The following is a 102,086-nucleotide window of genomic DNA, read 5'->3' on the forward strand; positions in this document are numbered from 1 at the left end:
TCACTCAAGATATAAACTTAATTGTGATCATACGACATTACACTTGAAGTATGTTTAATTTAAATGAACATGCCAAATATTGCTTGAAAACACTGAACAAACATGGCTTTTGTGTGAAGTTCCTTCCCATACTGTGCAAATGTGTACTGATGAGCCCATTACAAGAATGTATACAATGTGATCACAAAGGAGAGTATGAAAACAAGTAGACTAGGAAGAGGTCACTACATATTATCCTTGTTATCAACTTACGTGAATAAATAATGGTCAATTCACCTAAAATTCAGTGAATCAGAAATGGGCATGAATTCAAACACACTCATAACTTCAGACAGGGACTAACAGTTATTTTCATTGTTGATAAATTTGTTGATTATTTTAGAAATAAATCAATAAGATGTTTGGTCTATACAATTTCCAATAATCTGTTTTTCCCAAGGCCTCATATGACATCCGTCAACGTTCAGAGATACTAAGTTTACTGCAATAGAAGAGGAAACCACCAAGAAATATTAAAAATGAACTGTTGAAATCAGAGAACAAATTGATTATCTACTTTAGGCATGTAAAAAGATCAACAAACCTGTGAAAGAAAAGGACCTGAGGAAACCAGAGGGAATGAGAACAATCTTTTATTGGTGTTTTTGGGAAATCTCAACTACATCCAGATAACCAGCATTTAGTGGGCTGGAAACCACTGACACCACTGATGCAGCAGGACAGTTGTAGATCAATTAGAGACTCTAGAAGATTTATAAACCACATCTGTGAGGATATTAGAAACTAAATCCTGTTGGGAGAGCAAACAATCACTGATCGAGGTGATAGAGGCTGAAATAAAATAACAGGAAACATATTGATAGTGTGCATAGCTCATACACAGCTGAGGAACAGAAGAGGTCATTACTATAACCGATAAAATAAAGTCTGCATGAATGTTCAAGTTACTGAGCCACGTTTATGAAGTCCATGGTCAAATAAACCAGTAGTGTTTGTAGCAGAAGTGAGTAACGTTGCATCTGAAGGGATCTGAGGCAGGATGTAAATATCAGAGTGAGGGTATCTCTTATAAAGTCTTTCTGTGGAACACTGAAGATCAAAGATGTGCAATACATCATTTTCATTCAAAGAAAGCATTTAGAAATACAGAACAGCAACAATAAGAGGGATAATCATCATAACCATAACAATAATAATAGCAGTAATGGTAACTGTCCATCATGGTCATTAAGGGGTTTAAAATCACACTCTATTACTAGTCATCCCTCCCTCAGGAACATAACATAGTGTACCATGCCCCTGTGTAGGTGTTGTGGGTACATAGAGAAGTTTATAGACACAGTAAAAAGTAATAACAGGAGTAAACAGTTAGGAAGGAACAGTATTGAAAAAAGCACTAAATAGCAACAAGCTTTGTGGATCAACATAGGAACTTTTGGCTTTTATTCCTCCCAGAAATCTGAGAAAGTTAACACAATTCCACTCGATGCGGCTGTGTAGCCTATCTCCTGGAATACAAATACACAAAATAGCATAGGCCTATTCAACACACACAATATTTCATCTCTGATAATGATGCTAATTTCAGTGTGTTTATAAAGTACAGTAAAGTATTCATGTGCGTTTTACTGGGAAAATCAATTACTATTTCAGAATATGTTACAACACTTAGATATCCTATGTACCACTAAAGTACATTGGAGCCAAAGGATAAAATGTTATGGGGGGAAAAAGGGTCGCATGTAACTGTGGAGGGACTGCCTGTAAGTGAAAGCAGACAGAAATAGAGAAGTTGGATATAGAAACAGAGGAAGAGAAATGTACCAGCGGTTCAAAGAGAAGATCAAGAGGACCGGAGTTACTGTAGCAGGGGCATCACAAAGGCTTCCACCAGCTTAGGAAAAGATACGAAACACCAGAGTAGATTAAAAAAGCACTCAACTGAGATAGAGAAAAAGATACAAGCATGTGACTGAAAAGATGTACCAGTCTTATAAAATTAAGCTCATTGTACATACAGCTACCATTGTTGGGGTACAGTAAACAAGTCAATTAAAAGGATGAAGATATTCTACTGAAAAAGAAAACACAAGACGAGTGCTGAGGATAGTGCTGGACTGTATACATGGTGTCTCCCCTTGTCTCTCGTACGGTCTCTGCCATAACATGCTCATTCCCAGTGACAGGAACATAACAGGAAAAATTAAGTGCTTGAGTAAAATCCACAAAAATGCTGAACTATACGATTTTAACATAATTTTTCTCTCTATATTACAATTGTTACAAGCGTTCTCGCCCCTGCTGCTGCATTTTGACTAGAATCAGGTCAAAAAATACCCATCGATGACTGACCACCTGTTAAACAACTCCTGAATCATCTATAATAAAAAGATATTTATGCCATCCCCCATCACTATGTCCCAGTCATGTAGAAAATATACAAAATTATTCTTCAAATTTGCTCTCCCTCTAATTTTTCTTAAGTATTATAAAAATATACAATTCTCCAATAACAAAACTCTTAAAAGTCACATCTTTCATCTGTTAAATTATTCTCTCTAACCATCACTTTTAAGAGCTGACACCTCAACAAAACAAGACACCTGAGCTTCAATACACAAACCTTCTCCTTGTCTCATACATTCATCATCATAATCATCACCTTCCTCATCATCTTGACCCCAATCTGTCCATCATGCCACCCCAAAAAGTCTTAAAATTAATCCAGCTTATTCCTCCTCTTCCTGCTTTTCCGCCTCCCCTTCATCACTGGTCAGCAAGCCGGTTCTCGTATTTACTAAGGATGTTGCGACAGCGGCCTAGTTCCTTCCGCATCTCGGCCACTTCCTGTCGGAGAGCAGCGTTCTCCCTCTCTAGGTAGGCAGCTCGCACCGATATTTGGTTCTCCTTCAGGCGGCGGGCATCTCGGGAACGCTTTGCTGCTTCGTTATTTTTATATCTCCTGGTCCAGTACTTCTCATCCTGTGAGGGGGCACACACACATTGTGTACTCTGATTATTTCAGCAAATTACTTTCATCCTTTACCTTCACCTATCAGGGACAGCATTTATCACGTATTAGTAGAAAGTTAAAATGGATAAAAGAGTTATTACTTAAGTGTGTTGTACACCTGCATAGCTCATATCCCATTATTTATAATGTGGGTGTGTTTTGCAATGAATGAATGTAGGACAGTGATTCCTATGCTAAATAAGTAATACAGAGCTTAAACATTCACTGACTATGTTTGCTCCTCTATCGTGTTTGTAGTAAGTGTGTAACTTGATTATTTTTGTTCACACAATATAGAATTATAACAATTAGACTGTGTTACATGTGCATATTCCCTCAGACTAGTAGGGCCATTCATTCAGTCACTGATCAGCAGAAAAGTCATTGGGAATTTACTCCTTTTCTGTTGTTGTGGTACTGATGTTTCACATGACAGAGTAGTTCCTGGATGAATCAGTGAAGAAATAATTTTTAGTTGCAGCTCTGCCTTGAAATCCAGCTCCTGCACTGTGACACCGTGCTGAAATGTATTTCTATCTCTGCCTTTGTGGATCTTAGTGGAGCTGGTCTCTATTTTCTTCTGAAGGTTGTAATAGAGAACTGTTTTGCTACTTCCAAGCCTCTCAGCAATGACTGTCTCTAATACTACTCTGCTGAAGCACCAAAATGGGCGTATTTTCGTCATCCTTCTCCTTGTCCAATCCTCTTCCCTCGGTTGAGTTATACAACTGTGTTATATGTGCAACTGTGTTGACCTTGTGTATCAATGTAACTAATGTACATGATAACGGTGTTTCCAAAATGTTTTTGGTTATCTAGTGTTAAAAGAAATGTTTTGGTTTCTTAATGTCATTATAATGTAAGTACGACTTTAAGATTGGATCCTAGTTTGAAGAAGTGTCACAGTGCAGTAGAATAAAATTAGAAAATTTCACTACTTCAGTATTTGTGGTTTTGCAGATACCTTACTGAATGCATTTTGTTAAGATGAGATTAATAAATTGCTGTGATTATTTAACCTTTTTTTCTAACACAATTACCAGTGCTTTTTTTATATTGAATTTTTATTGAAAAATCTCTAGAAGTCTAGTATTTTTTTTTCCAAAGCTATAGATGCCTATACCATCAGAGTGTTCTTACCTTCATATTATCAGGAACCAGGATCTTGCGGGCCTTCTTGATCATCGGCTGTGGCTTGAGCTCCTCTTCGCTGAAGGTATGCCTCCGGGGGTCAAAGTTTTGCTGGCTAGAGCCACTAGATGCATCCATGTCAAACATGCCAATCCCATCTGGCCCGCTGCCCGTTGGTGTCAGCAGAGGTGGACAGGAGGATGAGGAGGAGGAAGGAGACTCGCAGGAATCATTCATACTTGTCTGACTCCCTGGAATTTAAAAAACAGAAATAAAATGTTTAACATGTGTTTTGGATATTCACATTTGTACTGAAATCCTTGTGAACTGGTGACAGAATGTTGTATGCAGTACTTTATCAATGTTGCCACAAGAGGGAAGCAGAGAGCTGCTTTCTCAAATTAAAAAAAACAACATTCCTCTGCCCTTAACTGATTCCAAAGTACTGAAGACTTTTTTCCAGCCCAAGGACCCCAAGGTTTTCTTGTGTAAGAATTTATCTGCCAAATATATTCAGTAGAGTACAAATTTAAGCATAAAGATAGAAATCAATGTATAATTAAACTACAGGTTGATTTTAAAACACACTGTCTTAAAATAGCCTTTTGGTTGTCTCCACCTCCACCCTTTAAGAATACTACAATTTAAAGAATGAGATTATTTATTATACCTGTAAACAGTCTTCATGAGAACCATAACTTCTGCTAAAACAAAGTTCACCATAGTCTTTATGTAAGGTCTTCTTAAGGAACTGCCTGTGAAAAACAGTGCTTTGACAAACCTGACACAAGCACATCTGCTTGATATCATCTGGTTGACTATTTGCATGATACTGGATATTTTTATCAGTCAAACCACTGAAAACTTATGGCAAACAAAAATCCAGGGCTAAATACCAACACAGAAATCTAAAAGTGGAAATGTTATGTAACTTTTCACCCTTCCCCTTGAAACCAGTTTCTTTAAATGGGGCCAGTATAGGGCTATACCTCACCCCACCATACATAACATCTAATGCACCTAACTGAACAGATTCTTCTTCCCTGTTAGAGCATAACCTTCCCACTAACTGCTCCTTTTTTCATGTTACTACTCTTTTAATACATTTAGCAACTGCTCACTATTCAGACTTTGTTATATTTAAATACAAACTACCATTCCACAAATTCTTCATTTTATTGAACACACAATGACAATAAAGACTATTCATTCTATAAAATAATTAAAACATAAAATCTATAAAAATGACAGGCCTGTTCATTTTGGTAATTCTGACAATGTATTAAATTAAATGTCTTCTTAACTCAGTCTTTATACTTGTTTATTTCATCTGCCAGGGGGTCTATCACAGCTATATTTCAGGCTCAGAGCCTCAGGGCTAGGTGCATAAATAACAGTATCACTTAACACCACAAAACTGCATCCTTACACATGACCACAATATTGCATTAAGACAGTCTAAACAAAAGGGGCAATCCTTCACAACTGAAGCAATTATATTTAAGAAATATTTTCCTAGGGCAGTGGAAAGCCACAAACAATAGCACAGGATCTCAAGTCTAAGCAGTGGAGAAAACAGTATTAGGATTTATAAACTATCTTTAACTCTTATTTGTCTGTTTTCAACCAGAGAAGGGTTTATAGTTTCCTCAAAGAGAGAACCCCAACTCTCCCTCAGCACATTGTGTTGCCACCTGTCAAACATGTAGATCTAAAATATATGAATGGTTATCACGTGAGTTGTATCAGTGTGATGGCTAGGTCAAGTGAGGGTATGTTTTCACAGCCAGTGTGCACAAAGTACAAAGTGTTCAATCAAGATGTTCCCACGTCCTGCAAGGACAATGCCTCCATAACCCTGCAAAACAAATTAAAGAGTGCTTTCATAGACACCAAAATGCAGTCAAGCATCTTGCACTAAACAAAATCAGCACTTCTAAATATCACTGACTCAAACCAAGTGCCACAGAGGACTTCACATTTCCTCTATGTATGACTAAACCAGAAGCTTTAAATAATGCATGCTCCTTAAACCTGACAGCATGGACAAGATGGATAGAGTTTTGTTCTGTTGGAATGAAAACCTGCAAACCCTCAACCCTGCTGGAGTACATAGCTGCCTCTCTGTATGCTCTCTGCTATTTGTGAAGCTAGCACACAGACACCAAAGTAGATTTGGTGCATTTTTGTGTCCACGTGTCTCAAACTTCACAAGACAGGAGGCTTTAAATTTTTTATGTAAATGTGACAAATTGTGACTTGTTCCATGCTGCTTGTAAACCTCATATCAAGGAGGCATTATGCTTTTTTGCAGGCAAGCAGAAGAGATGGTTCATTTTCTGCACTTAATGACATGTTGCTATGGTTAGGCTCTTCATTAAATATTAAAGAAACATCTGTTGGATCAGAATTAGTTTTGAAATAGCTGATGAAAATTACTCATTCAACACTATCAAAGTCATTCCAGCCACATAATAAACTCACAGTCCTTTTCTATTTGGTATGCTTTGTTTTCAAATCTCGAAGGCTTTGTTTTTTTAGACAAAACCTGTAATTCACATGGATATGACATTAAAATATGACATAAATCTATAAACAGAATTACTAAGTATGCACTTCATGGCTGGTATTAATACATTCCTTCCTGTATATCAGTGATTCACAAATAATCCAGTGATGAGTTTGAAGTCCAGCAGCACAGGGAATCTCTTCCTGTTGCTCAGCCCCTCCCTCACTGTTAAGACTCCTCCCACATGTCTATTGGTCCTGCCTCTAGTTCTCTCACTCCTGTACTCTCTGCCTCCGCACGTGTACTGACGCGTGCACATGGCTGTGGCGTGTGAAGTGGGGAGAGATTTAAAGACACGCAACCACAAACACTCCACACCTCTCTCTCTCTCTCTCTCTCTCTCTCTCAGTGATGTTTTGATCCTGCCTCTCATTAATAATTGGCTGGTACTGAATTTTGTACATCACATGCCAAACTAAACCAGAACTCCATGCAATTGCTAAGAGATTGAATCATTAAATAGCTGAAGTCCTCTATCTTTTCTGCCTTCAGTTTCTACCTTCAGCTCCTCCCTTCATCTAACACATGGACCACCTGAAAGAACCAGATTTCAGCCTGGATACAGCTGGAAAAGCACATTTAACTCTTAGTCAAGCAGGCGTTTTTCCTCTGCAGAGTTGACTCTAGATCTGTTTTCATCTCCTGCCTTTAGTTTGACTACAAAGGGCAATGAAATGCTTGGTCATCATGGCTTTTGTTTTAAATCAAATGAGAATTAAAATGCTGAGTCACAAGATTGTAAGAATATTATAAGCATATAACCTTGGTCACATATGAGCCTTTATTGAATTCTAGTATCTACCAGCCTCATATCAGTGGTAGGGAACAATTTGTCTCTTTGATTGTCAACTCCACAAAGTTTGCAGAGGCATTTTTATTTGTGTTTCTGCTGTGAGCTGATGTAGAGGACCTTGAGGAATGCCATGCCATGAACTGTCCTTGTTCATTTTTTACTCCCTGCTTCAACTGCCCATCTAGTCAGTCAAGTAGAAAATGGCCCTTGTCAGTAAACTCACCGTGCAGACAATCTGTTCCTCCAGCAACGTTCTGAGGCTGAGCCACTTCCAAACCAATGAGTGAAGGGGAAGATGAGGAAGAGGGTGAAGAGGATGTTGAACAAGGTGGGGATGATGACGGTAGGCACTGGGAGCTCTGGTTGGGCACAGCTGACTGGGGGCTTTGTGAGGGGACCTGGGCTGAACTGGAGCTGTTGTTGTTATGCATGCTGCCCATTCCATTTTCGGTCAGAAACTCTTCCAAGTCCATGTACTGAAGCTGAAAGAGGCCCCCATCTGCAGGCAGGGTGCGATCCCACAGGAGAGGCCCCAAGAACTGGTTGAAATTTCCACCTCCATTTCCACCACAGCCAGTACTGCTATTACTGCTGCTTATTCCACTCCCACTCCTCATGGAGCACACTCCTAGGGAGTCCTCATCTAGGTCCAGAGATCTGTCTTTGTCTGTTTAGAAACAGGAGAAGAATGATTATGAGGTCCTCAAATAATGACTTTGAGTTGTCTGGTAGTTTACACAAATGTATAGTAAAGTTCTGTTGTTGAGTGTTTTACATGTGGTATTCTATTCAGTGGCCTTTAGAAAATGGATCCTAACATCGCCATAGTTTTCCACAGCTAGATATGGTGGCAGGTGGATCAATAACATGCACTTCTCCCTCTCATTCTCCCACTGATACAAATTCACAGATGGACCAGATGGTAGCTGAATTGCAGCATTAACAATGAGCTGAAACCAATATGTTGTCATATATATAAGCTCCTGAACAAATCTCACAATAGCTAAGGATACTTAGGCACAATACATGTCTGCACAGCATAACAGTTCAACCAAAACATGTTATCACTCATTGTAATCTGAATCCTAATTTCAGTCACGAGAGGGATTATAATCCAGGTGAATACCCATCAGGGTCATAGAGGAGTCACTATGAATATATATGATGCTGGTGAGATATTTGTGACTTACAAATAAAAAAAACAACTATTTGTTTTGTAATATTGTTAGATATTAGCATAAAAATAACAGACTCACTATCAGCACCAGTGGGTGGAACAGAAGGCTGTGATTAATTCAGGCACTTCCATTGCTGATACTAAGGTTGGACTATGTTAAATTCAATAAAAACAACAATACCATAGTATTAACAACTGAGAGTTGGTCACCTTTCACATCACAGGGGCTTTTCAGACGCTGATCTCCCTTCATCGGGTGCTGCAGGAGGGATTTCAGACCTGCCATAGAGGTGAGCTGTCCTCCTGTGAGGGAGCCTGCAGGCTGAGTACAACTTCCAAACTGTGGACTCGCACCGGCTGGGAGGTCAGGGGTTGGAAGCTGGGAGAGCTGCCTGGACATCCTGGGCCAAACGGGGTCGCACAGAGACACCTGGGGCACTTAAAGGGGCGAGGCAAACTCACTGGAGAACCTACCAATAGGACAAGTATGCTGGAGAACTGAGTGTGCGTGTGTGTGTGCGTGCGTGTGTGTGTATGTGTGTGTGTGCAGGAGGGGTGGGGGGTGGGGGTGGGGGGAGGCAGAAAGAGAGAGATAGTTTTAAGTGTATGTAGCATAGAGCAACCACTGAATTAGAATGAACATAATGACGCAGTTTAATTATACTTTAACAACGTCTATTGAATATCATGCACTGTTACCTTTTACTTACTGTGTAATGGCTCCTTAATCCCTTTAAGAAATGTTTTCATCCGAGTATCCCATTGCAGTTGAGTTGTAGAAGTGTTCAGCAGCTCAGGCTGTTATTCTCAGCGGACCAGTGTGGGAGGGACAGTCAGAGCAGGAGTGAGAATACTGTCCATAACAAATGCAAAGGCAATAAAAAAGAAAACAAAACAAGGGAATGAATCCCGCAGATTGCTCGGATAGAAAAACCTCACAATTAAAAGTTGCAGAAGGATATCCCCAGTTTATCGTGAGATGATCAAAAGCAGGATGTGGAAATAGTTAGAAAGGCTCCGTCAAAGCAAAACAAAACAACCGAAAGGAACTGTGTGAGTGGGTAAAAAAAACACCGCACGACGGGAGCAGCGGCTGTGCTGGTCAGATGACAAGTTGTATTGGTGTTTCTGTCCTCTGCTGTCGCGCTTCGCAGTCCGTCGGGGGGAGGAGGGGTCGTTTCCTCTTTCTCCGTCTGTACTTTTTTGCATCCGGTGAATCCAGCAGTCACGGGCGCACGGTCTTGGGTCTGTGTTGAGGCCGCGCGAAATGTCCACGACCGTCCTCTCTCTCTCTCTCGCTCAGATGGATCGGGCACGGGCAGTTCACGTGACGTCACAGCACACGGAACAACCGAGCGGGGCGCGCGAGGGGCGGGGCCGCGTTATCCAGATCTCTCCGTTCCTTCTTATTATTTATGAGACACACCCACTCTCGTGCCACACCTCGAGGAGAGCAGGCTGTTTGTTTTGTCTGACAGGGACAAACACACCGACTTCCACTAGTTTGGCTTTTACTGTAGCGGTTTGGCGTGAATGTGTTGCAGGTTGAAGACAGACAACAGGAAGGGAACATGTTAAGAAAAATAAGTGTAAGCCTATATGTGCGAGCAATTCATTTAAGCACATAACCGCTCGTTTATAACTTTAATCTCTATTAGAACATATTAGCTGGTCTCTCGATAATCAGGTAGTGCTGTCTAGCTTTTGCAGTTTCCTTGTAATCCACAGAAAACGTGAGGGTGCCGTTTTTTCAAGCGAGAGGAACGCTTCAGCACGTTGCCTCCCGGCGTACAATAGCTGTTACAGCTCACGTGTACGAGGCACGCGGTACCAACTCTAGTCCGCTCGCGGCTCCGGCGAATCATTGGCTTCGGGGAGTCATTGTTCCGCCCACGACAGGCTCCTATTGGTCAGAAATAGGTCGGATACACCCGTCCGCTCGGATTCCCCTCGTGCATGCTACTGCCGCGTGAGGCCCATTCGAAACACAGAACGCGCGAGGGCTGTCTGCTCTACTGTACACTGGAGGAGCACATGCACCGCACATCACAGCGCGCGGCAGCACCTTCCCTCCGTTTACCTCTGCATAAGTCATTCTTCACCTCCTACTTTTACACACGTTCCCACTGTTATTCTAACTTTATTTAATTTTTCAATGTCCCCTTTCATGAAACGCATGCTCTTTGTTACCATGTTCAGCAATAACACTGAATTTTTTGTTTCATGTCTTGTGATAAATAGTTTTAGGGTTGATGCAAAATAGTCAAGTTCATCTTTGAGACTTAATTATAACAAACTTGAGTTCATATCCAATGAAGTCAGTTAAGACTGCATATGGTTGTGTTATAGTGGTTTCATTGAGTTAACATTATGATGTAAAATGATTGTACCAATTCTCAAATACTAAATTGTGTATCACTAAATCAGGGTGTCAAACTCATTTTAGTCCAATTTGATCTCAAGAACAATGGACTAGTAAATACAGCACAATAACCTATAAATAATGCCCTTGACTGTTAATATCTTCAGTGTAGGTTTTTGCACTTGGTACATTCATCCCTTGGGCCGGATTGGACACTTTGGTGGGCTGGTTTTGGCTTGTGGGCTGCACACCCCTAAACTAGACAGTCCAGTCTCATGTATTACTGATTGTCAGTAATAAATTATATTCATTGATGTATGAACTTACTTTATTGCACATTCTCAATGTTTGAATTGATGTCTTGTTTTTTGTCAACATCAGGAAGAACAGTTGTTACTCCAGCAATAATGGTGTATAAATAAGCATAAATGAATACAATAGTGTGTGACTCTGTCTACTTTAAGCCAAAGAACATTAGTTCAACATATACTGTTTTTATTAAACACCCCCAACTACAAAACTTTGTTCTCTTCTCCAGGTATGGACTTTTAAAAGCAAACCACTATCACCCCTCTTCAAATGCCATTGGCATCATTATAAATGAATATAACTATTATTTTGACTATTGTTTACTGTATGTTTCCATTAGTCTGAATAAAAAGATTAGCTTCTAATCATTTAAAAATGCCCTTATACCTACAACAACCTACAACATGAGTGATTTAATTGGTTTTCCCCTGTAAGTTGCTTTGGAAAAAAGCGTCTGCCAAATGCGTAAACATAAACATCCCACTGAATTCCCTAACATTTTGCAATGTAACAAAAGTATTCTGCTTTAATTTGTACACATTCAGGATTTATAGGCTTTTTTTTTTTTCATTGTATCCAGATTTAACTGGTCATAATCGTCAAAGATGCTCAATTTGTTTACTGTAGCATTAGTCCTGTAGTAAACAGCACATAGTCACAGACAGAACAGCCTCAGTCCACCCCCTATCAGTGTAAAATCCATGTGACTGCCACGCTCATCCACACCAGGGCAAGAACACAGTATAAATGAGTTGCTTACTGCCATCTTGTGGAGCTGGAACACAGTGAGAAGTTTTACTCAGCCATTCATTTTTTTTTTTTTTTTATTGAAAATAAAATTAAAATAGACTGAAAACAAAGTTGTTACTTTGAAGTACTTTGGCCAATAAGAACGGCAGGCCTAAAAACTTGAATGAAATTTATTAGCATATTGTCTACATCCTGAAATTCATTTAATCCACAGTGATATGAAATGCAAAAGGACATAAAGCTAAATATAACTGTGAAACCCCAGCACTGGCTTTGGTACAGCTTACTTCTTGATTTAGTTAAATGATTATGCCTGGGTTGTACCATCTTCTTGATAGCACAAGATGCAGCTATGAGCAAGAAAAAATGAAAGAAAAAACAAATGGATACACTTATGGTTTATTCATTGCTGAAATATAATCAACTACTGACTTTTCAGTAAATAAATGTGATAGAAATCTACTAAAACTATCATTTTTTCTTTAGAAGAAAAAAACAAGGCTTGACAGGGGTATGAACATTTCATATGTAAATAAAGTGACATGATGTACTTAGACAGTTTTCTTTAGAAGAAAAAAACACAAAGGCTAGACAGTAAGAATATGATTGCAACTCAGCAAAAAGTAAAAGGTTGTAGGGGTTAAGTATAAGATTGGTGTGAAGACTGATTGGGTTACACACATAAATACATGAAATATTACATTTGTTTCTATAATAGGTCCTTGTTTTTAACACACCGTGAAGTACTGTAGAAATAATCACTGCTAAAAGAGCATACAAATAACATGAGATAAACATGTGTTACAGTTCACGTGTTTAACCTGTTTTCAATCTCTTGGTATAAAAGCTAAGAATATCTCAAATAAATGAAGTGAAAATAATAAGCAAGGCTTTTTGTAAGTTTCTTCATTTTGGCAGGAGAGGGTTCCTTGTACTGCTAATTATCAGCAACTTTAACATTTTATCTATATGTGATTAAATCACTAAGGAATATAGAGCAACTTTGAAATCAAGTTTACACTACAAACTTCTGGGGATATACTGAATAAACAGTCACATACTGTAGGATTGATTCACAACCTCGGCAAAAAACTTGACCAGAGAACAAACATGCACTGACAAACTATCAACAAATGTTTTGTCCCCCAAGTCCCTACTCCTAATAAATGCACTTTACATTTTTAAAAAATCCTCAGAGCCTCTAAGTGAACAACAACAAGACAAAATACACAGCAGAGACATTTATCATACAGCAAGAGGTGTAGCAGGAATTCTAGTTAGGATATGGGGAAGAGATACATTAGCAGGTCATTTCACCTAAACTCGTCTAGTAACTGCACAGTGTCAGCCAAGCATAGTGTCAATGCACTTAAGGGGTTAATGCTCCTATGGAAACAGTCACGTCTTGAAACACCTTCCAACATAATCTGGAAGAATTTCTGGTGATATTTTATAGGATTTTCTACAGTAGTTGTTAACACACTCATTCTAATAGTTAGAAAATTAAATGTCGACAGAGACAACAGGCAATTTCTTCTGAAGGCAACAGATGCCTATTCAAGTCCCTTTTTTCTCACCCTCTGTTTATAGAACTGAAATATCCCCCCTGTATGCCACTCTTTTCAGATACCTGGATGTTCAGAATCTGTATGGTCCCTGTAGGAATGGCATCTCACCCTGACCCTCTCGGGTCTGTCTCTCTCCTGGTCTCATTGAAAGCTTCAGCCTCTTGGCATTGCTTCGCTGCAGTCCTTTAGCCCTGCGGCGGCAGGACACCTTGTGCCTGTGAAGAAGCGAAGCATTCCAAAAGCGAGTGGAGCAGCGTCGGCAGGAGAAAGTCCCTCTGGCACGATGGGCAGCTCGATGGATGAAGGCTGCCAAGGGCCTATGAGACTGTTTTCCACATACACTGCACCTTAGTCGCTCCTGAGTGGTCAAGGCTTTTTGTGGGTGTTTAACTGCCATGTGGACAAGCAGTCCTGCTTTGCGAGAAAACACAGAGCTTGGGCATATAGGGCAGCCAAAACGTTTTACAGGGACTTTAAGAGATGACAGGATCTGCACTTTCATTCCCCCGGTGTTGACAAGCTTGTACCCACAATCACCTGATCCTCCTCCTCGCCGAATGGTCAAGCGAAGAGAGCCTTGTTTTCTATTTAGTTGCCCTCTTATTGTACAACTTATCTTTCTTTTCCTTTTGCTTCCATCAAATCTGACTAAATCTTGGGACTCCCATTTAGTTTCCCTCCACTCTCTCTTGTCGGACTTTTTTTTTTCTTCTTGTGCCGTCTCATTTCATCATGTGATAACTGGATGCTGCAGTCAACATGGTGGTGCGACTGTATATCTGACAGATGATGAGGATGATGGTGGGATTGATGGTGATGGTGATGCAGATGATGATGTTCAGTGGAGGGCAGTTCCGTAAGGGGCTGGAACGGGGCTGTGGTGTGAAGCGTACGACTACGGGATCCAGCAGGATATATGTGTTCTCCTTTCACCCCAGCTGGGGAATGGGGGTGCTGGGGCGGCATGATTGTAGAGTTTGGAGGCAGAGGCTGTGAATAAGTTGGGGCATTAGAAGCTGAAGACTGGGCAGCTGCAGCATCATAAAACAAGGGAGAATAACCAGCTGGTGGTTGTGGGGGTGGCTGCTGGTGGCTATGAGTGACAACACTAAGACTCTGCCCTCCATGTGCTTCTGTGGAAGGAGCCATCTGTAACAGGGCATTAGTGGCAGCCTCACTTTCTGATGCTGACTGATTAACATCACTTGCACTTCTGTTGTCTCCAGACCCGCTGCTGCCTTCTTGAGGGTTTGACGGTTCAGTGCGGGTCATCCCATGCTGTGATTGCCTATGTCGAGTGAGACTATTAGAGTAAGCAAAAGCTTTGCCACATACTTCACAGCAAAAGAGCTTTTCACCCCCACCTTCATGAACTGTCTGGTGATGGGCAGTCAGATGGAAGTGATGGCGGAATGACTTCCAACATATAGCACAGGTGTAAAGACGAGGGGGAGGTGGGGGCTGTGGTTGAGGTTGGGGCGGGGGTGGGGGTTGTGGCTGTGGGTTGGTGTCTTGAGGCTTGACATCTTGAGAGTATGTGTAATAGGAGGAGGTGCTTGGTGCTTGGTTCTGGCTCCTGTCTTGGGCCACGCTACATTGAGGGTTTGGGTTAAAGCTGTTAAGGTTCTCCGCAGTTGGTGTTGCAGGAACCTCTTCCATCTCCCCCTTCTGGTGGAGTTTACTGTGCCTCCGGAGGCTCTGGGAGTAACCAAACTCTTTTCCACAGATGGTGCATTTATAATTCTTTGCCCCAGAGTGGACCGTTTGGTGCTTGCTCAAGTGAAAAGCTTCTCTGAAATACTTTCCACAAACAGTGCAGTGATGAGGCTTTTCCCCAGTATGGATACGGTCATGCCTGCGGAGGGTCTCGCGACGTGCAAATCCCTTACCACAGACACTGCAGAGGTGAGTGCGTGGGAGGCCACTGGGCCCCATTCTTGGGGTGTATTGCCTGCGTTTGGGGGGCTGTCCACCAGTTGACGGATCTTTCTTAGCTCTGGGTTTGCGGGGACGTTTGGGTTTGGCAGCAGGGTTCTGTGGGTTGCTGCTCATAACCTCTTGGTTCCCACCACCTCTGAAATTTTTATCCATGCCAGATGTTGTTGAAGGTGAGCCCAGAGGACCTAAACCAAGACCCCCTAGAAGACCTCCTATGATGTCTCCCCTATCATCCCCTCTACTTCCACTGCTGCTAGCAGCTGTTATAGCAGAGATTGCATTATTTACAGAGCTAGTCACGTCATCCTCTGAGTCATCCAGGAGAGAAGATAGGGGCAGGTGGGGCTGTTGCTGCGGATGGTGGTGCTGGTTGTGGCTCTGAGAGTGTGGATGCAGTGTTGGGGCCAAGGGTGCCTTTCTCAGAGCTGGGCCCGCCATCCCACTTCCACAGGGGGAGGCACCCGAGTAGCATGGAGATGGATTACCTTGAGAACGATGATCATCATGGTAGCCTGTGTAACGATTCCGAGAGTAGTCAGTGGGGTATTTACCATCTGTTCTGTCCCTGTCATTTGAATTCCCTCCCCTTCCAGATTGAAAAAGACCATCACATCCTAAACCTGATTTTGGTTCTCCTTCCCCAACAATGATTACACCATCTTCTTCCTCAGTTTTCCCATAAATTACCCCTCTATTGCTCTGATAAGTTCCCCCTCCTCCATTACCTCCTCCACCCCCTCCCACGACTCTGTCCTCACCATCAGTTCCTGTCTTGCTGCCCCGTTGTTTGGGTCCCCTACCTGGCTTGCCGCAGGTGCCTGAGGCAGCATGGTTCAGTAGAGATGTGCTCTCACGGAAGGCACGACCACAGGCAGGACATCGGAATGGCTTTTCCTCATGTATCTTCTCATGGCGTGTCAGTGACTCTCTACGATTAAAAGCCCGAGAGCAGGTGGAGCAGCCATATGGGCGGGCTGATGAGTGTATTACACCATGTTGCAGGAGGTGCCCTTTTTTCTTAAAGGCTTTGCCACAATCAGGGCAATGAAATATTTTGTCTGGGCTAGGGCAGGAATTAGATGAGGGTTGGGGATTTTCTTGGGTCGAATGGGGAAGGCTTGGGTCAGACTGCGTTTTTATGTGTATGGGGTTTGGGCCAGTAGTGGCAGTATTGCTAGTACCTGCTGTGGTTGGTTCATGCATGCGCAAATGCCTGCGAAGGCTTGAAAGGTGAGGGAAGCTTTTGCCACACTCTCCACAGTTATATAAGGGCTCTGTATCAGACTCTGTGGCGTTGCGTTGCAATGAGCTCTGGTTATCAGATTTAGAAAGATGAGAATCATTAGTAACCAGTACTGAGGCAGCAGTGGAAGAGGGAGCAGAGGAGGAGGAGGAAGAAACTACTGATGAGGATGAAGATGAAGAGGCAAGAAGGGATGAAGGATCACCCCCCATATTTGACATACCGACCCCACTTCCAATTAAAGCTGGGGGCTGACCATGACTAAGCCCTCCTCCATTAGTATTACTGCCAGGATTACCACTATGACTACTGTGCCCATGGCTGCTGCCACTACTGTTGCTATCAGATTTTCTCTGCGGCAAATAGCCAGCCATTGCCTTCTTCCTCCTACTACTGCTGGTGCTACTACTGCTACTTCCACCTCCACTGCTTTCCCCTTTACCATCATCCTTTGATAAGGATAAATGGAGCGGTAAGGGGAGGGGCAAACCCGCTTCCTGTTGCATCAGAGAAGCTATCTGATTTGATGACAGGACAGGGATGCCCTGGAAGTCAAAGCCACCCAGAGATGAAGGCTGGGAGACTGGGTGGAGCGGATGGTGAGGATGAGAATGAGAATGTGGATGAGATAGGGTATGAGGAGGAAGCTGTTGTTGCTGGGGCGGCTGCTGTGGAGTCTGCTGAGACTGGGAAGTGGAGTGGCCATGTGAGTGAGAAGAATGCAAAGCAGGAGGTGGAGCAAGACTAGTACTAGGTTCCCCACCTGCCTGACTTAAGCCAATTCCTAAGTGGTTATGCGTTCCCTGTTGCACGAGGAATTGCTCTAAACTAGCATTAGCAGGCACCCCAGAGAGAAAATATTGATTAGCAGCTAACATGCAACTAAACTGTTGGTGAAGGCTCCGTGCATCAGACTGGGCCCCAACCAACTGGTGTCCCAATGAACTGACTGCACTGCTACTAGAAGAGTTGTTAGTGGTGGCCACAGAGGTTGAAGGGGAAGGAGAAGAAGAGGAGGGGCCGGGTGATGCCTGCGGGACAGAGAGGCCAGGATGCAGAGGAGGAGGAGGTGGAGGTGCTGATGTTACTAATCCTCCTAATCCCCCAGCACTCCCACTACTGCTACTTCCCCCAGCAAAGTGCTCAAAGCGGCCTACACTTGGGTGTAACTGCTCCTGTGCTAGTGCTGCCTCAGACGGGTGGAAAGAGCGCAGGAACTGTGGGTAGCCTGAAGAATGGCTTGAGCTGCTGCTGCTCATCTTGCTTGACTTTGAACGAGAGCTCTGAGATGAGGAAGGCTGTTGTTGTAAAGGTGGGGGAGGAGGGGCACTCATCTTGGCAAAAATGGAGGCAGAATCAGAAAAGGCGTTACCTCTAGACCCCTGCAGGGGGCCCAAGCCAAGTCCAGACAGAAGAGCTCCAGATGACTCAGCCTGCTGCTGCTGCTGCTGCTGGAGTTGATGCTGGTGAAGTTGCACTTGCTGTTGATGCTGTAGTTGTCGATCTAAACCAAGGCCTTTGAACTGGTGGGCCTGATGCCCACTTAGCATCTCTATAATGTCCAAATTGTATTTTCCAAATTGGAACATTTCCCACTCACTGGCACATGGGGGTACAGGAGTCAAACCTCCAGTGCTAGGAGTGACAACAATGATCCCACCAGTGGCTTGCCAAAGACAAACTTTACCCCAAGGATGAGGTTATGCTACTGTTTTATTCCAAAACTACTTCAATGTCAGTTTGAATTGAAAGTTTGTCTTTTTAGATTGTATACTTTACTGCTGCTACTCCCTCTCGATTATCCACTGCCCACACTCTTCATAAAATGGAGTGGGGTAGCCAGGGAGATGAGGTTACGCTCAAAGGATAAGTGCCTTTTTGTCAGGTAGGTGGGTTCCACCAAATTACTTATAATAGTTTTATCTGAGAAACAGTTTAAATGGCATCTTCTTGTTTTCTGTCAGTTACTGCGTCGACATTCTCCGTCTAAGCAAAGTTCCTCATTTGTGTTGAGCCAAGAAGTTCCTAGAGTTGAAAAAATAAAATTAAAAGAGATACCAGAGAGAAAAGTTAAGAAATGAAATGGAATAATTCTGTCAATAAAATTGTATTTATTATCTCTTCTAGCTGATACACAATGCATTTAAGAAATGCATTTGAAGTCAAAACTTACATGCAGAATAAAAGGGAATAATACAAGTCACTTTTGATGTTATAGTTGGTTTAGCAAAATACTCTTTGTATTGTAGTTGGGCTTTTTCCTACATGATTTATCTGTAATATAATAACAAAAATAAGAATAAGAATATAACTATACATCAGTATGCAATAAGCACAGAAATGCTAAAACACTGTGTCTTTATCAGATGGCCTTGGTAATTTAAGTTGAGGTGCACTGTCTGGTTTACAGCATGATCTGAATCATGTTGATTCATATTTATCTTACTGTCTATGCAGCTTGTTACAGGTTAGTACTTAGTAGAGGAAAGGATGCTTATTTGAAAGTGCTGCTTCAGAGGTTATTACTAATTTTTACGAATACAAACTTATAATGTTATTATATTGTAATATATGATACATTGGCAAACCAACCAGTTTAACTCTTACATTGTGAAGCAGTTCTAGATCCATCTCAAACTGTATTAAGTGTATTTTTCCACTCAGTTGAGAATAATACAGCATTTACAGGGCACCTGTGGCTATCTCTGCAAATGCCAAATGTTTATTGCGGAACACATTCAGGCAGAATACAGACTGGTACAACAGAGCTGTATTTTAAAAAAATGCAGAAAGCACAGGATACCTTACTATGAGCCATTTACGTAACAGTTCTGTCTGCAAGCTTTATATCAACAAGTGAACATTGAAAAACATATAAAAAAGCAAGAAAAATATCAGTGACTGTGAAGATGTCCCGAAAGGAAAATGATGATTTAGTTATACAAGTGTAGCACAGTTACTGTATGCAATAGATATTAGGAATTACCAATTTAGAAATTTCAACTGAGAAATGTCCCCATAGTGGGATCATTAAAGTTTTATTTTATCTTAATTATGCAAGTCTCAGTCCAGTTAAAGACAATTACAGGATAAATGTATAAATATTAAGAAAAGAAATCTAGGTGTCTGAAACAGAAAGTGGAGAGCAGACGTTTCAACTGTTGCACTATGGTACTTGATTGTAATAAATTCTTAGTTTAAGTTAAAGCATTAAATAATTACTCTGCAAAGTATTTAAAACTCTGCATAGTACTTAAATGGCATGAAGTTATTTAGATAAATTAAGAAGTCGCAATGGTGCACTTCCTAAAGACTAAAGGCTCCCCCTGTGCAGCTTCATCTTGCTCACCTCTTCCTTTCTTACCGTTTCCTCTAATCGATGTAATGAACCTACAGGAGAGTCTGAATCCCCGGCGGATGAGGGAGATAATCTACAGCATATTTCACTGCCTCTCATTTTAATGTAAATCGGCACTCCTGTGAACAAGAGCAGAAATATTACAATTAACATCAACATTATTCTGACTACACAGTGTAAACATTCGCAGAGCGTTACGGGCGCATGTAATAACGGATCCACTTTAGGAGGCAGCCTGAGACAGTATTGGCTAACATTTGGAGGAAAAGGAAAACATTGGACGCGCTTGCATGCAAAACTTCACGGTTCTTCTTAGCATCTTATTTTCCACCGCCTCAGCGTGTTCAGCTATTTGGTGCCTCACGCAGACTAGAAAACCACATAAGCACTGTTGCTAACGTTAGCCGTCTCTCCAAAGCACATTATTAAAAGCATGCAGACAACAGTTAACATCATGTTGCTAGCGCTAGCATATACATCTGCGTAACCTATATTGAGCAAATGTTTACCTACGCATCCAGTTACAGAGCACAGTTGCAGATGGATGAGGCCTGTCACGCCTTCTTCTAACTGCCTAGCTAGCTATCGTCCGCTTCCATTTCTGCGTGCTGTTTTCCAGTCGTTAGCCAGAGCCATTTTCACTGATGCTGAGCTGGGTGAAGGCGAACACCGCTCCCCCAAGATTTCAACTCCGACAGACACCGCAGCCGCCTCTTCGCCATTTCATTTCGACCGTTTGCGCGGGTAGGAAGCTAATACTAAAGATTTCGACCGTCGAGAAAATTTGGATGGACGGTGATAATATTTTTAGGTTAAAGTGAGTGACGTGTGCTCCCTTAACATTGGTCCTTTCCGGCCCTTGTAATATTTCCGGGTAGCACCAGCGGGGCTCACGGATGGCTGTTTTGGGCTCAGCGCTTTCACCGTTTGGTTACATGTTGAGTTCAGCTGGGGATCTTCCTCCAAAAAGGTCGAATAGTCGGTTAATGAGTGGGCTGCCCACTCCACGGTCCTCTGATTGATTGAACCATGCGTCATCCGGTCTCTGAAGACTTTTCCCCAGGCTACACATACCTTAAAGGCCTACTAAACACAAGCATTATTAATATCACAGGCCTCTGCTCAAACTATACAAGTTCAACAAAGAAAAGTAAAAGTTCAGCAAATTATGATTCTGCCTCTTTTTTTTCTTCTTCTTTTTTTTTTTTTTAGAAAGTCACTGTTACTATTTGGGGTTACACTGAGCAGGATGAGTAATCTAGGACTATAGGCTTATAAAATTATTTATGATGTGCATTTATTTGAATTTATTTGGGCTTTTTCTGTTCTACCTCCAGCAGCGTTGAACAACTTCCCACTTAATTTCAGGCCAGTGGGGTTAGGGCCTCATTTAAAAAAGCTTTCAAAATCACACTTACACAGACTGGCATTTGCATGATTATTTTTGTTCATTTTTATTTGCACCATTTCTTCTCTTTGTTGTAATATTGCTGTTTTAGTGGATTTTTATCCTGTTTTAATGGCTTATGATATGTTGGTTTTATATTGTTTAGTATGTTATTGTGTAACATACCTTGTAACTATAGAAATAAAGTTATAGATCATTACCAGGGGTGTCAAACATATGGCTTGCAGGCCACAACCGTCCCACCAAAGGGTCCAGTCTGGCCTGTGGGATGAATTTGTGAAATACAAAAATTACACTGAATATATTAACTATCAACTGTCAAAATGATTTTAGTTCAGGGGTCACATACAGTCCAATTTGATCCCAGGTCTGTCCAACCAGTAAAATACTATCATAATAAACTACATGTAATGACAACTCCAAAGATTTCTCTTGAAAAAATTTTTGTAGTGTAAAAAAAAAATGTAATTCCATGAAAATGTTTATTTCCAAACTATTCTTTCACAAAAAATGTGTATAATCTGACCATGAACAACCTGAAATGTCTTAAGAAAAATAATTGAAATTTTAATAACATTATGCTTGTCCCTAAATGTTTTGTGCCTTTGTAGATCCACTGTGATCTGTAAATTATGATGCACATGTCTAAATAATAAGCTGAGGCATAATATTGTTAAAATTGTGCTTATTTTTCTGCAGAAATTTCATGCTGTACATGGTTGTTCAGGTTATTCCCATTTATTAAAGGATATTTTGTAGATGGTGGGAGATAAATATATATATTACTAATATTTTATGGAGAAGAGGCGGTATTAAATAAGTTGCACTTCTTCCCACCCCTTTTCAGGCATGTAAATGAAATTATTGTGTTGTTTTTCTTTCTAAGGTGGTCTTGATTGTTGTTTTTTGTATTATTATTTCTGTTTTACTCGTTCACATATTTGTTAAATTTCATTGCATGTTTGGAATGAATCACTAAATCTGATCTAATCTAGATGTAAAAATTTTCATAATCTAATTTTGCTTTTTTTCACTGTAAAGCATAGAGAAAAGTTTAGAGTCGATATTATTTATAGGTTATTATGTTAGAATTTTACTGGTCTGGCTCACCTGTGATCGTATTAGGTTATATGTAGCCCCTGAAATAAACTGAGTTTGACACCCCTCTTGTTACTATATAACCTGTAATATATTCTAACAGAGATGTAAGGGAAGCAGTTTTAAATTTCTCACGATACAATAAACATTCAACGCCCAAGTCTAATAACAGTTGACACATTTATGAAACAATGTATATTATATAGAGAGAAATAATGTATGTATTTGTTCAACATCAGTAATTGAAATAGATGCATCTTGTATCACAGAAACTCTGAACAGCATACAGTTTTTTGTGTTGTCTGATTTATGATATATCTTAAGGTGTAGGATAATAGCTGCTAAAGAAGACTCATATAAAAATGTCCTCGGAGCAGAACAGAGAAGTTCTACATTTGTTTATCACTGGCCTTTCAGACACATTTTACATCCTCTGACCTTTAGAAGCTCAAAAAAAACAACTGCAAGACATCGATTAAAGGATGATGGAGATGATGCAATCAAAAAACATCTGAGACTCAGACACACATGTTCCTCCAAAGCTGAAAGGTGATGTAGAACTCAGCTTTTGGCAAATCATTATTTTATCATAATACACATCCAGAATTGTATTAAATTGGTACAATCATAGAGACATGAATAATTTTATCTCTGTTCCTCTCTGAATTTTAATGACGTTAATCATGCCAGGGCTAGGATGCTAATCATGTGCACAGAGTACAGAGGACACAAATCTTTGGCCATGGACCATCAAAGGCTCTACATGTGTGAATCAGGCTTCTGACTCACACATACATTTGCAATTTAACAAGCACTTGGTATTTCCTAAAAATCTGCAGTCTTTAGACGTAGACATTTATGATCTGCATCCAAATATGTTTATGAGCTGTGTATTTTTGTGGAAACTTTTTGTCACCCTGCCAAGTAGATACACAATGCATTAGCTGCTGATCGTATGCAAATTGTGTGGGAGAGTGATCCAGCTAATGCCGTTTGATTTGTTCTGGTTTCTTCAGCACACCGTACACATTAATACCAACCTGTGCATGTGAGCAGCACTTATATGACAGTCTGATTAAGGACCTCTGTACACTTTGTCCTGTATCTTCATGAACGCACATTGAACCTCCTGCTGGTGAAATGTGAACATTACAACACTTGTAATGCATCAGATGCTGCTGCCAGTACATAAACTAAATATAATAATTTTGTGCCCTTTGTGCTCGTCCAGCACATTGATGTTGTCTGTACTTTCATTTAAGCCCTCATACATCTCAGTGCAATAAATGTATTCACAGGAGGGCTTGAATATGAGCACGGCAGCCGTTACCTCAGTGTACAGGTCCACAGTATGATATAACTCAGCACTCAGATGGTTTAGAGTCCTGAATTATATGAAGTAAATTTCCCTTCTTGTTCTTTTCATTAAAAAAACAGTTATCCACTCCCACTGGCCCCATATAGCCTTACTGTGGATTATACAATATCTCAAACCCCAGTGATGTGGGATTTCATCAACGGCTTGCTGTGTGTGTGCTTACTAACCTACTTTAGGATAAAAGGTAGTTTGTTAATATAGTGCTGTTGCATCTGGTTTGACCGCTCATAAAAGATTAAATTGTCAAGTAAAGTAAATTGTGAAGTAAACTGGCCAGAGACAACAATGGTCATTTATCTACTTTTTTTTTTTTTTTTGTCACATTTATTACACTGATTACATTAAAATTATTCACCCAAGACAGTCTCAAATTTCCAAATGACAGCATATGTTCATGGTTCAGCCACTTGAGAATGTTCGTTATTATAATCAGCACTCATAAATTTCTCATAAAAATCTTCCTTCAGAAATGAAGAAAGAATAATTTAAAATATAATGCTAAGGTTTATTAAGCAGTTTAGAATTATGTTAACACTGATGTAAGGTAGTATGAGGATTGTTTTGTTTACTTTGAAAAAAATAAAAAATCTGGGGGGTATATGAAGACTGAAGAATTTTTGATGCTTAGTTGGTGGAAATATTCAGTGTATAATTTGTGTGAAGAAGTGCTTGTTTCTGAAATATTGATAAGCCTGGTGCATCTGCCTAAAGTATGCTCTTAACTCTAGAGGTTATAAGTGAGCTAACCATTCATGTGTTTCTGTTAAAAATACAAGACTATGCATGATGTAGGAAGAGAATAGTGTTTACACAGTAATTAAAAATAAAATACAAGAGCATTAAATGCACATGCAGTAATGAATGACAAAACATTTTTCCCACCAACTTTATTATACAAATTCTTTGTAAGCCACTGTTGTATCCAAGGGGATTAATGCATTGAATACTAACAAAAGGGTTGTTTTTAAATTTATAGGCATGAAAATAAATCCATGAATTTAATTATTGGACACTGGCCCTGTCCATACAATTTACTGTTAGCAATGCTTTACAAGCATTAAGGTGGCCATAACCCATCCTCCCTCTAAATGAATTCATAATGGTGAAAACACACACCATATTTATTCATTTCTTTCTGTAAACTAGCTTTTTTAATGTTTTATCTTACTTGCCCTCATATTAGTTCTTAATTGTGAAAAAGAAATACCCCTGTAGCCATGTAGGAGGCTATGACAATAGAAAGACAACAAAATGTTATGAGTTTGGCACTGTACAATTCATTAAATACTAACACATAATTTGTTGAATCCTCAAATTAATGTCGAAGAGACCACTCAAAATATTCTGATTGTACTAGCTATACAAAATACAATACTTGCACAAATTAGATTAACCATTTATAAAATTGTGATAATGAATTTCGATGGATATGGCTTGTGAGATATTACAGACTTTGCTACAGACCTTTTGTGGTTCTATTAAAAAAATCTAATACTACTGTATGTCATCAGTCCTATTTCCCTGAAAAATACACTGTAATCAAAGCATTCAGGTTTCCATCAGACCTCCATCTTTACCTTAACCTGTGAAGTGAACATTCATCCAAACACATACATTATGGCATTATAGGTTTAGTGTGTATAACCCATATGTTATCGGAGCAGGCTGCTGCAGAGAAGACAACAGACCGTTTCTAGTCTGGTGACGTTAATATCTTCAGGCCCGTCCTGAACACATCTATCCCTCACTGGCTTTTATAAGACTGTCATCAGTACATACATTTAGAAGGCTGCCGATTTTTTCAATAGATGTTTTGTACCAGAGTGGAAACCTAAGTAATCACTTGAGATCAAGAAGTCATAAGGCCGATGTCTAGGCACAGTACAAACAGCTGGAGAAGTGGCCATTATATGCAACAGTGACCTTGAATCCAGATATACTGTAAATGCCTCAAAGAAATGGAGCTGGCATGCATTAAGATTTGGAATGTTTTTAAAACTTGAATTTATGACCAGATGTATGAAAAACCAGCTAGTCATGAGAATGCTAGTTATCTAAAAACAATAAACACTTAAATCCCACCAAGTAAAAGAACATCACATCATAAGATAATTGTTAATAATAACCATAACAGTTATAATAATTATTAATAATAACACTCCATCATATTCATAACAATTACATTTAGCACTGTGTATAGGAAGATTGTCCAAATAAAATCAGTGTTTCTTATCAGCGTTTCATCTCTGTATCCTGTCACATGACTGAACTAAACCAAGCAGTAACAAATTCCTTCTTTGATCCGCGCAATTACCTCTGATTTCTCGCTGGGTTTCTTTTCTTGTTGATAAAAAAAAAAAAAATCCTCTCAAAACAGTACCTTCCATTGATCAGTCACTTTCTCAGCCGTGCTTCTACAGAATGTAACCTTGAGGACACAATACAAAGTATGTTTGTATCTGGTGCAAATATCAGGGGATAGATTTGTGCAAAGTTTTGTCTCTGTTTTCTCTTTGAACTGTGCTTAAATTGCTCTTGTTTTTTGTACACATTAATACTTAATACATCATGACAATATCAACACAAAATCAAGAGAAAGAGATAGCATTTTATATGGACCACAGATATCACATACTACAGTATATAAGATAGGATAGCCCTTAGTATTGATAAGCGTTGTTATTGATGAAGATTTTTTTTGTCTCTTTTCTTTTTTTTTTCTTTTTTTTAGTCATACTGGCTGAAGTGCGTTATGATACAGCAAGGTCTTTGTCTGAAGATGGGAAGGGCTTCCTAACCATCTAAGTCTCTTGCGGCAAACGGAGCCATGCAGGAGAAGGCCTCTGGTTGCCCTCTCTCCTGACTCAGAGGTTTCGGCTTTGCTCTGAAGCCAATCCTTTGACTGTACAAAATATCACTTGACTTGTATAATTTGTCACCTGGTGAGAATAATAAAATGGTGATTGTCAGACCAGCTTGCTCTGTGTTTTTTTTTTCTTTGTATCTCCATAAATGGCTTTGAAGGACAGTTGTGTAAGTGCAACCTCTGCATCATGATCTATTCATTTGTGCTCTGTAGAAAAAAAAACGTTGCTCTTCATACACAGCCTACATGACAGGATGTTGCCTTTAAACTCAGCGTCTGTTCTGTCACCGCTCGAACTGAAGATTTTTTGTTGGTATAACAATAAATCTGGTTTATTTGGTAGCCCAGTTAAATTCTGATCTATCACTGGGAACATTAGGGAACACTCACCTACAGCATATCTTATTGTCAGCTTACACTCCTGTAGTGTAACAGTGATCAGAGTTATTTCCTCTGGGGATTTAAACTAAGGTCACATGGAAAACTTAGGCAACCCAGGCATCAGATTGGTAATGTGGGTACGTCCGCGGTATAAGGCGGGTGCAGAGTCCTGCCAATATTGTCAGGCAGTCAGAAACCTCGTCCATTTAGTTACAAAGGAAGCAATGAAAATCAGTTCTGTCTCCTTGTGTCAGGATGAGTTTGGTTCAGCAGTGTCACATCTCCCGTTCACAGCTGTTCACCCGTGAGACTCAGTTTAATAAATCATTGTTGGCAAGAGTTAAGCAGTTCGACAGTCCAGCAGGTAGTTGGCTCAATTCTCTATTAAATTCTTTGATACAGTAATCCGCAGGGTCCTCCTCTTCAGAGACCTCCTCTTTTTTTTTGATATCGTCTGGTTTTCCTATCTAATATGGCTCCTGAGTACTTTTTGAAAAAACATATAAAAACTAAATTATGAACGACACTTCTGTTGGTTTTGTTTCACCCTTTCCAGTCAGTCTTTCTTTACAAGTAATGGCACTGCTGTTTATGGCAATATGGCAAATTCGGTTACAAAATATGGCTGATGTAGGCTATCACATAATTGGAACAGATATTCCCCACAATAGACCTATAATAATTTTAGAAGTAGTTATATTCAAGATATAGAATTAAACATAACACTAATTTGAATAGCCTAAACACGTATACTTTTACTATAGTTTATACTTATATTCTAGTTTTATTTCTTGTAGTTGTATATCTAAGAGTTAAATGCAGAAGGGTGATCTATTCCCATTGAGGGGTAAACTCTACATTAGGCACAAACCTCACACTGTCACCTCGTTTTTACTCCCTGTCCTGATCTCCTGCCTGCCTCCCCCACTTCCTCCAGACCCCCCACCACCCCCTCCTGGTATGAAATGTAGCTGTTCGATGGTGTTCTGCCTTTTCGCTGCAAAAGCCATCCTCCTCGCGCTGTGGCCCCCTAGCGTTCCCGTTCCCATGACTACCCCTGCCCCAGGGCCCTCCCCCGCCCAGCCCATTCCCCCACTCATGTGCCCCGTCATGGGTGTGTTCCTCTCTTGCTCTCTTCCAGAGGTGGGGTGAGAGTTCATCTTGATCATGTGATGCCGGTCTAGGGAAGGTGTGGCGCAGACGTTCTGCTGAGACTGGGCCTTCTGTTGGCGAGGCAGCGTCGGGACGATCCCCCCTGTTGTGTGGGCATATGGATCTACAACCCCCATCCCACCCATCCTCTCCTCCAAATGGTCTGGGGACATGAGAAGGCGTTCCTGTCTCTCCTCTCTCTGCCTTTCCTGGGTCTTCCTGGTGAGGGTCTGGGTGTTTGAGTTCTTATTGGAGGCAGCCATGGCTTTGTAGTACTGATGTTGCTGGTTCTTGGACAGCCGGGAGAGGGTCCCTGTGTTGCCAGGAACATCGCCCATATTAAGCAGCTGATCAGTAGACTTGACTTTCCTTGGGGGTTTAGAGAGAGTGTCGTAGTTGGCATTGAACTGAGGCTCTGGGGGATCCAGAGGGTAAGGATTGGGAGTGGGTGATGCAGGCATTCCAGATGGTGGCGGCGGGATCCATGGACGAACTGCATGCCTGGGGAGGGTTCCTCGCCCACTGAGGGTATAGTCCCCACCCCAGTGAAGGTGGTGCTGAGAGGACTGGAGGGCCGGCTGTGCTGTGTGAGGCCGGCGTTTGGTGGTGCAGTAACCAGACGAGTACTCATCCAGACCTTTTTCTGGAAGCCAAACAAAATTTCTCTGAGTTGTTTATCACCACAGTAAATACCTTCACCACATAATGATGCATCCTGCACTTTATGCTGTGGTGTCAAGAGTGTCATTGTGGTTTAGCAGTCATGAAACAACTGTATAAGCTGCACTGTACAGGGTGTGAACAGCAGACATTTGTCAACGCTTCTTGAAAGTAAGAGTACTTACCAAGGCGTTTCAGTGAGGAGTATCTGTTCAGCTCTGGCTTGGTGGCACTCTCATAGGAGGGAGGCAGCTGAGCCAGGTTGTGCAGGGAATGGTGGAAGGACGGCTGAGATTTGGTGTTGTTGTGTTTACTGGAGAGCAGGGTGCCTCCAGCTGCCAGCTGAGCATTGTTCATCCGAGGGGTACGTTCTACAGATACCACAGGGAGAAAACCACTGTGTGTTAAATGAGATTTGCTCCTCTGGATATAGCACACTGCATGTAGCTGTGTTTGAATCTACTAACATTCACTGGAACAGACAGAAATTTAACTTGCTTCAGCACTAGCACAAGAAACCCAGGCTATGATAATCATTATTATTGTTGTGATGAATGAGCCTACTTTTGAGCTTAAAACCAAACTGAATGAAGTAAATGAAGCATAGTGGTGATTACATGTAATTTACACAGGAGCCAGCTGCCTTACCGATAGTTGCAGTATGTTTGGGACTGGAGCCTGATGAGTGGATGAAATTGTGTTGCAAATTTCCCACTGTAAGTCAAAGAACATTAGAAAATGAGCCTTCAAAAAGAATGCATTTCAAAAGCATTTTGGCATAAAAAGTAGCTAACTCCTTTGTCTATCCGCATCCATTCACCTTCACATGGTTTTAATGCAGAGATTCTCAAAATCATCATATTAGGCATACATATTTTAAAAGCACTTACATCCACATTCATTTAGATTTAGCTGCTTATGTTCTGAAGAAGAAGCCTAATTTTATCACATGGGATAGTCAGAGGTATTTTTTCATCAGTGTATTGAAATTACTGATGCATCAGATTTTTAAAAAATTATTTTAACATATCCAAAATTACATACAGCCTCTGCATAAAAAGAATGGCGTAGTGTAAAATGCCCTAGCCCTCACATCTATTGTCCTTGCTGGGCAATCCTGGAGCATAAAGATTTTTTGGAGGTCTCCCCAGTGTCCCCTGTCCATCGCCTACAGTCAGAGCCACACTGTTGTTTCTCTCATCCTGCTGGACGGGGCTGGATTGGTGCCGCAACATATCAACCAGGGCTCTGAGGACATAATAAAAAACACAAAGAGGAAAGAGGAAATTTGAGATTACATTTGATAAATGTCATGAGATTTAATTTGAAAAAATACAAGGCATCTCTTCTTTTCTAAATTATATTGGCTTAGAGTTGAAAGACAATGTGCTATTCATGTGATGATGTAGGTTTGTCACTGACAGAAACAAAAAACATTCACGACATAATAACTGAAGTAACAAAGTAGTCTTTCCATCTGTGTTTTGAAATATATATGTTGCATATTTGTGCACAATGATGAATAACTAAGATGAATTAGGAGCAATACTATGCTAATGGTTCTATTTGTGTACAACCATGTAGAATAATGTAATCTTAAAATTAAAATGCACATCTTTATTGCCAAGATTATCGGCCATATATGAGATGGAAGCCAAGAGGGATCAAGCAGCCATGTATGCTGCAGCCGCTACCCGATGAAGATCAAATATGTTTCAGCTGATGACTAACGACATCATTCTGAGCCCAGAATGATAAATCTGCTCCATTTATGAAGTCCTAAAAACCTAATTTCATTACAGTATTCATACAACGAATGAAGTAAGAAATCCGGCAGCGAGAAGTTATACAAAAGAATAAATTAGTGTCTGTCTAAGGCTCACCTGGGCATATTGAGATCTCTCTGGATGGCTTCCTGCTGCACCTTGTTGAACACCACCTTGATGCCGACAGCTACAACCACCATGAATACAACTACACCACCAATGACGAAGCCTGTGTTGTGGCTCTGCTGTTTCAGGGGATCAAAGTCTGGGTCATTGCCCGAGTCCTCTGGTATAAACATAGTATCTGTCTGTGGCTTGGCCCAGTCTGGAGAGTCATAGTTTGGACAGCTCTCCTGTTCCAGTTGTCGATTGCGGTCTGGACAGCAGAAACGCAAGTAGCAGGTCCCACAGCAATAGATGAAGCCATCCTTTGTGCAGTTGAAAGAGCTGTCAAAGTGTCCCATTACATCATAATAACCCCGACATACGTCCATCCATACATCCATGAGGCGGGGTCGAATAGGCTCTACCTGGGCTGCACCTAAGGGAGGTGCAAGAGCATCTGCTGAAGTCACATTTTTGGGAAACATGACCTGAGGCATGGGCCTCGGAGGAGCCTCCAGAACTCCCTCTGCTGTTTCTGGAAGTTTCTCAGGGGTTTTGGTCCTGCCCTGGAGAGCTGCCGGCCGGATGTTGGCCTGGATAGATAGGAGCAGGAGAGAGGAGCTAGGAGCAGACTTGGGCTGCTCAGTGAAAGGCCTCCCTGAGTGGTCTATGTGCTGAGGAGGGGGAGATGGAGAGGTCTCCACAGCAGTGGTAAGTGGGACAGTAAGGAGGGAGAGCAGGGAGACAGCGACGATTCTGAGATTGGTGGTGGGCGTCATTTTTACATGACTAAGAGAACTATTTTCTGTTGTTGAGTCAATGCAGTTACAACGCTGTATCCGCTTTTGCAGTTTAACCCACTAAAATGGCATGTGAAGTTGTCAAGTAACATATACAACCTCTTGGATACTGATGATGTATCAATAGCTTCATTCAGAAATGCTTAACATTGAAATTTTCTGTTATTTGTTTATATTCATGCAGGGTGCTAAAAAAAACAGTTGTTAGCTTTCAGTTATTGGTGATAATGTCACTGAATGTTTTTAACTGACTGCTAGGAAAGAACTCCAAATGTGTAATAACTTCATCCTTTGACCCCCAAAAACACCTCTCTAAACTACAGCTCTAAAATTGCTGTCGCTTTGTAAAAAGGACAAGTTGAAACAGCAATCTTCATGCTTTTAGTCCTTAATTTTCCTGTTCTACATGTCTCACTGAACAAAAGAATAAATATCTGTCACACTGAATGTAGTTTTGCTTAACAAAGGGCAGTAAAAATTAGTAGCAAGTACAGTATTTACAATAAAATATGGCAGTCCTATACATTCCTGTGCTGATCATGGCACTTGAACAATAGTGTATGGCCAGGAGTTTTAAAAAATGTAAACAGTTTTATCAGTCCCGTTTGTTCCTGGCTATGTCAGTATGGCATTACATACATTCAGATTTGGCACTTATTTAATCTGTCAGCAGTTTTGTTCTGGAAAAATGTTTGATGTTTGTAATTTTTTTTATACATTTGCTGCTTTGGGGCATTATAACACAATCACATGAAAATAACAGACAGCGCTGCAGACTCTAGGGAAAGACATAACTCTGAAAGCTGTCTTTTAATGAAAACTACTTTCTCTGGACCAGGGGCCAATCCCCATTTTAACCGGTTCCAGGCACTCTAATCTATAGAAACACTATTATCTGAATCTGTTATATGGTTTTATTAATGTGCATCAGTACTTGCCTGGCACAGACTGTTACTGTGATTGGGCTGGGTGATAATGAGTGAAGCTCAGCCTAAGTGCTAGAAGACTGTAGAAACAGAAAATTACGAGTAAGCATAAACCAACGAAATAATTTGCAGCCTGTGAAACTCATCACAAAATTAGACAAAAGTCTTTTTTAGTTCCACATGAATTTCTGCATTCAGCTTTTAGGCACAAAAGTTGCCCATGTCATTCAACTGTATCACTAATTAGATATGAACTGAAGGGCACATTTCTTCTCCGTGTGACATAAAATTATTCTTGATTTGTCTCTGAGGTTCAAAGAATATCACTTTTGTTGAGAAATATGTAAATGTGTGAAGTTATTGTGTTGGAGGTGTTGGCAATAATAGACAGAGGCAGATCTGTCTCCCACAGAAATTATAATTATATGTAATTATCAAAACGTCCCTATCTGTAGCGGAGAATGTAGGCACAGATGGGGGAGACAGAATGCTGAAATCACTGAGGGCTCCACTTGTTTCAGTTACATGCTCCTCTAACCTTCTGGGAAGAGTTCAGCAGAGGGAAAAAAACAAGAGACACACAGCAGCAGCTCTCCCACTGACTAATGTTCCAAAAGAACTCTCAGGCAGAAATTCTTCTGTCGTCTCTAAATGTTCTGCTTGATTTCCAGAATTGTCTTCAGCTTTACACGGCAACAAGAAAACCTGGTATGTGTTGGCCGAGTGTCCACTGTGAAAACAAATGACAGGCATGATTAGAGAGGTCTGCAGGATTCTCTCATTGTTTAAACTTGTGTATGAGCATCTGCACATTTTGGGAACATGTGTACACGATACTGTCATTTGTATTAATTGCAATCATGTGTGTGTGCTGTTGCAAGAGCATGTGTGTGTTAGTGTTCCTGTTTCATTGCAGGAGGAACACGCTCCTGAAAAGCCAATGATAGAGAAAGAGAGCAGAGGGATAAATGCAGGGTAGGGATTTAAATGAGCAAAGAGATTGTGGCGAGCGGGAAGAGCCAGAGGTATAGATGCAGAGACGACCATGAGTGGGAGGGCGGTGTGTGGGTGGCACAGAATCAAGTACATTTCTCCCAGCACTTACCAGTACAACACAGCACATCACACAAACAGCACTACCAAACAGATCTACAAATACAGTACATGCCACACACAAGAGTCCTAATCAAGGCTGCACATCAGATGCTGTTGGAGCAGTTAAAGGGGTACAGGTAGAACTGTACAAAAGGTTTTGAATGTGTGTATATGTGTGTGCATGTGTGACACTATAGTAGGCATTCTGTAAACCTCCTTGTAGTCAGTCTCTGCCTCTTTTCTTTATTCCTCTTGCTCCCTCCTTCTCCTCTTTCTCCCTCGTTCTGCCTTTCTCTCTTTCTCAGATTCTGTGCGTGGGTTGAGGCAGCTAACTCTCTCAGAATAGCAATGCAGCTCTGTCTGTGTGTGAGTGAAAGAGGCAGTGAAAGAGAAGGGAGGCAGAATCCAATCTGCACCCATTAGCCAAACCAGATTTCAAAGTAACATCTGTCCGTCTCTTGCTCAACAAGATGACTCTGATGCTTTGCATCGTCATCTGCAAGTGCTGCTTAACTTGAATATTTTCTGCTCTGACTCCATTCACTTCATGGAGGATTCTCTGACCAAATATCTAAAACAAACCAATAACTGTGCAGTTACAGCTGGTTTACAATGTCTATGACAAACTAATGTCATCTAACCACATGTATGACATATATGAAGGGTCAGTCCTCCTGCATCCACAAGTCTTCGCAATTTTTGAGTAAAGTAACTCAAAACAGAACGGATGGAAATGTTGTAAGAGGTATGTACAGTACATGAGCTTTTGAAGCAATGCAGCAGTAAAGAGAGAGAGAGAATGGGAACAAAAGGGTGAAGGGCACACATTGAGAACTGTGAAGTTGTATCCCTGGGTTACATGGACACGGGTGTGTGTGTGTGTGTGTGTGTGTGTGTGTGTGTGTGTGTGTGTGTGTGTGTGTGTGTGTGTGTGTGTGTGTGTGTGCGGGGGGGGGGGGGGGGTTACAAACCATCTCAGCAGATTCCTGGTATTGGAAGCAACTGTATCAAAGCAAACGAACCAAACAGCCTCCTTAGTTTCATTGCAGGATGCTGAAAAGCGGTGCAGACGGCTGTGCATGCACCGATTTCAACAGGTGTTTGTGGGAAATGGAACAAAATGGCCCCTCTTTTTTTCTTCCAAAACACGCTGTTGCAAAATGTACTATGATGTGAAAGGATGGGGTGAAATTCGCCAATACAATGTTGATGCATTAGACAGTCGCAGAGACAAGCCTCGTATCACCGCTTTGCGTTAGTCTTATCGGTGAATATGTGCTGCGCAATGACTTGCATCCGTCAAGTGATTTTAACACCGACTCCTCAGACAACAGTCCGTCTTTCATTAGGTTACGAAGTTGTAACTTGCAATGAACAAGCATGCGGGTTATGGACATGACTTGCATGTATCAGTAGGCTAAGAATGCGTGGGTGTATCCGTGCCGGTGTGTGTAGTCCGGCTGGATGTGTCGGTGTGTGTGTGTGTGTGTGTTTTATCAGTGATCTTAATTTCACTACCGTTATAATGTCGAATTAATGTATTCGGAGTTGTCGATTAAAGTGTATAAGTGATGGAAAAACATGTCTGCCCAGCATAAAAGCATTGTGTAATTGTATCTGTGTGGCGCAGCTTTGATCCAAATGTTTTGTTTGACAGCCTCCAGCTCAACTGATGCGTCTAAACACATGCCAAAGTCAGTTTTCTCACACGCAGAAACATGCAAAGACAGTCTAAAACAGTTCTGGTAGTATTTCTGTAATTGATGTTGCATTAACAAAAGGTGCATAATGTCGTGTCTTACCTGTGCGTTGCTGTGGGGTTTGATGCTGGAGAACAGCGCTGGGAGAGCCTGCGCACTGTATCTCCGCGTTTCTCAGATGGCAGCCTGTTATTGTAGCTGAAACAGATCAGGACAGCTTGAACTGTTGCTGGATGTGCCACCTGTTTTAAATGTCCGTGTTTTTTACGGCTGCTGCAGATCTCAGCTGTGTCTCCATTTATGATCACTGATAATCCATTATCATTGCAAAAGAAAAAAAGAAACGAAAAGAGTAAAGCGCAAACAGGAGATTGGTTGAGTTTTTAAAACATCTGACAAGGCAATTTAAGTGCACAGTACATCGGTAAATTCCGTGTTGTGCCGCGCAAGTTGCCGAGTGTAGATCAACTATCCATTAGAGCGCAGTGATGCGGGAGCCTACGTGCCAGATGTGAGCTCAAAATGTAAAAAACAAAAAACAACCCAAAAAAATCCCCCAATTTAACTTTTCTCCATCTGAAATTGACTGCTGCTGGTTTCCTTTATAATTTCCAAACGAGATTGGTTCTACCGCCTAACTGCGCCTGGCCTCACGGAGGTCCGCCAGTCAGGGAGCGCTGTGATTGGTCGCTCTCACTGGCGCTGATGAGACTCTCTCGCGCCTCTCGGTGCTGATGGTCAATAGGCCCATTCAACTGGTGGCGTTCATCTTTATTCCCCTCCATTTCATTTCCCCCTTTAATTCAAATACCCTCACAGGGCTACTTATCATTAGCTCTGACAACAACATGGATTAGAGTTTTGCCTGGTGTCATCTCTTCTAAAAGTGAACGGCGCACAACGGGAGGGCAGAAAACTGGGAAAAAACCTGCAAAATTAAAGCAAAGCAGCAAATTCAGCGGAAGACCTCCGAGATCCAAAGTGTGTGTGTGTGTGTGTGTGTGTGTGTGTGTGTGTGTGTGTGTGTGTGTGTGTGTGTGTGTGTGTGTGTTTTCTTTGTGTGTGAGAGAGAGCGAAAAAGAGACACACAGAGACACGGTTGCCACAGCAACTGTGTCATTATGTTGGTGGCAATTATGAAAGCGATAAAACGGGGAAGGGGAGAGGATTGGCGCAAAAGCTTTAACACTGGAGCGTGAACGAAACTGTCAATTAGTTTCAGTCCTACATCGGCAATTCACATATTTCTTTTGCTTTAAGACAAACAGGGGACAGCTGACCATGTACTGGAACATCAGGATAGAGAGGAGAGAAATACAAGGTTTCTAGAGGATGAAGTTGGCTTTTGTTTGGCTTCTTCCTCTGTCACATACAAAAGTCGCATCCTCACATCTGTATAAACCAAATGAATGAAACCACCTTTAGGCTCGCGGGTAATTTTCCCACCTACAAGGACTAAACGATAGGTCTCAAGGATGATTCACGACCGATGCCACTGTAGTGAAAATCATACGATGTATTAATGTCACACCTGATCTACATTAGAAATCAGATTAATTCAAGTTATATCAATACATGTACTGAGGCAGCAGAAAGGAAAGCCTCAGCATTAATTGGAGAGAATATGCCAGAGGTGGATTTCAGGTGGGAAGGAGGTAAGCGCTTCCGAAACGGGGCTTGGGGAAGGTGTAAAGGTTTATCTGGAGCCCCAGGTGTCTAAGACGGGCCTGATAATTACCTGCATGGCAGGCTGCTATTTCTACACAGGTGGGTGGGCTGCTGCATGTCTGCAGAGGAGGCCAGTGGAGCCCTTCATTAGATGGTCCAATGACGCTCTACCGGGTGCACTTTCACTCACTGACTTGCTTGGGAGGATGCAATTACTGGTTTCTTCATAATGGTTATTCCATCACTGTAGAACAGGAGAACACTATAAACAAAATTAAGTGCTATTATACATCGTTGGATCATAAAAAGACTCACACTAACACCCATTTTCACTCACTATACAGACATACATGAAAAATGAAGCTGAAATTCTGTTTCCTCAATAAACTGTGCATACAAAGCAATAACATAAAAAAAAAACAACTATGACTCATTTTGCATTTCACTTCTTGTATCTCAATGTTTTATTAATTTAAATAATTTAAAATGGACATTAAACATCCAGCCAGTCTGCACATTGACAAGAGCTTCCAGAGGCACCTTTTCCATCCAAGGTAGCGTTTCAGTGTGTTTCCTTGGGAAATGTAGACCCCGCATGTGTTTAGTACAGAGGGAAAATCTGCCCAAGAAACCCTGCCAATGCAACAGGTGGTGAGACAATTTCTATCAAACATGGAAGTTGTCCTACTACGTCTTCTCTGGTACCCATATGGCTGTTTGGGGAGCTGGGTAACTGAGATCACACACTACTTTATAAGGTAGGGGTAGTTTAACTGACTCCACATACCACTGTATGCTTAACACAGATAATAGATGAGATTTTATTTTTGTGTGTGTAATATATATATATATATATATATATATATATATATATATATATATACAACCTAACCTACCCTGTTCCCATACAGCCCTCATCTAGGTTTTCACACAAAAAACCACAAGACACTTGAACATGGATGCATCAATTATAAACAACTTTGAAAACACTGGACAGTGAAACTATTTTAGAAAAAAAATATAATAGGTATTTCATAAAGAACACAACAGACTTCCTTTACTTTCAATGCCTCAACTTCATTCTGGTCACATCATGAAAAATATGCTTTATGAAGACGTTATCATTTGTGTGACAGAATCAATATTTCCCTTCTACTGGTGACCCCACTGACTTTTTGCATAATTATTCAGCAAATTCTTCCATTATTCCCTCACAGTTCAATTTGAAAACCTGACTTTAAGCAACATCTTGGTTTAGATCTTAAATCTGTGGCTGGCTGAGCAGTACACAGTACCATCCCAGAACAGCTTACCAGGACACAGTTCAAAAAAGCCGCTATAAAGTTCACAGCAAAGCTGAGACAATAATAATCACATATCATTAGTGGACAGCACAGTGAACACCATTCCCTGTGTCATTCATTTAAACCTACGGAGCTATGGAAAAATACAAGTGATGACTTTCATAGTTATACAATTGTGTGATGCCAACAGGACAAGGCAAACTCATGGCTAAAGAAAGGGAAGGTACAAGTACAAAGTGGACTGTCTGAAAGGGTGGTAGAAATAGTCAGAGAAAAGGGAAACAAAAACATTATCAACACACCTCAATAGTTATATTTACACACACTCACACACGCACACACACACTCACTGAGAATATTGCAGAGGCATTAAAGTCGCCTCAATGCACGCTTTTTATCTGCTTTCTTTTTCCCTGCTACATTATTGGTGCTACTACTATTGTTGCTACTGCTGGTGGTGCTGCTGGCTCCATTAGCTCCGTTACCCAGAGCGGCTGGCACAGCTGCTGCGCTGGGTCCCGCCCTCTTTGTAGGGTCGCCTGCATGTTTTTTTGGCTGTGGGCCATCATTAGGGTCCTGAGGTGCCCCTGAGGTCCCGCCAGGCCCACCCATGGCATGGATCTCTGTGAGCAAACGAGCACGGGACTCATATTCTGCATAGTCCTCTAACAGCAAGCGGCCAGCCTCCTCATTCAGTGCAGATTCTGGATTTGGGTGGATAAGAAGACACTTGATTGTCTGTGGAGAAGGACAGAGGAAAATGAAAATTAAGAAATAGTGGAAACGGCACAGATGATGGTCAAAATAACAAAGACTGACTGTGTGTCTTACAAGTAAAACATGTCTAAGGCCAAGCTCTGCCTTCCAGTCCCTCTTCAACACGTTGACACAGATCTCTCCCTTATGACCCACGTTGGGGTGAAAAATCTTGGTCAGGAAATACCCCTTGGGTGGAACAGCAGGGAAATCCTTCCCGAGGACCAGACGCATTCGGAAAATGCCACCAGCAAACGGAGTTCCCTCTGTCAATGCATAAAGAATTTATCACATGAACAATATGTCCTGACTGTGCAAATCTTATCAGTTGTTTGTCTGTGACCCTGTTCTCTTTTCTCTGAGCTGATTTACAGTCACAGATCAATTGCAAGAAGTCTGTTTGATTATCAAAGTAATTCTTCAATTTTCAGTGATGGCTGACCAACTGGCCAATACCATCCCTGCACCTCACCCATAGAAATTTAGAGTTAGATTATGCTTGCCTCAAAAACTACTTGACTTTATTAGAAACTGGACTAAGTGAAGATCTAAGACAATTTAATAATAACCTAAATACACAAATCAAACATAATCACCAAATTAAAAATAATATCTATTGAGGTGGGTATTTTTTTTATTTTCTGAGCTATTATTTTCATTTACTGTCAGTAATTTTGTTTGAGATTCCTGATATCAGTTATCAGCCATCAGCGGAGCCAAGTTCTGCTGATAACAATAGTTTGTAGAACATACTATCTGCACCAATTAATCCATCTGCTTCTACTTAATATCATAATAAAGAGTATTGCTGCTTGAGGCTGATCAAAGTATCTGCCATAGTGGATTAAAAGCATGTGAACTGAAGATGGCAGTGTGTAAACCTTAGCTGTCAGTTATTCGTTAGCCGTTTGTTTTGTTTGTCTGATACAACCACTCAGAATGTAACAAATGGAACGACTGCAGGGGAGGTGCTCTTTGGCTGAGTTAACAACATATGGACAAGTGTCTGGCTCTTCAAGGCCTACTTAACAAAAGCAAGGTCTGAAGCAATGAGCTGTGATGGGATATCAAGGACAATGTGGGCTGTGTGGTTCAAGTGGGTTACGTGTCTCTCATGTAATTAGCAACACCAGTAAAAAAGAAATATGAGATAACAATATGTAAATTTGAGGAACCATGAATAAAATGACTTATTTGTAAGAGGAATAAATTACCATAAGTGTCAAGAAACTGTTGGCCCAATGAACCTTCTTCTCGGCTAATGAATTTAGTGATAACTATCTATCTGGAACAGCACACACAGCATAACAGAACTGTTATTACACCATCATGAAAATTAGGGTTTAGTAGTCACCTTAAATAACTCTTAACAACCACATACCCAAAAAACTGCAATGACCTAACATTACCTGCAAGAACAAAGTAAATGCAACATGAAGAACACAGAGTAAAATCTAATAACCTGCAACTTAACTCCTGAATGAAGTTATCTTTGGCATATACTGGAATTTTAAAGCAAAGGGGGCTACAGACCATTTAAAATCAAGTCATGCTGTGAACAACGATTTACTGTTAAGACTTTATTAATAATAATAATAATAACTAAATTCTGCAGGACTTGTTAATTAGAATTCTGACATGTATTTTTAAGCTGACCTTCACAATGTTTGGCCTACTCTCTCTCTGCATGGAATGCCCTACAAAACAACCTAAGTCTATCTGAACTTGTTACTATAGGTTACTTTAAAGCTATTTTAAAGGAGAGTGAAATCAATGAGCTTGGCCAATGTACCTGTTTCTAAACTTGCACAAATGATTGTTTTGTAACTACCGATTGTAAGTTTTTGTATTATATGTTGATTATGTCTTGTCAGAAACTGTGTGTTATGATGCTTTTCTTGGCCAGGTCACTCTTGAAAAAGAGATTTGCAATCTCAATGAGGCTTTTTTTCCTGGTTCATTAAAAGGATATATACTCATAAACCTAAATGATAGTACAGTTCCCTTATCACTGTATTGAACAGGCTGTTTCATTCAGAAGACATACTTTGATCAGGAAAGCAAATCACTTGCAATGTTTTATAACTGAAAATACCAGCAGTCCATACCAGGTCCTTCGATGGCTGTGTGCAGTTCAGTTATATCTTCATCACTAGGATAAATCTTGATTCCTTCAGGTGGGTCTGCTGCTAAAGCTGAAACTTCTTTGTATACCAATCGAAGAACATGAGGGGGCAAATTCTCCACATTGGAGTTCTGATGAGAGACAGAAAGTTGGTTTAAGGTGGATTAGTAAACACAGGGCCTGTAACAAAGTTTAATAGAGAAGAGAAGCAATGTTACACTGACAGCAATATCTCTGGACAGAACAAGATGTCTTAAGTCAAATATTAGTTACGTGGTTATTTATCTTTTTTTTTCATTTTTCTGTAATAACGATGACTTCAATTGACTTTGGAAAAACTCACTGATGAGAATCATGACTGATGAAACTCAGAACGAGCTTTATAAAACTGCAAAAACACCAACTGAAATTCAGTATTCAATAACTTTTTCATTGGCCGAACACTAATGGAACTGTGAATCTTATCAAACTTTAAAATCATTTTAATTTTGGTGCGGTTTTAACATGTCTGATATGGTACTGGCTTGTTATAAACGGCGCATGTGCATACTTTGTTAGTGTATATCTATAATGGTACCAAATTACAAGTCTCACAGCTTCACAAGATCGTCAGCTTTTGGCTTCAATTTAATCAGTGAAGGATTTCAAAAGTAGAACACATCTATATTCATTCTTAATGTGTAATGAGGTGGTTGTTATTTTACCGACTGAGCTACGTATGTATTGTTAAATCCTAGAAATGTCCGATATGAGCCGTTTGGATGAATTAAGTTACCGGTGCAAAGTTTCAGTATCCACACAGCGCTTTTCCCACTGAGCAAGTCTTATGTGTTTATTTAGCTTTCAGCTTAGCGTTCATTTACGTGACTTTAACAAACCGACGGACAACAGTGAAATATAAAATACGCCGTCGTTGTACACTGGTTAACTTTTCGGTAGCATTTCATTAAGGTTAGCAAGCCTAGCCTAGCCTCAGCCGAGTGACAGAGCTCTTCTGTGACTTTAACATTGTAGATACAAAATTTCTTCTATTCGATTCATTAATTCGGATTACCAATGATATATTCTGATTGGCAGTTATGTATGTAGATTCCAGCAAATAGACATAACCCGAACAAAAATGTTCGACGGCTGGCAACGGCTAACACCGCACGGAGCTAAGCATTAGCAAAACTCAGGTGCCCGACTTACCATCTTCAGCTACACTTCTGCTAGATAGATGAAGGTCTGGTTGATATCAGGTAATAGGAGAGTTTTCTATCAATGTCTGAAAAAAAAAACAATGTTTGATGAAAACTTAACCGGGTCTTGACTGGCTACTGCTCTTTTCTTCTTTTCGTTGACACAGGAACAAAAATACGATCCTCTGTTTAACCTACTGCGACTGACCAATAGCCGTCTTAGTTCCATATTACGTCATAAAATATAGACCAATCATGTCACAGTATTATCTGTGCGACATGGTGGTAAGCGTCATCAGCCAAACGGAGATGAAAATATCAGAGAAACTGTCCTGCTATAGGTCCGTTTGAAAAACTCACCTTCCTGACTAGAGAGAACAACCTGAAATAAATGGAATAGTTAAAAGAAATGTAATGTTTGAAAAATGTAAATATATGATACTTACATGTAAAAATATATGATATTTACATTTTAGCTTGTAAAAAGCAGTTTGTGTAGCAAGAGGCTGCACATAATTGTATCTAGTTTGAAAGACTGGTGACTGCATCCACATTAAAACTATGAGTTAGCTTGTAATTCTCACTTTCCTTTCCACGTTTCAAGGCCAGGCCATCTGACCATCTTTCTAATATTTAAAATCGTAAACTATTAAGAAATTCACACGAATTAGCTGGAAATGCATTGTTACATCTGAAAACTGTGCTGTTTTTCTGAAGTCATTAGAATCTGACTTTTGATTTAGTTCTCACAGGCTAGCATTGCTGCAAACATACAGTATGATAATGCATTGTTGTAGATTAAACTCCAGCAAGTAATTCAAATGAGCTAAACCTTAAATATCTTCAGCAGTAAAATGCAATATACACATGAATGCAACAGTAATATGAATCCAAAGACATCAAACAAAATAGTAAAATAATGATAGGAACTACTTTACAGCAGCATTACGGACTTTACTGACTGACATACAAGTATTAACTTTTTTGTACAGTATTTTCAGTGTGGTGCTACTTTTTATTTTTAACCCTTAAGAACCCAGTGTGACTTTTGTGGCAGTTCTCAAATGGATTTTTCTCTCTATTTAACTTTTCCTAATTGATTTATTATCATTTATCATAATATTGTCCTCTGAATTTAGCATTTTTTCCAGTAAAAATGATCTATTTTCCTATATTTAATTCGCTGATCATGTAGATGTTCACAAAAGCTCAGAGTAAATTCAAAGGTTATTATATCAAAACAGGGAAAACTGAAAAAAGTGAATTTTTCAGTAAATATATCATTAACTTAATATAAAACAAGTGTCCATCCACTGTCATTTAACAAACTCCATGGGTTTTACTGGTGAATCAATGTTACAGAAGATGACAGTGTTTCCACAGTAACTAAGGAGCCTCTGAATGTCCAAATGGGTCATATCTGATGACCGCTAACAGATGACAAACTGCATTTTACACCAATTATTTCCATATATAGATTGATCTATTGACTGACTGAACATGCATAATCTACCTCTGGGTTTTCCTGATTTATAAACAAGAGAGAAATTGCAGATTTCACCCTTTTAAATCATGTCTACCGTGCAGAATCATTCAACTAGACTGGCCCTAATACGCCAGCGTAAGATATTGCCACTGAGCGTTTTTTTGTTTGTTTGTTTGTTTGTTTGTTTGTTTGTTTGTTTTTTCTGAGCCAAAACTTATGAGAAAACGTTTAACATTCAAGTCATTCTTCCTCCAACCATCATCAATACCCAGCTTCGTCACTAGAGGGCGCTTGAACGTAACGACCTCAGTTAAGAGCCTGACGGACCGTGGTTCACACCGTATGTGTCCGCAACCCAGTCAATAAGTTGCTTATAGCGTTTATTTTATCATAAATCATTTTGAGCGAGTTTGACACTAACTGAAGGGAAGGGTTGAAACGGAGGGGTTTTCTATGCTGCCCTGAGTCCGATAAATGGGTGTGACAGACGGACAACAACATCACAACAAAAACAACGGCTTCGCTTCCGGTTTCTGGATGTAGCTGTCAGTCTCCCGCATCTTTTTTTGTAGGGGAAATCGCTTTATCAGCAGGTCAGTTGATTCATTTAACTGTTGTCGATTAAATTTAGTTCGCGTTGCCTTTTTTTGTAATCTGACATTAACCACATAGGCAGTAAAATCAGTGTCCTCTCACAGTTTAGCATCTATCACGGTAAACAGTTTGCTAGCGACTTTGAAGTTGTCGTTAGCCTGCCTCAATTGACTGCTAACAGCAACTTGTGTTTGCTCCGTTAGTTAGCTAACCGATTACTAAAGGTAACGGTTTCGTTATTCATGTCACTTTTGTGTGTTTGTGTATCGTAAGCTTTAGTATGAACGAAGGAGAAGTGTTTCATGAGAAGCAGAGGTTGGAGCTGTGCGCAATTCATGCACTTAACAACGTGCTCCAGGAGAGGGTGTTTACCAAGGAGACCGCCGATGACATCTGCAAACGGTACAGTCACGTCTTCATACTCCTTCAACGCATATGTGTGTCTTTTCCGTGTACGTAGCTTGTGCTAACTTTTTGCAACAAACAAATGCAGATAATTCCAGAAGCCACAACACTTTGGTTCTGTGGAATCTTCCCTTCTATCCACACAGTTTGACCTCATTTAGATCCAGCATTTACTCAGAGCACACGCAGTCTTCCACTATGGAGAAATAGAGCAAACAGAGTGGATTGTTCTGTAGAAATATTACATTTCAGTCTTGTTGTTTTCCAGGATGACATTAAATATTTGTTGTCTCACTTAAAATAATGGCAACATTGAAAATAGTATAGTAATTACTTTCACTGCTTATAATACACCAAGTTGGAATAGATTTTTTATTAGTGCAAAAATACAGCAAACAAAAACTGATCCACAACTGTGTCATATATATATAAAATATTATCCCTCAGGAAAAAGAATACTGGCACTTCCTCACTCAGCAAAAGCAGTTGTATTAAGTGAGGCCGTTGTTAAAGATCTTCACGTACAAAACTGACCATGAGCCTTGAGGCAGAGTGAGTCATGATGTTGGTTATTTACCACCTAAGGAATTTTCAGGAGGAAAACCCTGTGACTCTTGACTAACATAACTGTTGTCTAAGTTCTAAGGTTTATTTAAAAGAAGGACAGTTCTGAAATAAATAGACCCATTTTCAATTAATATCTCTTTCATTCCAAAGGGGTTTCTCGATTTAAAACCTATAATGTTATTATATGGCTGTGTCGGTCCTTCTCTGCAGGCTGGCTCCGCAGTGTGTGGTAAACCCTCATCGCTCAGTGTTAGGCACGGGAAACTATGACGTCAACGTCATCATGGCAGCACTACAGAGCAGAGAACTGGCTGCAGTGTGGTGGGACAAACGCAGGTGGGTGTGCGACATGCTGAGCCCCCTGGGGTACAAACGCTGTTCATTTCAGTGTCTTACAAGCTTTATCACACACATCCATTTTCACAAACTCTAGAAAGCATACAGACGTGTGAAATGAGGACTCATCCCAACACTTGTCACTGCAAAGAAAGACAATAGTTTGCAAGTTACATTGCATTTTCTGCCACTTTTTTTTCCATAAGTATGTTAACATAAGTATTTTTTTACACTCTCCAGCCAGATTTCAAAGATATTTATTGGTTTATTTAACAGAGACATTGTGCATTAATTCACATTGTTGTAAATGCACCAGAGTTAGCCTAATGACTATTTTTCATCTGTAGTCCAGATAGATAGACTTGTTTAATTTGAGAAGTCAGTAAAGGACAGTAACAGTAAGTATTGTAGTAAAGCCTGTGCATCAGTAGGTATGCACTGAACATAACACATAGAGTATCATCAGAAGTAAGCTTTGTTTATCTGTGTCTCTCTTTTTAACACAGAACAGTACAGAGCCTTTGCATGTCAAAGGTCCATGGTTTCATTCTTAATGTCCCATCACGTGTATCACTTGGGATTGTTTCCCTACCACTCCGACGGCGGCACTGGCTTGCAGTTAGGCAAGTCAATGGACAGTACTACAACCTGGACTCTAAACTGAAAAACCCTGTCTGCATTGGGGGAGAGGCAGAACTACGGTAAGAATCTGCTGGAGGTTGAAAATCTAATTTCTATTGTTTAATGTTCTCTGGACATTTAGCGTGTAGTGAGTAGCGTGTGGTGATCTGGTCTGAATTAGATGAAAACTTCACAACATAGTGTTGTATGGTCCTGATGAACTGTTGTCTGTGTGAATGAGTCATCCCATATGAGTGGTCACATGAATCTTACATCAGTCTTGTTTGAATGAGAACACTGAACTCTTCTAATCTGCCTTCTGTCTGTGCCTATATTCTTCTAACCTTCTAACCTTGTATCCTGTCATCCTTCTTTGTCTCATTGTGTCTCTCAGCACATTTCTCAGTGAACAGCTTTCTCAGGATGTGGCAGAGATGCTCCTTGTTGTCCGGCGGGAGGTTGAGGAGGACGGCTCATGGCTGAACTCAGACGACCTCAAGAAGTGATACCTTGGAAAAGGAAATTCCTTGACATAGCATGGAAGAAAACTCCTCTGGGAAAATGACAAGACTTTCTGGTTTTTTGTTAAAAAAAACAAAAAAAACAAGTTCATTTCAGAAAAAGAAACCTCTTCAGGGAATGCACTAAAATACATTTAATATCTCACAGAGACAGAGGAAACTCCAAAGAGAAACAGAGATGGGCGGTTACTCTTGAGATGAAGAACTACTTTGATTGTATTAGCAGTAAAACTATGGGTCTGAAATGACCGGTGTGTTTGCCTGCTCTGCCTGGACCTTTGTTTAACATTTACAAGGTGCATCTAATCTATAACAAAGCTGCAAGTTTGAGGCAAATGTGTTTTAGATTGACAATATTTGACTGAACTTTGACTGTTTTGTGGTACAAACCTGCAGACATTGTGCATGACAAACCATCTGCAATAACAACAGAACAGGACAGGACTGTTAATCATCAACAGAATAGCTGCGGAACTGAAATTGACGTGAACAAAATCGCTGGTCCTGATCTGTGTGGTGTGGGCACCAAATTAGATCATGTGTGTACAAGTTGGTCATGTCAGGATTTATTACACAGTACCGAAGTGCACCATCTCTTTCCCCATCTTTGTTGTAAACCTTCTATGCACTGCAGAGTCACTGTTTGTCTTTTTGTGTGTTCATACAGATAGCGATACTGTGAACACTGCACCCGATGAGGCATTGAAGGACTATACCAATGTCTTTGCATGTTTTAGTTCACTTCAGATCATGTTCTTTTGTAGCATGTTTTCTAATCTCCCATACGGCCTCCATTTTCCTTTATTGTAACTTAAAGAATGAAATAGACTAATTAACTTTAACATTTTTCAATGAGTTTTGATGCTGCTCTCATGAGTTACAAGCCAGTGGTTGTATGGAAGTGAAATTTAAGTTTCTAAAATGATGCAAATCAAAGAGGTAAACATGCAAAAACAGTGGTTATGTGACTCTGTAACCTTTATGTCTGTGTCGTCTCTTCTATTAAGCTATGCATATCCAAAAGAAAGAGGCACTATCTCTGGTTCACACTAGTGACTGACCTACAGTACACATAAACCTAAGCTCAGAGGTTCATAATATTGAAACTTATTTATATTAAATTTTGACCTTGTGTTTTAAGTAATGCGACTGTTACACTTGTTTTTGTGTGTCTTGTTTTGTTGACTTGCAGATATGATGAACGCCAGCTGAATGTCCGGTTATTGAAGTAATTTTTATTTATATTAGACTCTTGAGTGTAAAAGGATGCCATTCAAAAGGAGCATTGATAATACCATACAAACTCAATTTAAGGGTTAACAAGGTCAGTTGGCAAGGAAAGGGGGTATTCAATGAAATCTCCAACATACCATACCATATATACACAAAACATCTTGGAGAGATCTCAGAAACCCAATGCTATACATAGTTATTATTGCTAGTTACGGTAGGGCTACTGCAGCACCAGTAGCAAGAGTCATATTGCTATGTACCTGCTGTTGTTGCATGGGATTTGTAGTTCTCCACTCTGAAGATGGAGTGTTAGTTGTAGTTCTCCATTCAATAATTAAAACAGGGTCTTGGTAGCCCTCAAGTTTTTTTTTTCTTTTTAAATCAGAGGTTCATGATTATTCAGATATTATAGACAGTGAGATATACAGAATACCATAAGGTAATACAAGGAAAATACAGAATTGCCACCTATAAAAAGTAAAAAAAAAAATTATACCAAGTGAAGGAACTGCATAACCATTCACAGAAAAAAATGTGTATTGTTGCTACGTGCCAGTGCTTTTCTACAACAATATTTATATAAAAACTTGAAAATAAAGTGGTGGTACCGACACATTAAAGAATATAAAACTACAACGTAGTAACGCCAATACCATTCTGACTTGCCTCACCACTGTTCACAGTTTACACAGAGTTTGGACAGACAGGGGAAAGAATTTAGACCAAGTGAACTTGGTTTACACCTTTGCAGAACCATCCTACCAGCATTAACACTGTCAGCTATTTCAACAGTCCATTTACTTCAGACCTGTTTCTTTTAAGTGCTTTTAATAATAGTATTCAGCGGTACTGACGTTATGCACTTTGATTTGACACCTAGCATTCATTTTATTTAGATTAGTTTCTTTTTCATTTGATTAAAGTGTCCATTCATATGAAAACTAAACATTTTTTTCTATACATTTCCTAACAAAAAAAAAATCAACGTGAATACAAGTTCCTCGAATGGGCAGGGTTGGGGTGTGATTGACTTCCCCCATAACCAGTCAGCATGCTGGGAGAGTACTGTATTTCCACAAAGCACCACAGGAGTCAGCAGAAGACAAGTGGAGATGGTCCCAAAGTTGTGAGAGAAAACATCAAAAAAGAAAAAGAGAAGAAAATATGTTATTCAACTTGTCCGATCAGACCAGGTGTCACATGTTTTTCTCACTATCTGACCATTATTTATGAGCATAATATGCAGTAATTTTTAACAGAGTAAAGGGAATATAGTTGTCAATTTTTGAGGGGCCTTAAAATTTAATGCTTTCTTTATCCATTCTCTCCTTAAAAGTAAATGTTTATGTGTAAGTTGATTACTATTAAGTTAACTTACCAGCTCTTGACCTCATCTCATGATCTTCCTCAACAGATGGAGTTTGCTGTTGTCATGGAGATAGAATGAAACTGAGCGGGTAGACATGTAAAAATTGACAACTCCAAACTCCATCTTTTGGGAAAGGCTGTGAAATGCAGCTGGAAGTTCTGGGAAATGCTAATAAGGACACTTGGAGATATTTAGCTATTTATTTTGTCAAATTATTTTTCAGGGAACTAAAGTAAGACGGCCAGATAGTGATGCTGAAGCAGGACAGTCTCTCAATTTCAGGTTAGTAAAAGTGTTAAGGTTCGCCACCACGTTTGTTCGTTGATTACTGATAAAATCGGGCATGTATCTGTTGTAACAGCAGTGACAAAATGGCAGTTTGCGGAGGAGAGGATCTGAGGAACTCACAGAGGGGGGTGGGGACTGCCTGTCAGTCAAGGGTAGGCTCTCATAGCCAGGGTTGCCATTGGAGGAAACGTTTGGAGTCCTGTATAGAGATAGAAAGAGACAAGGGCAGAAGAGTGGGAGAGGAGGAATGGAGGATGAAGAGGAGAGGGAAACAGGGGAAAGACACATCAAGAAAGAAAAAGAGAGGAGGGGGGCCGCAGGGTGACAGGAGCCAAGGGCAGGTACAAGGAAAGAGGGACAAAGAGTGGTTAGAAATATACTGTATTGTGAATGAAAAATACAAAGCTGAATAAAATAAAACTAGTTGGTATTAGTGCCACTACGGCTGAAGCATAAAGCTGGCGTACAGTTCACTCCTGACTGATGCACTGCAGGATTTATGCAATAATCTGCAATTATATGCATGTAGGACTGGGTGTGACTCACCACTGCCATTGCAGCTATTACGTTGTTTTTCTAATGAATCTGTTTATAGGCATGACAAAGCTCAGAATGCCTTTAAAGCGATCCAGAGCAAATGAGGAGTGGACTGTATCTTTAGTGCTAGCTGAATGTCTAAGCTTTGCCAGTTTAGTTTAGTCCTCATACATGTGTTATCACATATAGGAGTTATCAAGTCAGTCTGCTAGCATAAGAATATAAAGGTAAATAGTCCACGATTAGGTGGATAGTACAAGCCTAGTAGGACTAACTGAACTTGGAAACTGCAGCAAAGGAGAGAAAGGGAAAACATAATTAGATGGAAAAACTGACAGTGAGAATAGGGGAGAACCAAAAAGGAATCAGGAGGTATGATCCAGAGCAATAAGCAGAGCAGATAGAGAGAAGAGAATAACTGGACACCACAGTGAGGAGACAGATGAGGGTGATGCAGGAGGGTGGTTGGGAGGGTTACCTAGTTCAACCTGAGCCTCACAGCGCCGGAGTTTTTACGAGCGCGGCCTCGTCAATGACACAAAGATCTGTGAAATGACCGAGCGGCCTATATCGTCTGTCCTGAAACGCTTGACAGACGAATAGACAGACACACAGACAGACAGACAGACCTCTGGAGTTGTGTCTGTTTCTCTGCCTACACTGTAGTCCATAATGACCTGTCTGTGTGTCTGTCTGCAATGCATGTGCTTAACCTGACAGCTCTGATCTACTGAAATAACCCTACATGTCCTCAAAAAACAAAAGTGTGTAAACCTAGCTGACTATGCTGCAGTGCGACTACCATGTTCTATGATAGGTTTGTGTTATATCAAACTTCTGTTATGTTTTCCATCAATATGCGATATTATACCTCTGTGTTGGGTGGAAAGAACATGTATCTGCACAAATGACCTAAAATTGCTAAAGAAGGTGCTGTGTGAGTAAACTGTGTTGTCATTTCTACATCCTTCATAAAACCTATGAACTGAGGGTCATCAGTATTAAAGTTACCCATAAGTACAGCTCTAGGGTCAGAAACCCTACTCTGATGCCAAAACTGTATCCATGGGCAACGTCTTCTATTTACAACATCTAGGATGCTCTGTCTGTCTGTCTGTCTGTGTGTCTGTGTGTCTGTGTTACTCACGGGAGGGGCGGCGCACTAGAAAATGGGGGTGTCCACCCAGCACCCGGGTAATTATAGAAGGGGGCCATGGCCCCTCGCTGAGACCCCGAGGACGTCTGTCTACGTGCCTGATGGGAGGTGAAGGGGTCCTCACTCTCGCTGTCCGAGTCTTCATATTCTTCTGATTCGCTGTAAAAGAGAGAGGAAATGTGTTAGCTGAGCAACCAGAAGCCTGGGTCTTTACAGCCTGGCTTCACTGATGCACTAAATAAACAAGCATTAATCATAAACTGCTTAATCTGGCTTTTAGCCAGCGACATGTGATGAAGGCTCACGTGTTTTTCTTCATATTCACCCTCAGAAACTATGAAAATATGTGCTACTGCTATCAGTGCATGTGCCAGTTTGAACATTGTACAGGAAAGGCTAGATGATACTTCACACTTAAATATCATATCATACTTCAAAAGAAAACAGTGTGTACATCACTTCGGTTTTCAGATGAAGCAGTAATACAAAATGGATAGGTTTTAAGTGTATTTAAATTAAGTTTACAATTTTGGGACACCTTAAAATAAAATCCATGAAATGTCACAACTCTTTGCTAATTAAATACCTTTTCACATGTCTTTTGAATGACAGTCTGTAGATAAATTCTAGTAACAGAGGTTGAATTGTCCATCTTTGAACAATGTAAACGATACACATTATTTTTAGTCTGCATCTTATTCTCATCAGCATATATTTAGCTTAAATGACATTTTCAGTCTTTCTCTCACCTAGGGAAGCTCCTCCAGGCACCTGGCAGAGAGCAAAGGATTGCTGTAAAGGCCAAGGCAGAGAGGAAAGAGTAGAGAGACAGGTAGAGCAGGCCCTCCATCCCATCATAGCACAGACCCTTCAGCGAGTCAATGTAGTCCTAACACAGAACAGACCAGCTATTAGACTAATAATAATAACAATAATAATAATAATAATAATAATAATAATAATAATAATAATAATAATAATAATAATAATAATAATGAAAAGACAGATGTCAGTTGTTCTTGGTACAGCTCTTGAATGATTTGCTCTCAGCTTTACCTTATTCAGACCTCGACAGTTCAGTAAAGCCACCAGCTGATGAAAGTTACCCTCTGTGGAGTTGAGTATCTGCTGAACCTCCCTGAGTGATGTCTGCAATTACACAAAATGTTGCTCTGAACAAAATCACTGCAGAGGCAACCAACATATTGCAAATTCTTTACAACAACAAAAAAACATACCTCAGCTTTGGGGATCTGCGTGAGAGCATTTCTTTCCAGACTGGAGAGGTGTGTGTGAATGTTGGACAGAGCCCTCTGAGACTGGGTCAGCAACTAAAGCCAACAAGTCAGTGGAATTATGAGCATTAATGTTGTATTAGTGCTTGAATATACCATTAATATGCTTAGACTATAGAATATTTATCTAGGGGGGGAAATCATCTGAGGACAGCCAACACAGCTCAGTCCATCCTCACAGAATTTGTCCTCAACTGCTCTTATGTGTTGGCTCAATGTGCAACCCATTTACTGCAATGCCTGCAATGTCATGTGGTATATGCAGAGGAGGTGCTACTGACAGAGGTCGTGTTACCTGCTGGAACGGACTGTACATGCGCCTGCAGGTCAGGTAATAATCCAACACATCTGAAGGGCAACAAAACACCTTCAGTTATGGAAATATTTAATGACCTTATATTGAACTCACTTGATGTAATGTAGTTGAAGCAGAGTAGGACACCATACCTGAACTGGTCCCAGTGTTGAACTGAGTGGAGTTGAGGATGAATGTGTTTGGATCTGAGCAGAAGTCACTGAGAGCCTGGCAGCATGAATGACAGAGAGAGTGAAGAGGGATGACAGAGGGCAAAAGGAGAATAAAACAGCAGGGAAGAGGGACAAATGAGGCAAAACAGGGAGGACAAGAGGAAGTAATCACAAGGGAGAAGTTAATAGACACACTGACCGACTAACATACTTACCTTCTCAGATATCTGACAGAAAAATATCTGACAGTAACACAGCGGCACCTATCGATCTGCTGCTGCCCGCATCACATGCTGTCCTGAATAAATCTGACATGCAGCTATCTTTCCATTTGCTCATCGCTCACATTTTCCCCTAAGGCCTTAAGCTGTTTCCTGATACCCTCTCTGTACACCGCTGCCCTATTATTGATGAGCAGGGGTATTCAAATCTGGTCCTCGAGGGCCGGTATCTTGCATGTTTTAGATCTTTCCCTCCTCCAACACACCAGGTTCAATTAATGATCAGCTCATCATGAAGCTCTGCAGAAGCCTGATAACAATGTAATGGCTTCCAGGTGTGATGGAAGAGGTAAATATCTAAAACATGCAGGATACCACCCTCGAGGACCGGATTTGAATACCCCTGTTGTAGAGAATATGCTCAAGTCAGAGACAGAGCACCCACAAATCCACTCAGCATGAGATCGCCCTACCAGAAGAGGGAGTGAGAGGCACACAGAGAGCCTGGCAGCTGACGGGAAAAGTGTCGATCTGGCAGAGGACTACAGCGGGCAGGCCCACAACTGGCTCATTGTTTCATGTCTGTAGCCAGGGACAGAGCAGCTCTGTGTGGACCCACAGGCTTTGGGACATCTCCCGCCAGCCCCACATGACACTAAAATGCTTAAACTGGGCAGCAGTGCAGAAAACAGCCACCATTTACGGTCTTCACACCCCCCCAGCTCAGACCAAAACAGTCACCCCTTCAGATATAGTGACCGCTCAGCCAAACATCAATCTACCAACCTACAAGAGACTTAAAAACACTTTTGTACCAGCTGCCATTTGCCTCTTAAATGACATGATCAGGTTCCACTTTTGATTTTGCTGTCTACAATTGTTGAATTACAGTCTACTTAGTTTGGTTTGTCTGATGAATATGCGATCACTGCTGGCTGCATCACAAACTGCCCTCACTGACAATACATTTTTTTAAAAAAATGCCATTTTTGTCAAATGAATAAGTCATTGAACAGTGATGTTGGCATGTTACAGTATATCCACAGTGTATCCTAGGCATGCTAGGCACTTTTACTTCCATGTTTCCATTTCACTCCTTTTTGTATTGTATGCACATTCCTAATGCTGAGATTTAGTAACATCTTCACCATTTGCACTGGACCCGCTCATGGTTTGTCTATCCACTCTCTATCTCTCACTCCAGTTCACTCTCTCTCTTAAACTGATCTCAAGATGCACTCTCATGCTCTTACTCTCCCCATCTCCCTTCCTCACTCTTGCTGAAAGCACTTCTGTTCATCTTCTATCTTTACTTCTCTGAGCCAAACACCCACACACTTGCGAACACACTTACATGGAAAACATGCACTTTGATGCACAAACGCACTTTGTTCACAAACACACTCATGCACACGCACATTGAATCTTTAATCTCTGCCCTATTTTCCTGCCTTTTTGGTCCTCTGCCATGACTGCAGCGTTCCCTAGGAGGCAGGTCTTTTCACAGTTTAGCACAATGGGCACAGAAATCACACACATACATACACACTCACTGCTTTGGCCTGTTATCAGGGGTTGGCCTCCTAAAGCTCTCTTTCCTCAGTAATAGCCAGCCAGTCCCTCCCCTGACAGTCCCATTCACTTCCTACTCCTCCATCTCTTCATCCCTCTGCTCTGGCCCCAGCAGTGTTACTGGGTTTACTCACCACTACAGTGGCCGTCTCCAAGCCCAGGGAGCCCCAGCTTAGGAAGAGAGCCAGCCATGCCAGCACAGTCATCCTGTGGGAGAACAGCACAGGCTCTTCAGCCAAGAGGACACCATGACCGTCCACACAGTGTTGTGTGCTTTATATCTAAAGATACAGAAGTGTGGGTGTGTGAGTACTCACAGGATGAGAAGCCAGCGGGCTTGCTTGGCCAGTCCCAGCAGAATGAACAGACACACTATGAGGTCGAGCAGCAGCAGCAACACATATGACAGCCACCTACAAGGAGCAAACATGCACCTCATACAGCAAACGCTTAAATGCACTATTGCAAATGGTTTCAACACTTCGACTGGAATGTAATATATTTTTAATCAGTTTGCCTGTGGTTATACACATGCACCACAAGTCTGAAAGTACAGATATTTTCTTTATTTTTAGAACAACTGCAGTGGTCATCTGCTTTTGCACTATTATCAGTTACAATAAAGGTTGTTCTGATACCCATACCTTATGTTTTTATCTTAAGTAGAAGAGAAAAGAACATATAATTGAAATTACTGGACAAGCTTTGTTGACATGTAATCTAATGGGATGTTGATTTTTTTTTTACTAGCAGAGACTCCAGATTAATGTCCAGTAACAACCTCCACTCTGTTGGAGGAGCTGATCCTCTTGGACACATGTTGTCTTCAGTCATTTGTTGTAGGAAGGGACTGGATGTAGCCTAATAAATGGGTGTATGACTGATTGATCAAAGAGAACATGACTCAGCTGTTAATAATTCACAGATAATTTTTGGTGCGAAAATTTTTTTTTTTTCCCCTATGATTAAAACTGCATTGAAGGTTAACTGCATATTTAAACACTGAATCTGGATCTACTCATGTCTCCTTAACTCTTTCTGTAGCTCCCTTTGGATTTAATTCATCCTTGTGACAACACACAAATTGCTCTGGTGCAAAGTTACGAGAATGGTTATGTTGAACCTTACTTAACCCCCCATTATTTAAGTGGAACAATAAATTACTTATTTGTGTTTTTCCTGTGTGATTTGTTTATGGGCAGTACTACGTACCAGTACTTAGGCTCAGTCCCTATTCTCATTACACAATACAAAGATACTGTTTATCAATGTCACAACAGCTATGGATTCTTAATTGTCAGTTTGCCAGTGTCATCCCATCATTCAATAAAGTGGGGAAAAAAATTGTAAAAAAGTTTATGAGCATTGTCTCATTAAATCCATCTATATAAACATGTAATTTTTATGTTAAGCTGGGGTGTATAGTTTTCTCAGCCTCTTACAATGAAGAGGAGGGCGCAGATGCTTCCATAAACAGTTTGTACATGTTTATATTTGTGAAACTGATATAGAGGGTTTGTGTGTTTCTTTGCAAGGTTATTTAAATGAGAGAAACAATTACCCATGAATGGTTTCAATGCATGTTAACTAAAATAACTACAATGTTAATCTTACCTTAACAAAGAACTTTTTTTGTGGTTGCTTTAGTTTTATTTGATGATTAATTTTAGCATCTGTTATTTCTGCAAGACAGGGTTTGTGTTCCAGTAAAAATACTGATACTCCTGCTCTAACATTATCAGTACATTGATAATCAGAATCAAAATCAGAATAATTCATTAATCCCAGGGGGAAATTATTGAAATGAAATTGTAACGTTTTCATGGATAAAATATCTATCAGTGGTGTAAGAATTAAGGATATTATTACGGAAAATGATGAGACTGAAATGCAACACTATTTTACGGGAACTTGCTGAAGTGTGTTTATCAGAGGTAATTATTTCTTGGCCAGTTTCTAGGGAAAAGCAATATTTTTACAGGCTGAAACACTTAGAGAAAGTTGAGCATCGCTGCCAAAAGTTCACTGTATAGTTATTCAATCTGTCTCATATGTGATTTATACATGTAATAGAGCTGGAACGTTATTTATACACTAACATCCCAAAAAATGTCTAAATCCATATAAAAATGTCTGAGAAGTACCTTTACACATTCGTAACATACTGATGGGAGATGTAAATGTAAATCCCTTGTGACTATTTGGAATTCATCTTTCAGTGTTTATGTGGATCCAAACTAAAGCCTTGCTCCGTCTCACCTGTAGTCCTCATTGACCATCAGGGTGTTGGCTGCCCAGCCAGGTGAGAAGGGGCTAGGCATCAGGCCGCTGGTAGGCACCACAGTAGGAGCTACAGAGGGCGGGACTGGAGTTAAAGGTATGATGGACGCTCCAATGATGCTGCTGTCATTCCCCAACCCGGCGTCAGCACTGGACCGAGCCAGAGAGATGGAGGACAGGAGGTTGATCACGTTCTCAGATAACCTCCGGCAGTTCCGTGTCGACACCAGGAAGGGTTTACTGCCAGTAAAGAGGTCTTCCATTGAAGCCAGTGGGCCGGAGATAGACTGCTGCAACCCAGAAATTGTGTCTGAAATCTGAGAAGAAAGGAAAGAAGACTGTGAAGGGTGGTAAGTGGGATGCAAACCACAAAATGCAGATGATGGTGCTCATAAATTGTAGTCTGCCTCAAGTGTTTGTGTTAAGGGGCTAGAGAACAGAAGACTCAGCATGTCGGTGCTTCAGTCTGCTGATGTATGTCAGTTATAATGTTTACCGCAAGTCTGTCTGTCTAATGTGTGTCTGACGATAATGCATGATAACAGTTTAATTGAATTGTTGAGATGACATTAGAGTCAATACCAGTGTGAGCTGGACTGATGCACTTACGTTTTTCTACTCAGTTATCGACAGTACAAAATCACCTTTGGGTTTGCAGCTCATGTTTAAAGGTACAACTATTAATCTACGAAAAAATGTGCAACCATTTTGACAAAAAAGTTACTTAATGATTTTTCAAAATAAAGTGAAACATTTGCTCAGACCCCCCCCTTTTTCTTTTTCCCTCAGGTTACATATGATATGAATTAAAAGTGTGTCTGTTCATCCCCCTATTTTCAAGACTAAATGATCATTTGACTAACAAAGACAGTCATTATCAGCTAATATTGTTTCATCTATGAGGCATAGAGATTATTTCTTGATATTTCTTGAAATGTAGCAAGTCACTGGGTTATAAAATATGAATAAACAGTGAAAACTGCTTGTCACAGTTTTATAGTTCAACACAATGTCTTTAACTGTCTTGTTTATTCAAAATCCAAAGCCATTTCCTTTAGAGTCACTGAGGTCTAAGAACAGCAGCCAGTGTTCACATTTTAAGAAGCTGTAACCAGTCATTTCACTGCAATTTCTGAGAGAAAGTTTTCCAAAGTGATTCATCATATTGCTGCTGATTGTGTTTGGACTGACTAATTGCTGCAGCTGTAGTTGTCATTTACAGAGCAGTTTTCTGACATGTATCCTCTACAGATCCCAGTAGGAGGAGGACATTCAGCAATCTGACACATAAACCACTGTCTGACCACAGGAAAATCAATGGAACAGGAGTTTGTATCCCATTTTCTTTCAGTCCACATTGTAAGCATGGCCATCTTCTGCTTTGCTCTCTCTCTCTCTCTCTCTCTCTCTCTCTCTCTCTCTCTCTCTCTCTCTCTCTGTCTGTCTTTCTCACCTACACACACACACACACACACAAACATTAGATATCCTGCATGACATTTTACTTGCGGAGAACAGCACTCACCAGCAGATCGATGGAAGCTAGCGTATAATTGGCTGTGAGAAGAGACGAGGTCAACTGATACATCCCATCATTAGCCTCACTGTTGCCATAGAAACCAATGCCTATGGCAACACTGCAAAGGGGGAAAAAAAGAAATATGAAAACATTGTGGGAGGGTGAATACTGTATGTATGACAGAGAGGGAGAGGGAAAGGGATGGCAGAGCAGATAGCAAAGGCATAAATGTAATGTTTAATTCAGTGTGTATGTACATTTTAAATAAACGTGACACAAAGAGACAGAGCTGCAAGGATGTGATATGTATGCTCTGGATGAACATACCAACAGTGGAGTGCAGGGGAAGGAATAAACAGATGATGGAAAAAAGCTGACTCTTAGCACTCAACAGCTAAGCTTCAGCAAGGAAAATATCTGAAATGTTAAACATTGCAGCATGTTTACACATCTATCTGTTATTCAAATATTCAGATTAAGGCTCGGGCCAGATGTTCATCAAATCCCCTCAAACCCGAGAGGAATGGTATGACCCAATCTCCCACAAAGTATGTGACCCAGATTAGAAAGCAGGGGAAAAAGGAGGAATGTGTGTCTCTGTCTGCTTGTGCTTTGCATTTCAAGCTGCCAAATGTGAACGCTGTCTAATGCAGCTGCATTTCATATGACATGCAGCGTTTCTGCCCTTGTGACCAAAGGCCACCAACTGGAGGAAACGGCGTCACAAGAAATATTTTCAGGAGGTAAACTGCAGCAGGTTTTTTTTATGCATCCAGTCTAACATGGAAAGCTCTTTTATTGGCCATAAAAGATGGAGAATACATTACAATTCATAAGGGGGAGACATGAGCCACATCAGCTTAAAGTCTCTGTATGATGACATCATTACGACAGTTGAAGTCAGATCCTCAGTACATTATCTGTTGTAATAAAGCAATCTCAGCCACTAGTGCATTTAAACATACAGGGAATTGACTGGAATATAATAATGAGCACTGCAGAAGCATTAAACTGCACTATAACTTCATTACAGCTCACAGCTCAGTCTGAGGCTTTACATTTAAAAGGTCTGAGGGCCCACTCAGTGACTTTAACACAAGAGTGTGTCAGACAGATGTCAAACAGCATTTCTGTGTAATGTACAGTGGAGACAATGCACTGACTTGATGACTGCATGGTCACCAGATCTGAGAGGAACACCAGTGGGTAAGTGACTGAAGGTGGGTGAGCTGAGATCATCGTCATGCACACATACTGTATGTGATGTGAAATCCTCAAACAAACACACTGATGAATACAAAGCAACACATCTGCCGATCAGCTGTCACACAGGCCTCTTCATTGACATTGGTGACCGTGTGAGAGACTAAAAAGCACATGACGATGGAGAGGGTGACATCTCCTGACTCACTGCCTTGACTGTTTTCCATCTAAAAGGACATTTCTGTATGTTGCCATAAAGTGTGAGAGCTGTTGAAAATGAGGCCCACATCATCCACCCTCTCACCAGCACAGCGTGACGGCCGCTACCGCCACCCATGTGACACAGCAGATGCCGCGCCCCTTCTTCCCACTGTAACCGTGACCTGTGCTTCCATCTTCATCCTCTTCCTCCTCCTCTGATCCCTCGCTCCGGTCGCCACGGTGACAGCAGCAATAGTGTATGAGGAAGGAGAGAACCACCAAAAGGGAAATAACGAGAGCGATGGCTGATAAACTGGACAGAACCAGCAAAGTCTGAGAAATGAAGAACAAAAAAAAAGTTAGCAGATGAGTCAGTGAATTTGAAAAATGGGATTTTAATTCCATTTTTACAAGTGGAGGGCAGCAATTTGAGAGAGTTAAATATTAAGTAATCCTGTTACATTCCATCACTTGTCATATTGTCCCACTCCCATTAGTAGCAGGAGATGGTGATTAACATTAATCTAAAGTTTGTGCTTTAAAGAGGCTGTAAAAATCCGAATACATGCACATACTGCAAGCAAGCATAATCAGTAAAGTTAATGCATATACAATATTAGCAGATAAGTTAAAGTAATTTTTAAGAGGTACATGCAAAAAAAAGTAGCTACATTTTTTGTGGGAATTTTAATATTAGCATTTCAGTACTGCTGAAAAGTCTTACGATGTAATTTTTGTAAGGATCTGCACCAAAGGAGGATGTTCCCTCACATTTGGAGAATATGATTTGTAGGTCAAGGCATCTCTGTAGCCGCTATGCTTCATTTGTAATGGAATACAGAGATAGATTTTGCTGTATCAAAAAACTGCAGCTCCTGTGATGTGGATATTGCGCTTTGTCATAATGTGTTTTTGATAATATTTACATTAATTGTTTATCCCTACTTATAAATAATCACTAATAATTAAGAATACATATTCACAATGCACACAATTCATTGAAATAAAAGAAACATTTAATGATGCAAAATATGCAAAATGAAAACAGGTACTGGGTCCAGCTTTTAGATGAATGATAAATTCTGCATTTCAAAAATAAACAAAAAATTCAAAAATAAAGAAGGTTTTTTGCTGGAGTCTGTACAAAACAAACATGTCTCCTTATGTCTGTCGAATATGATGTGTGGACTGGAACTGCACAATGCTTCATTTACACTGTAATGTGTTTTATCAAAAATTACAGCTTTTTAACATGGATTCTAAAAAGTGTTACTAGTATGTGAAATTATAATGAGCTTTTAATAATGAGCCTCTTAATTCATCTAGGGCACAGATGTCAAACATGCGGCCTGGGGGCCAAATCTGGCCTGCCAAAGGTTCCATTCCGGCCCGAAGGATGAAAGTGCAAAAATTAACCTGAACAGTCAAGGTTGTCCAAATCCTTTTGGTTCAGGTTCCACATACAGACTAATGTGATCTCCAATAAAAATAACAACACAATAACCCATAAATAATGACAACTACAAATTTTCTTTGTGAAAAATTATGTGGAAAAAATTTCAGTGAAAAAAATAAGATTACACTTTGAAAATATTTACATTTACAAAACTATTATTTCACAATAAAATGCAAATAAATACATAAATAAAAATGAAGATGAACAACCTGAAATGTGCAGTTTGAACAATATTCTGCCTGCTACTAAATATTTGGTGCATTTATGGATCCACTGTGATCTGGAGTTGTGTTAATAATAACAGATGGAATATTGTAGAAATTGTTCAAATTTTAGTTCCAAACTCCTAAATTTTAACAATATTCTGCCTGTTACCAAATGTTCATTTAACATTGTGTGTAATGTACATGTATAAATAATAAGTCAAGGCATAATATTGTTAAAATTGCACTAATTTTTCAAATTAAATTTCTGTTTTTTCACGTTTTTCACATCTTTTTTGTAAATTGTAAATATTTTCATAATTTAATTAGGGGTTTTTTGTACTAAAACAAAAAGAAAAACTTGGATTTGTCATTATTTATAGGTTATTAAGTCATTATTTTACTGATCCGGCCCGCTTGAGATCAAATTGGGCTGAATATGGCCCCTGAAGCAAAATGAGTTTGACACCCCTGATCTAGAGAATGTCTGGCTGATTGAGAATGAAAATGTTAGCTGCAGATGAAATATAATCTTCAATTAGGATAATAATAATAATAATAATAATAATAATAATAATAATAATATATATATATATATATATATATATATATATATATATATATATATGTTTATATTTATAACTATTAGATTAGATTAGAGTAGATTAGATTAGATTAGATCAATTATTGTATTTGTCATCATATAGGGGTTTATTCACTTAGATTATCAGCTAAAATTTCTCAGAATCTTTCAGTGCTTTTTGATTTTACTTAATTTTATAATAATATGATACTAAATCAACAGTCATTTCATTAAAGTAGTAGTTTTGAATGTCAGATCTCTAAACTTATGAAATGTTCTGCTGTTAGTCAAGTGCTTCTCATGTACTGACCATAACCAAGGGAAGTAAAACCTCGACTCTTTTTACTTTTTACTCATTACATCTTTTACAATTCCTCATTCTGGTTTCTTCAACTTTTTCCCAGGACCAAAAATTTGCATTTAAACTGCAAAGAAATGAGGATTTAGTCATTTGCATCAAAATATGACCTATCTTCAGTATATTTGGAGATCAACTCTAGATCAATCTACATCAGTGTTTAGCCTATAAAATATGAATGTTTTGAGTCCAACGCAATGTCTTCAACTGCTTTAACACAAATACATTTTTGTTACTTAAGAGCATGAAAATTAAATAGTTGCATTTCAGACACTGAAATGAGTGATTTCACTGTTTTTGGAGAGAAACATTACAACTAAAATGATTCATAAAACCATCTATACTGCGGTTTGGATAATGTTTGGATTCACTGTTCAGCCATAACCAGCTTTGCTCTTTTCAGAGACGTTAACCCATGAATCCCTGAAACTAGCAGCATCACACCATGACTATTAATGTCACTAAGCCATGTCCTACTCTTCTTCTGATCAGGCTCCATGTCATAAAGTCAACATTACTGAAATGCACTTTGCTGCAACACATAGCTACAGTATTATCCTTCATCCATCTGCCCGTCTGTCACTCCTCATTCCTCCACCTTCCCTCTATCTCACCTCCTGTTCCCTAAAGCTCCACCCCATCGCTCCACTCCACCCGCCCTTCTTTCCCCACGTTCTCCCTCGCTCCCACTCTGTTTCTCTCCCCCACTCTCCCCTCTCTTTCTTTCTATCCACACCACTGAATCTCTATTAATAATCTGTGACCTACTTAAATACATTCACTGCCACTCTCTCTCACTCCCACTCTCACTCGCTTTGCCTTTGCTCTCTCTATCCAGTCTTCTGTTCAGCAGCCTCCTCACATTACTCATTCCCTCTCTCATTCTCGCTCTCCGAGCACTTTCACTCTCTTTTGTCTTTCGGTTCTGCAGGATAATTTGCGTCCCCCCCTTCTTTGTACCGCAGAGAAGTCACAAGCACGTACTGTGAGACACGGCTAGCTGGAGCGTTTGTATGAGCCTGTTGAAGGAGAGCGATGAAACATTGCATTTTGTGGCAGAATCTGCACAATTTGGTGCAGTACAGCCAGTGGAAGCCTGCAAAACGACTCAGTGCACTTCTTGAAACCAATCTGCAGAAAATAACTCCCATTTACATGCACAAAAGCAAAGTGAGGGACTCCTTTAAAACGAGGTTTAAAATGACAATAATCAGAAAGGTTAGTCAGCATCAGATCAGAGTTGAGGGGCTCTTGGAGGGTCAAGTGCCATGGTCAATAAACTGAGTTCTTAAAAGACTGTATGCCATCATCATAGCTCTGCACATTGCCATTAATATTCAGGGTTAATGGGGCAATATATAGTGTGATGTAAAGGAAATTGCCTATCACTTATATAATTACAGCACAGTATTCGTGTGCATTTACAACCAATGGAGCAACAGGACTGTAATTATTATGCAATATGGCATCTCAGATTGAACACGTACAGCATGTGGTTTGAGTGTGGTATGAGCAGTTGTGGCAGGTGTCTGTTACCTGCTGGTATTCCCAGCTGTCAGGGACAAAGATGTTGTCCCTCATCTGCATGGTGAGGTCCAACCGAGGGAGGGCGTGACACATTCTCACCCACAGCGAAGGGGTATAGCTGGGCACGGTTGTCATGGCAGCCATTTTTCCACTGCCACTGGTCCCCTCCTCCACCCTGTGAGAGTGAGTGAGGGAGGGAGTGAGGAAAAGATGGGTAAGAGAAGCCGCTCACATGGACAGGACGCAAAGTAAAAGCAGAGAGAGGGAAACAGAGTAAAAAGAGGAGGTGAAGGTCCTCTCAAGCCCGAGGCCGAGCTGTGAGGACAGTGATCACAACTCTTCTGCCAGTGTACCCGACAGCAGGGACAATTTACGACCAGTGATCACCTGAGCAAAGTGAAGGTCAAAATGTCAGCCTCAGTTACTTAAAACTAGCTGTAGGGCGTGTAAATCAGTGAACACATCACTCAGAGTTGGTCAGGATGCAGTTTTAGCTTTAGTTGCTCAACTCAGGTGAAGCACTGTCTCATACAGCAAAGAATTAATCATGTCCATATGAGTGTCAACTTTTCACCTGCATTAGCATTGTTGTCAGATTTATTTGTCCAAATCTTTAACTAAATAGCTTTCTGTTGCTGAGCTTTTAATGAGTTTCCACAGACACCGGAAGATCATTTTACTACTTACAACCAAACCTGGATGGTATTCACAGACTTCTACTTCTAACCTTTTAAAACAGGGTATATAGCACATGATGGATTATATAGGGGACATATACAGGCAGAGAAGATACAGGAGAATAGCAGTATATGAGAGAGCCATGGAGACCATGATGACTGCTTCATCAACCCATATGTAGTGTTCAGTATTTCTTACTAAACCCAGCCAAGGGGGAGAAAGTAGGGTAAATACAAAGGGCAAATCCGGTTAGCCAAAACACAATGAAATCCTCATTACAATGGAGGAGCAGAGGAGGAACAGAGGGCAGGACAGGGCCTGATACCGGCTGCATAGATTAACAAACCATCAGAGCTTTACAGTTGAAGAAAGGGGAGTTTTAAGACAGCTCGAGAGAGGAGGGGACAGAGGGAATCATTCACAACAACACTAATGACGCTGAGATACAAAAGGTTTTCACTCACATCTCAATGCTGATATTACTGGCAGATACAATTGTGCATTTAAGTCTAAAAGGATCCAATAATGTCAGATAGATAGTGAATTAGAAGTCTGTCTTTTAATGCAGCTGTGTATTGAATGCAGCATTCAATCAGAGCAGTATTTGCCAGTGCTGAGGCGTTTTACTACCCCAATTGATTTGTTACACACTAGATCTGATGCCTGTGAGCCACTGCGCATAATTACATTTCATGGTGGGCATGATAAAAGTTTTGATTTAGCCACATGTTATATTCAATGCAAGACCTTTTCCCCATTCAGATTTGGGGCTGTTATGGCCCAGAACAAGTTAACAGCTCACGCTCAGGCCAGACAGTGCTGCTCTAAGCCCATTACAATAAGCCTGTTCACCTTAATGGTTCCAGCAGCCCAACTGTCACAAATCAAATCGGTGCCAACACTCCATTTCCCTTATTAAAATTGTGCTGAACATAATGGTTCACACAGTGTGAGATATATAGACATCAGTGGTGTAAACTGGATGTGTACTGTAGTCCAGTGTCGCTGGTATTTGTGCATGATCATTTATCTTGAGTGAACTGATTAGATTCGTGTATTAGAGACTGTACAGCAGGTCTGTGAGAGTTATTTATCAAATTTTGTGAAGGCTAAAAGCTTTTTGAGTGGCTTAATAATCACATATGGAAATAACCCATTATTCAAACAGAGTCAGTCACCTGTTTATTACCAACAACAACACAAATGGAGAAAAACATTGCCATTGATAGATATCAGCATTTTGATGTGACACAAATGGTGGCACAATATGCATAATATATTTACTTATATCACAATTACTTTGTCTGATAATATGAGTCCTGACTATATATGATTTTTTTTCTTATCGTCTGTAGAATATGATTTGTAAGTGAGGTCATCTCTTTAGCACCACAAGGCTTCAGGTATAATGATATGGTGTGATCAGTTATTATAACTGTTTAATCTATTGAGTATTCCCTTGATTATCTTAATAAACCGAAGTTATTTGGTAATAAAATACCACAAAATGGAGTAAGTATCATTTTACAAATACCTTGTTTGGTCCATAACCTTAAGATATTCAATTTATTGTCACAGCAGAGTAAAGAAAATATATAAACCAAGAGGCTGGAATCAAATTAATTTTCATGTATTTATTTTTTTTCTAAATAAATACTGAAAACAACCAATCACTTAACAAAATAATTGTTGAATTTAATAACCGACCACAAATTCATTAATTGTTGCACATCAATATAAAAAAGACTGTTTCTGCAATTTGGATATTCCACACAACCAAATTTCAGTAATATATTAAATTGATATTTTGACAAATGCAAATCAGAAATGACATACACAACATGTGACATATAATACTAATACTAATTTTTGGACAGTTTAAGACCAAAAATATGTCATGGCAGCTGGTTGTGTGTATTAAGAGTCCTTTAAAAGCACATGACATCAAATGAATTCACCTGGACAGATGAAATGCACAGTGAGGACAGACATCAGCTCAAAGTTTGCATCAGTAAGTTTCTACATCCCTTAAACATATTGGGGGAATCTAATGAGGTGCATGAGGTGCTGATGGAAGTTGGGGTGTGGGGTGTGGGGGGGTTGCAGTCCTAAAGCAGCTGTTACTCAGCAGTCGTTACAGATAGGAAGCCTCCAGTTGACGTGATGTCTCCTGCCAGCTTGTTATCATGCCTCTTACAATTGCATAACTGAAGCCAAATAAATGTGATTTTGAGCTCAACCAGGGGAGATAAAAGAAAATGGGTGGGACAAGGAGAGCGGTGGTGAAGCAACTACAGTCTCACCCAACAACAGGCTCAGAAACAAAAAATAAATGAATAAATAAATGAGGAGAAAACTCTGTTGTGTTTTGTCTGTCTTGAGCTCAGACAGCACTGAGAATAAATTCAGCACGAGGATGAGACTCCATGATGTCTGAATGTACAGAAAAAGGCCATTTTGTGAAGCAGCTAATGAGAGCAAGGCTGCTCAATTTACTATCATCTTGAGAAAAGGAACATCACCTACTCCTTTACTGGATTTTTACAACAAGATAATGAACAATTTGATCTCTTTCCCTGTGAAATTAAGTACTTCTACAATTTACCTAATAAAATCTGTTATGTTTCACGTTACAAGCTAAGAAGTGATGTAGCAGCCACTCAGTAACAACTTTAATGACTGTAATTCATGAGAATGCTTTATAGTCTCGTGATACTACATCGACTAGGCATCATTAATTAAATGTCCATGCCACTTAAGTCTTGAAGTTACCTTTGTCCACTGGGTAAAAATGAAAGGAACAAAAGAAAATCTCCAAATTTCCATTCACATTCTAAGGTAAAATTTGAATATATTTTTCATTTTCTGTTCATCTGCAAAATGAAGGTCCACTTCTAACAATGAAACCTCCAAGTGTGTGCAGCTGACCGAAGGTAAGTGAGTGCAGCTCATAGTCAGTAAGTCAGCGCAAATCAGCGCTTTGATGTGTGCACGAGTCCAACATGACAGGTTGATGGTGAAAAATGCATTCACGCAACTGATCGAACTGACAATCCGACACAGAACTGATCATCTTCCTGCAGATTAAGCAAAAAACTTCAAGGACATTTCAAAATGTAGGACAGAATAAATGTGTCTTAGATTAATAAAGCTGTTGCAGCACGAGTGGAAAATTATTAGATATAATCAGATTGTTACAGCATCAATCTAATACTAAAATGTTCCTGATAGGGTAAATCCATTAGGCATTATATTTCAGAAACATGCATGATTCCATTTTGGAACAACAGTGTAATGCAATGTAATGTAATGCAATGAGCACAGGATAAGAATGGATGAAATCAGCAGCGATGAAGTGCAACGTGCATTACATTTCACTTGACAAATGATGAATCTTTGCAGTTACATCAACAATTAAGCAATAAGTGAGGGCTGACAGGAAAGTGATCAGTCTCTTACCTCTGACGGCTGTGTTGGGAGGTTTCTCTCTCCTTCTGTCTCTTCTCTTCACCGGTGTCCGTGAAATATTTACCCACTCAAAGAGGTATACTGCCAGCCATCAGCGCTTGATGTTCTTGAAAAAACATCATCCTGAAAAAAAATGGCTTGGAGACAAGCCAAAAAAAATGTCAAAAGAAGGAAAAAAGTAAGGCAGTAATTCTTGTGGTTAGTGGAATATTAAATAGCCAATAATTGTATGGCTGTCTGGTGACAGTGGAGAGGTGCTTGTGTTGATGGATGAGAGAGTAGCTCTCAGTGAGAGCAGGAGAGAGAGAGCTAGAGAGAGAGAGAGAGAGAGAGAGAGAGAGAGAGAGAGAGGGATTAAGATTGAGGAGACACCCCTAAGGGACTCTTTATCGTTGCATTGTAGCCCTTCGTAGCTTAACGCCCAGGCGACTTCACAACATGACAGCGACACGATATTGCCCAAAGATAATTAATCTGTTAACGGGGATTAGCAGGGTCTAACCCCTCACTCACTTCACATTGAGATACCAGAGGCACACTTCTGATGTCGACCCCCACCAACATCCACTCACACTCCCATCAACCTGACCAATCTCTGCCCAGACCACCAGATTGAATCCTGACCAGATTACAGAGAGAACGAGTAAAAATGCAACCATGTGTGGTCACAAAACACAAAAACAGATTTCAAAAATGCACTCACATGCTGGATGCAAAATGTGAAACTCCTGGCTAAAACAGCACGGTTTGGCTGTGATGGGTTGAGGGTTAGTGTGAAGTAGAGATGCACACAAAATCAGAGTATTGGAGGCGAGCAAGCACACATGGATGAAAAAGGGGAGGGGGAGACACAGGGAAAGGCAACATGGAATACTTGGCGGAAAAAATGTGGGTTCCCAGGGAGTGATGCTGAGAGAAAGAGGAGGGAGGGAGGGAGAGAGATGGAGTGAACAATGAATAGAGAAGGGAAAAAGGCATGCGATGGATTGGTAGGCAAAACCAGCTTTCACTGAAGGCTGCAGAACTGCATCAACACTGACTCAATGGCAATCAGGTGAAGGCGACCATGAAACAAGGAGAAGTGATGAGAGCACTGATGGAGATGCTCTCTTTTACAATTTGACCGAGAGCTGCAAATTAGAGATATAATGTTTTTTTAAAAAAAAGCAATAAAGAGTAAAAAAGACTATGGTGTTTGTCCGCCTTTGGAGAAAGGGGGGCAGAAGCAAGCAAAAAAAGAGGGAGGGGGCGGCGTTAGTTTTTCTGTGTCACTGAAAGAGAGTGGGGGAAGGGAGGCAGAGAGATAATGCGAGTGAGGGAGCAAACAGTGGAGAACCAGAGAGCATACTCACTGACTCATATAGCCTATGTATAGTGTCTATGTGTGCGTTTGTATCTGGGAGGAAGAGGAGAAAGAAGACAGAAAATTATATTATGTATGCAAGACTTGCTCAGTGAGGATTTATGCAGCTTGTGTGTGTGAGTGTGGTCACATTAACATGCAGGCCATCCATCACAACAATGATAAAATATCACCACTCAAAGGATTTAAAATAACCAATTCAATATTTAATGTGTGTGACAATCTGGTGGTTATAATTCATCATAAAAGCATACAGAGATGACGCTCTTGTGGAAGATAGTCAGACATACAATATTCATATAAAACAGATCATATAAACAGTGGTATTATGAACTGCAGAACACAGCTACTTCAGTTAATTGGAGGTTTAAAAAGATTATTTTTTCCTCATTAACAATTATGTCCCCTATATAAACATTTATGGCTAATGAGTATACCCTGTTGTAGTTAAAACAGTAGATGGAATCTGAATCTCCTACTACAAAAAGCATTGTTTTTTTCTTTTTTCTTTTACACATTCTTTGAACAAAAAAAAACAAAGTTATTCAGTCCACAGACTGACCTAATGAAACCAGGCACTGATATAATTGTACTTTTTTACAATTGCATGAGCTTGCAGAAAGTATTGTACATACAAGTACCTGTAACATCATAGATCTACTCCTGAGTCTGTGCGGTAAAATGATACATCTTCAGCACCTGAGCTGAAAAATCCTTATCTATAGTTGTGTACTATACTGTATATTGTACTTCATGAATTTCAATTACCTAATTGCATTATGTATTAAAAATGTCGTAAGTCCCTCCTTTGTGTGTAGGTGCATTATAATAAAAGCAGAATTTTCTCTTTTAAGTATTAGCTGTTTCTTCATATTCTTTGCTGAGGTAGGTACATAATGAGCCGTTTCTATTCTATTCTATTCTATTCTATTCTATTCTATTCTATTCTATTCTATTCTAACAGTTCTTAACAGTTTTACAGTATGTGTGTAGGTGGCATTTGTTTTTTATCTTTAAATATAAAATATGATATATAACTGTGACTTTCAGCATAAAATGAACTGATTAAAATACAGAGCATAAAACTTAGAATTAGAATATGATGTATGGTTTGTATCTTGTACAGTTTAATATAATGGAGTGTATTGTACTTTGCATTCTGCAGACAGTTTAATTTTAAAAGTACATTTTAAGAGAATTAAGATATTAATTATAAAGGCACCATGGCCAGTGCAAATTGTGCCCAGTCATGTGTTTGGCACATGTCTTTGGTAAAGTCTTCATCATCGATGAGTTACACTGCACAGGGTTTCAAAAAAGCCGTCGACTTTGGAACCTCCATCATGGCACAAAGGTGCAAAGTGTTCACTGGTAGACGGCCAAAGTTAAACCCTTCCCCACCTTTATGTCCCCCACCCCTTCAAAAATCCTCTCCCCATCCTTGTCCTCTACCTTGGCCAGGGTGAGGTGATAGCGTGGGTTGTAAGGTGCCTGTGGAGCCGAGCCCCTCCTTCGGTAGGCTTCCTGTAGGCCACTGTTGAGCTGCTGCAGAGAAAGCTGAGGCTGGGGGCTCAGGAACAGTACCTTCCCATTAAAATGTTTTCAGCTTTACAGGAAAGGTCACGGCCACTGGGGGGGTTTCGATCCAGGTTGGGCAAAACGTCGGGAGGATCTCAGCGCAGCGGCAACCTCCGGGCAGGACTCGGGCAGCACGAGGAGGCACATAGTGATGTGGAGGCTGGAGAGTTATGCCAGTGAGGGGCCGAGGAGGGCAGGAGGAGGTCAGCTCCTCCTGCAGCTGCTCGAAACAGGAGAGGATGGCAGGGAGTGTTGGCCTCTGAAGGTGATGAAGTGTGTGGGTCGGCGCTTAGGCTGGCAGACACCACCATGCTTTTCTTCTCTCTGCTCCAGTGGTGCTGATGGATTCTGGCTCAGGTTCAGGGCTGTGGTATAAGACTGTGTACAAAAGAAGAGAGGAGAACATGGAGAGAATCACTGTGATTAACAGAACTCAAGTCAAATCAACTGCACATTTACTTCATTATACCACATACATAGGTATATGCAGACACAGGACCAAGGCGTTGTTTCCACATATAATCAAAGAACCAGCTAAGGACATGAGAGTACTAGTGAGGCATTGAGAACCTATGTCCTTACTGAGGAATCCTGCTTGCCTTCCCAGCTTTCTTTCCCATATTTCCTCCTCACCCTCCTCATTTAGGTCTGCTTCGTCTCTTTGGGATGAGGACATTTGGTTTGTTGAGGTTTTCAAGTCTAAAATCCAAACAGGCAGATAAAATCATTCATGATGCAGAACAATATTTTGAAAGATTTGTGACAAAGTTTTAGCTAAAACTCTTTAAACCCCAGTGCCCCCTATAAACATGAAGTTTCTACATGTAAACTGTTATGTCTTAAGCTGGCATTTAGTATTAGAAAGTGCAGAACATGCAGGTGTTAAAAATGCTGTTTCCTTCTGTAGTGCAGTTGTTACATTCTTTCAGTTAAACTTTAAGAACATTAACATTGGACCTTTTTGCCACCTCCTCCACAACACATGTTCCTTGTGATTCCAGTTGTTTTTGAGACGTGTTTCCTCTGCACTGTGAAGCTGCTGCTGCTGCTGCTGAGTCAGAGGTGTGATATTCATTTCACTCAGTTCCTCTCCCTCCAGATGTGTGGTCTGGTATGAGTACATGTCTCTGTTTCATTCTCTTCCTGCCCACTGACAGCAGGTGGCTGGTCTTCATTTAAAGTTAGTTTTCTCTCCGTCTTCTGTGGATAAACAAAAGGTCATGTTAGGTCAGTGTATTCTATACACACAACTGGCTTTTTCTTGACATTTTAGATTGTATATGTAAAGTGGGGTATTAATGACAAGTCCACTTACCTTCTACTTCCTCCTCCCCTCCAAAGGGGGGAGCCAGAGATTGGCCAGTGGAGCCAAACACCCTGTCGGTCCTGCTGTGGCGGTCCCACACACGATGCCCTCTGTAGGTGAAGTACTGGATCCTGTGTCTGGGAAGGGCCAGCTCAGAGGAATAATCACAGTCACAGGGGTTGGTTTCCCAGTTGAACTCACAGAAGGGACGTTCTAGCACGCCAAGGAAGCGATCCACATACCCCACTACAAATTCTGAAGAATCCACAGATGGGTCCCACAAGATCCTTGAGATAACGTCATCTGCTGTGCGCATGCGAGGCTTTTTGTTCATCTCTGTGTGAGAAATGAGATTGAGAATGAGACTAAAAATTATAAAATAAACAAGAGGAGTGAGAGGGTTATGATTTCATTGGTCTCTCATGAGTTTGTTGTCATTATCAGATGACTATTTGGGTATGGAGTGACCGTGTTCCTCATTGTCTTTAAGCTTTGTTGATTGTTGCCTTGGGCCTTCTTCTTGCCATGTTTTTCCAGTTCTCTTCATCCTTTTTGTCAGGAGATTACAGCCTCTGAGTCATCCAAAGACGGCTCACTGAGGACAGAGAGCAACCGGAGCAAAAAAATCTCTAAATATACATGCAAAACATGAGAAATGAGAGTTTAAATTTATCTGATATAATAAAATTAACCTTTAGTTGAAGTACGTGGAAAAAATAGATTGCTGATAACGTTTCAAAAGAATTAGCAGGTCATGATTAAGGGTCAAGTTCAACGTTTAAGTACATGTCCATTTATCAAAGCATCATGCTGGAATTATTTCCACCTGTTTCATGTTATCAGTTAGTTTAGACTGTTTAGAACAAGTAATCCACATGAAGACATTATAATCAGCAGATAATTAATTTAAATAACACACAGCTGTATTACAATAAAGTTCAACCTACTGTTACAGTTTTTTAAAGTAAATTATATAAAAAGAATTTTAAGCTCTAACTCCCTCAATGTCAGTGTTAGTGAAATGTGAGCAGACCTGTGAGGACAAACGACATTCTGTGGCCAAAATGACACTTGCCCATCAGGAAAAACTGGCACACATTGACCTCGCTCATTATCCTGTTGTGTTGATTCTGATAAAGAAAAGGAAACACAAGGTGGAAACTAAGTTAAAAGAGTCTCACAAGTGATGAAAAATGAAAGTGAAATGACAACCTCTTAAAAAATGTCCTGGATCTAAATCGCTTGAGAAAGTAATGCACAAGTTGGATCAACAAACCCTGGACCTGTTGACAGAAAGCAAAAAGACCAATGTATTATTCAATGTTTAGTCACTAATAAGCCTTGTTAAGATAGCTCTTTTATTATCCCACTACATCATGTCTACACAGACTTTCTGTGTCCAGAAAACCCTGACATCGATTTGAACCTGGAAACCAGAACAAATAAGACTGAGAGAGGCCGAAGAGGAAAAAAACAGGGGTGTAAGAGAAAGTACCCTATAGTCTGTAAGTTTTATTCATCTCTAAATGTTTCTGCAATATTGTGGCAACATGTTCTCAGAGTTGATTGTTGACCATTTATTTGAAAGCACCCAATGAATAAATAAAATATTAATAAGTAGAACTATGTGAGGTTATTACTTATATTATTAAATCTTTTGTGTATTAGAGATAGTCTGATTAATCTGGCTGATTAATAAAAGGAAAGTACATTAAACAAACTGTATATCAGCAGAACTTGCTGCCTAATATAAGACTTTTCTACTTGAATTATTAATAATTTTGTGTCAAAATAAGATTTTTCTTAAATGCACTTATAATTAGGTGTGAATGTGAGAGCAGTTGTTTGTCTCTATATGTCAGCCCTGCGATGAACTGGCGACATGTCCAGGGTGTACCCCACCTTCACCCATAAGTAGCTGGATAGGCTCAGCGACCTCTGTGACCCTAGTGAGAATAAAGCTGGTTCAGAAAATAAATGAATGAATGAATGAATGAATGCATTATAATAACTAATTTTTGCAGTAAGTGTGATAATCATTTCACAATTATTGATTAATTTGCTTCAACCTTTATGGTTATTGGTATGGATTTGTTTATTTAGGTATTCATTACTTTGATTTCAATGTTTTAGCTCAGCAGTCATCCAATTCCTATAAAATCAAATTCTTAATTTGTCTAAGTTATCACATTGTTTTTCAGGGGTGATACAAGCTGCTTGATTAATTTTCTCCTGCCCCAAACGGTCATTATAAATCTGCTCATGGTCTAAATACAGCATATTCTTGCAAAGTGACTTTTAGCTACTTTTACATCTACATGAACTTTCAATATATTGTTGGGCTGGACCTCCTATATAAACTTTCATGCTACTGATTCCTCGTCTTTTTATACATGTACCTCTGCCAGATCTCAGATGGACAATCAAATGCCACATTAATAAAATACAATCACTTAAACAACAAATAAAATGTACATCTGCTTTCCTCTAGCCTGATGTTACTTTAGGTTGATATTTACAAATGTAATTAAACAGTTACTGGAAAGGTTATTTATTTCAAAGGCAGAATAAAAGGGGTATGTAAAACCATATTTGGTGCAATTTGCTTCCGTAAAACATAGTTGATGCAACAGGTGGCAATGACTCGACCGCAGAGGGCTCAAATGTCAGCCAAGGAGTTAACACAAACACATTCCACACGCTGCAACACCATTTCCAGATATGTGAACTAGATGTGACTCAAGGCAAACATCTCTAATTGTGAGGTGTAACAGCTCCCATATCCCTGAGATGGCACTGACTGGCACAGATTTATGGGATTATAAACAGGTGCAAGGATAAAGTCAGAAAATGAACAATCTCAGAGCAGTCTTTCAAAGTGCCCGGACGTAAGAGTAAAAATATTTCCTGTAACTAGATGAAAACAAATTAACTTCATGAAGTTTATCTGACTCGTGCCCAATGAGGAAAGTGGGAGGAAGAGAAAACAGTAGATCTACTGATTGTATCGGACCTTAAATTTGAGCTAATCCAGGCTACATTTGACTCACTTCCTGTACTCCTGACACATTTCCAGTGAAACGTCCGGCATGAAGTGAAGCTTCTGTTACGGAGGGCTGAACATGTGTAGTCATCCCCCTCCTCTTTTCAGTGTTAGGGGTACCAGACATAAAAAAAAAAAAAATGTTTTACGAGAACTCAAACCAGTCACAGTAACTAAGAAATGTACCACAGACTAAAAGAATCTGATGAGGAAACATTCAGACTGACATCAATATGAGCAAGTACTGAGTACTGTAAGACACACCCTGTTACATAATATGCATTAATGAAGATTCACCTGTCATAAAAATGACATACTACAGACTAAGTTTAAAAATGTATGAACTCTTAAAGCGCAAATAAATTTGGGAATAATGTGTAATAACTAAGGAAACTGAATTTACCTGCTGTGACCTTTTTGTCACTGTTACAGTCAAGCCTCAGGATGGGTGGGGTGTTTCTGGTTGGTGGGCGTCAGATGGGTCTCATTTCTCGGGTCCTCGGAGGGCATTCCCATTCCGTCTGAAGCCATGATCAAGCTGTGATTCAATAGACAAATTACTTGACTTGACAGTGTCAAAGTGGTATTCAGTGCTCCACCTTAGGCTTTGTCGGACCACTCAGTTTGCTAAATGGCAGTGGTGAAACTGGAGAGTTGACTTCACATCTCTCTCTGGTCCACTACCGCGGAAGTGGTGTGTTACGTTTATCTACCGCTTGTAATTCAACAAACGCTAAATGAAATATTCTTCGTATTTGGATTAAACATTAACAAAAGATCACACATTTTCAAATCGCTCAAAAAATATCCTTAAACTACCAAGTTAAGGTGCAGTCGATTCTGCTTCGCTGTCGCCCTTTGACCCTTCGTTTGTCAACTTAAAAATGCATTCTGGGTAATGTAGTGTTAATTGGTTTTCCGTCGAAACAGGGTTATGCGAAATTCCTAAATAAAGCCCAATATGAGCAAATACAGGTTTTTTTATGGATTCCTTGTAACTTTCCATAAAAAAAAAAAAAAAAGCCTGATGTGATAATGACAGGAAGTGTTAAAATACAGTAAAAGAATGCCGTAACCCACCACCGTGCGTCATTGAGCGTCTAGCGCGTGACTGTGCGTCACATGACCGGTTGTTGCCAGCTAGCAGCTGCACAGGAGCAAAACACAGCAAGTAATGTGTATAATCCTAAATTTGAACAGCTAAAATCATGTTTTGTTTTTCTTAAAAAAAAAACAAAAAACGAGAAAATTCGGGGTTTTTGTTTAGTTGACACCTTTTTTCGAATATGCTGCTTTTCATATAGTGGTGTAAAATGAATGTACTTTACTGAAGAAACGAGACATCAGATAAACGAGTATCTGCGCTAAAGGTAAGTTATATGCTGTAATTACCAGTCTTAATCATTGTATAAGTTATATCATAACTGACCACAAAGAAAACAGTTAACAACATAGTTTTATTCAGTACAGTAAACACCGATTAAAGGCTTGCTCTCTCTCATCTTTCTCTCTCTCTCTCTTTCCCTCTCTCTCTCTCTCTCTCTTCTCTCTCTCTCTCTCTCTCAGATGAATGCTTTGGTTGCTCTCTGTCATTTCTGTGAGCTCATGGCCCTCGGACATTGTTCTGCACAGAGGCCACTGCACCACCCCCTCCCCGTCCCCGCCCTCTCAGGCAGGCCGGCTGCAGTGGCTGTTGATAGCGGACCGAGATGCGTGACCGGGAAGGGAAGGGTTGACTATGCGAGCAACAGCTCAGCCACACAAAGAGGAGAAATGTGTGAGGTAATTAGAGAGATGAGCCTATCGACTGGACCTAACATCTGTTTTTACTTTTCATTATTAGACCAGTCAAAGTGCTCTTGGGGGTTGTATGTCCATTGTACTGCCACCTGTTAGGTATTCATTTTCTAATTTCTTGGGCTACAGGGATGTCGATCTTTACCTGCATCTCACCCAGGTTTTGTAAGCATCGATGATGAGACAGGCATACGTTTCCTGAGTCATCAGCATCCTAGACAGCCACAGCTTTTCAGTGTGGTACGGCAGGCCTGTGTGCGCAGCCTCAGCTGTGAGGTAAACAATGACAGTGTGGCCCATAACACAATTTCTGACTGTATACTTTATTTTTTCACTATTCCATCACACAGTTTTTTTTTTAAATTATTATTTCTATTTAAGGTCTGTCCTGGACGTGAAGGGCCAATTTTCTTTGGAGATGAGCAACATGGTTTGTGTTCTCACACACCTTCTTTATCAAAGACAGCTGGCCAGAGGTTCCAACGTTGGTACAGTATTGTCATGGTTGCCATGGACAGAATCTACCTCATTAACTCCTGGCCTTTCCTGTTACGCCACCTCAGACTTACTATACAGAGTTTGCAAAGTACTGCACTCAAGGTAGAGCATATACATGAACTCTAAATTTAATTTGAGTAAAATATATAAACTTTTATGTACAGTTCTTTATTTTTCCTCAGGTGTTCGACAGCGAGCAAGGTGTTTGTCCCCAGCGAGCAGTGAGAATGAACAGTGTGTTCTCACCTGCAGTTTTCCCACACCAAAGGAGTGGCAATGCAGCCCGCTCATTAACTTCCCTCACCCAGCACCCCAACCTCTGGGCCAGCCTACACTCTTCTTTTAGCTGGTGCGTGGATACAGCTTCACCCATCAAGTCTTGTTGTTCATGTGACAAATTAGTAATCCTTCAGCTTGACATTTATATATTGTTATTAATTATTATTAATTATTATCTCCAGGTTGCTGAAAGCCTGTGGAAGTCGTCTGACAGAGAAGCTCTTGAGGAGCACCTACTGAGGATACACTGGTTCTTATAGAACGACAGACAGGTAGTTATCATTTAATGTTCATTAAGACTGATGAATTGGTAAAAAAAAAACTAAAACAGAGAACTGTATAGTAAATATGGTTTGTCAAAAGGTAGATCAGTCACCTGGGTAATACTTCAACATGTTTTGGCTTCAAGACAAGGTTTGGCATGTTGATAGGGGATGATATCAGCGAGGTCATATGTTTTCACATTGTGTGTAGGCTGTATCACCAGTCTGAATGTTGTCTGTGTAAATCTGATTCACTATATCATCACGTTAAGACAAATTGTTCAGAAACATAGGGTGATTCATTTCTCAGTGTCCACAAAGTTAATGCTTTATCAAAGAATATTTGCTCAGTTTTAGTCAAGATTTATCAAGTCACTAAAAGATTTGCAGTTATTTCCCAAAATACAACAGCTAATAAGACCTGCAATACCATTCTCACTTAAGTAAATAAGGAGATTAAACAAGTAAATGAACAAATGAACAAGCAAACATTATTAAATCAGTAAAAAAAAATAACCAGTCAAATAAACCAAAGAAAGTCTGTACCACTAAAGAAAATAAAGTTTAAAAGAATAAAAAATGAAAACAAAACATGAAAAAAATGGCTCATCTCAAGATGATTTTCTTTTCTTGTATGATGTTAATAGCCTGTTGTTGAATAAGTGGAAAAAAAAGAGTTCAAACAAGTATTTTTTTCTGATTCTAGCTTCTTAAATTTCTTTATATTTCTGTGATAGTAAACTAAATATCTTTACAATTGTCGACCAAACAAGACATTTAAGGATGACACCTTAAGTTTTGGGGATTGTTGTTGACATTTTTCACATTTTCTAATTTTTTTAACAAATGTATAACCAATTTCATAATCAAGAAAGTAGTCAACAGCTTAATCAACAGTGAAAGGTACCACATGAATCAAAAATAAGCAAATTAAAACAATAGATATTTCCTTCATCTAAATTTTGCTGTTGTCAACTCTGATGGCTGACTGTTCTTGGAGTCTAACAACAATGTTATTGATATTAGTCAAACTTAAGAGTCAACATTGCACAAGTTGAGGCTTATTTTGGAAATGATGAGTTGGATCCTGTGACCATGACATCATGCTCCACATATGGAGTATGATATAGAGCCAATCCTGTGGAATTTCCTGTCATTTGTAGCAGATATGTTTAGTCCTTTGAAAAGCCTTGCATCAATCTAGTTTTGTCTCCTACTTGTTTTCCGAAAGAGCAGAGGAGGAGATGAGATGCTGGGAAGGAGCAGATGGAGGTTGGCACTAAATCACAGCGGCACCAATCAGAAGAGCGAACTGGGCCACAACTTCTTCTGTGATGATGCAAAACTAGAGGAAATACCTGGTCCAAAGTTCAGGTCATTGAGGCATTTGAGACAGGTAAATTTAGGTTCTTTTGTGCACGATTACATGAAATAAGCACCCCCTTTATATTTGAAATGGCTGGGTTTAGTTTTCATTTCAATTGGAAAGTATTTTGTGTTTTTTCTCCCAATTTATATAGCCCCTCCTGTTTGTGAAATTCATTCTTTTGAACCTGACAAGAATAAATCAGAGAGGCGTCTGTAATGTAGGTGACTTAATATTAGAGGGAACTTACACAACTACAAGCTGTTTACAAGGTCCCCTCCATCAGGTTTTTCTTTAGGTATTTACAAATTTGCCAATTATGTCAGAAAGCATGCTACCCAACTTTGAAATCTTGGTAGACACAGGGTGGTCTAATTTTTCTATCAATCCTACATAAAGTCAATGTTTTCAATACCTTATGACATAAAAACACATGGTGAACTAAAGGAGGAGGCTTTCAGGCTAATGTTTAAGGACTACACATGATTGGTTAATGTCAGATGTATCTAATACAGTTGCACACAATTAACTGACCATGTTATTTTATAGTTATATACTGTCTTTACTCATGTTTTACATTTTTTAAACCAAAACTTATCTGTTATCAGCAATTTAATGCATTCTCTCTGGTATGAGATTCCTCCACCACACTATGTGAGCCTGAGAAAATGGTTACTTGTTTTTTGTTAAAAGATGGGTGATGTCAGATATTTATGAAATGAGTTGATTAGATTTGATTCACGTTTTTTGATCTGTTGTCAAAATGTGATAGGGACTGAAAACCATGTCATCACAAAGCCCTGAGCCTCACAAACATAGAGAAAACCCTGCTGGTCATGCAGTAAACTTTGCATTATAGAAGAGCATCTCTCACTGTTTTTCAGAGACTTTTTAGAAAATATTGAAAACCTGATCGGTCTCTGGTTGTCCTTGGAGCAACAAGCTCCTTATCCTTACAAATTTATTTGAAAGAATTGCAGTTCTGTTTGGAATAGTGATTGCAAAAGTTAATCTTGCAACTGTGGAGGATGGACTCTGTACCCACATAACTATGTGGACAAAAATATTGGGACAAACGTAGTCTGGTGTTCTTGCTGACTCAGAGGCTGGGCTACAAGGATAAATGACAGATGTCATAATACAGTTTTATATTTTTTCTTTAGAGTTAATTTTGTTTTCACTGTCATTTATGCTTGCAAAGTGTTTCACAGTTTGTTTTTACTCAGTTTTACTGAACATTGAATTTATTTTGTCACTGTAATTGTTTTCAAAGTTCTACCTTAAGATTTCTGAAATATTTGTCACATTCTGACATAAATAATTTTTAATCACAACTAACATCTGGTTTCTTTAGCTCTCACTCAGGTAGAAAAATCTTAAATGAAATATTCATTTGACATTTATTGTGATAATTATTGGCATGAATATTTTTATCATGATAATATTTGAAGTCAACAGGAATGGGACATCCTACAAACTGTAGGAGTGATGTGTCACTATATTTTGTCTACATAGTGTGTGATTTGTTGTCAAGTGAAAAGGCAGACAAACAGACTAAGATGACTGTAATGAAATTTGGGGGAAACGACTAATTTGATGGGTTTAAGATTAAGTAATTTGCCTTCTAAATTCCCATCTTTTAACCTTTATCAATAGTTAACATGACTGTTGCTAATACTAACTCTTCATGAATATATGATTAAAAAAAACAAAACAAAACTGGACAGTTGCCTCTTGAATATCATTAAAGCAGTGTATGACTTTCATCACAATTTTTTTTTTGAAATGTGTAAAACCCCAGTCATAGCCTAATTATCACTAATCCATTAGTCTTTTCTGTGCTTACACACCTGAATCACTTCCCTCACGGTGAACAGCTTTGAAGATGACTCCATTATAAACACAGTCCGCTTGTTTACATAACAAACCGAAACGTCTTTTTGGAAATTTTTTCATGAAGTGCATTGTAGGACTGGGAATTCCAAGCAGTAGCAGTTTCACTGTCTCTTTGTGAGTGCTGAACCCAAATGTCGCCTTTACCTCCATCTACCGACTATACTCATTCTTTAAAACAACCATGGTGGACTGCATAATTTTACTTTGTAGCAATCTGGCTCGTTTTCTTGCCGTATCTGTGAGAAACCACTTTTGCTTCCCACAATGCAACAAAATTTCCGAAAAGGCCTGAGTGACATTTCGGTTTATGTAAACAAGTGGACTGTGTTTACGATGGAGTCATCTTCGAAGTTGTTCACCATGAGGGAAGTGATTCAGGTGCGTAAGCACGGAAAGACTAATGGATTAGTGATAATTAGGCTATAAAATTTGTGATGAAAGTCATACGCTGCTTTAATGAACTTATCAGACAGAGGGAATTAAATGAAATCTAGCTCCTAATACACGTTTTCTTCAGATTGAGACCAGTCTTCCAATTCAGTTCATCTGATTTAGTCACAATTTGGTCATATCATTCATTAATATTAATGGGTTTCGTTTCTTGTTCCATTTGCATCCCACAGGTCCTCGGGGCCACTGAGTTCCGTCACCTTGCATGGCATGTGCTCATGGGAAATCAGGTCATATGGAGAGGCGCAGACCCTGGGCTCATCCAGTCAGCTTTCACAGTGCTCAAGGTACTCTTCTACACTACAGCTGCTCTGCTACCTTTAAAGTGTCTCATTAAATAAGTGTTAAAGCATTGAAGTGAACAAACATGCTGCTTTCACAGTCTTTTAACATGTGGTTAATATAATCCAAAGGTTCCAATTAGCCTTTTAATCTAAGGTTCATATTTATTTAGATGTAACTTAAACTGACTGTTTGGCAGGCATATAATGTTGACTACAGCTTGTTTAAGCCTCTGTTATCTAAATGGTTGTTCTGTTTCCCACCAGTCTTTGCTTCCAGTAGGGTGTGTGCGTTCTGTGCCATACAGTGCACAGTATGAAGAGGCCTACAAATGCAACTTTTTGGGTCTCAGTCCAGATGTACCCATTCCAACCCATGTCAGCTCCTCAGGTACAAAAACCACCTAAACCTCACTCTGTGATTAGTTTATCAAACCAAGGAGTCACCAGCTGTCCCTAACTGCAGACCTTGCTGTTTTTTGTTCTTTAGAGTTTTCTGTGCTTGTGGATGTCAGCTTAGACCAAACCTGTCACATCTCAGCTGTAGGTGAAGACAATGTCTCCTCACTTTATCAGTTCACCATCAGCAGTGCCAATACACAGCCTACTGACAGAGGTGAGGATATGTACGTGAGTGTATAAATAGACTGTGTCTGTAAGTCTTTCACTTTCACTTACAGCAGTTTGCTTTAAAAATACCCTGAGGGCACAAATCTTTTTTGACCATCTCCTACCTACAATCATGATAATGTCCTGTGCACTGACTTCCATGTAGAGGACTGGGAACATCTATGAAAATCTTTATGCTCACTCCCTGAGGTCTGCAGTGCTTCTCTTATGCACCTCTACAGCAGCATCACTGTGCAATGCCAGCAGCTGTTTGCCCATAAACAGACTCAGCTAACTTCAACAAATAATGTTACCTCAGCACAACACAGACTCCAACACAAACTTATGTAAACACACAAGCATGTGCAAATATTAGATATTGACATCTTTAAAGTTTGACCAGCATCTTGATCTGCCTCCAGATGCACATGCATACCTGAGCCAAGTCATCATTTAAGTAGGTAAACGGAAAATAATATTTTATCAACTAGACATGCGCACATTTCCTAAAGGAAATGTAATCCATGTGCTTGCCTCTTGCCAAATTTGTGGAGTTGGAGCTAGCTGCGATGTAAAAGCAAGAAATAGTACCAGAGAAGGACTGTTTGTAAATAAAATACTGTAAATATTTGGAAGAATGTTATGTTGTTCTACATTGCATTTGTATGTACAAATTATTTATTAAAAGAAATGTTTGCTATCACTGTGTAACAGCACAACAGGAAAGACAAAAAATAAGGATCAGCTGAATTACTGACACTGTTTTTCAAAACCTAAATTTACAAATCACATAAGATTAACAGCAGAATTTGTAATTTGCTTGAACAATTTTGAAAAGGTTAATGTAATGTGTTACATTTCTCACAAACACACACAAAAAAACACAACTCGTGGATGGAGGTCGCAAATTGGGAAAGGAACAAAACAAACTGCATAAAAACCATGAGAAGGGGTCAAACCAATAAAGAGCCCTTTAAGGGGTTTTAAAAGGAGACTGAAAATATATTTTACAATCACCCACTGAGTCTATCACAGAGATAGATAAAACAAAAAGATGGGCCTTAAACAGTATTTGAAATGGGAGTCAGGATGGGGGGTGGGGCAAACTGAGGTAGGAGGGACAATCTCCTTTTAAAGACTTCAACTGACCAATTGCAGCCCGGTGAGGAGAAACATGGCAGGTGCACCTGATAACCACTTACGACCTGTGGACAAGATCCAACCAAGAAAGAAAACAACTGTGGTATCTGTCTGGAACAAATGACACTGAAAAGATGGGAATTCACTAAATCCATATATACATATATAAACATTCCTCTTTATGGAGGAGACATGGATGTCCATGTTAAATTCACTCAGAAACCACCTCTCAAACAAACCGCTGTCAATCCATGACCATAGATCCTATCTCAAAAATTCTTGCAGGTGAGACTTGTAGTCAGTCTTGTGAATGTATCGATGTATAATATGTGGAATAAAAGTCATAACTGAATAAGCAGTGATTGTGGAAACGTGGAGTAAATCAAACATGTTAGTGACAGAAATTTAACATGGGAGTGAATGAGAGAAAAATCAGCACTCTATGTGCTTTGAGGCTTGCAGATCAAAAAGGAAATGTTTTAAGATTAAAATGTGAATAATATTTGAAAGAAAAGACTTTTTCCAACATTTTGACATGTAATTTGTTGCTTAGTTCCCAGAAATGTGAGAGTTATAAAGATTTGTTTGTAGAGTTTCTAATATGGCTCTTTATGGAGGAAACGTGGATGTCTGTGTTAAATTCACTGAGAAACCACCTCTCAAACAAACTGCTGTCAATCCATCACCGTACATCCTATCTCAAAAATTCTTGAAGGCAAGGCTTGTGGTGAATCTTCTGAACGTGTTGATGTAAAAATGGGGGAAAAAGTCAGAACTGAATAAGCAGCGTTTGTGGAAAGTGGAGTTAGTCAAACATGTTGGTGATAGAAATTTAACATTGGGGTGAAAGAGAGAAAAATAGGCACTCTGTGTGCTTAGAGGCCTGTAGATCAAAAACGAAAAATTTTAAGATTAAAATGTGAATAGTCTTTAAAAGAAAAGAGTTTTTCCAACATTTTGGTGTATAATTGTTGCTGAAATCCCAGAAATGTGAGTGTTATGATGAGTTATTTCTAGGTTTTCTAATGTAAAACCCAACCCTCTCCACTCTAAGTTAGAGTGGGGACGATATCAGCCAATCAGCTGTCACCATTCTGTTCCCCATGTATGTGAATGGGGTTTGGTGTATCGCACTCTTGTGCAAAAACTGTACGTGAAAATATTGCATCGTGTTACTTATATAATCACTGGGCCGGGCCATACATTTGTTGTATTGACGGAATAATTTTAGGATCAATCGTGTGGGAATGGTAGCCACTTGAAAATGGCCTAATTCATTTCGGATGAACAAATTGGCCGGTTTTTCGCAACTTTAATGAAATCTGTGCATCAGAATGTCAATCCAAATAATACCATGTCTTTTATAGCACTTTTTCTTTCAAAGTTTTTGTATAAGTCATAATAATAAGTCAAAAGTCAATCATAATAAGTCATAATATGACAAACAGTAGTCCCTTTTGCCTTGCATTACATGCAAGCACATGGGGAATAAAAAAACAGAGAAATGCGCATAAATTCACAATATTTAGGGAATCCTGATTCTGGTTAAATATAATACCTTTAGTTTCTTGGCTCAGACTTAGTTCTTTTTACGTGTGTCAGGATTTTGAGCCAAAACCAACAAAGGGTGCAGGATAGCCATGGACCAAGACCCCCAGTCCACATGGACTTTATTTCCTTCTTCCAGCCCCTGTTTCCTGTCTTCTCTGTGTTTCCAACTATCAAATACTGGCTGAAAAATCAGAGCCACAAATTATTAACAAGGCCAGAACTATAGCCTCTATGTCACATGATCTTTGTGTAATACAAATAGAATGAAATGTGATAAACTAACTTGAAAAAACTTCATCTTTGTTGATATATATTAATACAGTGAATGATCAGGTGATGCATTGATTGGGTCTTTTTCATTTTCTGCCAGGTCCAACTTTATTAAACAAGCTGGAAGTGGCTCTCTCCAATGAGAACCTGTTCTGTGGATGTGGTGTCCCACTGTTTGTTATGTCTCAAAGAAGAGTGGATGAAGTGAGGTAAAATCCACTTATTCCTATAGAAAAGTACTTGTGCTAAACTGTGATTTTAGTACTTTGTATATGAAAACCCCTCCTTGCCCATTATCCCTCTTTCAGTAAAGTCAAAGTGCTGTTCAAGTTCTCCAAAGTGGATGGCCGAGGGAGGGAGGACACCCAGAAGGTTCTGGCCCTGCTTGGCGCCACAGGGCCGGGCGAGGAAGACAACGTAGGCTGCTAAAGTTCTGGATGACTGGACTCAGCAAAACTTACAAGACCCATTTAATGACTGCCGTCCGAGGAGGGGAGAGGAGCCCCAGTCAGTGAATAAAAAACGAGAGGCGGAGGCAGCAGGGGGTAAAAAGGGAGTTGAAAAGAGGGTAATACTGAAGAAAGGAAAGTGAAAGCAGGAGTCTTTTCAAGAGAACTTTTCTTAACAGGGAAATGAACCCAGTGGTTATCTGTTGTTTGCTTTTAAAATATGTGGTGTTTTTAACAGTGGATATATTCTGGTACAGATTAACACATTTGCTTTAGATGTGTCAAAGGGTTTTAGTTTGTCTAAGGGAATTCTGATACAAGACAAATATGATACATTTAACTTATTACAAAAAGTTTTGCACTTTGTTTACTCTTAATGTTTTTAAATGAAATAAATCACTATAAAAAGTCTGACATCTGATGTTTTTGATTCCACAACTGGCTCCATCTTGTGGCGAACAGATCGAATAAAAGGGAGGGAGAACGAACAAAGCGGAGGAGGAGAGCAACATTTCTCCGTGAGCTCCCACTCACTTGTTCGAGTGGCTGCTGGCCAGCAATTCTTCAGGGCTGTAAGACAACACTTAAAGGTTTTTCTGATGTCTTGAAAAGTACCAAAATGGTTGCATAACAAGGCCTCACTCCAGTACTGACCACATCAGCAGGATTTGGCTCTTAATGAGCCTGTCACACCTCTGATCCACTAAAAAGCTCTGCCTTTTTTAATACAACAGCTCTTTGAGCCTGTTGCTTTGCTGAAGTTTGCAGACTTCTGTCAATAAAATTCAGCAACATATGGCTTTGTTTAACCTGGGGGGGGGGGGGGTTGTGTGTGTGGGGAATATATATATATATATATATATATATATATATATATATATATATATATATATATATATATATATATATATATGTAATGATGTTGTACATTACATAGCTCATTCTGTTTTATAAAATAAAGTGATTTAGTATTAACTGTAGCTTTACTTGTATGTCATTCTTCTACTTAACAGGATGGAAGTATTGCCTAATACAGTTTAACTTTTTTGTTTTGCTTTTCTACATCCTACTCAAATCTGGATTTAATTTAGGATGTTTCACAAATAGAAACACAAATATAATTTGCGGCAGCTCACAAATTAGTTGCATATTTACATCTGTAATATGCATGTGACATATGAAACAGGAAGACAAGCACAGTGCCTGGATATTTATACCCATCATTAAAACACAGAGCATAGGTGAAGAGGTTTTGAGTTGATGATGCCTCAGGGAGAGTTAACTCATAGTTTGTGTTGAGGTTGCTGCTCCCTTGTTTCCTTTTCTCCTCACCAGAGATAGGACTTTAGGAAACTGTCTTGCTTCCCTTGGCTACTCTTCAAATAAAGGACACAAGTCTTGTTTGACACAAAGAAACAAGTTTGTATTTCCTTGCTAATTAGGTTTTCTCTTGACATCCTGCTGAAAGACATGATGATGCACAACACAACCCGGGGGCAGAGAAAGATGATGACAGCTGTGCACAGTATTAGACATGACACCAGTCACCTCTGTGGAGCCAGTTTGCACAGTATAATCACTAAAAAAAAGCTGCTGTGGCACATGGAATGACTTGCAAGTTCTGGCAATGTAGTGTTCCATTCCTGTTTTCATGAAATGTGATTCTTGAATGATTTAAAAAAAAAAAAAAAAAAAAAAAAAAGATCATGTGATGATTAAATAGGATGATACTGCGCAGTGACTCTGGAGGGATAAAGACCAGGGGATCCAAAGGCACAGAGGTGTGGGGGAGAGTCCAAATGAAAAACATACGCTCCAGCTGCATGACTAAGCCTCCTCGGCCCCGGTTTGGAAGGGGGAGGATGGGGGTAGAGGGTGGGGGTCAGGGAATGTGGGAGCAGGGGGAGGGGGAGGGGGCAGGGTCAGTCAATAGTGAGGTAAAACGTGTGGCAGTGGGAGGGGCTGAGACTTAAAGGGAGCAGACAAGCAATCCAGCATAGCACTTTCACTTTGAGCGAGCTCTGTCTGTGAGGATACAGAGTGGGCAGAGGAGAGCCACAGAAGAGGAGGCCACTGTCTCTCCCGCTTTATCCATTAACCAGTGTCGAGGCAGCAAATTAAGCTGTTCAGGAAGATTCTAGGTCAGCAGGGAGGGAGAAGGCGAAGGAGGAGAGATAAAGTAAAGAACAAACAAAAGCTTTTATAGGAAAAGGCAGGAGCCACTCAGGCTTTAGTGGGAAAATCCAAAGTGAGACAGCAGCATGGCGGTGAGAGGATATAAGGGATTTTTTTGGAAAGTACCAAAGGAATTCAAAAGGAAATGGCCAAGGGATGTCATCAACAAGACTGAATCTGAAGCTGTGAAGAAGGCACTGCAACAAACTCTGTGTCAAAGACTTGAAAAAACCACAGAGGAGGAAACTTAGCCTTTCAGACTAACACAGAAACCCCTGTCTGCAGAGAGATTGCCGTCAACAAGAGAAATGGAGAAGTGTCCATTCTTAGAAAGATAAAAGGATGTCACTGCCAGGTGAGAAACAATGCAAATTCTTTTTGCACTTTTTTAAGTTTAGGTTTTAGGATACAATGATTAAAAACAATGATTAGTTTTTAGTTTGTGGTTTTACAAAACCACTTCTGGTGTCCTGTTCGGGCCATGTTTCATGTTGTTTTCAACAGAAATGGCTAATTGATGCAGGAAATGATGTAATGTTTCTTAGCAGGTATGCAGTTTGAACAAGCTACAAACCACAGAAAGTTTCCACAATTATCTGAATCTGTTCTGTGTCTTTCCTTCTTACTCATGTCTAAAACAGTTTTGTTGTTGCTATCACTCTTGTCTGTCCAATGTGATGGATGTGACCGTGACTGGGAAGGTGTGAAAAACATAAAAATGGCCATCGACTCTAATCCAACTGGGTTTGTAAGTTAAACTCCTTTTTTGCTTATTAAATTGTGACTTTAGTGTTATTTAGTGGTTACTTTAGTGTTTAATTTGTCTTTAACAAATTGCAACTTACACACTGTACTTTAAATAACAAACCAGATGCATTAATTTGTTCAGTTCATTGGTATCAGAGCCTAGAATAAAGAATCAAACCAATGATCTGATATAAACTTTTTTCTCTAATTACCTCTGATATAAGTGATCAGTTGACAAGTGTTATTCCTACTGCTTGCGGTATCATACAAGTCAAACATTGTGTAATTTATATCTGCGGTTCCTCACAGTTAACAGTCATGCATTGTTCTTGTCAAACAGTCCAGTAAAGTAAGTACTGCTGGTAAATTAACATATTTCATTGTATCTGAGGTAATTTAATCTCTTCTTTGTTTTTTTTTCTCTCTAGCGAACAGGTTTTTCCAAAGATTATAAGGTAGAGCACCCTACACCAAAGCTTGCTCTGCGACACTGACCGGTGAGTTGTTAAACAAATAAAAAAGGAAGTGGTAACTGATAAGAATGTGCAATACATGACAGTCAGTATTACTCATACACTTATGTAGTTTGCATAACTAGGTAGGTTTTAGTTTCTTTTAACTGGATAAACATTAACTTTCACCTCATAAAAACATAATATAACAAACTGCGGCAGTACAGTAGCCCCAAGTCTTCAGAACTGCGCACTTGATGTGGTTGTTGTGGTGGTTTTGACACATCTGCTGTACACGGTGCTAAACCTAATTTTGGTGTTGACTCTGCCTTTCCCTGCAGTGCTGTGTGTTCCCTGCTGCGGTTGTCCTACTGGATTCTTGGGATGTGCTGCGCAGAAACCTCTGGGACGAGCACTTAAATCACTCCTTAATCATCGATCTGCAACAGACACTGGATAAAATTATAAGAAAGAACATAAATACACAGGTACAGTTTTTTCACACTCTTTTTTATATTTAGCTTTGAAAAGATATTTTATGAAAGAGGAAAAGTCACAGAATATGATTCATTATTTGCATAAATACTAATGTATTAAACTGTCAGTAATAGTACATTAATTATTTTATTACTATGGTGTTTATTTTGTATTTCATAGACATTTCAGGAGGATACAGACTTGGCCCAGCTCTCTACAAACTCTTCCCTTCCAGAGGATCTCCTTAAGCTCACATCAGAGCTTTTCACTCGGTGGCTCCACGTCGGGTGTCTACCTTCAATTGAAACCTGCACCCTCCCCGCTTTGCCCCCTATGATTGAGAGGAAGGACTACGGTCCATCGCGAGCCAGACTCTTAACCACCCGAGCTATCAGCAGCTATGAGGAGGAACAGCATGACAAGCAGACAGACAATACACAGCTGCTGTCCAGCGGCAGTCCACTGTCCATATCACACTTTGCTTCTATCTGGAGCCCCCTGCTATTCAGACTCTACTGGTGGCTGCTGCTGCCATAAACAGATGTTTTTGAAGATGCACACAAAATGCAAGACATTTTCTGGCACTGAATGATTGTTTCTTATACGTGAGTGTGTATGTGTGTTTGTGTTGTTATACAGTAAGCTTTGTTAATATGAAGTGACATGCACAGGTTGCATTTAATGTCCAAAGTTAGTTCACTGTCCAACAGTGCTCCATAACAGCTGAAATCACAGATATATATATGCATAGCCATCTTCTCTAGAACAAGCCACAAGCTCCAGCTAGTAATGCTCATCATGCTAACAAGAGATAAATGCTGAGCAAGCCAATGCACATAAGCCATCGTCTATTTAATGTGGACTTTATCACTGTTTACAATGAATGTTATATAAATGTAAGATATTATAGTCTATGGATGTTTACTACTTTTATAATTGTAAATTAAAGTCATTTAGATATATTTTGTCTAATTTTTGTGAGGGATTTAATTGTCCAAAAACAGGAAGCTGCATTGTTTTCTGTTTATTGCTGTCTGTCATTATATTCCACAACCAGGATTCATGTGTTTTGTCCTTTCTGCAATAACAGATTATATTTTGTTCATGATCCAGCATTCCAGCATCTTGGCATTTGTATAAGGCATTACATTAAAAGAGTCACTCCCACAGTGTAAATCTATTACAGCTATTTTATAACACTGATAATACAGTCAGATGAAACACAGAAGAGAGAGGAATATACGCAGGTCTCCAGGAATCAGCTATTAGTATCTGTACAGCCGTGATCATATCTACATAAGAAATGAACTGCACCATGTGGTGCTTGCACTTGCCCCTGCATGTACACACCCACGCATGTTATGTGCACCATTGTCCTGTCCTCACAAGGCCTTCCTTAGAGTTTCATACACACTAAAAAAGAAGGAATGTTGCATTTCCCATGAGAACGAGACTTTTGGACTTCAGCAGAAGTTGTAATTGAGCTATTTTACTCTGAAATTATGTCACATATTGGAAATGCATGTCAAATGCTGTATGAATGCAAATTGCTGAGAGTTAGATTATTGTTTTTGGAGGAAAGAAAAAAATGAAGCATGAGGGTAAAGTGCTTCTTTTGGTCTGTAATCTTTTTGTATTTTCATCTATCTGCACTTAATTAAATACATGTCTGTTTACATCCTCCTGCCTGGAAATCAGTGAAACAGAGGTCATTGACCCCTGCTACTGTCCATGCCAACCTGTTTAAATACATAAATACATCTCATTAAAACTACTCTAATCTAAAATAGTAAGTAATCATTATAAATACATAACTCACTCATATTGATGTAGACACGGCCACATGTGAACATGATTCATGTGATTCCTGAATCAGATTTGTGAGGGAGGGGCAGACGAACCCTGAGCCTTTACTCATTCATGATATGATATGGCATTAAAGTACTTCTAGGTCTTATATTTTTGGTCAATTTCCACGACAAACCTTTGCAAGTGTGATCTTTTCCTGGCAACGAGGAGACAAGCGCCAAAGGGGCCAGCTAAATTCCCGTAAATGGGGGAGTGAGGAGCGGAGAGGGGAGTCTAAAGGGATGGGGGAGGGAGGAGGGGTGTGTCGTCACTGGGTGTTTAAACCACGTGACCTCTACATACCGGATGTAAGCAAACTCTGTCAAGATGTCTGCCCCCGGTGAAGACACGTTTGCTGAGGGAAAGACGAGATGGAGGAGATGGACAGGTTTGGCAGCGACGAGGACGAAGGAGAAGACATGGAGGAGGAAGGAGAGAACAGAGAGGAGGGGGATAAGAGGTGTACGTTCCCGGAATGGAGCCACTTCAGCCCGGAGAGGAGCTGGAGATGGACCGGTCTGCGTACCGCATGTACCATGAATGCCAAACAGGTTTAGAAGAAGATCACCATGTTGTCCGGCTCTTAAATGCACTGATATAACGCACTGATGTGTTGAACAGTGGTTGTTTTTGTTGTATATGTTCAGGGGCTCCGTGTTTGAGCTTCGACAATCCTGAGAGATGGAGATGGGGAGGGAAGGGAGCATTTCCTCTGTCCATGCTGGTCTGTGCAGGCACACAGGCGGACACAGCTCTGAGCAACAGGTCAGTACAGACCCTCAGATCAGGAAAAACACCAGGAGTGTGCCTGGTCACTATTAATTTTGTGCCAAGGGTTTGAAAGCAATAGAACTGATGCAGACTACTTTCTTCATATGCATATGTGGACATATAGAGATTCGGGATCCCACTGAATGCAATCGAACATTTTTATTCACTACACAGTTATTATACAGAGAACAAACTGTCAAGTAAAATTAAAATAAAGAAACAAAAAAACCTATCTCGGGAGTCTGAAATTAATATAATGAGGATTTTTGGGGGGGTGGGGTAATCTGGTCTTTTTGCTTAAAATTGTATATTTATGAATCTTAAATATAGCTAAAATCATACTAAATCATCACAAAGAAATGGGAGTTCAGGAGCATGTGAAATGCAAATTAAAAACAACACAAGATATTACTGACAGTACACACAAAGTAGGTTAAAAACAGAATGGTCAAACACACATTATTTAATAAATAACAGTTTATAGTACAGTAAACATGGCTTTGACCTTTTAGCCACTATATAACCACAAATTGTAGGGTAATGATTTACATTTTTTGTTATTATTTTTTTTATTATTATTATTTCATTATTATTTGTCAGTCAGTCATCTTCTGAACCCACTTTATCCTTGAGAGGGTCGCAGGGTGCTGGAGCCTATCCCAGCTACCTATGGACGAAGGTGGGGTTTCACCCTGGACGGGTCACCAGTTCATCACAGGGCTGACATATAGAGACGAACAACCAATCACTCTCACATTCACACCTGCAGCCAATTTTAGGTTGACCAATTAACCTATTAGTGCATGTCTTTGGATGGTGTTAGGAAGTACCCAGAGAGAACCTACGCAAACACGGGGAGAACATGCAAACTCTACACAGAAAGGTCCCTGGTGTTGTTGGAGTCAAACCCAGGACCTTCTCGCTGTGAGGTGCCAGTGCTATTCACTGCACCACCATGCTGCCCTCTCTGAAGATGTATTCATATGAAATTATTTCAGTCCAAAGTTGATTGAGACTTTTTTTTACTCATGTGAAGTGTGAAATAAAGGCTTAAAGGCAGAACTTTTATATGTGGTAGGAACTGTGGATGCTATATGTAGAAATAGAAAGACCATTAAAATAGTGGACTGTTTTGGCCATGAAAGCTTGAAGTTGCAGCACAGCTGGGTTTTTTTCCCCCACTGTTTCAGTTTTGTTTTGATGAAGTCTACATACCGCTGGCAGCACAGGGAATTTTCCTTTTCAGGAAAAAAACTTTCTTTTTTTCATTGTCACATTAAAACTCTGCACTTGAATGCAACTACCAGGCTTACCCACAGATTTATATCTGATATAGACTGCTCCACTCTGTGTATGCTGAAATAGATGTTTTACAGGTGTTATACAATTCAGAAATAATAAAACGAGGCAACTCACCCTTTAGTCTTCAACATTATTTTAAATGCCCTTTATATTTCCAGACTTCTTGTCATGCGCATGCATAACCTCCAAGGAACAGAGAAAGATAAAGAGGGAGAAGAAGCAGTGATGAAGAAAGTGATGATGAAGAGGAGGATGAGGATAAGAAGCCACAGATGGAGCTGGCCATGTTGCCGCACTATGGAATCATCAACCGAGTCCGAGTATGTTGCTATTTGTATAAAAAGTAAATATTATGTTTGGAGCCAGACACTTTTCCCTTTTCTGATTTACTTGTGTCTCTGAAGGTGACATGTTGTGGAGAACAGCCTTTAGCTGCTGTGTGGTCAGAGAAGGGCCAGGTTGAAATATTTGACCTCCGACCTCAACTGGAGGCGGTCCACAATACTGCTGCTATGGCAGCATTCATTAATCAGCACAAGGAAGCCACCGCACTCTTCAGCTTCTCTGGACACATGACCGAAGGCTTTGCACTTGATTGGTCACCCACAGTACCTGGTAAAGAGATTCTTTTACCTAGGATGTTTATTTTTACTTCTTATTAGCTGATTAGAACACATTGTGTGCTGTAAACATAATTTTTTTCCCAGACCACACCTTGTTGACATTGTGATATGAGCAGAACAGTTGTAACATGAAGAAACAGGGAAACATTTTCTCTCTAATACTTTTTTGTCCTCTAAAATTAGATGTTCTAGTTTAAATAGTCAAAATACTACAAAAAAACCTTTGAAGATTCAACAGAAAAAAAATCTGAGCTATATTCATAAGGTCATTTTCACCAGCTCACTCTTAATTCTTGGTCATCTACATTTATATAGTATGAAATGTAACAGCCAAAGGACATAAAAAAATATCATTATGGAATGACTTGGATCATCCACAATGTAAAGTTAAGAAAGCACAAAAATAAATCACAGCAACTTAAAGCACACAGTCAACATTATGATCTTTAAATGAATAGCACCCAACAAAGTTTGGTTACAGAAATTCAGACAACGCAGTTATTGGGATCACAAAAGACTTCATTTCAAACATTCAGAACATGATTTACAAATTGTAATTAAAGATACAGTTAATTACAGGTGTTCATGTTCCTCAATTAAAGTTGTTGCACTTTGTGCTTAAACAGGTCGTCTAATCAGCGGAGACTGCAAAAAGAACATCCATCTGTGGGAGCCCAGAGAGGGTGGGACTTCATGGCAGATTGACCAGCGACCTTTCAGCTCACACAGCAAGTCAGTGGAGGATCTGCAGTGGTCACCTACTGAAGCTACAGTATGTAATAACAACACTGTGGGTCTGACTGAACTCTTTAATAAGTAGGACGGTGCTTTGCTTAGTCCTGATTCAGCATCTGATGGGTCTAACAGGTTTTTCTCCCCTCCCCAAATATGCATGTTTGAAATGTATATTATGTTGCCTTGGAGGTGCTGAACTGTCAATCTGGAGTGTGTCCCAGTTAAGATGAATCCAGTACTCTGGATGATTTTCCCCAAACAGACATAACTCATTGTGGATTGAAGAACAGGGTGTGGTGAGAGCAATAATTGAGGTTTTGTTGACTTGAAACACACCCCGTTAACACTGAGGCTTTATTGTTCTAATAATCACAGGCTTAAATATGTAATTTACATGTCATCTTTGTGCTTCAGTCAGTAGGTTTAAGTATACAGATATACACCCCATAAATCTGGCAGGCTGATGACTTTTGCTTCTAGTTACTGATTTAAGAGTCAGTGAATACCGAGTTTGTTTTATATCAGGCTTTTAGGACTCTTTGTCTCCAAATGGTGTGTAGCATAACACTAGGACTCCACAAACTACTAAAGCAAATGAACAAACACATGCTGCCTCACCCAGAGACCTTCTCCTGACTACCTACTAAAAGAAAGAGGAAGTAACATTGTTTTAGAAAGAGTTGTATGTGTTGTCAATATTTAACCTGAGATTCCAGTGTCAAAGTTCAAATCTCAGTGTCCATATTTCATTGTTTGCTACAGGTATTTGCATCGTGTTCAGTAGATCAGTCTATCCGTATCTGGGACATCCGTGCGCCGCCCAATTCTATGCTGTCAGCCAATGAAGCGCACACATCAGACATCAATGTCATAAGCTGGAACAGGACCGAACCATTTCTACTGTCAGGAGGGGATGACGGGCTTCTGAAAGTATTGGACCTGCGACAGTTTAATGTAAGAAACAGTCATAAACCACTGCAGAGGCATATGTAAAATGATTAATTAAGAATTCAGTCATGTAGGGAATGCAGAAATATTCAGATGACACCCAGAAAGACATGATGTTAACTATTGGCCAGTTTTATAAATGATGTGCTATTACTTGTTGGGGAATGATGATGATGCTCAGTGGGTGTTGCCATTCGTACTTTACACCTTCAGATTACCCAACACCTTCACAGTTTGTGCACGCCGGCCACTATTTATGTCTGTTGCATCTTTACACAAGTAAGCCTGTCACAATTATTACATGATCACCTTCATGAATTAAGTGCAATTATTTTGCATCATCATGGTAATCATCCCCATACACCTGCTTAAAACGAGAAATGTCATAGTTTCACAAGTAATTTTACATCACTTTCTACTGTCTCTTAACTTATTGTGTCCCGTCATCTCTATTGATACCCATCATTTTCAGTAAAAAAAAATAATTGCACATGGCAGATATGACACAAATGTACAAATCTATTACTGAAATATACAATACAAACAGATGGACTGTATGGACTACTGTTAGACTTATTCCATACTAGAGCTATGTAAGTAACAGAAAAGACAATTAATTCCTTTATATGAACTGTTTTGGAAAAACATGGATTTTCTTTATTTGGCAGAGAGGATCAATTCCACTTTCATGTCTGGTTGTAATAAAACAGCTACAGCCATAGGATAAAACAGTTAATACGCTACTGTCCAAAGGTGACCAAATCTGTGTATTAACGCCTCTAAAGCTTATTTATCAACACATTATATGTCCTTTACTTTATCTTTCTGAGAATAAACACACATCCAGTCAGTTCAGAAGTATTCTTGCATATCATATTTAAGAGGACCCTGGGAAGACTAGCCTGTCGTTTGTGCATCGGCTAATGGGATCCTCAATAAAGCATAAACCAAAAGAATCACCTCCAAATGCAACAGAAATTAGAGTGGTGTGACGTATCAAACTATCCTTACTACATATGATGTGGACATTTCCTTGGGTTGATGTAAAAGTACAGAAAACAGTGGCTCTATACTTGACATTGTACATGATGAACAGCATTCTGGGTATTTAAATTATTTCCGGTCTCCACCTGCAGACTGGGCGGCCTGTGGCAAACTTCAAGCAGCATGGTGCTCCAATCACATCCGTGGAGTGGAACCCAGTGGACTCCAGTGTGTTTGCTGCCTCAGGAGCAGACGATGTCATCAGCCTGTGGGATCTGTCTGTGGAGTCATGTGATGTGGGTGCCAGGGTTGAGGGGGTGAAGGATTTACCCCCACAGCTACTGTTTCTGCACCAGGGTCAGTCAGAGATCAAGGAGCTCCACTGGCACCCACAGTTACCGGGCGTGATCGTCTCCACAGCTCTGTCGGGCTTCAACGTGTTCAGGACAATATCTGTATAGTTTATGTGAATACACATTAAATGTGTGCGTGCCATAAGCAAAAAATCCAAATGTTTCATCATTAAGGAGCTTGTAATATTGTAAATAACTGGAGGTAGATCCCTAGTAGGTCATTTATCAGCTAATGTAGACACCATATGGACTTATAATTCCTATTGAACTTTCAGTCTGTTTGTTTTACAGATGTTTCAGCTATTTTAGGTATTTCCTCTTCAGTACTTGAAATAAAATGCTTGTTTTATCTAGAATTCTGAATTGTTTTATTTATAATACAGAAAGTCACAAATTACAGTACTTCGAGACATTTATATATCCACCATTTAGACTTTGAAATAAATCTTTTCGTCTCATTTTCATCTCAACCCTAGTCATCCAGGGTGCCTACTTCATTTCCTAATTTCACAAAGAATTTCCCTGGGGATAAATAAAGCATTAAATTCCAAACTACAGTGAGACAGAATGTATTTATTGAAGTACTTTTTTTTATTACTTTGATTATTTATTGAATTACTTTTATTACTTAGATTTATTTTTTATTAGAAGAATGACAGAAAAACTCCTTTTAACATCCCATTATTGGTTTTATTTTTTTCATTGGAAATCTTGATAAACCACAGGATAACAAATGTGTCTACGCCAGCATTTTCAACAGATGAATGCAATAGTTTCTCCCTCATACAGCATTATGAAATAAAAAAATTCAATAAGCATTATACAAGCAAAAAGCATGTACAAAAATGCACTACTGTGCAGGATTTACATTTTAATCCCAATGATTGTCTCATAGTATAACTGCATGAAGTTGGTCCGGCGCCACAGCCCAAAAATAGCTGCAGTAATAATACTAACATGCTAAATAACTGTCCAGTAAAAACATACATGATCTTATCAGTTTTGGTTTGAACCAGAGAAACTCATATTTCCAGATTTGGAATGTGGCATATTCACAGTACACAGGTAATAATACACAATGACAATATCTTCAGAGAACTTGGTAAAAACCAATCCAATCTATTAAACATAAGGAGATGACATGTGATATTCATGCAACATGAAAAATAACTGTTAAGACGTACATAAAGCAGGATACAAGAATGAAAGCATTGAGCTCCCTTTAAGGCACTTTATCATAAAGCTCAGACAACACTTTAAGATGGTAAACATCTGACACAGTAAAACTTAACACAAAAGCATTTATTTTGCCTGAATCAAACTGTCCACTGAGCACTGGTTTCACTGCAAAGCTTCCAGATGAATGACATGAATCAAAGTGCTACAAATGTTTCACCGTAACAACCAAATTGATATTTTTGGTGCTTTAGCAAATCTGTTACCCTTGAAGAAGAACATAAAGATGTCTTCCAGTTGAGCAACATCGTCTACAAACTGTATCACTTTAATTTTGAGTCTTAACATATCCAGTTTGTATTCAGACATAGTCTGTTAAAGCCTCCCTTTTCAGCGGTACTGAAATTAAGAATTGAGGAAAATACAGTATATTTGATTAACTTAACAGCAAAAGATTTGTAAAAACAACGCTTTTCCCCTATAGACCAATTTCGTCATCAAACTCATCTTCAAATGTATAGCCTCGTCCTGCGTCCTCGTCCTCCTCTGAATCAGTCCTCTGAGTGGCAGCTGTCGACCCTCCTCCTGTCCAGTGGGGTGACTCCTTCATACTCTGAACTATGTGAAGAAGCAGGACTCGGTGGCAAATCTGCTTTGTGATTGGTGAACTCCGTTTCACCTCCACTCACCAGGCCTTTGGACATTTCACTCTCATCTCTAGTTGGACTACGACATGCCAGCTGATCCTCATCCTGGAAGTCGAAGCCCTGACTCTCTTCCTCTTCCGACGCCTGGCGAATGATCTCCTCTCGTTTGTCACTGAACCTCACTTTTGGTCGTAACCCCTTCGGCTTGAGCCCGTTCCCATCTGGTATCCTGCCATCCCCCTCCTGGTTTCATCCATCTCCACCAAGTTCTTCCCATTCAGCTCATTCTGCATATTCACAGATATCTCCATGCCCCCCTTACTCTGCTTTGTCTCCACTGAGCCACTCTTGGGACTAAACACATCTTCCTCATTGGTGTCAAGGCCCCAGCCCATCCATCACCCCTAAAACATCCCCCAGCATAGACGGGCCCAGGTCCAGGTCCAGGTCCAGGGTGAATGAAGACACTGACTCAGAGTGCTGGAGCTCATTGTCCTCTTGGGTCCCTGGACCATCTGTGACAACAGCCGCCTCAGGGTCAGTGACTGGCATAGCCGCTGGACTACCCAAGTCAGAGCTAGATGAGCTAGATGGGCCAAGAGTGGACAGGAAGGAGGTGTCACCGAAGGCATCGCCTCCCCTCCCAATGTGCATGGTGTGGCGAAAGTCACCAAGAGGGCTGAGATCATGGTAGGATCCAGGCGAGGAGCCCGGGTTGATTTATGAAGCGGCATGACTGTTGGGGTGAAAGGCAAGAAGACAGCATGATAAACAGGAGGCTGAACTGTCAACAGTGGCCAATGAGATAACAAAAAACAAGAAAGCAACTGAGCCATAGTCCCAGTCCTGATAAGGCAAGGCTGCAGCTTCAAAACTTCAACATGTTGAGCAATAATGTGGGAAACCAATGAGCGTTGTGGCCCTGCTGCATGCTGAAGGCCATGCTGGGACTTGTACTTCTGAGACACTCGTGCAACGCTAGCACATATTTTTCTCTACCCTCAGGGGTGTATGTGAGCACAAAACAAGACAATAACTATCTTTACAAAAACTAAACCTAGATGACTAAAGCTTATGCACGTCTGTATAATACATCTTCAAATTATTCATGGGAGCCACAATTAAACATTAATCAGCTTTATAACAGGAGGTGATGAGTGTTACACAATAACCTTGATCAACTTTATACTATCCTATAAGACAGTAAAACAACTATTTATTCAGCAATATGTCTGGCAATATGGACACAGATACACAACATGTAAGGTATTTCTAAAGTTTGCTCATATGTTGAAGTTAAATAATTTGGTAGGGGAGGGGGCATGACAGGCCTACCTCCACCCTCGACACATACCAGTAAAATGTAGGTTGGTTTATGTATGTCAGATTAAAACACTTTTAAAGCGGTTAATACATAATTGATCATCTGTACGAACAACACACCATGGCTGGAGATGTTAACCGAGTAATGGATCAATGTCAAACTCCACTGATCAATTCACCTGAGAGTGAAACCAAAACAGTCAAATGATGAAAAACTTACTTCAATGTGTCTATTCTGGTTTTTGCTCGTTTCTCTCCTCAGTATCCAACTTTTTCATCTGTCTTTTTGCTTTGGCTTGTCTCTTGACTTTTCCCTCGCTCTTTCTCGCCGTCGTTTGTGTGAGTTTTCTTTTTTTTTTTTTTTTTTTTTTTTTTCTTTTTTTTTCCAAAGGGATGGGCACACGGGCTAAGGAAGTGACGCGACAGTTATTGGGAGAGCTGGATCAACGTTGTTCTGGGTTTTACCAGATCCAGACCACATTGTTGAATCCAGACCAGTCAGCGCGTCTCCGCACTTGTTTGTTTGTTTGTTTTGTTTTGTTTATTTATTTATTTATTTATTTATTTTCAACGTGTTATGTTTTTATTTATGCTTGGTTTTTTTTTATAAAAGTGAGTCAGAGATTTCATCATTTAAATAATAGGATAAACAAAGCTCTTT

The 102,086-nt window shown here is 39.9% G+C and overlaps 10 protein-coding genes and 1 long non-coding RNA gene across 21 annotated transcripts; 4 read left to right on the plus strand and 7 right to left on the minus strand.

Moving 5' to 3' along the window:
• Positions 1 to 614: 614 nt before the first annotated feature.
• On the minus strand, positions 615 to 10,030 carry dbpb (D site albumin promoter binding protein b). 3 transcript variants are annotated; one of them, XM_030158596.1, is made up of 5 exons: positions 9,394 to 10,030; positions 8,894 to 9,181; positions 7,730 to 8,176; positions 4,154 to 4,395; positions 615 to 2,982 (listed from the first exon to the last, which is right to left on the minus strand). In XM_030158596.1, the coding sequence occupies exons 2-5, from the start codon at positions 9,081 to 9,083 to the stop codon at positions 2,767 to 2,769; spliced, it is 1,095 nt and encodes a 364-aa protein (XP_030014456.1). In that variant the 5' UTR covers positions 9,084 to 9,181; positions 9,394 to 10,030; the 3' UTR covers positions 615 to 2,766. The 3 variants fall into 3 exon arrangements, with proteins under 3 accessions (XP_030014456.1, XP_030014455.1, XP_030014457.1); XM_030158595.1 differs by having other exon boundaries at positions 9,383 to 10,030; XM_030158597.1 differs by having other exon boundaries at positions 7,730 to 8,173; positions 9,383 to 10,015.
• Positions 10,031 to 14,283: 4,253 nt separating this feature from the next.
• LOC115435953 (zinc finger protein 865) lies at positions 14,284 to 21,224 on the minus strand. Of its 4 annotated transcripts, XM_030158594.1 has the most exons (4): positions 20,721 to 21,223; positions 20,218 to 20,330; positions 16,411 to 18,878; positions 14,284 to 16,122 (listed from the first exon to the last, which is right to left on the minus strand). In XM_030158594.1, exons 3-4 carry the CDS (start codon positions 18,440 to 18,442, stop codon positions 14,321 to 14,323), a joined length of 3,834 nt encoding a protein of 1,277 aa, XP_030014454.1. In that variant the 5' UTR covers positions 18,443 to 18,878; positions 20,218 to 20,330; positions 20,721 to 21,223; the 3' UTR covers positions 14,284 to 14,320. The 4 variants fall into 4 exon arrangements, with proteins under 4 accessions (XP_030014454.1, XP_030014452.1, XP_030014451.1 ...); XM_030158592.1 differs by having other exon boundaries at positions 14,284 to 18,878; positions 20,725 to 21,224; XM_030158591.1 differs by having other exon boundaries at positions 14,284 to 18,878; positions 20,721 to 21,224.
• A 4,025-nt stretch (positions 21,225 to 25,249) lies between these two features.
• shisa7a (shisa family member 7a) lies at positions 25,250 to 36,127 on the minus strand. 2 transcript variants are annotated; one of them, XM_030158855.1, is made up of 7 exons: positions 35,649 to 35,665; positions 34,818 to 34,848; positions 31,038 to 33,481; positions 30,248 to 30,402; positions 29,803 to 29,868; positions 29,340 to 29,525; positions 25,250 to 29,137 (listed from the first exon to the last, which is right to left on the minus strand). In XM_030158855.1, the coding sequence occupies exons 3-7, from the start codon at positions 31,802 to 31,804 to the stop codon at positions 28,215 to 28,217; spliced, it is 2,097 nt and encodes a 698-aa protein (XP_030014715.1). In that variant the 5' UTR covers positions 31,805 to 33,481; positions 34,818 to 34,848; positions 35,649 to 35,665; the 3' UTR covers positions 25,250 to 28,214. The 2 variants fall into 2 exon arrangements, with proteins under 2 accessions (XP_030014715.1, XP_030014714.1); XM_030158854.1 differs by lacking the exon at positions 34,818 to 34,848 and having other exon boundaries at positions 35,649 to 36,127.
• A 1,520-nt stretch (positions 36,128 to 37,647) lies between these two features.
• On the minus strand, positions 37,648 to 42,782 carry ube2s (ubiquitin-conjugating enzyme E2S). Its single transcript, XM_030159315.1, has 4 exons — positions 42,591 to 42,782; positions 41,383 to 41,530; positions 39,350 to 39,540; positions 37,648 to 39,256 (listed from the first exon to the last, which is right to left on the minus strand). The coding sequence occupies exons 1-4, from the start codon at positions 42,591 to 42,593 to the stop codon at positions 38,888 to 38,890; spliced, it is 711 nt and encodes a 236-aa protein (XP_030015175.1). The 5' UTR covers positions 42,594 to 42,782; the 3' UTR covers positions 37,648 to 38,887.
• A 1,586-nt stretch (positions 42,783 to 44,368) lies between these two features.
• Positions 44,369 to 48,250, plus strand: josd2 (Josephin domain containing 2). Its single transcript, XM_030159316.1, has 5 exons — positions 44,369 to 44,659; positions 44,934 to 45,062; positions 45,843 to 45,968; positions 46,475 to 46,669; positions 46,984 to 48,250. The coding sequence occupies exons 2-5, from the start codon at positions 44,941 to 44,943 to the stop codon at positions 47,093 to 47,095; spliced, it is 555 nt and encodes a 184-aa protein (XP_030015176.1). The 5' UTR covers positions 44,369 to 44,659; positions 44,934 to 44,940; the 3' UTR covers positions 47,096 to 48,250.
• Positions 48,251 to 48,656: 406 nt separating this feature from the next.
• Positions 48,657 to 69,578, minus strand: ttyh1 (tweety family member 1). 5 transcript variants are annotated; one of them, XM_030159311.1, is made up of 16 exons: positions 69,429 to 69,578; positions 68,717 to 68,862; positions 64,589 to 64,754; positions 60,556 to 60,785; positions 59,055 to 59,166; positions 57,509 to 57,846; positions 55,567 to 55,662; positions 55,384 to 55,456; positions 53,436 to 53,511; positions 53,284 to 53,336; positions 52,932 to 53,024; positions 52,750 to 52,842; positions 52,443 to 52,582; positions 51,685 to 51,852; positions 50,121 to 50,199; positions 48,657 to 49,408 (listed from the first exon to the last, which is right to left on the minus strand). In XM_030159311.1, exons 3-16 carry the CDS (start codon positions 64,721 to 64,723, stop codon positions 49,325 to 49,327), a joined length of 1,770 nt encoding a protein of 589 aa, XP_030015171.1. In that variant the 5' UTR covers positions 64,724 to 64,754; positions 68,717 to 68,862; positions 69,429 to 69,578; the 3' UTR covers positions 48,657 to 49,324. The 5 variants fall into 5 exon arrangements, with proteins under 5 accessions (XP_030015171.1, XP_030015170.1, XP_030015174.1 ...); XM_030159310.1 differs by lacking the exon at positions 69,429 to 69,578 and having other exon boundaries at positions 68,717 to 69,164; XM_030159314.1 differs by lacking the exon at positions 69,429 to 69,578 and having other exon boundaries at positions 51,792 to 51,852; positions 68,717 to 69,156.
• A 694-nt stretch (positions 69,579 to 70,272) lies between these two features.
• On the minus strand, positions 70,273 to 74,096 carry leng9 (leukocyte receptor cluster (LRC) member 9). The gene is given in 13 exon segments (XM_030158405.1): positions 70,273 to 71,428; positions 71,431 to 71,474; positions 71,477 to 71,690; positions 71,692 to 71,730; positions 71,733 to 71,833; positions 71,836 to 71,868; positions 71,871 to 71,919; positions 71,922 to 72,044; positions 72,249 to 72,300; positions 72,851 to 72,866; positions 72,982 to 73,308; positions 73,441 to 73,567; positions 74,006 to 74,096. Coding segments are annotated over 12 exon segments (1,134 nt in total). The 5' UTR covers positions 73,520 to 73,567; positions 74,006 to 74,096; the 3' UTR covers positions 70,273 to 71,371.
• Positions 74,097 to 77,581: 3,485 nt separating this feature from the next.
• flcn (folliculin) lies at positions 77,582 to 87,275 on the plus strand. The gene is given in 17 exon segments (XM_030158801.1): positions 77,582 to 77,615; positions 77,618 to 77,747; positions 77,749 to 77,797; positions 77,942 to 78,088; positions 78,194 to 78,412; positions 78,493 to 78,659; positions 78,772 to 78,813; positions 78,815 to 78,864; positions 80,086 to 80,126; positions 80,129 to 80,248; positions 82,738 to 82,851; positions 83,113 to 83,236; positions 83,336 to 83,461; positions 86,516 to 86,565; positions 86,567 to 86,619; positions 86,724 to 86,830; positions 86,833 to 87,275. Coding segments are annotated over 17 exon segments (1,671 nt in total). The 3' UTR covers positions 86,931 to 87,275.
• A 1,594-nt stretch (positions 87,276 to 88,869) lies between these two features.
• Positions 88,870 to 92,321, plus strand: LOC115435607 (uncharacterized). The gene is made up of 5 exons (XR_003937713.1): positions 88,870 to 89,394; positions 89,681 to 89,787; positions 90,215 to 90,283; positions 90,580 to 90,726; positions 90,896 to 92,321. It is a non-coding gene; the product is annotated as an uncharacterized LOC115435607 (long non-coding RNA).
• A 569-nt stretch (positions 92,322 to 92,890) lies between these two features.
• grwd1 (glutamate-rich WD repeat containing 1) lies at positions 92,891 to 98,635 on the plus strand. The gene is given in 12 exon segments (XM_030158134.1): positions 92,891 to 92,921; positions 92,924 to 93,021; positions 93,024 to 93,114; positions 93,211 to 93,233; positions 93,235 to 93,265; positions 93,268 to 93,328; positions 94,795 to 94,853; positions 94,856 to 94,956; positions 95,041 to 95,251; positions 95,886 to 96,031; positions 96,757 to 96,948; positions 98,079 to 98,635. Coding segments are annotated over 12 exon segments (1,353 nt in total). The 3' UTR covers positions 98,388 to 98,635.
• A 723-nt stretch (positions 98,636 to 99,358) lies between these two features.
• Positions 99,359 to 100,836, minus strand: cdc42ep5 (CDC42 effector protein (Rho GTPase binding) 5). The gene is given in 5 exon segments (XM_030158135.1): positions 99,359 to 100,011; positions 100,013 to 100,341; positions 100,344 to 100,456; positions 100,488 to 100,782; positions 100,785 to 100,836. Coding segments are annotated over 5 exon segments (867 nt in total). The 3' UTR covers positions 99,359 to 99,933.
• Between the last annotated feature and the right edge of the window lie 1,250 nt (positions 100,837 to 102,086).

This window comes from Sphaeramia orbicularis, chromosome 16, assembly GCF_902148855.1.
Source record: "Sphaeramia orbicularis chromosome 16, fSphaOr1.1, whole genome shotgun sequence".
NCBI lineage: Eukaryota > Metazoa > Chordata > Actinopteri > Kurtiformes > Apogonidae > Sphaeramia > Sphaeramia orbicularis.

Excerpts from the sequence above, each read along its gene's own strand:
- shisa7a (XM_030158854.1), bottom strand. The coding sequence starts at position 31,804 with ATGACGCCCACCACCAATCTCAGAATCGTCGCTGTCTCCCTGCTCTCC. Across the intron at positions 29,526-29,802 it reads CAAACATACTGCAACTATCG|AACGTACCCCTCGGATGAAC; the intron begins GTAAGGCAGCTG and ends TGGTATCTGTAG. Across the intron at positions 29,138-29,339 it reads CTCCTCACTGAAACGCCTTG|AAAAAGGTCTGGATGAGTAC; the intron begins GTAAGTACTCTT and ends TTTGGCTTCCAG.
- josd2 (XM_030159316.1), top strand. The coding sequence starts at position 44,941 with ATGAACGAAGGAGAAGTGTTTCATGAGAAGCAGAGGTTGGAGCTGTGC. Across the intron at positions 45,969-46,474 it reads GTGTGGTGGGACAAACGCAG|AACAGTACAGAGCCTTTGCA; the intron begins GTGGGTGTGCGA and ends TTTTTAACACAG. Across the intron at positions 46,670-46,983 it reads GGGGGAGAGGCAGAACTACG|CACATTTCTCAGTGAACAGC; the intron begins GTAAGAATCTGC and ends TGTGTCTCTCAG.
- LOC115435953 (XM_030158592.1), bottom strand. The coding sequence starts at position 18,442 with ATGTTCCAATTTGGAAAATACAATTTGGACATTATAGAGATGCTAAGT.
- ttyh1 (XM_030159311.1), bottom strand. The coding sequence starts at position 64,723 with ATGGCTGCCATGACAACCGTGCCCAGCTATACCCCTTCGCTGTGGGTG. Across the intron at positions 60,786-64,588 it reads ACAGCTGGGAATACCAGCAG|ACTTTGCTGGTTCTGTCCAG; the intron begins GTAACAGACACC and ends TTCATTTCTCAG. Across the intron at positions 55,663-57,508 it reads ATGGTCAATGAGGACTACAG|GTGGCTGTCATATGTGTTGC; the intron begins GTGAGACGGAGC and ends TGCTCCTTGTAG.
- ube2s (XM_030159315.1), bottom strand. Across the intron at positions 39,541-41,382 it reads CACAGCCATCGAAGGACCTG|AGGGAACTCCGTTTGCTGGT; the intron begins GTATGGACTGCT and ends ATGCATTGACAG. Across the intron at positions 39,257-39,349 it reads GCCTTAGACATGTTTTACTT|ACAATCAAGTGTCTTCTTAT; the intron begins GTAAGACACACA and ends CCTTCTCCACAG.
- dbpb (XM_030158596.1), bottom strand. The coding sequence starts at position 9,083 with ATGTCCAGGCAGCTCTCCCAGCTTCCAACCCCTGACCTCCCAGCCGGT. Across the intron at positions 4,396-7,729 it reads AGGAACAGATTGTCTGCACG|GGAGTCAGACAAGTATGAAT; the intron begins GTGAGTTTACTG and ends TTTAAATTCCAG. Across the intron at positions 2,983-4,153 it reads TGGTTCCTGATAATATGAAG|GATGAGAAGTACTGGACCAG; the intron begins GTAAGAACACTC and ends GCCCCCTCACAG.